Source organism: Megascapheus bottae, chromosome 15, assembly GCF_031878675.1.
Source record: "Megascapheus bottae isolate mThoBot1 chromosome 15, mThoBot2.hap1, whole genome shotgun sequence".
NCBI classification, from domain to species: Eukaryota; Metazoa; Chordata; class Mammalia; order Rodentia; family Geomyidae; genus Megascapheus; species Megascapheus bottae.
This window is the reverse complement of record NC_143523.1, coordinates 25,432,832-25,554,727: the sequence shown is the minus strand read 5'-3', so window position 1 is coordinate 25,554,727 and position 121,896 is coordinate 25,432,832. Positions and strand designations below refer to the sequence as shown.

The 121,896-nt window shown below is 41.5% G+C and overlaps 3 protein-coding genes and 2 long non-coding RNA genes across 10 annotated transcripts; 4 read left to right on the top strand and 1 right to left on the bottom strand.

The window, feature by feature from the left end:
• Positions 1-619: 619 nt before the first annotated feature.
• On the top strand, positions 620-22,769 carry Ccnj (cyclin J). Its single transcript, XM_090346168.1, has 5 exons — positions 620-723; positions 6,521-6,731; positions 18,569-18,868; positions 18,954-19,113; positions 19,619-22,769. The coding sequence occupies exons 1-5, from the start codon at positions 655-657 to the stop codon at positions 20,022-20,024; spliced, it is 1,146 nt and encodes a 381-aa protein (XP_090202294.1). The 5' UTR covers positions 620-654; the 3' UTR covers positions 20,025-22,769.
• A 3,813-nt stretch (positions 22,770-26,582) lies between these two features.
• LOC150054017 (uncharacterized) lies at positions 26,583-27,606 on the top strand. The gene is made up of 3 exons (XR_016537914.1): positions 26,583-26,687; positions 26,954-27,112; positions 27,527-27,606. It is a non-coding gene; the product is annotated as an uncharacterized LOC150054017 (long non-coding RNA).
• Positions 27,607-31,512: 3,906 nt separating this feature from the next.
• Positions 31,513-66,861, top strand: Znf518a (zinc finger protein 518A). 5 transcript variants are annotated; one of them, XM_090346165.1, is made up of 5 exons: positions 31,513-31,583; positions 47,591-47,668; positions 48,560-48,744; positions 56,450-56,585; positions 61,282-66,861. In XM_090346165.1, the coding sequence occupies exon 5, from the start codon at positions 61,401-61,403 to the stop codon at positions 65,814-65,816; it is 4,416 nt and encodes a 1,471-aa protein (XP_090202291.1). In that variant the 5' UTR covers positions 31,513-31,583; positions 47,591-47,668; positions 48,560-48,744; positions 56,450-56,585; positions 61,282-61,400; the 3' UTR covers positions 65,817-66,861. The 5 variants fall into 5 exon arrangements, 4 of the variants coding, with proteins under 4 accessions (XP_090202291.1, XP_090202290.1, XP_090202293.1 ...); XR_016537816.1 differs by lacking the exons at positions 31,513-31,583; positions 61,282-66,861 and adding exons at positions 43,146-43,249; positions 57,217-57,297; XM_090346164.1 differs by lacking the exon at positions 31,513-31,583 and adding an exon at positions 43,174-43,249.
• A 4,420-nt stretch (positions 66,862-71,281) lies between these two features.
• Blnk (B cell linker) lies at positions 71,282-102,333 on the bottom strand. The gene is made up of 17 exons (XM_090346162.1): positions 102,265-102,333; positions 96,470-96,535; positions 94,466-94,515; positions 91,933-91,973; positions 89,154-89,310; positions 87,381-87,541; positions 85,569-85,647; positions 85,058-85,129; positions 83,532-83,601; positions 81,708-81,735; positions 80,959-81,001; positions 80,230-80,314; positions 79,398-79,429; positions 76,945-77,021; positions 76,176-76,259; positions 74,963-75,118; positions 71,282-71,636 (listed from the first exon to the last, which is right to left on the bottom strand). The coding sequence occupies exons 1-17, from the start codon at positions 102,294-102,296 to the stop codon at positions 71,517-71,519; spliced, it is 1,353 nt and encodes a 450-aa protein (XP_090202288.1). The 5' UTR covers positions 102,297-102,333; the 3' UTR covers positions 71,282-71,516.
• On the top strand, positions 93,835-117,188 carry LOC150054014 (uncharacterized). Of its 2 annotated transcripts, XR_016537815.1 has the most exons (4): positions 93,835-93,890; positions 95,419-95,548; positions 97,438-97,600; positions 117,040-117,188. It is a non-coding gene; the product is annotated as an uncharacterized LOC150054014 (long non-coding RNA). The 2 variants fall into 2 exon arrangements; XR_016537814.1 differs by lacking the exon at positions 117,040-117,188 and having other exon boundaries at positions 97,438-97,710.
• The last annotated feature ends 4,708 nt before the right edge of the window (positions 117,189-121,896 follow it).

Here is a 121,896-nt window from a genome sequence, read left to right as displayed (position 1 = left end):
TTTAACAATGGGCGGCGCGAGCGCCCGGGCGCTGGGCCCGAGCTGAGGCCGGGGCTTCGCGGCCGACTGTCCGCAGCATGAGCGGGGCCGGCGCTCCCCGCACGTCGGCGGGGCTGGGGCTGTGAGGGCCGCGGTTCCGGGTAAGGCCGCCGCCGCGGTGGGACCGGTTGGGCTGCGCCAGGCGCCGCAGCGCCGGGGGCGAGGCGCGGAGCCCGGACGGCCCGTCCTTTTGTTCCCCTCCCGGGGCCGCGCGGCCCCGCGCTGCGGGGAGCAAGCGAGCCGGGCCGCCGCCGTGGGGACCCGGAGCCGGGCGGACGTTCGCCCCGCGCTGCTCGGTGGGCGCTTTGCACCCCGGCGGGGCGGGACGGGTGTCCAGACCCCGCTTTCGGAGCCCAGGGGCTCGGAGGACCGGAGTCTGGCCTCCCGCTTCCGTTCTCCCGGAGCTTGCGCCCGGGGCCGCGTGTGGACCCCTTCTGGCCCGGTCTGTGGAGGAGCCGCTCCCCAGGGGAGCGCGCTCCCGCCGGGTGGGGACGGCGGGTCCCGGGCTGGGCGGCGGGGGTCGTGGGGCAGGCTGCCGGCCGTGACCGCGGCCGTCTGGGGTGTGTCTTGCAGACTAGAGTTTGCCGCGTCTGTCTGGGCGCGCCGCCGGGTTCCATGGAGCTGGAGGGGCAGTGGTGGCGAGGACAGCTGGCTGCCGACATTCACCAAGCTCTTCGCTACAAGGTAAAGATGCCCGACCTGCCCGACCCGTGGGTGTCGGCGCCTGGCCAGCGCCGGCCACGCTCTTTCCTCACCACCTTCAACGCCAGAAAGAAGAAAAAAAAAGCGGTTTCGCTTATTTTGCTCAAAAGTGTATTGCTTCGTTCTTTCCGTGGGCTCTGTCTCGAGAACCCGCGACTTCAATTGGGGGTGGGACAGGAGGAGGGGGTGGGTGGGTGGAGTGTGGTGGTTTCCGAGAGGAACCGGGGAAAAGGGACGTGGTCATCCCGATGCTCTGTGTCCAGGTGGACCCTGGGTTTGATGTGATGTTTAAACCTGCGCGTTCCTTCTGAAGTTTGATCAAAGTGTTGATGGCCTACGCTTGATGCCCGTATAGCTCTCTCTTAAAAGTCACATTGGTAACATGACTAAAATCCCCAGCCTGTTCACTAACTTCTGTTGAGATTTTGGAACGGTTACTTTGCCCGGCGGCAAAATAAGGAATAATATCTTGTGAAGTCTAAACGAGTACAGTATGTGGGCTTAGAAGAGTGCTTGCTATATGATAAGCACTAGGTGTTGACCATTATTTCTTTCCCTGTAAGATTTGTGGCGGGGCAGAAAAGCCTTAAGATGGGAGGAGTACTCCTCATTCATATCAAAGGCAGAATGTAAACCTGGTAGAATTAATATTTTTTTAAAATACACTTTTCTTACACAGAGTCTGTATTGTTGCTCTTAAGTGAGACATTAATGGGCCAATTCTGCTTTAATAACCTACAGAGAAGAGAGAGCCAAGGGAATCTCTAGCTTAACTGAGTTTCACCTTGGCTAAAAAGAACTATTAAGTATAGAAAATTGAGAAAGAAGCAAAGCAGCTGTCTAGTGAGTCAATTCTGGCCTTTTCGTGTTTATCCTGGAATGATAATAAACATGTATCTTGTTGCAGACCAAGTTAGTTTGGCATGTCTAATTCTGACTTAAATTTGCTGGAATTGTGCCTTTTTCTAAAGCTTAAGATTTCTAAATGCTATGTCCAGAATCTATTTTGATTTTTGTTTGTTTGAGAGTTTACGGTCTTGGCTTTTTATCATTCTAGTATGTGGTGAAATTATGAGAGAGAGAGAGAGAGAGAGAGAGAGAGAGAGAGAGAGAGAGAGAGAGAGAGAGTTGTTTTTTGGTACTAGTGCTGGGACTAGAATTTGGGATTGGGGCACTTTCTCTGAGCTTTTCTGCTCAAGGATAGCACTCTGCCCCTTGAGCCATAGTTCCATTTCCAGCTTTTTGGTAGTTAACTAGAAATAAGATTCTCACAGACTTTGTGCTTGGGACTGGCTTTGAACCACCATCCTCAGGTATCAGCCTCTTGAGTAGCTAGGATTATAGGCATGAGCCATTAGCATCCTGCAAGGAAATGTTTTGTTTTGTTTTGGGTTGGTCATGGGGCTTGAACTCTGCTTAGGAGCTTGTCCCTGAGCTCTTTAGCTCAAGGCTAGAAGATAAGAGTTTCATGGACTTTCTCTCTTGCAGGGCTGGCTTTGAACCAAGATCCTCAGAATTCAGCCTCATAAGTAGCTAGGATTTACAAGCATGAACCATCAGCGCCTGGCTAGACAATGTTTTGAATTCGGGATATGAAATGCTCTACTACTTTAGCCATGCTCCTAGCCTGACTAAATGTTAGTGAGCTCTATCATTTCGAGTTCTTGTACTTTATGTGTAATTTAAATCATAAATATTTGAATTATTTTTGTCAGTTGAGCTTAAGGATAGACTTTTTAAAAATCTGATTTGCCAAATGCTTTTATGTGTTAGATCTAAAACCAAGGAATAAATCCATGCTGCACTCAGTTTGTTTATGAATAGTTCAGGGTCTGAAAGAACATCACTGAAGGATGCCTTGAGCCACCTGTGAGTTGACTTTATGCTATCTCTAAGCACTGCGTAGACTATGTTCACGATTTGACACATTGGCTTGAAGAACTGTAGAGACCACTACTTAAGAGTGCAATGAAGTCCTAAGAATTAGAATGAACTTTTCTCTTGGACAAGATAGGCTAATTCCTGGTTATTAATTGGCAATTTAGTTGCATAATCCTTTGTTTATCCAACATGTTCAGTATGTGTGCTTATCAGGTGTGGGAGCAATAACTGAGCCACATAGACAGGATCTCTTCATAGAATTCTTTTTTAAAACATAAATAAATCAGAGCATCTGAATTTACATCTTTCTTTGGGCAGTTGCCTTTGGATGCTGAGGATAGTCTGTTTAGACCCGTCAGGGGTTTGGGAGAAGTAGCATGACAGGCCATATTGTGTCCATAGGAAAGAATGAAAGTACAGTGAATGAAATGTTCTTTAACCACAAATACCAGCTCTACTGTTCTATAAAAAACAATCTGGTACTAAAACATGCAGCTTTTGCCTTAAAAGCTTTGGGGGGGGGGGGGTTGAATTCAGGGCCTTACACTTGCTTGAGTGGATACATAACTCCAGCCAGGCTTGTTAGTTTGTCAGATTTAGCTGGGTTATTACCAAAATAGTGTCTTACAAACACTTTTCTTCCCCTAGCTATCCTTAAACTGAGATCCTTATATTTTCTGTAGCTGTACTGCAGATATAAGCCACCAAGTCCAGGCTTCCTTTTCATTCTTTTCAACATTTTGCTACGTATACTGATGCTGTAGTATTGGAAAGTAATTTTAGTAGCCCTCTTGACAAATGGGAACACTTTAGCTTTGTATAAACCATTAAAAAGGCCAGGCACCAATGGTTCAGGCCTATAATCCTAACTACTCAGGAGGTTGGAATCTGAGGATCATGGTTCAAAGCCAGCTCCAGTAGGTAAGTCCCTGAGACTTTTGTTTGTTTGTGGGTCATTGGGGCTTGAACTCTGGGCCTGGGCACTGTCCCTGAGCTCTTCTGCTCAAGGCTACTGCCCTACCCCTTGAGCCAGAGTGCCACTTCCTGTTTTTTGGAGGTTAATGGTGATAAGAATCTCAGGGACTTTCGGACTTTCCTGCCTGGGCTGGCTTTGAACTGTGATCCTCAGATCTCAGCCTGAGTACCTAGGATTACAGGTGTGAGCCTGTGCTTATAATGCTGTATTATAGTGATGTTTGTGTTTTGGTCACCTGCTAACCAGAAGCTTTAGACTGGTTTTACACAAGTGTTGACAGTGTTAAGAATACCCCAGAAGCAGAAACAACTCAAATGCCTGTGGGCAGATAAATGAATGGATAAACAGATTGTTAGAAGTTAGACTGAATTCTGGTGCTGGTGGCTCATACTTATAATCCTAGCGACTAAGGAGGCTGAGATCTGAGGACCATGGTTCAAAGCTTTCCTGGGCAGGAAAATCAATGAGACTCTTATTCCAATTTGTCACTAGAAAACCGGAATTGGCACTGTGAATCCAAGTGGTAGAATGCTAGCCTTGAGCAAAAGAGCTCAAGGACAGCAACCAGGCCCTGACCAGAAAGTATTCTGTGTATAAGTTTCTGAACCTCGACCCAAAAGGACTAGTACTATATGTTAATAATGGATTACAAGTATCTATTCAAGTCTCTACTTACAGTTCTTTAGGGTATGTACTTAAAAGTAGAATTTTTGGGACATATGGTAGTTCTTTAATTTTTTGAGTAATTGCTATACTATTGTCTGCAGTCATTGTACTATTTTACATTACTACCAGTAATGCACAAAGATTCCAGATTCCAATTTTGCATGTTATTGCCAACACTTCTCTTTTCTTCTTCTTTTTTTTTTTTTGGCCAGACCTCAGGCTTGAACTCGGGGCCTGGCACTGCCCTTGGGCTTTTTCAAAGCTAGCGCTCTACCACTTGAGCACAACACAATTTCTAGCTTTTTCTTTGTATGTGGTATCAAGGAATCAACCCAAGGCTTCAAGTATGCTAGACAAGCACTCTACCACTAGGCCATGCTCCCAGCCTCTTTTCTTTTCTTTTTTTAAGGTAGGGGTATGAAATAGTATCTCTTTATGTTGGTTTGGATTTGCATATTCGTAATTATTAATGATGTTGAGCATCTTTTCATGCTCAACCCTGAAAAGATGCCTTTAACCATTTGTATATCTTCTTTGGAGAAATGTCTATTCAGGTTTCTTTTAAAAATTGGGTTTTATTATTGTTCAATTGTAGGATACCATTTTGTGCTAGTCTTGGATCTTAAACTCAGGGCCTAGCCACTATTCCTGGGCTTTTTTGCTCAACTAGTATTCTACCAGTTGAGCCACAGCTATACTTTAGGTTTTTGGTGGTTAATTGGTGATAAGAGACACACAGACTTTCTTGCCTGGGCTTTGAACCATGATCCTCCGATCTCAGCCTCCTAAGTGGTCAGTGGCATCCAGTCCAGGAAATCGTTATATAATTTAGAAAGGGCTGGAACCCAGTTTTCCAGTACTTGCCTATCATGCACAAGGCCCAGATTTATTCTTAGGTCTATAAAAATAAATAAGTAAATAAACACTGTTGACCAAAAAATGTTAAAAATAAGTTAGATATTAATCCTTTGTTAGGTTTATGATTTGTAGATTGTTCTCTCGTTAAGTGAGCTGCTTTTCTTCACTCTGTTATAATGTCTTGAACTCTTTATTTTTGTACCTTTCGCTATGTCTTGTGTGCTTTTGATATGTCTGTGTTGCTTTCTTCTGTTATGGTACCTATTGGATTTCATTTCTGTATTGTGCTGGTCTTACAAAATGAATTCAAAACTTTGTACCTTTTTTGTGCTCTTGAAATCTTTTAATACTGTAGAATTTTTCCAGTATTCTAAAACTGAGCTAGTATAACATGTTTCTGAAATTTAACACTGATGGTTAAATTTTTAGATGAATAGAAGGATGAGGGCAAAGAAAAGATCATAAAACTTCCAACAGGAAATATAATTAGAAGATACTAATGGGTGTGTGCAGCTCTCCAAATTGCTGCTAATATTGTAGTATGCAACATACTAGAAACACACCTTATCTCTTATCTCTACCCAAAAGCTTGAGCTTCCTGGAGCAGGATGTATTTCAGTAATGTGGTTGGTTTTTTGTTAAGGATATTATTCTAAGAAAACCCAATAGAGAAGGTAGGATTCTCCTATTAAAAGTCTTTGTGGAATACATCTATTCCAAAGCAAAAAACACAATTGTTCACATTGTGTTTATTGTTTGTTTTTGTTTTCTTTTTGCCTGTCCTGGGGCTTGAACTCAGGGCCTAGGCACTGTCCCTGAGCCTTTCTGTGCTCAAGGCTAGTGCTTTACCACTTGAGCCAGCACTTCCAGCTTTTTCTGTTTATGTAGTACTGAGGAATTGAACCCAGGACTTCATGCATGCTAAGCGAGCACTCTACCACTCAACCACATTCCCAGCCATAATTTTTTACGTGTTATGATTAAGAATAAGGAGAAGCTGGGCGTGGTGGCTTACACCTGTATTCCTAGCTACTCAGGAGGCTAAGGTCTGAGGGTTGAAGTTCAAAGCCAGCCCGAAACCAGCCCGGGCACAAAAGGACCTGAGCCTCTTCAAGGGTAGAGCTGTAGCCTTGAGAAGAGCTCAGGAACAACACCCATGCCCAGAGTTCAAGCCCCATGACTCACAAAAATAAATAAAATAAGGAGAAATGTTTTCGGCTAACTTGTAAATGCAGATTGTTTTCTTTCCACTCAACATTTTCATTTCTGTGTCTTTTCAAGAAAAATGTGTTTTGGGTACTTATGACATTAATAATGTTGGTAAAGTTGTTAAGTCTTTGTGCTGTGGTGATAATTATACATGTTGTGCCTGACTAAATGTGGTTATTCTTGATTTAGGAGCTGAAGTTGCCCTCCTACAAAGGCCAGTCCCCTCAACTAAGTCTCAGGAGGTACTTTGCTGACTTGATTGCCATTGTGAGCAATCGCTTCACACTCTGTCCTTCTGCCCGACATCTTGCTGTTTATTTACTGGACCTATTTATGGATCGTTATGACATCTCTATCCAGCAGCTACATTTAGTTGCCCTATCCTGTCTTCTCCTAGCAAGTAAGTATGAATTTGATCTATATAGGATTAGAATCTCTATTGTTTATGATTAAGTTATGTAGAACTTTGAATTATTACCAAATCTCATTCCAGTTTATTACTATGAAAAAGTTTATGTTGGAAGTACTTTTTGGCACAATAATTATCAATTAGGGATTTAAAAATGGTTCTGGAACTGGGTGTTGGTAGTTCTGGAACTGGGTGTTGGTGGCTTACACCTTAATCCTAGGTACTTAGGAGACTGAGATCTGAGGATCATGGCTCAAAGTCAGTCCTGGCAGGAAAGTCTGTGGGTATTATCATACCAGATACCATACAAACTACCAAAAAAGCTGGAAGTGCAGCTGTGGTTCAAATGATAGAGAGTTAGCCTTGAACAAAAGAAGCTCAGGAATAGCAACCAGGCCCAGAGCTCAAGCCCAGGACTGGTACACACAAAAATGAAAGTTCTGGAGTAATTTAAAAACATGTGCCAAAGTGTCCTACATTCTGAAGATTCTGATAGTAATATGTATTCTAGGCTACTATAGATCTGCTGAGCTAGAACCTGGCTATTTATTTCCTTTTTTAAATTTCCAAAAGTGATTTCTATATACCTTTTCAGTTGAGAACCATTCTTTCTAATCAGTGACTTGCAACTAGGAACAATTTTGTCCCACAGGGGACACTTTATCACTAAGAGGAGACACTTTTGTTGTCAAGGGAAAGGGAGGTGTTGTTGCTAAATACCCTGTAATGGAAAAGACAGGTCCCTGGAACAAACAATTCTCTGTCTCAAAACATCCTTGGAGATGAAGTTGAGAAATGAGAAACTCTTGATTTAAAGGTGCCATAATCTTCTTTTGTTAGAGTACTTTGTAGTTCCGTAATAAGTTAGTTTAATTTGCTGAAAGTTCATATTTGCTGAAAGTTCATGAACAACTATTGCAAATAAGAAGGCCTTTGCTTGTGCTGTAAGATAGAATCTGACAAACCCAGGTGCTGATGACTTACGACTGTAATCCCAGTCTATAATCTCAGGAGGCTGAGATCTGAGGATAGAGGTTCAAAGCCAACCTGTGCAGCAAAGTCTGAGATATATCTTCAAGTAACCAAAAAGTCTGGAAGTGGAGGTGTGGCTGAAGTGGTAGAGCACTAGCCTTGAGCACACACACACATACACAAAAAAGAGCCAGATGCCGGTGGCTCAAGCCTGCAATCTTAGCTACTCAGGAGGCTGAGATCTAAGGATCACAATTCAAAGCCAGCCCAGGCAGGAAAAGTCCGAGAGAACCTTATGTTCAATTAACTACCAGAAAATGGGAAGTAATGCTGTGGCTCAAATGGCAGAGTGCTAACCTTGAGCTGAAGAGCTCAGGGATAGCACCCAGGCCCAGAGTTTCAAGCCATACAACCCACCTACCCCTCCCCCCCCCAAAAAAAAATTCTTGAACGAACCTGATTTGGGAAACAGCCAATCTTTGTGGAAGCATGGTTCAAGTAGTAGGGCAGCTGCCAGTGAGCATGAAGCATCAGATACCAAGTGTGAGCCCCCTAGGGCTGAGAGTGTGGCCTAGTGCTAGAGTGCTTGCCTAGCATACATGAAGCCATGGGTTTGATTCTCTGGTACCACACACACAGAAAAAGGCAGAAGTGGTGCTGTGGCTCAAGTGGTAGAGCTCTAGCCTTGAGGAAGCCCAAGGACAGTATTCAGGCCTTGAGTTCAAACCCCAGGATTGGCAAGAAAAAACAAACCAAAACAACAAAAGAACCCAACTTGATGTCCAGTGTGGAATGTGCTACTAGATCTTTTGCTGTCTCTTTCTCTTAACATCTTCTTGTGGCTCATTTCATTGCTTGCTAATGCCCACACCCACACCAAGGGGGTGGGGCAGTCAAGTAAGGAATTGAAATGGAGGTTTGCTTTGGCCAATGTGAAAAAATTATATTCAATATTGAAATTGAATGTATAATGTTGCTTCTGTATTGTCTATGTTATTATAATAGAAAGTTAAACTGTATTTCAAAGTAGTATTTTGGACCCACTAAGTGGGTTGGCACAGTATAATTACAGTCTAAAAAGCCTTTCCACAATGCTGTGTCACTAGAGTTCTTCCTAAAACTAAATGCAGTCATATATGGTATAATTTCTGGCACAAATCTCTTCTTAGATTTTATTTTCCTACCCTTATTCTTCCTGTGAATCAGTGGCGTCAACCACTTACTTTTTGAGTGTCTTTTTGTAAATTAAAGTTTCTTGTATGTAGGACTGAGTGTAAATTAAAAAAAAAATCAGCAACAGTGATGACTTCCCATAGTTGCAGGTTTAGATGAAAGCTGCTTTCTTATGTTGCCTTGAGAACTTTTCATTTGGACCTAGCCACCTTTTTAGTCTCATGTAAACATTGAGCTAGATTTCTTAGCAGAAGATGTTTTTTCCTGACTACATTTCCCATTTCATCAGTTGCTCTCTAATGTCCAGACACAGCTCCTGTTTCCCTGTCCATCCAGGAGGCAGAGTTAATACTTAAACATTTATAATTAACCTTATTTAACTTTTAAAGTTTCATGCTCCCAGGTAATCACATATATCATGTTGTATGTATTTCATCACTGGCTGTGAAGCCTTTTGGGGTTTAGTTATTTGCTTAAGATTGGAAAAACTCATACTTGAAAGATGAGCTACATGAGAATCCACAACTGAAACTGCTTTCATCCCACAGAATGTTAGTTTATTATAGGTGTAACTCATAACAGAGAGACACTGGCAATCAGACAAGCAAATTAGGTTCTTTTAAATATTTGGGATCATTAGCAAAAAGTCATTTTGGGCCTGCTATGGCTGTCACTGTCATTTTTCTTCCCTTTAGTCTCATTTGCTCAGCTTGCAGTTCTTAAAGTGTTTGTGTGCCAAGTGAGAGGCTTTTCTTGGTGGACTTGAAATAATTGATAATACACATGCAGTTACTGAATAAAAGTTACCCAAAAAGAAGAGTCGGGGGCCGGGAGTTTGGCCTAGTGGTTAAAGTGCTTGCCTAGCATGCATGAAGACCCGGGTTCGATTCCTCGGTACCCCACATACATAGCAAAAAGCCAGAAGTGGTGCTGAGGCTCAAGTGGTAGAGCTCTAGCCTTGAGAAAGTCCAAGGACAGTGCTCAAGCCCTGAGCTCAAGCCCAGGACTGGCAAAAAAAAAAAGAAGAAGAAGAGTCGGTGGCCAGGAATTTGGCCTGGTGGGAATGTGCTTGCCTAGCATGCACAAGACCCGGGTTGATTCCTCCATACCACATACATAGAAAAAGGTGGAAAATGGGGCCAGGAGTTTGGCCTAGTGGTAGAGAGCTTGCCTAGCATGCACGAAGACCCTGGTTCGATTCCTTGGTACCACATACATAGAAAAAAGCCAGAAATGGTGTTGAGGCTCAAGTGGTAGAGCTCTAGCCTTGAGAAAGTCTTAAGGACAGTGCTCAAGCCCTGAGTTCAAGCCCAGGACTGGCAAGAAAGGAAGGAAGGAAGGGAGGGAGGGAAAGGAAGGAAGGAAGAAAAAAGAAAGAGAGAGAAAGAAAGAAAGAAAGAAAGAAAGAAAGGGATGGAAAAGTGTCGGTGGGGGGGGCGGTTTACTGAACTTGTTACTCATCAATTACCTGTCATTACTAAAATTCAGTGAGGACTGTCTTAGTTAATAGGAATTTTGAGTTGAGCGTGGCCAGCATGTTTATTGTGCCCACCTACTTGGAAGGATGAATCAGCTAATGAAATTGCACTAGTTTAAGATCAGCTAGGCAACACAATGAGACCTCACTCAAAGAAGAAAAGCAAAAGAATCTAACCCACTAGATAGTGCTTTCCATAGGTGCTGTTGAATTCACATGACCTGCAGATCTAAAGGAAAAGTACTTTGTTTTTGTACTAACTTGATGTTGGTTGAAATGGAGTTTTTACTTTTTATATTTAAATTACATGTTACAGTTAAGGTCATGATCCATTTTCTCTTATTAAGTATTATTGGTTTAATCAAAATGGTAATATGCGGCAGGGTTGTTTGTTTTGTTTTTTGTTTTTTGTTTTTTGTTTTTTGTTTTTTGTTTTGCCAGTCCTGGGCTTGAACTCAGGGTCTGAGCACTTTGAGATTTCTCAAGGCTAGAGCTCTACCACTTGAGCCTCAGCCCCACTTTCTTTTTTTTTTTTTTTTCTATGTATATGGTAGCGAGGAATCGAACTCAGGTCTTCGGGCATGCTAGGCAAGCACTCTACCACTAGGCCAAACTCCCGGCCCGCAGCAGGTTTGTTTTTTTTTTTTTTTAATGTTTTTTGTTGTTGTGTGTGTTTTCTTATTTTCTAGAAATGAAGCTTTAGAATCAGTATTTGATATGGTTCAAATGTGAATCCTTTTCACCTATCAGTGAAAGAGCTGAATCTCTCTTCCTGCTTTGTCCTGCTTTGTTCTGCTGATATCCATGACCCTTTTTTCCTGTGAGAGAAAAATTGTTTTTACATTATTCCTTGTTCACTTGAGATTAGGAACTATGTGACATCCCTTCAGGCTCTTAGCCCCCAAATAACCAGTGTCAACAGCTAGAGCTGTCAACCCTACGTAGGTCAGGAAATCAAAGAGGCTGGTCCTTAGCTACAAGCTCTTGATTTTATAGATGAAAAAAAAAAGTGCTCATAAGCTGTTTGACTACTTTTAGTCTCAGATGTCTGTTTAAAAATTACAGAATTCTGGTGTTTTATACATTCACTCATTCTATCTTTGGTGGTACTGGGTTATTAAACTCAGGGCTTTACATTTGTTCATCAAGTGGTCTACCAGTTGAGCCAGCGACCTCCAGCCCATTTTGCTTTTTAGTTACTTTTCAGTTTACAGTCTGGTGTTTTTTACCCAGGATGCTCTGGACTGTAGTACCTTACTTAAGCTTCCTGTGTAAGTAGGATGACTAGTGTAACTACCACATATATAGCTCTTGCATTGAAATAGAATCTCATTAACTTCTTCCTTGGCTAGCCTCAAATCGTAGTCTTCCTCATCTCTGCCTTCCATATAGCTTGGATTATAGTCATGAGTCACTACTCCTGGCCTATACTGTTAACATGAATTAATTGAGCCAAAAGAGTTTCATTGTAATATTTCTGTAGCACTTGTTTATACTCCCATCTTCTTACATTTGGATGCCAGTGATGGCTCTCCAATTAAGTATCATAAACATTATTCAAATACTACTCCTGTATTTGCAGAATTAAAAGCTGTTCTGACCCTCCCCTCTGTGCCTTCTGTTTTGGGATGGCATCTCCTAGTATGATAATGAGTAGCTTCTAGTTGATAGGATCAGGTAACAATTGGAGTTGAGTTATAGTAAAGGTTGGGAACTGTAGGTAATATGGCCAGAAATTGACCATAGCCAGTAAGTTCCAGGGGGAAAACATAACTTCTGGATGTGTACACTACTAGAGATAGGAAGACTGGACGTATACATTGTCTTTTATTGGAGAGCAGTATATAGTATTTTAGCGCAAGAATAATAATGATAAACTTCTTGGGTTTTTACCAACAATATGAATTTCAGCAGTGCTTGAGTCTCGGGTTATTTCTCTATAAAATAAGACCCAAGACACTTGGCTTTCCAAGTTGGAGGATCAACTGGGCAACATGTTTAAAATCAAGTAGAAAATAGAAACTTCAAAAAGTTTAGCATAGTAATAAGTAATTTTCATGTAGACTGTTATATAATCTTTAGGACGATTTAGTATTTATGTTGTTTTATAATCTATCATCTTCAGTGTGGCTCCATATTTCAAAAGTTCTGGCTTACTCTAAAATAGACCAAATTTGTGCAGGGCCACACATATTCTACCTCTTTCCTTCCCTTGATTTCTGTAACGTGCATTAAACTAATGGAGAATTTGCAGCAATCTTGGAAATGAGGCTTCTGATAATATGTTGAAGGTCTTGTGTAACTAAGAAATGATCTTGGCGTTAAGATGAAAGCAAAAGTAAAATCAGGATTCATACAAATGCTTGTTTCTCCTTACCAGTACTGAGTTAGCAAAGTTTTATACTCTGTTTTCTGTAAGGTGAAAATAAGACATTTCACAGTTGGTTTGATTTAGATTTTAATTTTTAATGAGCTTATATGTTTTTTCCCTTTTCATATTAAAAAGAATTAAATTAATGGTCTTGGAAACTTGTGAGGAGTCTCAGTATATATTTTCTACTTTAGCAACAGAAGAATATAATGAGCTGGACACTGGTGGCTCATGCCTGTAATCTTAGTAACTCAGGGGGCTAAGACCTGAAGTTCCATGTTTTGAAGCCAGCCTGGGTAAGAAAGTCCATACAACTCTTTATTTCCAATGAAGAAAAGGCTGGAAGGGGCTCAAGTGGTAGAGAGCTAGCTTTGAGCACAGAGAGGCTCAGGAACCGTGCTCAGATACTTTGTTCAAGCCCTAGGACCTGCAGAAAGAAGGGAAGGGAAGGGACAGGACAGAATGCGCAGTCAGGACTTGATGGCTCATGCCTGTAATCCTAGCTACTCAGGAGGCTAATTTCTGGAGGTATGGCTCAAGAGATGGAGTTCAGGCCTCACAAACGTAAGAGTGCAGACCCTAGTAATGCACCACTACCGCGGCCAAAGAAGAGAAATATATATACACATACTTACATACATGATGCAAAGTGGTCGGGTTCACAATGACACCAGGCCCTTGTCCTTCATCCTGTGCCAGTCTCTACCACATACTTTGAATTTATTGATGACTTGGAAAATATACTGATTTCCATGGCTAATCTTGATATATCCTGTTCAAGGAAAGACCCCCTGATGTTTTGTTTTTGTGGTCTCTAATTCTTTATTTTCCAGGAAGCATATATAAATTTCCTGTGCTCTTAGTTCCTGTTTGCGCCCTTTATCATTGTAATCACATGGTTTTTGGTATTTCCTTTCAATTGAAGAACTGATATTTGTGATGTTCATAGTATTATGGATAAGTAAATTTAAAATACAGTAATTCAAATATAGAAAAATATACAATGTAAAAGTCCCCAAAAACTTAAACCTGCATTAGAATTGAATGTGATTAATTATGAAGTGTGCAAGATATTTTTAACTTTGTAAATCAGCATGTAAACTCATTCATGTTTACATTAGCTAAATATTTATAGAGAAAGCTGTCATTCTGATAGTTGTCCCAGTATAATCTTGTGTAATACTTTGGTTTAGAAGTGCAGAGTTGGGAATTCAAACATTCTTTTGAGCTTCTGTTCTTTAACCGAAGTGGCCAGTCTTACCACCTTAATTTCTTGAACTGTGAAATTGATTGTAGACAGTTTTTATTTATTTATTTTTCCGGTCCTGGGGCTTTGAAGTCAGGGCCTAGGCACTGTACTTGAGCTTTCTCTCGGCTAGCAGGCTACCACTTGAGCCACAGTGCCATTTCTGGCTTTTTCTGTGTATGGGATACTGAGGAATCAAACTCAGAGCTTTGTGCATGCTAGGCAAGTACTCTACCACTACACAACATTCCAGGCCCTAAGTTCAAGCCTCAGGACTGGCAAAGAAAAGAAGGAAGGAAGGAAGGAAGAAAGAAAGCAAGACGGAAAACAAGTTTCAGGAAGATAATACGAAACATTCCTGATCCTTGAATTATGGTGAATTATAGTGCTTTAATTTCTTCAAAGGCACTTCAAGGATGATATAAATAAACTCATTAATTTTTACAATATTCCTTTGAAGTATATTGCCAGTTTTGCTGTGCTCCACAAACTGGAGAGTACTTTGAAAAGCCTTGGTGATTCACCCCGATGGACTGGGCCAAATTCCTAGTTCAGTCTTCCTCCGCAGAATTTCTCTCTATTTTGCAGGAACAATGGTTTCCATTCCTGTCTTAGTGACAGTGCTCCGGCTAACTGTTGTGAAGACCACTTTAATGTCGTGGACAACATATACACACACACACACACACACGCACGCACTGTTGGACGAACATGTAAAATTTATCTTGATGTGATTTGAGCTGGGAAAGGCTATTTAGATTCTTGAAAATCTGAATTATGTAAGTTTTAGATGCAATATTGAGTTAAAAGAGTGGTTTAGCGCTGGGTGTGGCCCATGCCTTTGCAAACCCAACAACCCCTTGGGCCTGAGGCAGAAAAATCACACAGGTTCAGGCCAGTCTATGCAACTTAATAAGACCTTGTCTCAAAATAAAAAGATCTGGGGTTATTACAGTGATAAAGCATTTGTCTACAACGTGCAAGGCTTTAGTCTTGATTTCCAGTACCACATAACCTCCCAAAACATGACTTAGCTCTAAAAAGGTTCACGGTTTCTCTGGAGCAATAGCCACCATCTCTGCTGTTCTTTGGGCTTAGATATTTCTCCAGACAAGAGCTTAAGGTCTTCTGGTGTCAGTGACAAACACTTCTATTCCAATTATGGTCCTTGAGCAGAGACCAAGGCTGCAGGAGCATTTTACACCAACCCCAGTTTCGGGCAGGGTAAGCAACCCCCTCTGGCTACAGCCCCATTGCCCATACTCTGACCATCTACACTGAGCAGGGGTCCCTTACCATTAACTTTTCCAGGCACTTTTGATACAGGATTGGGATCCTAGCTACTTAAGAGGCTAAGCCTGTTGGGATATTGGCTTGAGGGCAGCCCAGGCAGAAAAAAGTTCAGAATATTCCTTCTCAAGGAAGAGTTGAATGCAGTAGTTAGTTACCCTAGCTACTGGAAAGCCTGTGATAGGTAGATCATACGCAGGCACCTGCCCTGACAAGAAGTGAGACCCTACATCTGAAAAAATATCAAGTAGAAATCAGAGCTGGATGCACAAAGATCCAGGTTCGATTCCTCGGTACCACATACATAGAAAAAGCTGGAAGTGGTGCTGTGACTCAAGTGGTAGAGCACTAGCCTTGAGGAAAGCCCCAAGGACAATGTTCAGACCCTGAGTTCATGCCCCAGGCTGGCAAAGAACAAAGAAATTATCAGTGCTTGAAGCATGCCTTAGAGATGAGTTCCTTGCTTTAGCAAGTATAAGGCTTGAGTTCAAGCCCCATGAAATTTTTTTTTTTTAATTCTTAAAACTTTGGAGCCATGTAGCCAGGCACAGTGGCTCACGCCTATAATCCTAGCTACTCAGGAGGCTGAGATCTGAAGATCAAGGTTCAAAGTCAGCTTGTGAACAAAAGAACTTGAGACTCTTATCTCCAATTAACCTCTAGAGAAGTGGGGCTTGGCTCAAGGGTAGGTGGTAGCCTTGCGCTGAAGAACTCAAGGACAGCACCCAGGCCCAGTTCAAGCCCCATGACCCACAGGGGGGCGGGGGAATTGGAGCCGTGACTGGTGGCTCACTCCTGTAACCCTAGCTACTCTGGAGACTGAGATCTGAGGATCCTGATTCAAAGCCAACCTGGGCACTAAAAAATCTCCAATTAACTCTAGAAAACAGGGAGCGGGGCTGTGGCTTAAGGATAGGGCAGTAGCCTTGAGCTGAAATGTTCAGAGACAATGCTCAGGCCCAGGGATAGGGTGGTAGCCTTGAGCTGAAGAGTTCAGGGACAGAGCCCAGGCCCAGAATTCAAGCCCCATAACCAAAAAAGAAAAAAATGTGGCAGAGTGGGGGTGGGGAGGAGGCTGGAAGCGTGGCTTAGTTGTAGTGTTAGTGTTCGATTTCTCGGTACCACATACACAGAAAAAGCTGGAAGTGGTGCTGTGGCTCAAGTGCTAGAGCACTAGCGTTGAGAAAGCCCAAGGACAGTGCCCAGACCCTGAGTTCAAGCCCTGTGACTGGCAAAAAACATGTTTGGGGGCCCAAGAGTTTGTCCTAGTGTGGAGTGCTTGCCTAGCATGCACGAAGACCCAGGTTCAATTCCTTGGTACCACATACACAGAAAACGCTGGAGGTGGTGCTCAATTGGCAAAAAAGAAAAAAATGGGACACGTATGTCATCTATTAATGAGAAATGTATACTTTTTTTTTTGTCAGCCGTGAGACTTGAACTCTGGGCCTGGGCGCTGTCCCTGAGCTCTTCAGCTCAAAGCTACAGCCCTACCCCTTGGACCATAGTGCCATTTCCGTTTTGATGGTTAATTGGAGATGAGTCTCATGGACTTTCCTAGCTTTGAACCGAGATCCTCAGATTTCGGTAATATGTAATATGACTTTTTTTTTTTTTCTAGTCTTGGGCCTGGGCACTGTCCTTGGGCTCTCTCAAGGACAGCACTCTATCACTCGAGCCACAGCACCACTTCTGGCTTTTTCTGTGTATGTTGGTACCAAGGAGTCAAATCCAAGGCTTCATGCATGCTAGTCAAACTCTATGAGTAGGCCACCTTCCCAGCCCTAAGATGGCTATGTAAACTTTAGTGTAAAATAGAGCAAACATTGGGAGAAGGCACATTCAAAATTTTTATTTTTTCTTCGAACAAAGACTCCTTTCCTCCCCTTCCCCCACACCACCAAAGAAATAAAAAGACTTGGACAATTCATTGGTTCTCTTGCTTTCTCTGGGATATCTGAACAATGTAGTTTGTAGTTCCCTTCAGCTAAAAGTTGTAGAGTACCTAATATAAATAATAAAGTGTTTCTTGGAGATTGATAGTTAGACAGTGTATAGTCCACAGAAAATATCCTGAGTCTGGACAGGTAATCCTACTCTTCGGCTTTGCATAGATGACACCTGTGGATGGATATTTCTTGAAAAGAAGATAATGTCTTTGAATAATGACCATCCAACTATCATGTTCTCTGTTCTCTTTATTCCTATTTGCTTTGTGAAAGGGGATTTGAAAGAGGATAATGATTTCTTTTGTTTATTACAAAAGTAGACTTAGCTGGACTTGTGTGTGTGTGTGTGTGTGTGTGTGTGTGTGTGTGTGTGTGTTTGTGTTTGTGTATTAGGGCTTAACTTCAGCTTGACGCTAGTGCTCTACCCCTTGAGCCACAGCCCCACTTCCACTTTTCTGGTGGTTAATTGGAGATAAGAGTCTCATGGACTTTCATGCCTAGGCTGGCTCTGAACTACATCCCTCAGATCTCTACCTCCTAAGTAACTAGGGTTATAGGTGTGAGCCACCGGTGCCCAGCTTTGGGCCTTGTACTCTTGCTGGGCATTTTTGCTTGAGGTTTGCCCATGCTCTTGCCTACTTTACCACTTGAGCCACAGGTATACTTTGGGCTTTTTGTTGGCTAATTGGAGTTAAGGATCTCATGGTCTTTTCTTCCCAGGCTAGCAATTCTTAAACCTCAGAGTAGCTAAGATTATAGATGTGAGTCACCAGTGCCTGGCTTGGAATTTTCATTTTTAATTCAAGAGAAGAGAGACTGGACTTTTTGTTGAATGCTAATGCTTCTGTTAAGATAATCACTCGGCTTTTTCCATAATTGCTTTTTTCTCTGTTACTAAGATTCTGCTGAACATATGCCCGAATGAAGTACTTTGGCTTACCTAGTTTATTTCAGATAAAGCTATAACATTAGACTGCTTAAAAATGTCTTCTACTGTGAAATAAAAAGATTTTCTACCACCTGCCCTCACAAAAGGGAAACTTTCTAGGAGGAATCAACTGGTGAGATTTGAGGTGAATTTTTAATTACCATTAGCACATATGACTAATTCCTTTATACCACAAGGCACAGATCAAATGTTCCAAGCACAAGATGAGGAAAGTTGAGGGGCAGTAGTACTGGGGAGGAAAACTTAAGCAAATCTAGAACCAGAGAGCTTTATGGCACAGTGATCATGGAAGATAGGGGAAAAATGTCTTTCTATCTAAATCTGGTCAGTTAGCCTGAAAATTCCAATTAACTGATTAGACCTCTAATGACCATACCTTAACATTTTTCTTTTCTTGCAAGGTAAATTTGAAGAGAAAGAAGATAGTGTGCCGAAGTTGGAGCAGCTCAACAGCCTGGGCTGCATGACTAATATGAACCTGGTATTAACAAAGCAGAATTTGCTCCATATGGAACTATTATTATTAGAAACCTTTCAGTGGAACCTCTGCCTTCCTACAGCTGCTCACTTCATTGAGTATTATCTCTCTGAAGCTGTACATGAAACAGATCTTCATGATGGCTGGCCAATGATCTGCTTGGAAAAAACTAAACTCTACATGGCCAAATATGCAGATTACTTCCTTGAAGTGTCCCTGCAAGGTGAGTTGTTGTGAATGCCCATAGGTGACTTCTGCTTGTGAATCCTGTATTCTGTTGCTTAAGTTCATTTTTGGTGTCTCCACAGATTATGCCTTTCTGAATTATGCACCTTCTTTAGTAGCTGCTGCGTGTGTGGCTTCTTCCAGGATTATACTTCGTCTTTCTCCAGCATGGCCCACAAGACTACATCGCCTTACTGCTTACTCCTGGGATTTCTTAGTGCAGTGTATTGAACGTCTGTTGATGTAAGCCTTTCTTGCCCTGGTGTTTGTAATTCCTTCATGTATAAGGTACCCTCAAAGCCACAAAGCTGTGGATGTTTGGCTTCCAAGAGCCACTTGCTGCCATTAGTAAACTACTGATGAGCAGTACTCCGTGGCAGGGGACTTTGATTTGGCTGTCGGCCAGTAGAAGAATGATTCTAGATACAAGAAAGGGGAAAGGTCCTCTTGTATGTTTCTAGTTCCATAATTGTGAGATTGTTGCAGCTAAATCTTTCCTCATTGTGTTCCCACATCTTGGAATTTAGGGGCCACTAGGATGTAACTGAAGTGATAGCCCCACTTAACAAGACCACAATGCTTATTGTGGACTCACCTCAAAAGCTGGAAGGAGCCTCAAAGCTTCCCACGTCGTTCAAACCATGGAAAATGGCTTTGGGAGGATGTGGGGATGTCTTATTATAGTGTGGCAGTATGTGGAGTCATCTTCTTGAGTAATGTTATTGTTTTATTTCTCTCCATGTCTCAGTGCTCATGATAATGATGTGAAAGAAGCAAACAAACAGAGAGGACAGTCAGGCCCTCAGTCAGCACAACTAGGCGTGTTCCAGACAGCCTCCCAGCCCTCACGGCCAGTTCACTTTCAGCAACCCCAGTATCTCCACCAGACTCCTCAGACCTCGCTGCAGTATCGCCATCCTGTATCAGATCAACCAAGCTGTCAGCAGATTGTATCTACCACACACACCTCATCATACACACTACAGACATGTCCTGCTGGCTTCCAAACTCAGAGCCTTGGGCACATGCAGACTAGTGTTGGGATGTCTCTAGCAATACCAGTAGAGGTTAAACCCTGTCTGAGTGTTTCTTATAACCGGAGTTATCAGATAAATGAACATTACCCTTGTATTACTCCATGCTTTGAAAGGTGATTGTACGCAAGTAATAACTGACCTAAACAGTTAGGACTTACGGCTCTGGGGACAGGCTCTTGTAAACTTCGCTTCCAAAGGAAAGGGATCAAAACACCAGAACTCTGCAGGTACCACAGCAGAAAGACTGAATATCCCTGTGCACCCCTCTGGTTATCACAGCATCATGAGTGTCCTGTTACAGCAAAGTGTCCTGTGTGACCAAAATGTTCAAGCCCTAGCTGATGGTCCCAGTATTTCAAAACATTCAGTACAGCAGGAAATTTGGACAGACTCCAGATTGCCATTTTGAGATTTGACCTGTGGTAGGCTTGGACTCTTGGTTGGCTTATATGTCAAAGACTATAATGTTTATCTGTGGACTTGCCAAACAGTTTTTCATGAAGGAAAGTTAACAGTATTACTTTTTGAAGAAATCTTTTTTTTTAATTCAGTCTTGAGGGTATTTTTTTAACCTGACGTGAGTTTCTAAGTTTAAATTTATCTTTGTTATACCAGTCTGTGCAGTAAAAATTCATTTCAAATTATTTTATATAACTTCCTGTCATAAATAATGTAGGTATCTGGATTTATTTACTAAAATTAGGGGTTGAGTAGATCTCTTATGTTGAAATCTTGATTTTGTTTGCATTTTTCTCTAACTGATCAAACTCACATCTTTAGAATTAAAACACATTTAACTCAGGGAGTTTATACTACTTGGAAACACTTAACTGTAATGCATCATGCTTTGGGAATGTTAGCATGTAAACTACCTTTATAACACATTAAACTATTCCCCTAGGATGTGTTTTCCAATGAGAACCTAATATTGTAGCCCAGAATGATTTTAGTGTGGTTCAATTCATATATAGTTTTGAATTTGTCAGTGCAATCGAGATTTAGTCTGATTTGATGTTATTCCTAAAAGAGTTTTCTCAAGGGAAGGAATAGCTATAAGAACGTCCATACTAGAATACAGTTTTGTAGGTTATTCTGGAGTGGGGGGCAGCCAGGGTGTACTCAGGTAGTGCTAGCCCAGCACTTGTTATATAGAAGACAGGTTTGGTAAACAGCCTCCAGCTAGTTGGTCTGAGCAGGCAGGGGTACTGATTACAAGATTATAATAGCCACTTTCAGTTGGCCCTGCAACTGCCCTGGGACATTTCATTCTGCTGGTGGTAGGTGGAAGCAGCAATAATAGTCATGATAGTAAAGGCAATTTGGGGCATAAAGTGTTTGGGGAAAATAGAGATTGAAAAGTTAAAAATGTGATAACTGGTAAATACCTCCTTGTCCGTGGGAGGAAATAGATTTGGTAGAGGGAAGTTTCTGGTTTAAAACTTAGTAAGGTGTGTCAATTTGTGTTTTTTTAAAGTTAGTATTTGGCTAGAAGGGTCTATGTGGCAGATGTGTGACTGTCACAATGTGCATTGAAGACAGACTTGTTACAGAGCTGTGGGTATGCAGCAGGTGGTTCCATAATCAAGCCAATGGCCTTTGTTAAGAAGGGAAGGGCTCAGCACGGTAGTGGGTGATCCAGAAGGCTCTAGCGGATGAGTGTGAGGGAATGGTTCTGCCAGCCTGAATTCTTAGGAATCATGTCTTACCCTTAAAAGGTAAACACTTGTATTTAGAGTACATAAGGCATAATGTAGACTTCATAGTCTAGCAAAATCCACTTAGGAAAGAACATTCATGGCAGTTTTAAAACATGAAAATTGTTTTTCTGAAAGTATCACTTTCCTCTTTAAAAAGGGCTGCTAATTAGATTTTAATCATTCTTAAGAAAATTTAAATCACACGGGAGAAAGTAGGTTTAAAGATATTATTGGCCAGGTGCCAGTGGTTTGTACCTGTAATCCTAGCTACTCAAGAGGCTAATGTTTGTAGGCTCAAGGTTCACAGCCAGCCCAGGATGAGAAGTCCATGAGACTCTTGTCTCTAGCAGAAAGCTGAGCCAGAGGTACAGCTCAAGTTGATAGATTGCCAGCCATAAGCAAGCAAGAGAACAAGACCCTCATTTCAAGCCCCGGGACCAGCACACACACAAAAAGATAAAAATACTCATTTTCACAAATAGAAGCTAGTAACCTTGAATCCAATTTTCAGTATTGTAACTACCTCAGTAATGCTATGAATGTAAGATAATTGGGATAAAGATCCTAACTTGAAACAACAACCAGTGCCTGTGGTAATTTAATGTCTTTCAAATGCTTTTATTGATTGGTTTATATGTCTCTTGTTATAGAAAAAAATATGCCTTTTTGAAAAGTTTATTAACACTTCTCCAATTTATATTTTAAAAAGCTAAAGAACACTGGATTAATCTTTTTTTTTTGAAAGGGGGGAGGGTTTAGAATAAGAAAATTGGTTAATTGATTACTATTGCTGCATACCCAGGGTAGGATGGGTTTTTAAAACATTGGGTTTCAATATAAATACAGCTCAACTATTAGCTTGGTGGGGGGAGGAGGGGGGGTGTGTGGGGTTTGTTTTGTTTAATTTATTGATTAGTCTTTGAAGTTTTTTTTAATTACTGGACCATCGGATGTGTACTGTGAAGAGATTAATGGTATGTATAAAGGGCTTTACCAAAGTCCACTACAAAAAAAAAAAAAACACTACTCAAGTACAGACTGTAAACCAAAATGTATCTGTGTATGACATAAATTACAAATAGTGAATATGGTGCTAAAGTCTACACCAATGGAACTAGATGAGTGCTATGCACTTAATTTTAAAATAAACTAGTTTTCACTAAAATGGCTTGGTGTTTTTGTTTTAAATGCAACTCATAGTTTATAGCTCCATCAAGTTGTGCTATTGTATGAGACTTGCAGTCTTGATTACTTGCTCAGAGGCAACCAGCTGTGGTATATAGCTGCCATGCTTGAGACACAATTGTCCTTTCATGTATTCCATTCCAAGCCTGGAAGTCCATGACACTACAGTGGACACCACTTTTGCCTCTTAAATTGGCTGTAAGTTAGCAACTACAGTCTTTATTATACAACGATGCAAGCTAGGGAAAGTATGTAATGTTGTACCTATCAAAAGTAGGGACACAAAGTAGCCAAGGATTTGAGAGAGAACTGGTCAACAATTCTCCCAAATATTATTTACTACTTAATTCAACTTAAATTTTGGCAGATGGAATTTAGTTTGAGAAGTAAACTAATATTGTTCAAGTCAGTTATTACTTGCTTTGACACACTGAGAGGTTTAACAATATCTACCCTTCAAATGGTTTCATACACAATATTCTTTAGAGCTGAATTTAAGAAAGCAGCCAGCTTGCTACATAAGGGCCAGCAGCTAGTTGATTTTGAACCCCAAGTAGCAATTTGGAAACAACTTTTGTGCAAAAAAAAAAAAATCCTTTCAGGCCGGTAGGCCGGTCGCAGTGGCTCACCCTTGTAATCCTAGCTACTCAGGAGGGTGAAATTTGAGGATCTAGGTTCAAAGCCAGGCCAGGCACAAAAGAACTAAGGCTCTTTTTTTTTCTTTTTTCTTGCCAGTCCTGGGCTTGAGCTCAGGGCCTGAGCACTGTCCTTGGACTTTCTCAAGGCTAGAGCTCTACCACTTGAGCCTCAGCACCACTTCCGGCTTTTTTCTATGTATGTGGTACCGAGGAATCAAACCCGGGTCTTCATGCATGCTAGGCAAGCACTTTAACCACTAGGCCAAACTCCCAGCCCCAAGAACTAAGACTCTTATCTCCAATCAACCTCTAGAAAATGGGAAGTGGGGCTTGGCTCAAGGGTAGGGCAGTAACCTTGAGCTGAAGAGCTCAGGGACAACACCCAGGCCAGGTTCAAGCCCCATGACCCACCAAAAAAAAAAAACTTCAGGCAGCTTACATGTGTATTTGATAGGACTAATACACTAAAAGCTATTTGAATAACTTTAATCCAGAACTGCATTTCTTGCTGTTTTAGTTTAGGAGTTGCTTAAGGTCCATCCTTAAGTACCCGAGGGGTAGAGAAAAAAAAAAAAAAAGTAACAAATATAGTCACTAAAGAAACTCCAGGACTAACAAAAAAAAAAAAAAAGAAAAAATACAGTTGACAACAACCTCAGGCCCTGGAAAGGTTTATTTACTCCTACTACCCTCCTCCCAATCACCCTTCTTTATCCTTACTCCCAAACATTACCAGGCTGACACTGTCCTGCTGATCTGGAATGGCATTTATAAACTATTTCCTTGGTCCATAAAGTTTTGTCAGTTACTCCAAGGGATAACTATGAAAAGGGTTGGTCATATTAATTGGAGAAAATTAATATTGTAGGACCTTTTCTCTAAGAAAATGAGTGGTGAAATACTCTGCCAAGAATGAAAGGTTGAAGAACTTGAGGGTGAGGGCTAAAATGAACAGAAGAGTTACTGAAAACCTGTGTAATCCTAGTTGTGTCGCAGGACTGTTGAACCCAGAAGCTGTAGGTGAGCCAGGACAATGCACATATATGCAGGTTAGAGTCGTATTTCAGTGGTAAGCCACTGAATCCAAGCCAGGCCTTGGATTCAATTCCTGACACCACAAAAGCCAACACTTCTCAGGGCCTAAGTATTGTCCCTGAGCTTTTTTGCTTCAGGCTGGTGCTTTTTAGATGGTTAATTGGGGATAAAGAGCCTCAAAACCTTTCCTGCCTGGGCTGGCTTTGAACCATGATCCTCAGATCTCAGCCTCAGCAGGTGTGGGCCACTGGCACCTAGTGTGGTTACACCTTACATTTATTTGTTCACTTCTAACATTTTTGCCCATTCACACAATGTCAAAGTACATTTCAGTTATATATATATATTTTTTTTTAACTCATAATGGTGTGTATCTCCATAATGCTTACAAAGACTTGGGAGTTTGGCTCAAGTAGTTGAGCATTTGGCTAGCAAGAACTTAAAGATCAATGCTGCCAAAAACAAGTAGGCTAGACATGATGATTGATGCAGGTAATACCAGCTTCTTAGAAAGCTGGAAGGGATAGGATCATGGTTTAAATAAAGACAGCCCAAGCAAAAAGGCCTTATCTCAACAAACAAGCTAGGGTTGTAATGTGTGTCTGTGATCCCTGTTATAAGGGAGGACACGGGAAGGATTGCAGTTTGAGATTGGAATAGGCAAAAATTGTGACCCTATCAAGTGGCAGAGCAGTTGTGTAGCAAGCAGAATGCTCTGCTCAGTACCACCAAAAAAATAAATAAATAACAGCTAGGAGACTGAGATCTGAGGAATTGTGGTTCAAAGCCAGCCCAGGCAAGAAAGTCCAGGAGACACTTACCCCCAATTAACCATCAAAAAGCCAGAAGGGGAACTCTGGGGAGTGGGAGTTTGGCTGAGTGGTAGAGTGGTTGCCTAGCATGCATGAAGCCTTGGGTTCAATTCCTTGGTACCACATATACAGAAAAAGCCAGAAGTGGTGCTGAGGCTCAAGTGGCAGAGTTCTAGAGCAAGAAGTGTCAAAGGACAATGCCCAGGCCTTGAGTTCAAACTCCAGGACTGGCAAAGAAAAAAAAATGAAGCTTTGGTTCAAGTGGTAGAGTGCTAATTGTGAATACAAAAAGCTCAAGGACAGTGCCCAGGTCCTGAGTACACACACACACACACACACACACACACACACACACACACCACATACACATTCAAAATAAAACCTGTTATCATTTTTAAAAGTCTATGCCAGCATTTCCATTTTAAAATACCTGTTCAAGAAACAAAAGATGATACTTGATGATAGTATTGGAATGATATTTTTAAAGGAAGACATCAGATATGTTATAATAATGCACTTTTGAGTGGCAAGAAATAAAAGATACTCCATACTTGATAATATTAGAATAATATTTTGAAAGGAAGATTTTGGATTGTTCTAATAATGTACTTCTGAATGGTTTGCAAGGACTGAGGGTACCGTTCAAGTGCTGGAGTACCTGCCTAGCAAGCAAAGACCCTAAGTTCAAACCCTAATGCCACCAAGAAAATTAGGATCAAAATGTTTACATGATTGGCTTATATATTATCACAAATTCAGTCAGACAATTTTTGGAAAACATTCCTAGTAGGAAATGATGCCTTGCTTAATTCATGTAGCGGACATTTACTGCGTACTTACTACATGTTAGGTACTGGGCATTCATATGACAATGAAAAGATTCCTACTTTTCCATTACCAAGGCAGCTTTTATAAATAAGCTTGACTTATTTATCTATATTTTTTTAAATCGTAATCCAGCAATGTTATAAAGTGTAGATGCTGTAGCATTAGAGTTGACTATGGGCTCATCCATTCCAAAGTGCACATTAGTTTACATTCGGACATCTCTGAAGTCATTGGCATCTTACAAGGTGGTCAGATGTTACCCAGCAGTCGCAATGGAGTTGCCACTGACAGTGATGCCCCAGAACGCGTGGCATGAGTGTGAGAAGCTTGAGGAAAGTCCCAGATTCATTGAGGACGGCAGCTTCTTAAGGGTTCACACTAAGATTCAAGAACACCTAACCGCTCCAAGCATGCCTTTCCGCGAGCTGACGCCCCTGCCGTCACTCCACAGCGGGGTGCTGGGGGGGGACTGTGTGTGTTTTCATCTTCCACGCAGGGCTCCGCTCCACGGAGACGAAGGCACGCCGTGTGGAGCCGGTGAGCCCGGCCCCTGTCTCCGGCGTGGGAGCCCTGGCAGTGAGCTCGGTGGAGTCCGCAGCCGGCCCAGCCCCACCAGCCCCAGTCCCCCAGTCTGCGCCCCAAGTCCCCGCCCCACGAATCCCGCTCTCCCGAGAATTGGGGGGCGGGGTGTGAGTAGGAAGGGGGGGCGAGGCCTCTACCAAGGGGAGGGCAACTCCTCCAGAAAAACAAAACAACAACCTTGGCCAGTTAACCGGAAGCGCGGAGCGCAGCTTCCAGGGACTGTCTGCAGCATCCTGCCGCCGACAGTCTCATCCTTGGCCTCTTGACAGGCTTTCATGAACTCCCAAACTCTGACTCGATCTCCATTAAGATCCCTTAACGGATGGCAGCCATGACAGCTGCATCCGGGTAGTTAGAGGAGCTCCGTCCTGAGGATCCCGGAAGTGACGCGACGCGGAAGGATACGCGCTCCTCTGAGGAAGACTGAGGTGAAGGGGTTTCCGGAAGTGGGCGCGGTAGGCTTGCTAGCGGGGTGGGGCAAGGCGAGGCGGGGCGGGGCCGGGAAGTGGGGATGGTGGGGGGAGAAGAGTCCACTCACCCAAATAGGTGTTAGAAGTTAGACGTCGTGCTTCTGGTGCCGGCAGAAGCTGTGGTGCCTTAACAACAACAGCAAACCCCAAGGGACAAGATAGCGTTTCCATGGGGAAACTGAAACAAGTGATTTGTTCAAGATCATGAACCAAGCTTCTGACCCAGGCACCTCTGGCCCTTGGCATCCTGGATGTCATTTCTGCTGGCATCTTCTTCACCCAGCATGCTGTTGCTTAGGGAGGGGGCCACAGCCTCTGTGTTTTATAGTGGGCCTGTTTTCTTTGGAGTAAAAACACAGTTTTTATTTTCAGGCCCTGAGGATTGAATCCAGGACCTCAACACTGAAGTGCAATTTTAAGCAATTCAAAGTTGGCAAAATAAAGCACTGTCCTTTTAACACCATGGAACACTTTCCAGTGTGGCTTATTAGTGGACTTTCAAAGGGTGACACAAGAAATGCAGAGTGAAAGTAGAAGAGAGAAATGAGACAGGATCTGGGGAAGAAAAAAAAAAATAAAGGAAGAGAATGATTTAGGGGTCGATGTTAAGTTGGAATTTTAAGGTAACCTGTAAAATCCTTTTATCCAAATCCTGGCTCTAGAAAGATTGTCCACTAAAAGATAAAATTACATACTGCTGGCAAGTGTTTGCTCAACAGATTCAACACAATAGCTCCTCAACACCTCCCCTCTCCCCCACACACATACAGCTTGACCTAGGGGCCTAGGCACTCCCCCTTATGGTGTTCTATGACTTGAACCACAGCTCCATTTCTGGCTTTCTGCTGGTTAAGAGACTCACAGATATTCTTGCCCAGGCTAGCTTTGAACCCTGATCCTCAGTGCTCAGCCTCCTGAATAGCTAGGATTACAGGCATGAACCACTGGGTGCCCAGCTTAACACAATAATGCTTAACAAAAATTCTTTTGTATACTTATATTCTAATAAAATTTGGTATAAAACAAGAAGAAAGTAAAAAGTAAAATTCCATTGTTTCTGCTTACTGTATTATACATTCATTCCATGATTAGTTGTGTAACAGGTTATTGCCAGCTGGAAGTCTTGCTGGTAACATTGCAATGCAGCAACTCTAAAACACAAAGTGAGGTGTTAACAAAGAAATGTGAAAAAAAATGTTTATGTTAGTATGGTTCTCCTGGAAGATGCTGTTAAAGTGAACAAATTTTAGGAGGACAAATACCTATGAGAGAGACAACAAGGATAGCTTAGGGGGGCTGCGAGAGTTCCCACATAATCTGAAACTGAGTACAGTAGAGGAGGGAGGGAAATTGGAGGAAGCATCCAACACTGAAGGAAATTCACAATCCAAAAGTCACCGTCAAAGGTGTCCTTCCCCCAGGAAATCAGTCTGTCCCATTCCCCTGCTTTACTCAGTTATTGGATACAAATATGACAAAGGATTTCTGAATAAAGCACCAGAAGCCTTGATCGGTTTTTTACAGACACATCCAAAAACTGCTTTTTACAATTATTAGAAACCTTCACTAGTTTTAAGTTTCCCAAGATGATTTTTGAAAGATAATATAAAGAGGTGGAATTTTCTAGAGGCTCATTGTAGTTCAAGTGTAGTGACAGTAGCTTTGATAGCACTACTCAGAGAACTTAATGTGTTCTCTAAGGTTTGAAAGGTGCTTTGGTCTTCTGACCCACGTGTGGAAAATTCCAGGGGAAGAGAGATGTGTCCGTGAAGAGTTTTGATAGAATGAAGGGGAGTTGCTGCAACGATAGCTACTATCACCATGAGTTCATCAAAGCAACTGATGCCTGATACTCTAATTTTTAGACATGTGCCACGTGAGAGAGAGTTGACCTAGAGCCTTCTTAATACTTGCCAAAAATATTTTTGATAAATCCAGTTGGAAGGGACTTTCACAGAGAGACTGTGTGGTGTGACTTATTAGAAAATCCAGAGCTAACACATGGAGCTGTAACTAGAAGGATTGAATGCACAGCCCATATAGAGTTATCAGCTTGTGAAAACTGGGGTCTTTCCTTACTGTTGAAAATTGCAAGTCCTGGAATCTCTGTCAATATGGCAGGTTATTCTGCATGTCAGAGAAGCATCCTTGAAGGGAACCTCCAACAACCCCAGACTTTATCCAGGAAAGGAAGGGTGAAATTTAAGTTTCACACAGATATAGAGGGGGTGGAGCCAATGTATGATCATGCCAGTATTAAAGTAAATTTTACCAGAACATCATTAGAAAATGATGTGGAGGCAAATCTTGACTTTTTTTTTGAAGTATTGGTCTGTTTAGACTACTGAACTGCCATAGACTCATACAACTCAAGTTTATTTTCTGACATTTCTTGAGGGTAAAAATTCAAGGTCAAGGAACCTTAATCCTGGTGATAATCCTCTTACTGTCTTGCAAGTGGCTGGCTTCTTGTTATGTTTGCATATAACCTTTGCCCTCTGCCTGCTTGAGATGGGAGGAAGAGAGAAAGAGGGGAAGGGAAGAGAGAGAGGAGGGTGGAGGAGACAGAGGCTTTGCAGTATCTTTCTTTTCCATACACATCTTCATTGGCATACATTAGTTATACAAAGGGAGATTCATCTCACTGTGACATTCCCATGAATGTATACAAGGTATTCTATTTTTGTGTGTGTGTGGCAGTCCTGGGGCTTGAACTCAGGGCCTGAGAACTGTCCTTGGGCTTTCTCAAGAGTTCTACCACTTGAGCCACAGCACCACTTCCGGCTTTTTCTATGTAAGTGGTACCAAGGAATCAAACCTGGATCTTTGTGCATGCCAGACAAGCACTCAACCACTAGGCCCCCCTCCAGGCCCTGTATATAAGGTATTTTAATCAACTCCTTAGAACTCTCCCCTAACCCCTACCCCCTCCTCATACTCAGGACCTAAGCACTGCCCTTGGGCTTTCTCAAAGCTAGAGCTCTACCACTTGAGCCACAGCACCACTTCTGGCTTTTTTCTATGTATGTGGTACCAAGGAATTAAAGCTGGGACTTCATGCATGCTAGGCAAGCACTTTACCACTAGGCCAAACTCCGAGCCCCTCAATGGCATCTTTTCTTATAAGCACAATGATCACTGGGCACCCGTGGCTCACACCTATAATCTCAGCTACTCAAGTGGCTGACCTCTGAGGATCTAGGTTTGAAGCCATCCCAGCAGACAAACCTGACAGACTCTTATTTAACCAGCAAAATACAGAAATGGCGTGGTGCAAGTAATAGCACCTGCCCTGAGCAAAAAAAGCTGTGTGAGAGCACCAGGCCCTGAGTTCAGTTCCAAGCAATATACCGCCTGCTCACAGGAGAGCAAGTGCACACACACACACACAGAATACTGATCTTGTTGATTCAGAGATGCACTCATGATTTCATTGAACCTTCATTATTTCTTTTTAGAGACCCTTACCTCCAAATATAGCCATAATGGGCGTTAGAGCCCAACATATGAGGGGGCGCGGAGAGAACTGCATAACAGTGTAAGATTGTGGCCTATATAGAGGTATCCTTGGTGGGAGCATGACTCATACCCTGATAGAAGAGAAATGCTATTTTGGCTTTTGTAGCCAGCCATACTTTGTATCTTCAGTGTTTTACAAAGGCTGTTGGATCCAAGGATATCTTTTAGAAGATGGCAGAACCTTTAAGAAATGGGGTTTTCGGGACCGGGAGTTTGGCCTAGTGGTAGAGTGCTTGCCTAGCATGCACGAAGACCCGGGTTTGATTCCTTGGTACCACATACATAGGAAAAAGCTGGAAGTAGTCTAAGGCTCAAGTGGTAGAGCTCTAGCCTTGAGAAAAATCCAAGGACAGTGTCCAAGCCCTGAGCTCAAGCCCAGGACTGGCAAAATAGATAGATAGATAGATAGATAGATAGATAGATAGATAGATAGATAGATAGATAGATAGATAGATACATAGATAGGGCTTTGCCGGGCGAGGTGGCTCACGCCTGTAATACTAGCTACTCAGGAGGCTGAGATCTGAGGATCATGGTTCAGAGCCAGCCCAGGCTTTGAACCCGGGTTATCTCCTGTTAACCTCTAGAAAAGGGGAAGTGGAGCTTGGCTCAAGGGGTAGGGCCAGCCTTGAGCTGAAGAGCTCGGGGACAGCGCCCAGGCCCAGAGTTCAAGCCCCATGAGCCCCTCCGTCCCTCCCCAAAGAGAAAGAAATGGTGCTTTGTGGGAGGAAATGAGGTCACAGGGGGCGTGTCCCGCGCGGGGGATTGTGGGAGGCTAGGAGCCCTTTCTTTCTCTTTCTCTTTCTGGCAGCAAACTGGAAGCTTCGTTCTTCAACGAACTCATTCCTCGACTTGGCAGCTCCCCACAGGCCCAAAGCCACCGGGATGCTGGACAGAGAATTCCCAAACCGTGAGCCAGCACTAGCCTGCCTTCCTTTTCCTTTCTCTGTTTGTTTGTTTTTCAAATAAGTTCACTGTCTAAAGCATTTGATGATAGGAAGGTAGAGAAAACTGCCTTTATCAGCAAAAGGAAACGTTAGCCTGTGTGGAAATAGTTGACGACCCCTTTAGAAGAACCCTTGTAAACATCATCGTAGTCTTGTCCTAAGTTAGATACCCAGAAGATGCTGAAGAGGGCTGAAGCTCATTTCACATTTCAGAACTGATGGAAGACTGTACCCACAGATTAGGACGGCTGGGGCAGAGCCCTGAGATTTGTACTGTTATGGGAACTCAGCAAATGGTGCGACTGTTCTAAATAATGGGTGAGGTGTGGTTTACTTATATGGTAATCTAAACAGGTTGCACAAAACCTTTGTTACAGCTGGTGAGTAGAATATCTTCTTACATTTCAGCTTATGAATAGGAACCCAAGTAATCTTCAGGCATCAAGTTAAAAGGACCAACTAATACTGTCTACTATAAAAATACTATAGTTTTGCAGGGTTTTTGTTTTGTTTTGAAGACCTGAAATTACACATTGTGTAACATTCACTTGTCACTTCCTTTGTGGATGTATTTGTATATGCACCAATGTTAGAGCTCGGACATAGGGCCTATACATTGTCCCTTAGCTTTTTGCTCAAGGGTGGACTGCTACCACTTGATCCATACTTCTACTTCTGGCTTTTTGGTGGTTTATTGGAAAGTTCCAGAGACTTTCCTGCCTGGTCTGGTTAAGATCTGAGGATCTCAGCTAGAATTACAGGAGTGAGCCATTGGTCATTGGGTTTTTTTGAGTAGAATTTTCTAGTTACGCCCAGGCCAGCTGGGACTTCAGTCCTCCCACTGACACTTCCCACATAGATGGGATGACAGAAGCACACTACTATATACAGAATTTATTCGTTGAAATGAGATCTCACAAAATTTTTGCCTAAAAATTTGAACCAAAATCCTCCTGATCATTACCATAATTTTAATTGGAGTGTCTTTTTATTATTGTTAAGATTGTTCTTTATATATTGTATAGCACCCTTATCAGAAATACAATTTTCAAATCCTTTTAATGTATATTACAGTATATTTACTTCAAAATATATTCCTGCACAAAAAGTTTATAGAACATAGGCATTTCTGTATGTGACCTAAATACAGAATGATGCCAAGGAACAAGCCCTGGTGAAGGTAACACCAGAAGGAAAGACCCTAGGTGAGAAACAGCTTGGAAGATTGAAGAATGAGGAGGCCTATGTGTCAGTTAACAGTTCTCTACTGTATTCTATGGAAGCCAGTACTACAGTTTAAGAAGAACGAGTTACAGATACTTGACTGGGATGAGATGTAGTTCAGTGGCAAAGCACTTGTCTAGCACATGCTACATCCTTGGTTCAATCCCCACTACCAAAAAAGAAAAGGAACAAAAAGCAAAATTAAATACATTTGGAGGTTCACAGAATCTCTAGTATGATCAGTGAACTCTTGGACAGTGGCCACCAAGACACACTTCCAAGATCATACCAGAAGACTACATAGTGAGAATGTCCTGGCTCCACTTTCTGGTTAAAGACTGTGGTTTGTACCAATAATGATATTGCCACTGTTGGCTCGAAAATTTCATTTTACCTGTCCCTTTACCCAACCTTTATTTGCTAATTTTCAGTTTATGTTCTGCAGAAGTGACTCACTGGAGATCGTAAATATGTATTTTTCAACATGTAATACTGGTATTTCCAAATAAATACCTACAACTGTAGGGTTTAAAGAGAAGCACCTTTATTTTACATTTATGTTGGGGGTTAAATCACACCCCCTAAATGTTGCAGAAGTTTATATTTACGTAATCTGTGATAACGTCAGTTTCCTTGTTGACTATAGACTTTTATTTCGAAGTTGTTTTGTAGAGGACTTGATTTTAGCTCCAGGATTTAGCAACTGTTTATTAAACAAATTTAGTCCATTTCTGTGAACTTTATTTACCTAGTACAAATGATGTGTGCCTGCTATCTGTGTTGCCAGAATAGCTAGCTGTTCCACAGTGTTCACTCTCTCCTTCTATAACTTGTAAAAATTCCTATATTCTTAACATGGCCAGCATCCAGACCTACTGAATAGATGCTAGCAATTTGCAAGAAAATATCAGAGGTGATAATTAGTGAGCCTTTCCTAATGCATATTCATTGTATAAAGTAGTGTGTTTCAGTATGGCATTTTCATACATACATACCACACACTTTAATTTATACATCTCCTGATTACTCCCTTCTTCCCCTCTTCCTAGCATTGCACTTTTTTTTTTTCCTGGTCCTATGGCTTGAATTGAGGGCCTGGACACTGTCCCTGAGCCTCTTTGTGCTTAAAGCTAGTACTCTACCACTTGAGACACAGTGACACTTTCAGCTTTCTATGAGTAGTTTACTGGAGATGAGTCTTGTGGTTAATTGCCCAGGCTGGCTTTGAACCAGGATCTTCAAATATCAGTAGCTAGGATTACAGGCATGAGCCACCAGCACCTGGCTATATAAGCTTCATTTTATATACACGGAAGTGATATATAATAGACTACGACTAAAGAAATAAAAGTTTTACCTCATTAAAGGCATGATAAAATTTTGAAGTGATAAAGTATTGTTAGAAGCATTCTTTCAGTCTTGGATTCAATGAAAGACGAACAGTGGTTACCTATAATATCTATTCTTACATTCATAATAGTAGATTTGTCAGGCTTAGCAGGGTACAGAACTGCCCTAGATGTGGAATTAGTCTCCTGTAACTAGTTCATATGGCTTAGTACTGACAATTGAGACGGGCAGAAGAGGTGTGGGCAAATCTAAAGTCATACCTTTGAAAAAGTAAAGGTGTGCCCTTTCTTCTAAGTCTTTTACTTAATAGAATCAAGATACAGTGATGGGTCATTTTGAGCCACAAACCAAGTGCAGAAAATTAGGAAGGACTAGGCAATGAAATGAAAGTGATATGGTTCCCTCCCATTGTAAGCTACTGGTAGTTCTAGACTGCTTGACCTAGACTTTTACAAGAGTAAATTTCTATGTGCGTAGTACTTATACCCTAATGAATATAACCTACATAGTTGACTTATAATGAACATTAATTAAGATAATGTAGAGGGCCTATCACAGGTAGCTAATAATTGAGGCTTTTTTTTGCTAGTCCTGAGGGTCCTGAGCACTGTACTTGGGCTTTCTCAAGGCTAGAGCCCTACCACTTGAGCCACACCACCACTTCTGGCTTTTTCTAGGCATGTGGTACCGAGGAATCGAACCCAGGTCTTTGCGCATGCTAGGCAAGCATTCTACCACTAGGCCAAACTCCCAGCTGATCATTGAGTTTTGTAGTAACTTGCTTTAAAGACTAAAAATAAGATAAGACAGATCTTAAATGTTGTTTTTTTTGTTTTTTCATTTTCTTTGTCTATTCACTTACTGGGCATCTACTGTTTGCCAGCTACAGTGCTTGAGTCTTGAGGAAACTACAATAACTTGTAGTAATAAAATAGTCACCAAAAATTTAGTGCTACAATACAAGTGTTTACTTCTCAGGCAAGGGCGGGCCTTGAGGCGGAGATAATCCTGTCTGATTATAAGGGGTGAAGACCAGCAACTAAGTACTATGTTGTCAGCCCATCTCTGCCTGCCCACAGTCTGTTGAAGGCACACAGAAGGCCTTTCCTTTCTTCCCTTCTTCTACTATAAAGACCAGTAAGAAATGACAACTGCAAAGATGAGTTCACAGTTATCACTAGTCTCTTAAGGACTATAAACTCTGTGAAAGAAGAGAGACAAATAAGGAATTCACAGTCAATGAGACACTAATAATAAGTAGAATTAGTATTCCTTTTTTTTTTTTGCCACTACTGGGGACTGAACTCAGGGCCTGAGCACTGTCCTTGGGCTTTTCCTCAAGGTTAGTGTTCTGCCACTTGAGCCACAGCGCCAGTTCTGGCTTTTCTATATATATGATACCAAGGAATCTAACCTGGGTCTTGGTGAATGCAAGGCAAGCACTCTACCACTAGGCCAAACTCCCAGTCTAAAAAATTAATATTCCTAGAGTAGAAAATTGATACATAGACCAGGAATAAGGTTTTGTTTTGTTGTTATTGTTTTTGTTTTTTTGTCATGGGACTGGTACCCTGAGCCTGGCTATTGTCCCTGAGCTCTTCAGCACAAGGCTACCATCCTACCTCTTGAGCCACAGAACCACTTCCAGTTTTCTGGTGATTAATTGGAGATAAGAGTCTCACAGGGTTGGCTTTAGCTTTGGCATTGTTCCTTTTTGTATAAAAATATTGTTAGGAGGGGTCGGGAGTTTGGCCTAGTGGTTAAAGTGCTTGCCTAGCATGCATGAAGACCCGGGTTCGATTCCTCAGTACCACATACATAGAAAGAAGCCGGAAGTGGTGCTGAGGCTCAAGTGGTAGAGCTCTAGCCTTGAGAAAGTCCAAGGACAGTGCTCAGGCCCTGAGCTCAAGCCCAGGACTGGCAAAATATATATATATATATATATATATATATATATATATATATATATATATATTGTTAGGAGAAAGCTCATGGGTAGTTCAAAGCTGAAAATATTGTTTTGCATTTTTTTGTGGGGGTCATGGGGCTTGAACTCTGGGCCCGGGCGCTGTCCCTGAGCTCTTCAGCTCAAGGCTACTGCCCTATCCTTGAGCCACAGCCCCACTTCCCATTTTCTAATGATTAATTGGAGATAAGAGTCTCAAGGCTTTCTAGTGCCCGGGCTGGCTTTGAACTTCCATCCTCAGATCTCAGCCTCCTGAGTTGCTAGGATTACAGGCATGAGCCACGGAGCCTTGGCTTTGTTTTGCATTCTTTATGAAATCCATTAAGCTTTATAAGAATTTCCCAGGTCGGGGAGTTTAGCCTAGTGGTAGAGTGCTTGCCTAGCATGCATGGAGACCTGGGGTGGATTTCTTTGTACCACATACACAGAAAAAGCCAGAAGAGTTGCTGTGGCTCAAATGGTGGAACACTAGTGGTGAGAAAGCCCAAGAACACTGCCCAGGCCTTGAGTTCAAGCCCCAGGACTGGCAAAACTATGACAACAACAAAAATGACCAAATATGAAAGGGTAATGATTTATATTAATTTATATGATCTTATTCTACTAGATGTGTCATTGTTGAAGGAGGTAGACAGTTTGAAGAATGACAGTTTGAAGCCAGCCTTGGCAAAAAGTTAATACAAGGGCCAGGAGTGTGCCTAGCATGCATGAAGTCCCAGGTTTGATTCCCCAGTACCGCATCACAGCAAAAGCCTGAAGACGTGCTGTGGCTTAAGTAATAGATCGCTAACCTTGAGAAAGCTCAAGGACAGTGCACGGGACAGTTCAAGTCACAGGTAAAAATTCAACATTAATTTGTCCGGTGCCAGTGGCTCACGCCTGAAATCCTAGCTACTCAGGAGGCTGAGATCTAAGGATCAAGGTTCAAAGGCAGCCCAGGCCCAAAAGGAACTGAGACTCTTATCTCCAATTAACCTCTGGAAAGTGGGGGTTGGCTCAAGGGTAGGGCGGTAGCCTTGAGCTGAAGAGCTCAGGGATAATGCCCAGACCCAAGCCCCATGACCTACAAAAAAAAAAAAAAAAAAAAAAAAAATTCGGGATGGGGACATAGGCACAAATTCCAGCTAAATGGGATTTCTGCTGACAAATAATGAGATTACAGATGTAAATGGCCACTCTGTCCCCATGCCAAGGACCAACATTAGGTGGACTTTTAATGTCTCTAGACTTTCTGAGCCTGTGTCTGTCCATAGACATATGTAAATGATTATTTATTTTCTTTTGAATGTTTTGGTATATAATGTCTGGCTTCCCAAAGGGAGTAGGGTGGAGGAAGATGAAGGGAAGGAAAACATCACTGGCCCTTTAAATTCTCTGCTGGTTAGTTGTTTTCAACTTTAGGTAATAATAGCAACAGTGGCTGTCTCTCTATGGTCAGAACATAGAACTTCAGTGACAATGTTACGAGCCTAGCACATGTGATGCCCTCCTCATTCCCCAGAAACAAAAGAAGAGAAAGAGAGAGAGAGAGAGAGAGAGAGAGAGAGAGAGAGAGAGAGAGAGAGAGAGAGAGAGAGAGAGAACGAGAGAGTGTGTTGGTTCTTACTATCCTGACTCTTTCAGCCTGTGCCATCTGTGTGTGCATAAACTACTCCAGAAGCAAGTGCCCAACTAAATGCCTTGAATTGACCAAAATTAACTTTAGATTGATTACCTATCAGAGACTTCCTATGGAAACTGCAATTCTCCAGTAAACTTCAAAATAGTTGCAAAACAGTTGCATCAGGCACATTCTTCCAATACAACCCTTGCTTAGGTAAACAAATGCTTATTATCAATTTTTAAATCACTGTTTCTGTGCCAGTATTTGTGTAGTTAGATAAGTCTCCTTAGATCTTTTTCCTATTCCTTTTGTTACAACTGAAGTTAAGAGCTAGACATTGATCACTTATATCTGTTTTTTACTTAGCAGCTGCCTGAGGCCATTGAGGAAAGGGAGCAAGGAAGTAATTACAGTCATTATAGGAGCATTGTTCTTTCACTTCAGTCTGCAGAGTGCTATCTTGAGGGACAATTCCTTTTGGGTGCCATTGGTTTCTTGTCAGATAACTATAAGTCATCTTGATAACAGGATTAAAATGCAGACTGTGGGCCCATGCCTACAATTTTCACTCTCAGTTGAGGTATTTAATACTGCAAGACTCAGGATGCTCAAAATACTCTCCCTTTTGAGTCTTCCTTTTAGATTATCCTTCTCCCTTAGGAAATCAAAAAAAATACAATGAATTTCCTTCAGTACCTTTCTTTTGCTTTTAGGTCCACTTCTAAAACTATTTTACTGGACTGGGAGTTTGGCCTAGTGGTAGAGTGCTTGCCTAGCATGCATGAAGACCCAGGTTCAATTCCTTGGTACCACATACATAGAAAAAGGTAGACATGGTACTGTGGCTCAGGTGGTAGAACTCTAGCCTTGAGGAAAGCCCAAGGAGCAGTGCTCAGGCCCTGAGTTCAAGTCCCAGGACTTGAAACATTTTATTGTGGAAAATAAAAAAATTTGTTCCTGTGCCTATCTTTTGGGCCAAGACTTATGAACAAATTATTACACTTCATGCATTCCACCAATTATTATACCTCAAATATTAATTTTTTTTGTTGGTCGTGGGGCTTGAACAAAAGGCCTTGCGCTATTCCTGAGCTCTGCAGCTCAAGGATAGTGCTCTACCACATTGAGCCACAGGGCTACTAAATATTAATATTTTAATGTGTATGCTTGTGCTGGTCCTGAGGCTTGAACTCAGAGCCTGGGCACTGTCCCTGAGCTTTCTTTTTTCCTCTTAAGCTAGTGCTCAACTTCTTGAGCCACAGTTTTTTGGTGGTTAATTGGAAGTGAGAGTCTCACACACTTTCTTATCTGACTTTGAATTACAACTTCACTTCTCAGCCTACTGAGTACCTAGTATTACAGGCATGAGACACCAGTGCTTGGCCAATAAGACAAATTTGTTTTTTGTTTGTTTGTCTTTGCCAGTCCTGTGGCTTGAACCCAGGCAAGCATGCTACCACTAAGCCACATTCCCAGATCCTTAAGACAATTTTTTTTTTGCACCAGTCCTTGGGCTTGAACTCAGGGCATGGGCACTGTCCTTGGACACTTTTGCTCAAGGCTCGCGCTCTGTCACTTGAGCTACAGAGCCACTTACTGCTTTTTCTGTGTGTGTGGTGCTGAGAAATTGAACCTAGAGCTACATGCATGCTAAGTGAGCACTCTACCTCTGGGCTATGCTCTCAGGCCCTCCCTAAGACAATTTTTAATGTCAGATATCTCCATTCTTCAAATTTCTTTCCAAATGTTCCATATATGCCCTAAGTAACTCCTAAGTAACTTTTTGTTCTTTGAGAATTGGTACACAGGTAACTTCACCCATATAGTGATTGGCTGAATGAAATGTAGTTTACATCTCTTTTTATCTCTAGGTTTTCCCTTCCATTTGTTTCCTTGTAATTTTTTCCTTAAGCTGAGAAAACAATCATTCATTCCATTTAATTGCCCATGGTCTTGCTCTAATACATTCTCTGACCTCTATATTTCCTCATTAAATTTTCATAAGTACTCTTTTGTTCTTCAAAGATGTCTGCTTTTCTTTCTTTTCTGTTGTGATAGTGGCATATGCAACATATTTCATTGCCAGCTAAGATATTTGTCCTTCCTTTTTGCTAATAGAAATACTATTTTATTTAGCTCATATGGCAGTTTGTCACATTATAATAAAAATCATGACTGACGAGTTGATCACAATAGTCCTTATTTCCTTTACTATCAGTTGTTCTACAAGTTTATGACTTAGTCTTAATGAAAAATAAAGATAAGTTTATTGGAAAAAATTGTCCCTTGATTAAAATGAATGTGAGAAAAGGGAACTTTTTTTTTCTTTTTGCTTCTGTTCACTCCTGCTTGGACTAGTGCTGAGAGAAAATAAAGTGCCTGCTACCATAGTAGCAACATGATTTTGCACTTATTTTTGTTCTTTATATGTGGCTATCTTTAATAGAGATGGTTCTTTATATGTGACTGTCTCAACGTAGAGAATTTTACTGTTTTCTATATCTTTCAGAACAGTTCTTCAATCTATTTACATCTCACTGAGTTATTTAGTTTTAATCATTTTATTTACTATCAGTTACATGGCTTCCACTGTGATATCAACATACATGGTATTTCTATGTTTACAATGATTTTGTGTTCTTGCTGTATATGCTAATATGTTCCCTGATCTTGTCAAGCAAGTTTCCTTTGCTTCTGTGTTCTAATAATTCTTCCACAAAGTATATAGTTTGGGTTGATATCTTTTTGTTTTGCTTTTCTCATATGTTGTGAATTTGTGTTCCCTTTAAAGATGTCTGTTTGGGTGGGTCAGATTGAAAGCAAAGTCCTAGTTAGTGTTGCCTCTTAGGGTGTGAGTTTAAGGATAGAAGAATTAAAGAACCTAAGAGTTAAAAGATCAGGCACCACCAGTTACTGTTTGCAAATCATTGTTGCCAGTCCACCCATCCCATTGTCTCACCAGGACCAGCTTTACGGTCACAATAATAATTTTTGCTTTTATCCTTATTTTTACCTTTTAAGTAATTTGTTTCTCCATGTGATGAACAAGACAAACATTACTAAGATTATTTGTTCATAGTTAATGAGCTTTTAGCACTTTCTCTTTACCCTTCTAGTGACCATACAATTGTAATTCAAACTGAAACACTTTTGACTGTATGCAGGGAGCTACAGATAATAGGTTGTTCAAGTATTTCCCAGGTGCACTCTTTGGTATACCAACCAAAAGTTAGTTATGTTTTACATAATTATGAGAAGCTCAGAGGCTTAAATGTTCTTGGCTAGTAAAAAGCAGTTAAGTATGCAGAGCAATCAGCTATTTAAAGTATAAATCTGGATACCTTATCCTCACTGATGAACCTTCTCAAATATGTAATATTCCTCAATTCTTTCATAATCTCTTATTCTTTCCTTTGCAGTTTTTTTTGTTCTCGCTTTTAATGATCTCCTTTTTCTTCCTTCTTGTTCTCTTTTTCTTTGCAAACTTCAGTGTTTAAAAGGAGAGGAAAAGTATGTGTGAGGGATATGTGACAGGGAAGGAGGAATAGGAAGGGAAAGAAAAAGGTAGATTTGAGTAATCTACTTTCAGGTTAACACATTCCAGTTCTTTTTATAAGTGTAGAGTTGCAAACTTTTGTAGGTGGATGTATAAGTAAAAATAAAGTTACTAAAGTTACTGTGAATACTGTGGAGGAGTGAGATGTAGTTTCTTAAAATGACCCACAAAAACTAGAACAGAACTGCTTGTGTTACTAACTATTCATCTTTTCTTTCTTTCTTTCTTTCTTTCTTTCTTTCTTTCTTTCTTTCTTTCTTTCTTTCTTTCTTTTTTTTTTTTTTTTTGGTGCCAGTCTTGGGCTTGAACTCAGGGAGCTGTCCCTGAGCCTTTTTGTTCAAGGCTGGGGCTCTACCACTTGAGCCAGAGTTCTATTTCCCACTTTTTAGTGGGTAATTGCAGCTAAGTATACCATAGACAACTGCCAATGCTATTTATATTTTTTGACATTAAAAAAATATGTTCTTGGGCTGGGAGTTTAGCCTAGTGGTAGAGTACTTGCCTAGTGTGCTTGAAGACAGGGGTTTGATTCCTCAGTACCACATACATAGAAAAAAGCCAGAAGTGGTGCTGAGGCTCAAGAGATAGGGTGCTAGACTCGAGGAAAGCTCAAGGACAGTGACCAGGCTCTGAGTTCAAGGCCCAGGACTGGCAAATATATATATATATATATATATATATATATATATATATATATATATGTGTGTGTGTGTGTGTGTGTATATATATTTATATATATATTCCTCTGTGATTATGTTATTTGGTTTTCTTGGAAATGAAGACCAGGAAAGAGGAGGAATGATGACTAACTATACTGTTAGAAAAATTATTTTTAAAGGATGTTCCTCATTCCGTAGTGTTGACCCCCTTGGTATTTATGAAAGCTGCTGTGATGTATGTTGTCATACATGACCCATATGCATTCCTGATTAGTTGAGCTTTTGTGGGAGCAACAGATTCCACGATTGCTTTCTAAGACAAGGTATTAATTCAGCAGTGTGCTTTCTATTAAAGGAGAAAAATTTTTGAGTAGTCGGTTGCCCTATATAATTATTGAAAACAAACACATAACAAAATATTTGCTTGTCGTAGAAGGGTTCCCCTCTTTTAATTATGCAGGTACGTCGTGCTTTTTAAAGAACATATTTTAAAATACCAATTTTGCTTTCATCCTTTTGGCTCGTCCCTCCCAGCCCCTTTTGGTAGCTTGGCGCGCCAGCCCCCCGTTTTCTGGTCTTCGTGGTCAAGGGAGTGGCAGCTCCTGAAATCCTGTCAAGGGGAGCAGTTTCTCCCCGTCAGCCCTGGCCCAGCCATGCCGCCCCGTGGTTGCGTGGGAGCCTCCCTCATTGCAGGCAGTTTTCTGACCAGCTTCAAGAACGGCCATGGTGGGAGTTGAACATGTCGCTCAGGGCTGTGGTGTCAGCTGCTCCGGTTGACCTGGGCTTCGGCGGCTGCTCACCCCTAAGTGTGAGAAGCAAATGGCGGGGAAGACTCCATCTGCTAAGGCGGAACTGACTTCAAACCTCAGCATGGAGACCATTCCCTAGGCAGCCAGGGCTGGCCAAGCGCGCCGGGCCCCTGCTTCTGGTGTCTGCTCTGGGCAGCGGGGTGGACAGCCTGCCGGCCATGCTGTTGGCTGCCGTAGGGTGTCCGAGGCTGCCGGCGAGGGAAGGGGGAGGGGAGGGTCATGGGCCGCAGAGCGCGCCAACCGGAGGTCCGCGGCGAGGCGCGCGTAGCCCGGGGCCTACTCTGTGGAGCGGACGCGGGACCCTGCCGGCCTCCGTTCCCTTCCGCCCGCCTCAGGTGCAGCTCAGATCCCTCCGCCGCGGCGTGCATTCCCCGGCCGCGCTGCGAGCGGCTTTCCGGAAGTACCCGGATGGAAGGGTAATGGCCGCCGTCAGAGGCTCGCAGGCAATGGGGACCACGACAGGTATTCCCTGTGTGCGGGACCACCAGGACGAGTGAGGATGACCGGACTTGTCGAGGGTCATCCAGGGGGTGAACGGGCGAATTCGTGGGTGACAGGACTCCCCCTCCCCAGGTTCCACAGGCCTAGGAATCCCCTTGAGATGGGAAGCGTACGTTAAATAGTCCCGGCCATTCAGCGCTTCCGCCTAACTTGCCCCAAAGTTTTTCTAGAGAGGTCTTTTTTTTTTTCCCTCCCCCCCAGGGGTTCGCCAGCTGTGGTCGCCGGGCCTCGCCCCCGACTTGGGGCTCTGGTTGGGTCGCGGCCGTGTGAGCTCGCAGCCTCTCTGGTTGGGGGAGCTCCCGCCCGGCCTCTTCACCGGGGCCGCGAGGAGCCGGCGGGCATGGTGTTCCTCCGCACCCGAGGGCGGCGGTGCCGAGAGGAAGGGGCGGATCGGCGCGGTGTTTGGGGGCGAAGTGGGGCGCCCGTCCACTGGTGGCGACAGCATGGGCTCCCCTCAGCCCGCCCCCCTCGAGCTGCACGTAGGATCGCTGGTTAGCACCTCGACGGCATCCCTGGTAGAGGCCCAGTCTGTAGGCGCATTGGGGGGGCTCTGCCAGAGACGCCCGCTCCCTGGCGCCCCCAGCCCCGGCGCCCCCCTCCAGTCGGGGAGGACGCCCGGCCGTGCCGGTGCCCACCACACCCACTGGCTACTGAATCCCCTCCCAGCGGGTCTGTTCCTCACTCGGTGTGTCTCTTTGTCAGGTGGTTGAAGGTCCGAGGTAATCCCCCTCCCAGCTCCTCCCAGACCGATCCAGGAGATAGACCTTGAAGTTGAGAAAACAACGTTCAGTTACTATCACTTCTTATGAGGTGTCAATTGGGGGGCATTTCATGAAAACATGGTTGACTGCCAGAAGTTCTATTTAAAAATCGGGGGGGGGGGGATGAGTCCGTGTTTAAAGACGTCAGGAAAACGTTGAACCTCCACGATTGTCCCCGTGGTTTTACATGGTGATGCCGCACCAAGTCAGTGTTCGAACTTAATCTGAGAGTTTCTCTGTAGGTATTGTTTTTCTGTTACGGTTGAATTGTTCTTTCTTCATTAAGAGGTCTGTTTGAGTGTACTTTCCAAAGTTCATATCATCCGGTTGAATATAGATCATTTAAAGTGACTCATTGGAAGTCCCTAATATTTGAAATTTAACTGCAGATCTACAAATGGATTCGTCGTCTTTCTGCAATCTAATTTTCTAACATTCGTAAGGACACCTATATATTAATATCTTCAAAGTGTTACCATTTTATGAGGGTAAATATAATACACTGTTCCATTTTGCTAAAATTATAGACAGCAGATGAAGATGTATGTGATTTTACAAAAAGGACAACAAGCACATTGAATATCTACTTTGTACATTGAACCTCAAATGCTTCGTGTTTTTTTTTTAAACACTTTTCATCCTATATTGTTTTTTCTGGTTTTAGCATATTGTGATTCCATAAGTTTTTACATTTTGATATAATATAAAGCAAACCATTTCAACTAATGTTTGAGCCTAAAATACTGTGCTTCCAAAAGTTTTTGAATTTTTAAATAAGGGGGAATACTTCAGCTTAAATATGTAGTGAGTCTCAAAAGACACACTTGTGCATGCTGGGAACTCAAGGTGTGGTGCTGCCCCTGAGATCTTTTGCGCAAGCTCTACCACTTGAGCTGCAGTTCCAATTCTGGCTTTTTGATGGTTAACTGGAGATAAGAATCCCACAGACTTGCCTGTCTGGGCTGGCTTTGAACCATGATCCTCAGATTTCAGCCTTCTGAGTAGTTAGGATTACTACATGTGAGAGACATGGGCACCTGGTTGATGCTAAAGTACTTTCAATCTTTAAAAATGCCATTTCTTAGTATTTCATTGGAATTTGGTTAGCATTCTTAAAATATGAAGGCACTAAACAAATGGATTTTTTTTCTTGAGAATTGTACCATATTGTGTTTAAAGAATGACGTGTAAAGTAGTTGGCTTGACAGCTTGCCATTTTGATTTATTCTAATTTTAAGAATTAGTGATAAAGTGGCGCTGTGGCTCTACGGGTAGGGTGGTAGCCTTGAGCTGAAGTGCTCAGGGACAATGCCCAGGCTCAGAGTTCAAGCCCCATGACCGACAAAAAAAAAAAAAAAAAAAAAAAGTGATATTCTTACAAAATTTCTAACTGATCTAAATTTAAAGAAATAGAAAAGGTAAGATAATGTATTTGGAACAATTTTTTGTGCTTTATAGTAGTTGGCACTCTTTGTGCAAGGAGTTCTACAACCACAGATTCAAACAATTACAAAACAAAAATTGCTAGAATAAAAAAAATTATGCTGTAAGCATGTACAGAAATTTCTTTTATCTTTTCCTAAACAATAGCTGTTGTATGGTATTTGACCTTAGTAAGTAATTGTACGTAATACAGAAGTAATTTGAAATATACAAGACGGAGGCTGGGAGTTTGGCCTAGTGGTAGAGTTTGATTCCTTGGTACCACATACATAGAAAAAGCCAGAAGTGGTGGTGTGGACAGTGTTTATGCCCTGAGTTCAAGCCTCCGAACTGGCAAAGAAAAGAAAAAAGAAAAATACACAAGAGGATGTGCACAGGTTATATGTAACGACTGTGCCATTTTATACAAAACTTGAGCCAAGTCTTGTTATCTGTGGTAGCTGTTGAAGCCAATGCCTATGGATACCCAGGAATAACTTAAAAATCTTGGATTTTATGGCTTTCACCTTAAAGATTATCTATAGTTTCCATTTTTATTTTTTTCATAGAGAGATGCCTTTTCAAACTGCTACTTTAAATCCATTTAAATTTTGTAACTTTAGTGTGATTCAACTTATTTTTACGTATTGTTCTGTTTGTAGTCATTTGGAATTATTTTTGTCAAAGTATGTGCACTAGTGCATTTATTTATGTTTGCCAGTCCTGGGGCTTGAACTCAGGGCCTGGGCACTGTTCTTGGACATATTTTGCTGAAGGCTAGCGTTCTGTTACTTGAGCCACAGTACTTTTTCTGTGTATGTAGTAATGGGGAATTGACAACCAGGACTTTGTGCATGCTAGGTGAGCACTCTACCACTAGGCCACACTCCTAGCCCACAGTAATGCATTTAATACTTTTTTTTTTTTTTTGGTCAGTCATAGGGTTTGAACTCTGTGCCTGGGAATTGTCCCTGAGTTCTTCAGCTCAAGGTATTGCTCTACCACATTGAGCCACGGTGCCACTTTCCTAATAACAACTTTTTGTTATGTAGCCTAGGCTGGCCTGAAACCCAGGTCCTGTATTCTTCTTATTTGGCTTCCCAGGTATTGGGATATTGGGATTACATGCATACAACATACTTGACTCCAACTTTTTCTTTTCATTTTACATAATACAAGACTTGAATATTACCCATATACCTTCAGCTACTCCTCTAAAAGATTATTGCCAAAGCACTTTATTACAAAGTCTTAAAGTTTTATTGTCTGATCCCAAGTATGTAGTTTATGAATGAGGTATTGGCTTTACATGATGAGCAATTTTCATAAGATTGTTAGATAAGTGAGAAATACTTTAAAAAATACTTTATTTTGAAATTGGCAAACATCTATAGTATGAAGAGGTTTTATTTTGATGTTTCTATGAAGTGAAAATTGAAAGCTGGTAAATTGGTTTTTGGTTTATTGGACTTGGAATCAGATCCTGATACTAATTCTAGATCTGTGATTGAGGGTAAAATGAATTCCTCTACCTTGTATTAAGTGAAGATAATATATTAGCTTGGTTTTTTTTTTTTTTTGCCAGTACTGGGTCTTGAACTCAGGGCCTGAGCACTGCCCTTTTTCCTCAAAGCTAGTGTTCTACCACTTGAGCCTCAGCACCACTTCCAGCTTTTTTCTATATATGTGGTACTAAGGAATTGAACCCGGGTCTTTGTGCATGCCAGGCAAGCAGTCTACTGCTAAGCCTAACTCCCAGCGCATGTTAGCTTGATTCTAAGGTTTGAGTTGTGACATTATTACTAAATGCAGAGGATTTTTTTCTCCATTCAATTATTTGATGCACAATAATTAAATTGGAAATACAAAAACCAAGCTGGACATGGTGAACAATACCTGTAATCCCTAATATTTGAGGGGAAGAGTATTTGGGGCTAGCTCGGGATCCTGTTTCAAGAACAAAATACAAGCAAAAGTGTTAGGAATGTGGTTCAAGTGATAGAGTACTTCCCCCATATGCTCAAGTCCTTGGGTTTAATCCCCAGTACCACTGATACTGTTAGTAAAAACTGACCATTTTTACTGTCAAAATTTTAAAATATTTGTTTTTCATTTCCAGATACTGTCTCTTGATATGGTTCCTGCTTGTGACATTTATCAAGTGTTAAATTTTGTGCCTTCTATTTCTTGAAGAAAGGTGAGGACTGAAATTCTATAGTATAGTTTGTTAAGTGGTTCTTTGTTTTAACAGTGGATTAAATCTAAAATAGTTAACATACACATGAATTTTCATAAGTTAAAAGTTAACAGCCTTATTTTGGGCCACAACAGGACAGTTATACATTGTGTTTTCATTTTAGTGCAAGCAAAAAGTAATTTCTGATTTTACAGTTTCACATTAGAATTCTAAAGATGACTTTCACTGTGTCATTCTTCAAAGTGTAGACATTATTAGTAATGGCTTCTGGGTTGTGAATAATGGAAAGGAATGTGGTAGAAACATATTTCAAAGCTGAATGAATGGCCAGAAGAATGTCTGTGTTTTGCTCTTGCAAGTGCTAAATAATGCACCTAAAAGAAAAAAAATATGTATACATATTTACATTATGACTATAATGGCATCTACATTATGAATTAGAAAAGATACTTGAGAATCACTTTAGTGACTATTTTCCTGTGAAAATCATCTATCCTGGTGAAAAATTAAAAAGGACAAAAATTGCCAAAGAATATTTGCTTTAAGGAAAACTGAAATAGCAGTAGAAAATATGATCTATCTATCCTTTATACATGGATGTCAGTCCTTTGCTGCTTGTGTTAGTTAGGTCCTGGGATGCTTGAAATCCCACAGTTCTTGATCACTGCAAGAACTTTTTAATATTCCCCACCCAATACATAACGTACATATATTTGTATAACCCTAAATTAGGAATAAAGATTATGTATGTTACTGTTGAAATAGGTAAAGCCAACTATACTACTTTATTTACTTTAGGAATAATAACCATGATCTATGAGCAATACCAGCAGATGGCGGCTTCCTTTCAGAACCATTTTTCACAAAAGAATAAATTTTTATTTTTATCAGAAAAATATACATGAGCTGTGTGTTGGTGTCATGCCTATAATCCTAGCTACTTGGACTCAGATCTAGAGGATTCCAATTTAAAGCCAACACTGAACAGAAAAGGCCAGAAGACTACATCTCTAAATATAACTAGCAAAAAATCCAGGCTGAAGGAAGGCTCAAGTGGTAAAGTACCAACCAAGCAAGTAAGCCCTGAGTTCAAACTTATATCGGCCCCTTTCCCCATAGAAAGGAGGGAGAGGGAGAGAGAAAGGGGTGGGGGGAGAAAGAAAGGAAGGGAAAGAAATATCTGCCAACTATATTGAGAACAACAAAGCTTGAGTTGAGAGTCCATGTTATCATTTGTGTTATTTAGTAAACAGTTATTAATATTACTACTTAGTAAATTGCATAATATTTGGTTAACCATGTAAAATTGTGTTGTTTCTTAGTAGAAATGTTGGAGAAGTAATGTTGAATACTCAGTTTTCTATATTGTGTTTGATCCAAATGATTTAGAAAATATAATGAGTGAAAGCTTTGGATGTATTAGTGAAGTATAAGAAGCTGCTGAATGATAACTTACCAAAATGATTTTAATTATTCTATCTTGAAAGATTGTGACAAAAATTTGATGATGTGATTGGTACTGCTGCATGAAAAAGCATCTGAATAATAGAATTAATGTGAATGTAGTAGAGCTTAAAGTCAATTGGATTTCATAGAGATCTCATTTCAAAAGGTAGTAGATAGGTCAGGTACTGTTGGCTCAAACCTATAATCTTAGCTACCCAGAAGGTTGAGATCTGAAGATTGTAGTTCTAAGCCAACCCAGGCAGGAAAGTCTGTGAGAGACTCTTATCTCCAATTAATCACCTGAAAACTGTAGGTAAAGCGGTGGTGGCTCAAAGAAGTAGAGGGCTAACTTTGAACAAAAAAGCTTGGTAATAGCACCCAGGCACTGGGATCAAGCCCCATAACTGACAGAACAAAAACAAAAGAGGTAGTAATAGCTGAAAACAAATACTGGTTTTCTAGAAAGTTAAATAATTGCAAAATATAGTAAATGACCAATTCCTGTTTAAATTTGGTTGTACATGGTATTGCTGATAGAAGACAAACTGAGTGTGTAAAGACACAGTCACGGCCATGAGTCAGTATTATAATCTTAACATCATCTCTATTGTAACAGTTAAAACAGTTATTCAACAGTGCTAGTTAGAGTCCTTTAGAATTGACATGCAAATGCTCTGAGAAAGATCCCCTTCCCTCCCCCTGCTTTTTTCCCCCTCAAATTGTTCATCAGGGAGGGGGGCTAGTGACCTTTCCCACATGAATGAGAAGTTGGTTTATTGAGGGAGAAAGTAAAGCCATATAGAGATGAAAATGGATGGTGATAGAACACCAAGCATCCATCTTAGGGATCATGGTTTTGGTACCCATGGTTTTGATTCTGTGAGCTGCTTGTGGTCTTCATTCCTTGGCTAATAGTCTATAAAGTAGTTTCAGTTGGATTGCTGCAGAAAGTGTCCTAGTAATTACAGAGTTCTTATGAGTTTAAAATGTAGAATTTTACATCCTCTATAAATTGCTTTTTTCTTCCACCTACTAAATGTGCTTTTCATTCATCATTTGTACATGCATCCAATTCTCAAACAATTGTACGTTGATTACATACAAATATGTGCAAGTGCATAAATAGTCAAGGTTTATATGTAATAGTTTGAGTGGACTTTGCCTAATAGAGTACACTTATATTGTTTACATAGATCAATAAGCATGTGTTGAACATGATGCTATGTTTAGTATTTTAGAAATGCATAAAAGTTCTTCACATTTCTTTCACCTTAAAAGCGCTAATACTTAAGGAATTTAGAGACATATATAGGAAACAACAGACACGCATAGAAATAAATGCATAATTTCATCTTAAGCAAGTTCTTTTAGGAAAGAAGTTAATGAAATTTTGTCTATTTAAGGTTTCTTGAAGAAGACATGACTGAGTTTTGATCTATGATTGAATTTTGATAAGAATATAGAATAATTAAATACTGCAGTTTGAAGGGATTATGAGTTATCAAGATTGGTTTAACTAACAGAATCTGCTTTTGCTTTTATAATAAGAAGTAAAGGAAAGCTGAGCTCACACCTGTAATCCTAGCCACTTGGGAGAAAGATTGGGAAAATTGTGGTTCAAGCCCGCCAAGACAGAATAGTGAGAACTCCTTCTCAACCCATAGTTATGTGTAGTAACATGCCTGTCACCCCATGCTATGTGGGAGGCTGAGATTGGGAGGATGTCAGTTCTAGGAGAGCCCAAGCAAAAATCCACAGAATCCCATCTCCATAGAGAGAAGCTGAGCTTCTCACCAGACTCGGCTTCTGGTGATGCATGCCTATAATTCCAGTAACAACAGAAAGTTTGAAATAGACAGATCAATCCAGGCACCTGCTGGGGTATGAAACAAAATCCTATCCTGAAAATAACCAGTGGTTAATTACTGATGGCTCTGGCTTATAAACCTAGCTTCTCAGAAGATTGAGATGAAAGGATCAGAATTTGCCAGCCTGGGCAGAAAAGTCTCAACCAGAAAAATGTTAGATTTGAGGCATGGCTTAAGTGGTAGAGCATCAGCCTCCTAGAAGCAAGAGAAAAAGCAAGGAGAAAAAGAGGATGAAGCCCTGAGTTCAGGGCTCAGTACTGCTCCCCCCACCCAAAAAAAAGACCAATGAAAAATAGAGCTGAAAGTATTGCTTACCAGTAGCAAGTGTGTGACTTTTGTAGGGACAAAAAAGATAAGCGAAAAAATGAAGTTGGCTATTTAAAAAGATTTTTTCTGACTTTTTTCAAACTCAGTCCCAGAGTTTGAACACAGGGCCTTGAGCTGTTGCTTGATTTTTTTTTCCCCCATGGATCATGGGGCTTGAACTCCGGACCTAGGCACTGTCCCTGAGCTCTTCAGCTTAAGGCTACTGCCCTACCCCTCAAGCCACAGCCCCACTTCCTGTTTTCTAGTGATCAACTGGAGATAAGAGTCTCAGTTCTTCTTCTTTAGTTCCCCAGGCTAGCTTTGAACTACAACCCTTAGATCTGTCTCCTGAGTAGCTAGGATTAGAGGCATTAGCTACAGCACCCAGCTTAATTTTTTTATTCAGGCTGGCACCCTACCACTTAATCCATACCTTTCGTCCAGCCTTTTCCTGGTTAATTAAGGCTATCTTTGAACTCAGATCTTGGCCTCTAAAAGCAGTTAGAATTATAGTCATATGCCACTAGCACCTAGCTTCAATTTTCTGATTTTTAACAAGGAGAGAGTAACTATTCGAAAATTCCATTATATTGAACTTAGCAAACTTTTACTATGAATGACTTGGGGTGCTGTATGTTTTCTGTTACATCTATCAGTGATCATTGTAACATGAAAAAGCAACTGAAGATTAAAATATAAATTAAAGAGTAGCTGTGTTTCTATAAAACTTAATTTACAAAAACAGGCAGCAGACCATATTTAGCCTATAAGTTTGTAGTTTGCCAGTCTCTTTGAAGATTTAATGAGCCATTTTATTTTCAGGCCCCACAAACACATGTTAACCACATGCTAGCTAGCATCTTTATCTTCCACTATAAATGAATTCTACCTGTGTTGCTTTCTATGTACAAGTCAAACTTATTTGCTAAATTCTATCCCTTCTAACCTTCTAAAGGATCTTACTACTGCATTTTATTTCCTTTATTGTCAGTTTTCCCATTTTTAGTGGATTATTTTACAGACAAGCATACTGCAATTTCTGTCAGAAAATAAAATCAATGAACAACAAAACTTCTTCTTGATCCTTTAAAACCTGAAAGAATTGTCTACAGCTCTACTTTTCTCTTCACTCCATGCTTGTCAGCTTTTCCCCACTGTTACTCTACTGAATCTGTTCTCAGCAGTGTCACCAGTGATCTTAACATTAAATCCAGTCATCAATTCCAGCCTCTTCTAATTTCATAGAGATTCTGAGAATTTTTTTCCACTTTCAGAATACTACATTCTGATTTACCTTTAGTTATGGTTCTTCTCATTTGTTAATTTTTTTCCTTATCTTTCCCCCCTAAATTTAGCAGCTGGAGACCCAGATTTTGGCGCTCTCTCTCTCTTGCTTGCTCGCACACGCACGCCCTCTCTCTCTCTCTCTCTCTCTCTCTCTCTCGCTCTCTTGCTCTCTCGCTCTCTCTCTCTCTCTCTCTCTCTCTCTCTCTCTCTCTCTCTCTCTCTCTCTCTCTCTCTCCTTGATTTCATCCTGTTCCAAATACAAAAATTACGTTTTATCTTCCAGTTAGACCTTTATATTCTGTATGCAGATGCAAATTCCAAATTTCCACTTGAGGGTCAAATAGACATACTAAATTTTACATGGCTGCCAGGCTCCTGTGGCTTTTGCCTATAATCTTCATAGAATACTGAGATCTAAAGAGTATGATTTAAAGCCAGCCAAGGCAGAAGATTCTTATGTCCAAGTAACCAGCAAAATTCTAGACTAGAGATGCAGCTCAGCAGTAGAGTGCCAGCTATGGGTAAAAACGTGGAACAAGAGCTGAAGGCCTGGTGTTTAAGCCACGGTACTGGCACACAACATATGTAATTACATGTATAGAATTGACTTTTTGATATACTTCCCAGCTAATTCCATACAGCCTTTTATGATAGTAAATAACAGCTCAGTTCTTCTAGTTGCTAAAGTCAAGACTTTTGGCTATCTTTGATGTATCTCTTTTCTTTCAGAGACAATATGTCAGTACAACTTACAAGTTTTAATCTTTAAAATATATTCAAATCCGACTATTTCTCATTGTCTATACCAAGCTATCATCATGTTTGTACCTGGATAATTATAGTAATTTTTAAACTTGACCCCTTGCCAGGTGACAGTGCCTCACACCTGTAGTCCTGGTTATTCAAAAGTAAAATTGATGCTAGCCCAGGTAGAAAAGTCCAACAGATTTATCTCAAAAATATTCAGCAAGAAGCAGGGTTAGAGGCATGGCTCATATGGTAGAGTACCAGTGGACCAACTTGAAGCCATGAGTTGCCCTGAGTTTAAAAACTACTGCCCCCAAGTTTAATATTAATGTTTTAATATTAACATGGTACTATATCACCACATGAATATATTATCATGTAATAACAATATATACATTTAAATATGCCAATTATTACATTTTGGATGCCTTAATATGCTATCTAAAATTTTTTAAATTTACAATATCTTTCCAGTTCAGTACATATATTGAATTGAATGTGGGTTTGTTTTTTTTTTGTTTTTTTTTTGCCAGTCCTGGGCTTGAGCTCAGGGCTTGAGCACTGTCCTTGGACTTTCTCAAGGCTAGAGCTCTACCACTAGAGCCTCGGCACCACTTCCAGCTTTTTTCTATGTATGTGGTACCAAGGAATTGAACCTGGGTCTTTGTGCATGCTGGGCAAACATTTTAACCACTAGGCCAAACTCCCAGCCCCTGAATGTGTTTTTATGTATATTTTACTTATAATGACAAAAATGTATATGGCTCATAATACTCTAGCATAATTCTTCCTAAAGTGTTATTGAATCAGAAGTTTATCTACTCTTCACCAAGAGATACATATGAACTTTCCTTTGTAAAGATTGTGCATACTTTTTCTTGTTAGTATTTTATAGGACTTCTTTTTCTTTACTGACCAACAGTGGGCCTTAGAAATATGTAATACCTTTTGTATTCTGATTGCCAGTTTTCTTATTTTCATTCCATTCTAATAAGGTTGTCTGTTTTTTTTTAATTATGCATGAACCAATGCACAAACACATAAAATGTATATTCAAATCTTTGTGTCCTTTGCCTAGTATGTAATATATTTTACTTTTGTTATTAATATTTTATATACGAAATGCATAATTATGGGTTAAAGATAATAAATCAAGTATCTATATTAGTTACTTAAATTAGAAAACCATTCTTTTCCTATCTCCTATCCCCCTCTGTAAAAGAGCCATTTTTAACTGTTGCCATTTTGAGGATTTTATAAACACCAGATTTAGTTCAGAAAGTCTGATTGTAAGAAATTACTAGTTTGGTTTTTTTTTTTTTTGCCAGTCCTGGGGCTTGAACTCAGGGCCTGGGCACTGTCTTTTGAGCTTTCTCAAGGGCAGTGCTATACCACACCACAGCACCACTTCTGGCTTTTTCTGTGCACGTGGTACCAAAAATCCAGGGCTTCATGCATGCTAGGCAAGCACTCTACTGCTAGGCCAAACTTCAGGCCCCAGTATAGCTTCTTCTTTTTTTTTTTTTTTTTGCCAGTCCTGGGCTTGAGCACAGGGCCTGAGCACTGTCCTTGGACTTTCTCAAGGCTAGAGCTCTACCACTTGAGCCTCAGCACCACTTCCGGCTTTTTTCTATGTATGTGGTACCGAGGAATGGAACCCGGGTCTTCATGCATGCTAGGCAAGCACTTTAACCACTAGGCCAAACTCCCGGCCCCCCAGTATAGCTTCTTTTAGGTTACTTTTTTCCTCCTGTTCAATTTGAATAATGGATGAAGCTGGGCACAGTGGCTCACACCTGTAATCCTAGCTACTCAGGAGGCTGAGATCTGAGGATCTATCCTCAGATCTGAGGATCTTTGTGCCAGCCTGGGCACAAAAGGACCTGAGACTCTTATCTCCAATTAACCTCTAGAAAATGGGAAGTGGAGTTTGGCTTAAGGGTAGGTAGGGTGGTAGCCTTGAGCTGAAGCACTCAGGGACAGCAGCATCCTGGCTGAGTTCAAGCCTCATGACCCACAAAAAAAAAAACAAGAATGATTGCCTCAGATATCACAGCTAAGAAGCTGATGGAAAACTTTTCTCTGAATCAGTAGAGGTATTTGTTTGTTTTTCCCCCTGTACTGGTTATAAATACAGTTTTGTGCTTGTTAGGTTGATGTTCTACTTGAGCCACATATGCTTTCATTCCCTTAGGCTTTATGTTGTTTCTGGGAATACAGGTTTGTGCACCCCACCATGAAATCTGGAGTCTAACCTAAAATGTTGGTCCTCCCAACCTCAGCTTCCCACATAGCTTGGCATGACAGGCACATGCCATTTCAGTCAACTATATGTTCCTAATGGGTCTCTCAATCTTTTCTGTTTCACAAGTAGCTGGAATTACAGGTATGAGCTATCAGCTCTCAACAGTAGGAGAGTTTTTTTTTTTTTTTCTATGTATGTGGTACCGAGGAATCGAACCCGGGTATTCGTGCATGCTAGGCAAGCACTACCACTAGGCCAAACTCCCAGCCACAGTAGGAGAGTTTTAACTCCTGCTTGAGGAACTCTGTATGGATAAGAGTTCAGATTCTGGTCTCAAGTTCAGGTTCTTAAAATGACTGATAAAACACTGGGATTTTCCTCTTTTATTTACCCCAATCATTACTAGAAGAATAAAATTTAAAGCTTGAAGACATTTAAGGCACAACTCCATATATATGTGTTGTGCTATCACTCAGTTTGATTGGTGACTGACTTATCAGCTGAGCCATGCCTCAGGCTTGTCTCTTTGTTAGTTAATTAGAGATGGAGTCTTACCTGCTCTTGTGTCCCAACTGACTTTAAACCATGATTCTACCGGTGTCAGCCTTCTGATTGAATTATGAGCATGAGCCACCAGCACCACTTCCTCCTGAATAGCTAGTATTAACCAGCTACCATATTGTTTTCTGTGACGTCATTGAGATGAGACTATCTAGAAGTTTTCTCAGTTTTTTAGTTAGAAGAGGGAAATGTAAGAATTCATTGTTTTCCTAACATAAAATTTATTAAGCAAGGACAGACTTTTAGGCAGAAGATGGTAGACATGAATGCAAGAAGGTTCATTTTTATTCAGAGGTAATTTCCTCTTTTGTCTCCCAACAGTCTGAGGTAGCATCCTTTCCTGGCCTCTAGACCCAGCTCTGAATTAATTTCTTATCTCAAGGATATCAGCCTGAGCCTCCTATCACCAAAAGGGCTCCATCCTGATCTTCCATTGAAGCCTCTCTTTACTTCTGAGGTATGCTGAAAGGAGGGAGGGACCAGAGGGGGTTTTAAGACAGATACTCGTTAAATGTTGATTGGGTGAGTGTCCCCTGGTGGCCTTCCTCTTTTGAATTGTGGTCCTGCACAGAGTGACTGCCACTGTGGTCCCAGCCTAGGTTACCTAGGCAGCTGATAACTGCTTGAGCCAAGGAGTTTGCTGTTAGCCTGGACAATATAGTCTACACTACAACATAATATAGGGCAGCATTTATTTTCAGCTCTTCTTTTACCAGGCCATTTTCCACCAACCATCTTGAAATAGTTTTTTGTTGTTGTTGTTTTTCTGCCCTTCCTGGAGCTTGAACTCGGGGCCAAAACATTGCCCTTGGGCTTTCTCAAAGCTAGCATTCTACCACTTGAGCCACAGCAACACTTCTGGCTTTTTCTGTGTACGTGGTACCAAGGAATCGAACCCAGGTCTTCATGCATGCTAGGCATGCACTAAGCCACGAAGCCAAACTCCCGGTTGAAATAGGTTTATGGGATATTTTCCTAGTTCCTACTCATGTAGGATTTTATTACTATTATGATTATGATTATTATTATTTGTTGAGTAATTGGGAGAGGGAGAGAATCAAATGGTTTAATTTGCTATCTTAATATAGGAAATGCTCCAGAATAAGAGTCTCAGATGTTTTTGCCCAGGCTGACTTCAAACCACGAGCCTCAGATCTTAGCCTCTTGAATAGCTAGGACTACAGGGGTAAGCTACCAGCACCGGGCAGGTCAAGTTTTATGAAGTAGTAACATTTTAGAGTTAAATGGGTCATTTAAGTCCAATAAGCCTTGTTGGAGATTAAACTGTCATAAAAAGAACTTTAGTATAAATAATTGGGAGATTCAGATTACAATAAAATTTCTTTTTCCTTTTTTATCTTATCTGAGATATTCATAACATGCAGTGCTTTTTTTCTGGTTGTGGGATTTGAACTAGGATTACAGGTGTGATCCACTGACACCTAGCTAGATCACTTATTTTTGATGAAATATTTCAGTATGCTAAGGTATTATTAAATCTGACTTCTTAAATAGTTTGTTTTGGTTTGTTTTGGGTTTTTTTGGCCAGTCTGGTGCTTTGAACTCAGGGCCAAACTCCCTTGCCCCTATGATACAGCTTTCTTAATACAATATAACATGATTTTGGATCAGTTCAATTATTGGTGGTTGTTCCATATTACAGAAAAACCCTCAAAGGTTATTGTCATATAAGTAACATGTAGTCTTTTTTCCTTTTCTTTTCTTTTTTTTTTTTCTTTTTTTTTTTTTGTTGGTCATGGAGCTTGAACTCTGGGCTTGGGCACTGTCCCTGAGCTCTTCAGCCCAAGGCTACCGTCCTAACCCTGAAGCCACAGCCCCACTTCCCATTTTCTAGTGATTAATTGGAGATAAGAGTCTCAGGTCCTTTTGTGCCAATATTCACATATTTGCTAGCTTTGAACCAAGATCCTCAAATCTCAACCTTCTGAGTAGCTAGGATTACAGGCATGAGCCACCACGCCTGGCACATGTATTCTTTATTAGGTTATTTTGACTACCTATCCTATGTTTTTAGAATATTTTCTTAGGATAGAATTCACATAAAATTAGCCTCTTCTTCTCTACTTCCCTTCCTCCATTCCATTTTTGCAATAGTATTTGGGTTTTAACCCAGGACCTCTTGCTTGGTAGAGAGGCACTTAAACCACGCCTCCTCACTTTATTTTTCAGAGTCTCACATTTTTGCCCAGTGATGATCTGAAATTATCCTTCTAACTCCAAAATAGCTCTAATTATAAGCACTTGATACAAAACGCAGCTAATGGTTTGAAATAGGGGTTTCACTTTTTCTGGCGTTGGTCCTGAGATCCTGGAGTTGCTTATTGTTACCAACTCAATAACTTGGATATTGGACATGAACTATTATTCCTGGCCCCACATTAGCAATTCTAAAGTGTATATTGTAGAAGCATTTATTGTATTTGTCATACTGTGCACTCATCATCTCTGTCTAGCTCAAAAATATTTTATTCACTCCCAAAGAAGACTGTATAACTGTTAGTCACTTCATCCCTCTTTTCAGCCACTGGCAATACCTAATATAATGGAAGCACTCTTCCTTTTAAAAAATACTTTTGCTTTCCCTTCTGCCAAAGGACTCTTAATCTTCATTTACTAGGGATTATAAGACCAAAGCAAAACATTTAAGAGGTTTGGAGTCAAGTCTACCTGAAAACATACTGGACTTGTCTATGAGGAAAGGATATATAGATTAGTAAATGAACTTGATAACATTTCTTGGCTGCTATGTATCCTGCTTAATTACTTTCTATTCCTTGAATGTATTGGATGGGTGAGGTTACTGGATAGTCAGTACTTAACACTGCTTAATACAGTGCTTACTGTATTTTCCTCCTGAACTGTGAGTTGCAATAGAAGAGATACTATATTTTTAAAATGTATCTATAGCATCTGTCAGAATATTTTCTATTTTTTATTTATTAGATATTTATTAATGTTATTTTTAAGAAAAAATTAAATTATGAGCTGTTTTGAAATGAAATTCATGATATTTAGAAATAGTAGAATCTATGTTCTTAGCATTATAGAAATATGTGTTTGGATATGTGATACTATTGAGACACAAAGTGCATTTTGTATTGAAATGTGTATGATCATTTCTGTTTTTGGTGCCAGTCCTGGAGCTTGAACTCAGGACATAGCCTGTGACCACACTTTATTGCTCAAGATTAACCCTTTCCTGCTGGAGCCACAACTCTGCTCTTGACTTTTTGCTGGATAATTGGAGATAATCTCATATGCTTTCCTGTCGATGCTGACTTTGATCCATGATCCTCATATCTTAGCTTCCCAAGTAGCTAAGATTAATGGGCATAAGCCATCAGCTCAGCTATCAGAAGTAAAAGGAAAGCTAGATTGTGGATTAACCAAAAAAACCACACTATGAAATTCTGGCAAATGTATAGAAACCATTACTAACTAAGTATATAAAATCTTTTATATACTAGATCACTTTTATAAACCAGATCACTGTCTGATATGGTTAAAGTTTCATAGTTGACTTTTGTTGTTGCTATTTGTGTTAGATGAATGAAGCTTTTATTTTAAATGTAAATTATTCCTGAGAAAGTTAAATAGGAAATTTGACAAATTTGTTAGAGTTCTTATGAGATAATAGTTATAGAATAACTAAGCAAATGAAAAAGCTAATAGTATATGGGTAAACCACATGTGTGTAATGGGGTTTTTTAAGAATCCCTTATAAAAATTTTTTAAATCGGGGCCGGGAGTTTGGCCTAGTGGTTAAAGTGCTTGCCTAGCATGCATGAAGACCCGGGTTCCATTCCTCGGTACCACATATAGAAAAAAAAAGCCGGAAGTGGTGCTGAGGCTCAAGTGGTAGAGCTCTAGCCTTGAGAAAGTCCAAGGACAGTGCTCAGGCCCTGTGCTCAAGCCCAGGACTGGCAAAAAAAAAAAAAAAAAAAAAATTAAATCTTTAAAATAACAAGTAAATATGGTGTACACATGTAATTTTACATGTTCAGGTGACCAAGGCCTAGAAGTTCTGGACCAGTGTGGACACAATAGTAGGGGTCCCCTCTCCAAAATAAATAAATAAATAAGTAAAAATTTAAAAAATTAACCCAGTTTTAAAACAGAAGTATCCTATCTTAGAGTTTAAGTTGGGCCTGGTGGCACATGCCTGTAATCCTAGCACTAATAAGGGAGAGGCAGGATTGGAGTTCTAGGCCAGTCTGGGCTTATTATATAGCAATATCATATCTTAAAAAATAAAATAGGGCTGGGAGTTTTGCCTAGTGGTGGAGTGCTTGCCTAGCATGCATGAAGACCCGGGCTCTATTCCTCAGTACCATGTACATAGAAAAAAGCCAGAAGTGGTGCTGAGGCTCAAGTGGTAGAGCTCTAGCCTTGAGAAAGTCCAAGGACAGTGCTCAGGCCCTGAGCTCAAGCCCAGGACTGGCCAAAAAAAAAATAGATAAATAAATAATATATATATAATAAAAAATGAAATAAAATCTAGCTACTCAGGAGGTTGGAAATCAACAAAAAAAAGCTGAGTACTGGTAGTTTATGCCTGTTGTAATCCTAACTATTCATGAGGATGAGATTTGAAGTTCAGCCAGCCCAGGGAGGAAAGTCTGTGAAGAATGTTATCTTCAATAAACTACTTAAAAAAACAAAAAAACAAAACTTACAAGTGGAGCTGGTTCAAGTGGTAAGCGCTAGTCTTGAGCTAAAAAGAAGCTAAAGGACAGCACCCAGGCTCTGAATTCAAGCCTCAAGACTGGCAAATAGATAGATAGATAGATAGATAGATAGATAGATAGATAGATAGAATCTCATCACCTGGAAATGATTATGAGACTATGGTTTTGTTTGGATGAGGAAACTGAGGTGCAGATAAAGCTTTCTCAATATACTGTAGCATAGTTAGATTAGCATAGTTGCATTTTCTGAATTCTGTGCTATTTTATTAATATTGTTTTACTTTCAACTGTTACTTTTTGTTAGTGGTTCTTACATTGAATAAGTCTTTAGTTTTAGTATATGTGTTTGATTAACAGTTCAACTTTATGTCAGAGTTGAACTTAAAGATACTGAATTTGCTTTTAATTTTGTGATGAAAATTTTAGTTCTTTGTTTAATTTTAGGTGAGTTTGTTGAAAATTTCCTGTTTATTTTGAAGATGTTTTGCAACATTATTGTTTCCTGTTGAATTACAAATATCTTCAAGAGTTTTCAAAAAATTGGGATTTTTTTTTATTACATCATGCCATTTGAAGAGAAGCAATTAATTTGTGATGATGAGCAAATTACTTTGAAAAAAGATAATGATGTGAAAAATAAGGTAGCTAATACCATCGGATCAGATCCTAAACCCCAAATTTTAGAAACTGATTTCCATTATGGACTAAAAATTTTAAAAGTTGATTTGCCGAAGGTACATATTCCAAATGAAGTTCTAATGAAGCATGAAGTTGACAAATACAGCAAATTATTTCAAAGAAGACCACAGACTGCAAGAAAATCTATAAATATAAGGACTGTAAACTGTGTAGAGGAGTGTGTATTGCTTTGTAAGTCTGAGAGAGCTGAAGAAGAGGGTGTAAAAATGTCTGCAAAAATACTTAATTTCAGCTGTTCAAAATGCCAAGATGGCACTCGGTATAGTCCAAATGATTTACAGAAACACTTTCAAATGTGGCATCGAGGTGAATTACCTTCATTTCCTTGTGAAATGTGTGATTTTTCAGCAAATGACTTCCAGGTATTTAAACAACACCGACAAACCCACAGAAGTACTTTAGTAAAGTGTGACATTTGTAACACTGAGCGTGTATATAGTTTATTAGATTTGACAAAGCATTTCACATCCAAACATTGTGTTAATGGCAACTTTCAGTGTGAAGAATGCAAATTCTTCACCCAGGATGTTGGTACATTTGTTCAGCATATTCATAGACATAATGAAATTCACTATAAATGTGGTAAATGCCATTTTTTGTGTCTCACCAAAGCAGAGCTTCAGAAACACTTTCTTCATTGTGGTACTCTTCCTTTCACTTGTCAATATTGTAGTTATGGTGCCACCCATAAGGACCATCTTGTGAGACATGTTATAACTTTGCACAAAGAACACTTATATGCAAAAGAAAAACTGGAAAAAGACAACAAAAGGATTACAAATACTTCTGCAGGTCTTAAATTAATACTGAAAAGATACAAAATTGGTGCATCAAAAACATTCTGGAAACGTAAGAAAATTAACAATGGAAGTGACAGAAATGCAGAGGAAAGTACTCAGGAGCTTAATATAATGAGCAAAACACAAGAGACTGAATCTGAAGATCAGAGCCATCTTGGTCAGAAACATATAAATGAAGAGAAGCGTAAACGGCTATGCTGTGAGGATAGCGATAAGCCCACAGGGTCAGAGTCAGAAAAACGAATTATTCTCTCTTCTGGACAATGTAATAGAGCTGATGAAGGATCAAATGCTACTTCAGGTTTCTTGAAAACTGCTGGATCTACAGTATTACTGATGAAAAATAATAAAGTAACAATTCCTGCAAACTACAGTTCTAAGTTTATGGGTTTCAAGATGGTGGATGGAAAACAGCATATTGTAATAAAATTGTTACCTCCCAGTAAACCAAATTTACACACTTCAGCCTCACATTTAAATGCTGCAAAGGAACATGCTACTAACTTGCAGCCACAGACTTTGGACACTACTGCATTTTTAACCGGAGTAACAAATGAGTTAAGTGAAACTGTTTCTATGAAAGTAACTCCATTTTTATGCCCATCGCCTATAGTTTCAGGGAAAATAATTTCTGAAAAAGAAATGGCTTTGATATCTGAAAGGAGTAATATTCCTCAAACAGTGGGTAACAGTAAAAGTCTGTCTTCTCTACCAGCAACGTCAGAATTGGTTACCACATCAATGGGTTTGATGACAAAAGTTGAAACAAAAGATAACACTGATTTACGGGGAAATCATATTGCTCAGCATCATTCAGAAGTAGGTAACATTAAAAATCCAGATAAAGTCAACCATACTAATAAGCCAAATGCATATACTAGTGGAGACATGCATAACTATTGTATTAGTTATGTCAACTCTGAGTTACCTATTGAATCCTCAAACCAAGGATCATTACCTTTTCATAATTACTCAAAAGTAAATAATAAGCGCCGTAGGTTTTCAGGACCAGCAGTGTATGAAAACTTTCAGAAAGAGTCTTCAAGCAAAGCAATTCTTCAGCAGCCAGCTAATGATGCTATTTTTACCCCAAGTAGGAAGGAGAGCTCAAACACAGATACCCAGGTACCGTCTGTTAGCCTTTTAAATGATAAAGGTGGAAATGTGAAAATGAAAGCTGAAATTGAAGAGCAGCGTGTTACAGAAAAAGGACAAAACATTGATAGACAAAGCCTGTACACTAATGAAAACCAGAATTTAGAGAATGTGACTGAAGAATCTAATGGGAATGAAACTTGTAGTATTGATTCACCCATGATGCCTAGAATCACATCTGTTTTCTCACTTCAGAGCCAACAGGCATCAGAATATTTGCCACCTGAAGTAAGCCAGTTACTTCAAGATGTATTAATGCCGAAATCTAATGTAAAGCAGGACTCTGACATTCCAGATAAAATCCTACCACTTCGTTGTGAGCAGTCACTTCCAAGTCAGGAAGAAGACATGATAGTTGAATCTTCAAAAGACTTCAAAGAACATCATACCTGCCCATTGCTATCTGGCAGTATGAATGTTAGTATGCCTACAGATGATCAGAGTTTGAAATGTAATGGAAAAGAAAAGCAAGTACTGTCAGTGTTACAAGATGGAAGAGATTCAGAGAAAAGTCCAGGTGTTAGCACATTACCGAAAACTCAGTCAGATGCAATAATAACACAACAGCTTGTAAAAGACAAACTACGAGTCAACACACAAAATTCAGGTTCTTTAGGTGTACAGAATCCACTCATAAGCTTAGAACAGAAAAAAACTGTATTTGTTCAAACTCCAAAAGGCATTTTTATACCATTGAAAGTTGCTAACAAGCCTGGAGTCCACATTCTTTCCAAAAGAGCACTTCCACTAATTAATACACCGGGTAGACCTGCTTCTCTTGTTATAAACAACAAACCGGGGATGATTTTGACATTTAATAATGGGAAGCCTGAAGATATTTCCACAGTCAACACTGAGAGTACTCAGGCTTATGGAACTGTGACTAAAGAGTCTTTCAAAACTCCCCTTTTAAAGGCAGAACACAACAGTAATTGTCTCACACCTGCACTTTGTTCCAGCATTGGCAGTTGTTTGAGTATGAAAAGTCACTCGGAAAATGCATTGCCATTAAAAGGCTCTTACATTATTAAAACATCAGGAAGTTCTTCAGGGAAAGTTCCTACTTCTAATGTACTGTCAGAGCAGCAGGGTGTGAAGTTGAGTATCTTGGATTCCGTTAAACAGCAGAAGGAAAGTTTTCCTAAGACACCTCTCTATACCCTTTTGCCTGATGGCAGACAAGCTGTTTTTCTAAAGTATGTGATGCCAAATAACACTGAGCTGCTTAAGCCTAAGTTAATCCAAAATTCTTATCAAAATATACAGCCAAAGACACCAGAAGGAACATCACAGAAAATATTGTTGAAATTTTTTAACCCTGTTTCAAATGTGACTGCTGCTAATAATCCATCAGTTAGCAATTCTGCAATCCCATTGCAGAAAGAGAATGTACCATCTAATCAGACTATAGGTGGAGAGCAGAAAGAGCCAGAATCTTGTAGAGATGCCTTATCTTTCTTAACAGATGATTTGATGCCAGCAAATGAAATTACTGTAACTTCTACTGCAGCATGCCCGGAATCTTCTGAGGAGCCACTATATATCAGTGACCATTCAGAAGCCAGAGTATTAAGATGTAAAACAAATGCTGCATTTGAGAGGAGCTTCAATAGAAGAAAGACTTGCAAAAACAAATTTTCAAAAATTAAATCCCGTGTAAGTGAAGATTTTGAAACCGCCTTTGTGTCTAGAAACAGGAACTGTAAACGAAAGTGTAGAGAAAGTTACCAAGAGCCTCCAAGAAAGAAATCAGTGTTGTATAGAAAGTGTAAAGCAAAGACGAAAACCGAAGATGTCCATGAAGCATTTGGACTCAACGGACCGAGGCTTGCAAAAGATGCTGTCAGAATGTTAAAGCTTTTCCCCTTTAGTTCCAGACAACTAGTGAAGTGTCCTAGGAGAAACCAACCAGTCGTGGTTTTGAATCATCCTGATGTAGATCCCCCAGAAGTCATGAGTGTAATGAAAACTATCTCAAAATTTAATGGGCATGTACTTAAGGTTTCATTGTCAAAGAGAACTATCAGTGCTTTACAGAAAACAGTTTGTGACAGTCCTCCTAAAACAACACTTGATGATTTTCCCAAGAGGCACAAAACATTTAAAACCCCTAATTCTGTAAAAGAAAGATTTGTGCTGAAATTAACACTCAAAAAGACAAGCAAAAACAATTACAGGATTGTGAAAACTACCTCTGAAAATGTTTTGAAAGCTAAGTTTAACTGTTGGTTTTGTGGTAGAGTATTTGACAATCAGGATACGTGGGCTGGCCATGGGCAGAGACATTTAATGGAAGCTACTCGAGACTGGAATATGTTAGAATAATTTACCAAATGACCAAGGAAAAAAACTATTTGAGGAGAAGACAGTGAGTTGAATGACCGTAATACAGACATTTTCTACTTCAGTATAGTTCCTGAAATTAAACACTTTAAATGTCAATTGTTTTTCCATGGAAGACCAAAAACTTTATGTGTGGTACTTGAAAATGCCATCCCTGTACAAATAAGTTTTGAAAAAAAATTAACCTACATACTCTATCTTGACTTAACTTTTTAAAGGTATGCTTATGAGAAGTTAGCTTAAAACAATTTTCCCCAAAGAGTTCTTTTTAAAGACTCTTTGTAGAGGGGAATGGTATAGATAGTCCCATTCCCTTTCTTCCACCAGCCTTATGAATCTGATTAGCCAGCCAGCTCCTCTAAAGATGGGGTGCTCTTTCACAGTGGAATTGGATTTCTCGTTACTTGTAAAAACATACTGAGAACCTGTAGTAGAAATTACCCTCTACTACAGTTAATTTGAAAGATATTAGGATCCTTTGAAACTATGCTTTTACAGTTCAACTTTGAAGAGTTTGGAGCAAGTTATTTTTGTTTCCTCTTAAGCTTGTCACATGTCGGAAATCATAATGCCTTCCCAAGGTGATTCTTTCTCTGAATAGTTGTTTAGTGTTACAGTCAATGAGCAGCCTTGAAAAGAATTAAGCCTTTCTACTTTAAAGTCCAGTTAAACGTCAGTGTTTTTTTTCTGAATTTGATCAAATTCTCTAGTGATTCCCTTGCACAGAACTATGCTTATCTGATGTAAATTGGCCGGCATTAATCACATTAACCAAGAAGTTGTCATCCCTTTAAAAAGTGGAATATTTATGCTTTCAAAGGAATGGCTTTTCTTGAAAATTAAAACATTTTAGATAATATTTTGAAGCAAGTCATATTTTGTATAATTATTGTTATCTAAAAATGGCTAAATTAGGTTAGAACATTTTTGTTAGCAGTTCTTTAGTGTGACTGACAGAGAAAAGTGGATATATGCTGATTGTAATGTTTGAGAATGGGGAAGCATTAATGTGGACAGTGATTTCATAAAACTTCAAGACATGCCCCAAAATTTCAAAAATGGACATTTTTATACCAGAATCATTAAACTTTTCACCTTGTTAGTTTGGATCAGATTTTGTTGCATCACTGGTTAATGGAATTCCCTATTACAAGGTTAGATATTAAGATTTTTGTTTCAAGTTTTAATATTTTCTTTATCAAAAACTTCAGGGCTTTTCTGTATATAAGAAAGCTGTACATACATTTTGTACTTCGTTATGTAAATTTTGCACAGGAGTTTTTGACATAAAAATTTCATTTTAGTTTTGTGCATGCACTAATAAGACTGGTTGCTTAATTTAAACGGTGTGTATGAGACTTTACTTGTGTTAACTTTTAAAAACTTTTGCTTCATATGTAAATTTCTTTTTTGTAAATTCATTTTTCAGGGATTAAACACTATGTTAGCAAGTGCCTAAAAAATGTGAAACAGTTTACATATGTCAACTGTAACAGAAGGTCCCAAATGGGTCCATTTTCCTAATAGTTTATTTTGAAGAAAGCCATAAAGATGCTTCAAGCTATCTCACTATGCACATTATACTTGTACTGGTTTTGTGCAGTTTATCTACTTTCTTAGTGGAGTATTTTTTGTATACAACCTGTTACAATTGTGTTTCTTAAATTGAGCCTAAGAATGGAATTGATGGGAAATATACAGTATATATTAATAATGTATATGGTGTTTAAAGAATGGTAAGCATTAATTTCATTGTTCATTGTTAATGAAGGTTTTCTTCAATAAATTTATCTTAAATTTGTGTTTATACAGAATCTTTTTACTGTGTGAAAATTTAATGGAAATTCTGTTTTAATCTTTCGGTTTTCTGACTTTGTGTGTGTGTGGGGGTGTGTGTTCTGGGGTTTGAACTCAGGGTTTAGGTGCTGTCTCTTGTGTTTTTTGCTTAAGGCTGGCATTGTACCATTTGAACCACAGCTCAACTTCCAAGGTTTGGTTACTTGCCGATAAAGAGTCTCATACTTCTTGTCTGGTCTGGTTTTGATCTGTTATCTTTAGCTATCAGCCTCCTGAGTAGCTAGGAATGCAGGTGTGAGCCTGACCAGCACCCAGCCTGGGTCTTTTGATTTTCATTTAAAATAAAGCTAATTTTGGTAGCTTATAATACATAGGATCTGTGTAAAAGTTCTAAAGCACTAAAACCAAATTGTAGGTATGTTTGTATAAAACTGAAGAAATAAAATAATTAGGTCATGTGTGATCATTATTTGTGCTAAGAGAGTGCAGTTATGAAATAAAGCAGAAATGCAGAATTTAGATTACATATGAAATAAATTGCATTTGTGTGTGCGTTTTTAGTACATTGAAGTAACTTAAGTTATTGGGAGAGAATGAAGGAAGTGGAGGTAAGATAAAAGCAGAATATTGCATACAACTGATTTTTTAAAAAAACATTCCTTTTTATCATTGACATATGTTTGTCTTGGATTATTGCTTAATTCTTTCCTGTAGGAAGTCCTGTTCTCAGCAAAGTATTTTGACTCCATTGGGAACCCGATTGAGAAAAAATTACTAGAGATGATCATTAATTTGCATGTACTTGAATAACTGTACAGAAGAGTTGTTTGATGAAGCTTTCACATCACTTTCTTGATGTTCTATCTAAAAGTTTTTTGATCATTACAACACTTAAAAAAAAGTTTTTGATTTAATTGGAGATAAGAGTCTCAGAGACTTCATGCCCAGGGTGGCAATAAACCACAGTATTCAGATATCCAGGAACCGAGGGGTGAGCCACCGGCCTGGTATAAACATTATTTTTAAAGGAGCTTGTCAGCAATGTATGTACTCATTAACAAAGGTATTACATAAGAAAATTTTGTTGTGGTTGTAGGACTTGAACTCTAGGTCTGGGCGTTGTCCCTGACCTCTTCAGCTCAAGGCTACCACCCTGCCCCTTGAGCCACAATGCTACTTCTGGTTTTGTAGTGGTTAATTGGAGATAAGAGTCTCACTGACTTTTTGGGGCCGGGAGTTTGGCCTAGTGGTAGAGTCCTTGCTTAGCATGCACAAAGACCCGGTTCAATTTCTTGGTACCACATACATTAAAAAAAAAAAAAAGCTGGAACTGGTGCTTAGGCTCAAGTGGTAGAACTCTAGCCTTGAGAAAGTCCAAGGACAGTGCTCAGGCCCTGAGCTCAAGCCCAGGACTGGCAAAAAAAAAAATGTCTCGCTGACTTTAGTGCCCGGGCTGGCTTTGAACCATGATTCGAGTAGCTAGGATTACAGTTGTGAGCCACTGCGCCCGGCTTGTAAGAAGAATTCTTAGGTAATAAGCTTCAACCAAAAGAGAGTAATGTTCAAGTTACAACCCTTGAAATGTTGCTTTCAAGAAGGGAAACGTGGGGCAGGAGTTTGGCCTAGTGGTAGATTGCTTCCCTAGCATACGTGAAGACCCAGGTTCGATTCCTCGGTACCACATACATAGAAAAAGCTGGAAGTGGTGCTGTGGCTCGAGTGGTAGAGCTCTAGCCTTGAGAAAGCCCAAGGACAGTGCCCAGGCCCTGAGTTCCAGCTCCAGGACTGGTAAAAAAGAAAAAAAAAAAAAAAGACATCTGGGTAGATGTCTCTCATAGCTAGGGCAGTTTTCTGCTATTTAATTAAATAGATTATCTATGCCTTTAGTTTGTATTTCTTCTATGCCCATGATTGTTAGGATTGCTCTTTTTAAAGTTTCAAAGGTTTTGCATATAAATTCATATTTTCTTAATGTTTTCAAAAATAAACAATCAGGTTGAAGGAATGGCTCAAATGATAAGAATTCCAGCTGAGGCCCGGAGTTTGGCCTAGGGGTTAAAGTGCTTGCGTAGCATGCATGAAGACCCGGGTTCGAATCCTCGGTACCACATCTAGAAAAAAGCCGGAAGTGGTGCTGAGGTTCAAATGGTAGAGCTCTAGCCTTGAGAAAGTCCAAGGACAGTGCTCAGGCCCTGAGCTCAAGCCCAGGACTGGCAAAAAAAAAAAAAAAAAAATTCCAGCTGAGCAAGGAAGCTTCCACAAATATCATGCCCAAATTCAAATCCTGATATCAGCCAAAATGGGTGGGATAGACAGTTTATACCCATTTTCTAAAACCCACGTATCTGACTTTGTTGTGAGATATGTCTGAATTGTATTTGCTCCTTAGGGCTATCATAATGGAAATCACGGTCTGTGATGTGTTGTCTCTCAGGCATGGATGATGGAAGTCTGAAATCAAGATGTTAGCAGGCTCATGTTCCCTCGGAACATCTGTCCTGGCTTCCTCTTGTCTTTTGCTGGTTGCCAACAACCTTTGGCACTCCGAGGCTTGCAGGTGGATCACCCACGCCTCTCATATGGTTTTCCCTCCTCTTTCTATAAGGACACCAGTCATTAGCCACCTATTTTACTGATCATGACTTCACAATGTCTATAAAAGACCTTGAACACAACTGTACTCATGATAATATGACACTTAATATTCTCCCTATCTTTTAAGTGAGTCTGAGTCTATCAGCACTTTCCAATCTTTTAAAATACTTCAGGAGACGGCTGTTGTGTGATCCAATATGTTTCTCAGTTGACAATTAGACTTCAATTAGCTTTTTAAATATTTTAGCATTAATAATTAGAGTACATAGTAGAAAAAAAAATTTTTTTTTTTTTTGCCAGTCCTGGAGCTTGAACTCAGGGTCTGGGCACTGATTGTCCTTGAGCTTTCTCAAGGCTAGAGCTCTACCACTTCAGTCACAACACCACTTCCAGCCTTTTCTATGTATATGGAACGGAGGATTTGACCCAGGGCTTCATGCTAGGCAAGCACTCTACCACTAGGCCAAACTCCTGGCCAAAAAAATAACTTTGATAGGACAAAGTGCAAAATGTTGCTGGACTGATTTAAGACTTTGGACAAGGCAGCTCATACTGGCTATTCTTTACTGCCCATCAATATCTGCTTTTCTGCTCTCTCTGGCATGCTTTACTATGAACTGGCCTTTCCATCTAGATTTTCTGTCATTTTGCTTTCAAGTTTAGGTTCCATTTAACATACAGATCAAAGAGAATAATTATCTTTTATAAGCAAAGCTAACAACAAAATCTAGTGGAACTTCTAAAAAGTAGATTTCTATACAATGCACAAAATTGGGGTGGCGGATACAAAAAAGAACTGTGACACACATACGATCCCCATGTCCATACTTACAAATACCATATATTATCTATAATAGCTCATTTTCTGCACATTTAAATTTTAAGATATGATGGTATGTACTTGACTGAAGAGAGCCTAGCTACGTTCCTATACAATTGACCATTGTATAGGACTAAATTTCCAGCAGCTTTATTTTATCCAAGAGTACAATTTTTTTATTTTGAAAACAGAATGGTCTTTACTTAAATGACTAAAAATGCCATACACTTGTCGGTTTGTTTTTATATGTTTATTTGGAAAATGCTAGTAGTACAACTACCTCCCAAAGTATGAGTTCATCAGCTTAATTAGTTCAGGTGAGTATTGCACACAACTCAAAGGCTATTTTCCTCTTCTCTTTTACTACTGATGATTCATAATCCAAAAATGTGATGTTTTGGAACTTTTTCCTCAAAAGGAAAAAGCTGCAAAAAAATGTTTGGAGCAATGATTTTAACGTTTTTCTCTCTTCAGGAAACTTTAACTGCGTATTTCAGTCTGGTGGAATCTTTTGTGTTATTCTGATTGTCAATAAGAACCAGGGGGTTGTGTTGATGATTCTTGATAATTTCAGTAACACTTCCAAAGTACTAGAAGAGGAAAACATGGACGAATAAGACACGGTTATTCATGTTAACTTCATGCTCCTCCCATCTTCTCCCACTTTTTTAAGATTCCAGCTGATCTGCCCAAACAGTCCTGTTGTCTTTAGCCTTGCATGCTGTGGAATTTCTTATATTTAGTAAGACTGAAAACACAGATAGCCTTGATTAGCATAACTATATGGAAAAATTACTTTGAGTCATAATACATAGTGTAAATGTTTTGCTAAGTTAAAAAAATACTTTGCAGGGTTGGGAGTTTGGCCTACTTGGTAGAGTGCTTGCCTAGCATGCATGAAGACACAGGTTCAATTCCTCAGTACCACATACATAGAAAAAGCCACAAGTGGTGCTATGGCTCAAGTGGTAGAGCTCTAGCCTTGAGAAAACCCAAGGACAGTGCACAGGCCCTGAGTTCAAGCCCCAGGACTGGCAATTTTTTTTTTTTGCTTTATATTTAGTATCAAGTGTGAAACTATCATACAGTGACAATTTCTACCTTCTCTATGAAGAAAACGAAGTATCAGTTATACAAGTCGTAGACACAAGACATAAGAAGCTATATATCTCCAATATATTCCAAAAGCTAATAAGTTAAAGTCTTTATTTCCAGGATGGCAAGCTAGTGAAACCTTTATGAAGTGGATCCTGGTGGGAAGTCTTTCCTTCATTGTGCAGCCTCTTCATTTTCTTGCTTCCTAATTATGAGGTAAGTAATTTTGCCTTGCCCTGTGCTCCCACCACAATGTGCTGCCTCACTACAGGCCCCAGAAAACAAGCATCTGTTAAGGATGGACACATCCAAACTGTAAAATAAGCCTTTTCTCTTTAGAATTTCCATTATCTACCTCAGGTGTTTTGTTATCATGACAGAAGCTAAAACACAGGAAATGATGTAATAAACAACCTAGCACCAGGAAGAAGTTACTTCCTAAAAAGATTTATATTTCAGTAGTTTTCTTTTTGGAACAAGAAAATTTTAGAGTCCACATGCTTCCGTCTGTACCAAGCTACCAGTGATAAGCTTACAGCTAACTTAGTGCCTAGTTAATAATGAAATTTCATGCTGGACTCTCATTGTACAAATTAAGTTTTATATGTTTTAATCCCTCGTACCTATAGGCTTTAAGGTCATATTTCTTTTTCTGAAAGTGATTATATTTTAAAAGAAAGATTGATGGGGGGATGGGGGGGAGGGTAATGGGTACCAAGACATGTGAAAGGGTATCAAATGTATGTGAATTAATGCACCTTCTATCTGGCAAATATCATGTAACCCTTTTACTAATTACAATAAAAATTTTTTAAAAAAAGAAAGATTGATTAAATGTTATACCAACCATTAAATTCTTTAAGTATCCAACAGTGCTACAAATTTAGTTATCAAATAAGTGCATTTAAAATCATTTTTAAAGGTGGTAATTACTTCACAATAGTGCTATGAATTCATTAATTAGTTCCAGTTGATTTTATTGTCCTTTAATTTTTCATATATAAACATCTGGAATATGAAAAGTAGGAATGAAAATGTATAAAGCCTTTGTAAACCATTTGGACAGTTTCCAAAATCTACATGTTAGATAAATATGTAGAATATTGGTCAGCTTTTTCCAGTGAAATGCCAATTATTTTTAGAAAACTGGCTATGAATGTAAGATGTAAGAGACAGGGGCCTTTAAGTACTTTTTTTTTTTCTAGTCATGGGCCTTGAATTCAGGACCTGGGTGCTATCCCTGAGCTTTTTGCTCAAAGCCTGCACTCCACCATTTCGTGCCCCAGTGCCACTATTGGTTTTTGACTGGTTAATAGGAGATGAGAGTCTCAAGGGGACTTTTCTGCCTGGGCTGGCTTCAAACCATGATTCTCAGGTCTCAGCCTCCTGAGTAGCTAGGATTATAGGCATGAATATTGGCACTTGAGCCAGCTCATGTTATTTAAAGTTCCAAACTAAGATAAGCACTGGTGGTTCACACCTGTAACCCTTAGCTACCCAAAAGGCTGAAACTGAACCAGCTTGGGCATAAAAGCCTCAGACTCCATCTCTAATTAACTAGCAAAAAGCTGGCTGAAGTGGTAGAGTGCCAACAGGGAGTGAACAAGCCAAGCTCCAAGCCAATTACTGAGAAAAAAAAAAACACAACCAAACAAAAGAGTAAACTATAAAAGTTCTAGAAGAAAACAGAGGACAAATTCATGACATTGGATTTGACAAATGATTTCCTTCTTGTATAGGACACCAAAGGCACCCCAAACAAAAAGCAGACAAGACTCTATCTGACTTTAAAACTTGTGTTCCTCAGAGAACATCATCCAGGCAATCTAAGAAAACAGGGAAATCTAAAAAATAATGTACTTGCGATTTCATTCACAACATATAATCCCTAAAACTCAACAGTAAAAAAAAAAATCTAACAACCTGATGAAGAGTGGGCTAAGAATTGAATATATCATCCATAAGTAATATGCAAATGAGGGATTAGCAAGTACATGAAAGGATGTTCAACATTACAAAATACCTCAAAAATGCAAATATAAACCACAATGAGGCATCACATTCATTAGTGTGATAACAAGTATTGGTACAGCTCTGGGAAAGGTGTACCCCAGGCATATAGGATATGTGATTTTACTTTATTTGCCATTTCAACTTTAATTTGTATGTATTCATGGACTACTATATTAGGTCAGACCTCATTAAGTAACTAGATGAAAAGATCAGGATAAAGAACACATTATATACTACCCAAATAAAATATTTAGATTATTCTTTATGACACATATGCAGACCTAGAACCAATTTTTTTTTCTTTTTTTTTGTTTTGGTCATGGGGCTTGAACTTGGCCTGGGCGCTGCCCCTGAGCTCTTCAGCTCAAGGCTACCACTCTACCCCTGGACCTGGGCATTGTCCCTGAGCTCTTCTTCAGCTCAAGGCTACCATCATATCCTTGAGCCAAGCCCCACTTCCTGTTTTCTAGAGGTTATTTGGAGATAAGAGTCTCAGGTCCTTTTGTGCCTGGGCTGGCTTTGAACCTTGATCCTCAGATCTCAGCCTCCTGAGTAGCTAGGATTACAGGTGTGAGCCACTGTATCCTTTCCTTCATCTCTTGAACTCATAGCCTGAAACCCTTGTGCACAACACATAGTTACAGAACTAAATTAAAGACAATTTCTACCTGGATGTATCCCAGCTATTCCCAGTATGTATTCCTAGTATTCAGAAGGATGAGGCAGGAGGATCACAAGTTCAGGGTCAACCTGGGCTACATAGAAAGACTGTTTCAACCAAAACTAAAATTAAAGAGAAATTACTGACCTCTTCACCATTTTTCTTTCTGCCTAGAGCATATTGTTTTGTTGCTTCAATGAACCGCACAGGAATATTATAGACTCGCTTATTAAAGAATACAACTAATGTATATGGTTGTTTGGAATCATGCCCAGAGCTTTTCCGAATAAGAAATGATCCATCCTGTTTAAATAAAAATAAAACATAATCATAGTTAGTTTTATCAGTCTATAGGTTATAATTCAGTTGATGAAACATAGATAAATTTTAAAGCCAATTAATTAGTCTTATGTTTTTATTATGTATTAGAGTTTGTCTTATCATTTTTCTAAGAAAATAATTCACAAAACACGTACTCACTGAAAATAATAAGTAAACCACAACAATTAAAATCCCAGCCACTTGGGAGGGTAAGATCGGGATAATCAATGTTCAAGACCACCAGCTCAGGCTGGTATCAACAGAAAAAAACACGGTATGGATATGTGTGTGCCTGTCATTTCAGCTACAGAAGGAAGCTTGATTAAAAGGATCACTGTCTCTGTCAGCCTCAGGAAGAAGAATCTGTCTCAAAAATAGCCAAAGCAGATAAAGCTGGAGGCATGGTTCAAGTGACAGTGCTTTTTCCTATCTAGCCTGAGGTTCTGAGTTCAAACTTCAGTAACAGAAAAAAAAACATGAAAATTATAGTGAGGTCAATGTTTTCATGTTATTGTGTTTGTGGAATTTAGGAATATGTGAAGCAACATAATAAGGAAAAACTTAGAGGACATGGAAGGAAAGAGTGTGGTCGTGCATGGGTGGGTGGGTGACAGTCCTGGGGCTTCAACTCAGGTCCGGAGCACTGTCTCTGAGCTTTTGTACTCATGCTAAACTCAAACTAAGTCCAGTGCTGGTGTCTTATGCCTGTAACCCTAGTTACTCAGTAGGCTGAGATCTGAGAATTGAGATTCAAAGCTAACCCAGGCAGGAAAGTCTAATGAGATCCTTATCTACAATTAACAAAAAGATAAAGGGAAGCCAAATGCTGGTGACTCAGGAGACCAATATCTGAGGACTGCAGTTCAAAACCAGCCCGAGCACTAAAGACCTTGAGACTCTTATCTCCAATTGACCACCAGAAAACTGGAAGTGGCACAGATAAAGGGAGAAGTAGGAAGCAGGTGGGATAAAAAAGAAGGGTGCTCTACAAAGAAGGAAAGGCTGAGGGCACAATTATGGGATTCAAAGGCGAGCAAACCTTGTTGGATCTATGTAATGCTTCTTCAGCAGACTTCCGGTCACAGGCACCAGCATACCAGGGCTTAGAGTGAACATCAGCTTCCTGTGAAAATGGAGGCATTGTTCAGCATGCACCGTTCCAAGTCTGGAAATCCATTTGTAAAGGCTTCTGCAACTTCCATGCTAAGGCTCCTTGCTTTCTTTGCTTCCACCAGGCACCAAGTCTACATCACTTGGCCTCAGCTGCTAAATTTAGTTCTGAACCACTACTTCCTTCCTTTCTCTCAAGTAAGTTACATTCTCTCTTCTACTGTGCTCCTTATACTTGCTGCCCATGCAGTGCTTTATAATTTCCAGTGTATTTATGGATATTACCTTACTTCATTCTTGCAATTAACAGTACATACCTTCTTTGAAGGCAAGGATAAATGTTATCATATTTCTTTTACACTTCTACATAAGCTCAAAAGGACTTGTTCAGAGCACAGATGCCTTCTGTCTCTTTTAAATCTGTGCTATCTTAGGTGTTTTAGTATCATAAACCTTTACAGTTCTATTCTGAGAAAATTACAAAGTTTAAATAAAATTTGTGTTAGAAAAAGAACAACACAAGCAACACATTTCCTTGTAGATTTGAAAAAAATACTAATGGCTATTGAGGGCATCCAAATATAAATCAGAATAGATGGGGCAAACCAAAACCAGCGCTCAGTTCTCAATCCTTACACCAAACCCTTTTCAGAAGACATTTCCCCTTTCTGCACTGATGTGAAGAGTTCATGTCATACCTGCATTGAAAAAGTAGGATTTGATGAGAAGTTAGGGGCTGGTCCATCCACAGATGGGCTTCCTCCTTCTGGAAATCCTGAGAGGGATTTGAAAAACAGCAATTAACTTTCCCTGTTTTTTTGAGCAGATACTACATCTGTGATGGTTGTTGTGGGGAGCACCTCCCAGAAAAATGGTTCTTAGAATATGGATCCCAAGAAGTACCCCCAGATTTGCGGGGGGAGGACTCAGGAGGATTTTATTTTTTCAGTTATCTATCTTTGTGAACTCTGCTTTCCTTCATGTATTTCAGACAGATGTAACATAACAGATGTCTAGTAACTGATAGGAAAATACAGCCATTTTCCTTACCCAGACATTAAAGAGATATGAAAACACGAGACAATGCCCATTTTACTACTGTTATTCTTATCAGGAAACACTTATTTTTCATGAAAATATGCTCTCATGGAGTGAGTTGTATATTATTTTAGGTAAATGCGTAGGTTTTCAATGTTTTAATGGTTTTAACTCTATATTCAATGTTAATAGGAAGAAACATATGAGCAAAGGTCTTTGGGTCTGCAATTATTTTTTTAAGAGTTCTAAGTGGTCCTGATGAGTCAGGAATATGGCCTAGAAAGCATAAAGCCATGAGTTCAAATTCCAGTACCGGGCCGGGAGTTTGGCCTAGTGGTTAAAGTGCTTGCCTAGCATGAACGAAGACCTGGGTTCGATTCCTCGGTACCACATACATAGAAAAAAGCCAGAAGTGGTGCTGAGGCTCAAGTGGTAGAGCTCTAGCCTTGAGAAAGTCCAAGGACAGTGCTCAGACCCTGAGCTCAAGCCCAGGACTGGCAAAAAAAAAAAAAAATTCCAGTACCACTAAAAAGTTACTGGATAGCTAGATAGCTAGATAATAAATGGTTCTGAGACCAAAACATTTAAAAATTGCTGCCTTAAAGGCATAAACTCCCTTAAGTTTTGTCTAACTGTAGAAACAAACACAGAAAACACATAGGTATATTCATTGGTTTATTCATTTACTCATTCTTTTGTGGGATTTTTTGGTGGGGAGAGAGGGTCATGTGGCTTGAACTATGGGCCTGGGTGTTGTCCTTGAGCTCTTCAGCTCAAGGATATCTCCCTACCCCTTGAGGCAACAGTGCCACTTCCAGTTTTCAAGTGGTTAACTGGCAATAAGAGACTCATGGATTTTAGTGCTCAAACTGGCTTTGAACTGTGATCCTTAGATCTTAGCCTCCTGAGTAGCTAGGATTACTGGTGGCTTTTTTTCCCCTCCCAGTCCTTGGCCTTGAACTCAGGGCCTGGGCTCGCTGTTCTTGAACACATTTTGCTCAAGGCTAGTGTTCTACCACTTGAGCCACAGCACCATTTCTGGCTTTTTATGTGTATGTGGTACCAAGGAATCGAACCTAAGGCTTCGTGCATGCTAGGCGAGCAAGCACTCTACCACTAGGATACGCTCCTGACCCCCTTGTTTTAGATCTTAAAATTTTATTAGTATTATTTTTTGTTTAGGTAATACTGAGGAACTGAACCCAGGGTTTCATGCATATAGACAAACACTCTACAACTAAGCCACATTCCCATCCTCACATCCATTTGTTTATCCATTCATTTTTGTGTCCCTTTTCTGGATCAAGGCACTGTGGGTAAATACAGCTAATAAAACAGCAACATTCCCAGGCCTCCTTACAAGAGAGTCATGTTTGCCTTGGGGAAAATTGTTCACGTATTTGCCCTGTTCTCTTTGCAGACATGCTTGACAATCATTAAAATGTATTTTGAATTTAACAATCATGTACAAAACACAAATACTACTCATATGTTATTTTATTTACCATTTGTGTGTGTGTGTGTGTGTGTGCTAGTACCAGGGCTTGAACTCAGAGCCCTGCTCTCTTAACTTGGCTTTTGGCTCAAGGCTAGTGTTCTATCATTTGAGCCACACTTCTGCTTCCTTACTTGATCTTCTTATTTGGAAAACTAAAGGATGTCCAGCCAGGTGCAGTGGCTCACTCTTGTAATCCTAGCTACGTAGGAGACTGACATCTGAGGATCAAGGTTCAAAGCCAGCCCACACACTGAAGACCATAAGACTCTTATCTCCAATTAACCACTAGAAAATTGGAAATGGTGCTGTGGTAGCCTTGAGCTGAAGAGCTCAGGGACAGTGCCTAGGCCCAGAGTTCAAACCCCAGGACCCACAAAAAAAAAAAAAGATTTAGTAAAATACTAAATCATTGTGGGGAAAAAAGAAAACAAATAGTACAAAAAAGTCTCAAAACAATTTACCTTTCAAAACAATTGCATGAAATGGGTCTTGTTGGCACCACTTAGTGAAACAAGTGGAGACACTGAGACCACAGGGGAGGAACACAGGCCTGCCAGATACCAGTCCAGCTAAACCTCTATCTTGTGGCACTCTATGTGACTTCATTGTACTTACGTGGCAGAGGTATGGGTTTCTGATGGAGAGGTCTGAAAGGAAGTTAAGATACATTAACAGTATGATTTTATTGGTGGTGTTTACATTGACAGAACTATGAATAATCACATTACCATGGTTAATAAGGCATTTCTCAAATCAGGAGAGGTACCAAAATCTTGAAGATCAGCAAGATTACTCCTTTTAGCTTTTGCAAAAGGAAGAGTCTTGACTGAAGTGTTATATTTAAATTAAATCCAGTGATTAACGTGGATAATGGGTCTCTGCAGTACAACCCTGTTTTGACTTTCTTAAGACCTTCTAAGAGTTACAAAGTACTAAAAACTAGAGTCACTGTGCATGCGTTAATTCCTAAAGCAACAGAACAGATTTGGCCTTTCAAGGGCTGAGATTACAGGTAAACATTAGCATCTTGGGCTGGAAACCCTTTATATATATATATATATATATATATGTATGTCAGTCATGGGGCTTGAATTCTGAGCCTGGACACTGTCCTTGAGCTCTTCAGCTCATGGCTAGCACTTTTGTTCCCTGGCTGGCTTTGAACAGATCTCAGCCTCCTGAGTAACTAGGATTGCAGGTGTGAGCCACCAGTGCCCGGCCCCAGTTGTTTTTTTTTAAGTAAATCCCCTAGTTCAGTCTGTTGAAAAGTGAAAAGTGCTCAGGAGCAATCAGTCCCATCTCAGTAGATGGAGGAACCCAGTAGATTGGTTTTCTTTTTGTTTAGTGGTAGTGGGGTTTGAACTCGAGTCTTGTGCTAGGCAGGAGCTCTACCACTTGATCCACTTCTCCTGCTTAGAAACTTGTGATTAAAGAGAAAGATTCTTACTTCAGGACCGGTGGAAACACTGGTGACTGGACAGCTTCTTGTCTGTGGCTGGATCCTCGGTGGCGTTCAGCAGGGATAGGCTTTTCTGGTTTGGGAGAATTCTCATATTAGGAATCCCTAAACCCAACTGCATGAGCTTAGAAGGATCATATTTGGTTAGCTGTATTCCTAGGAATGTCTTTGACAGGATGTGATTGGTTTGTGCACTTGTCAGTCTGCTGTCAGCAAGTGCTGTTGGGATCAGGGTTTTCATCCAACAATGTACATGGAGTCTGCCTAAAGGGCTGCAAAAACTGTTTTGTTTAAAAAATTCAATTTTACATTTCAGTTAAATTCAGGATTTCACTTATATGCAGACACTTTATTAAAAATTACTTTCAGAGCCGGGTGTGGTGGCTCACACCGTAATCCTAGCTACTCAGGAGGCCGAGATCTAAGAATCGTGTTTCAAAGCCAGCCCAGGCACAGAAGACTGGAAGACTCTTATCTCCAACTAATCCCTAGAAAATGGTAAGTGAGACTGTGGCTCCCTAGAAAATGGGAAGTGGGGCTGTGGCTCCAGGGGTAGGGCAGTAGCCTTGAGCTGAAGAGTTCAGGGGCCAGTGCCCAGGCCTTAAGCTGAAGAGCTTGGGATAGCACCCAGGCCCAGAGTTCAAGCCCCATAACCCCTCCCTCCAAAAAAAAATTACTTTCAGAGAACATGTTTGCACTTAGAAGAAATAAGTTTACCTTCACAAGTACTTGATGTGGCCTGTTGAGAGGCAACTGGAGTCTATGCAAAAGAAAAAAGAAAGGCAGTGATGTTCAATATAACAATACAGAATTAAAAGCCAAAGTAGAGCTATATTAGAAAAATGTTGGTTCCGTTTTCTTTGATAGATAGTTGTCTCTTCAGTCACACACACAGTTCTAAGCTCCATCCTGTGTTGAATGACAACTGTCTGGAAGTATCCCAAGGAGGGAGCAGTGTCAGCTTGGAGACCAACTTGTTTTGTCAACATCAGTGCTTGTGCAGTGAGCACCTTGCACCTAGCCTCACCTGTGTGTTTACCAATCAATTGTTACCCACAGGCTTCCAGAAGGTTCCAGGCCTTCCATGAGGGATGGCCTACGTTCACGGGATTCTGGCAAGCATCTGAGTTTTGACTGAGTTTGTGTGCCAGATAGACATGGCCTGTTATTTGTTCCAGCCATAACAGGCCAGAAGTGCACACAGGGATTTTCCTTGGGGAAGGTAGAGGTTGTTGGGAGGCCTGGAGCCTGGCTGTTTTCTCTGATTGCTTGGCACACAATTAGTGAAGGAGCTGCCAGGTATCAGCTACTGGGACAGCAGAGGATTCAGAATCCTTTGGTCTATGAGAACAGTAGCTTTGAAGGGTGTGTTCATGATTGCAAGAAGCATTTTCAACTTCAAATGAATGGATATGAAAACATACAGCAGGACACAGAAAGCACTTTGAAATGGAAATTTAACTTACTATCTTCAATGGGGTGACTGTTTTCTTCCTGGGGAATAAAAAGAGATTTGCTTTGTTAAAACACAATGACTAAGTGAAGTTGACTACCATCTTTTTTTTTTTTTTTTGCCAGTCCTGGGCTTGAACTCAGGGCCTGAGCACTGTCCTTGGACTTTCTCAAGGCTAGAGCTCTACCACTTGAGCCTCAGCACCACTTCCGGCTTTTTTCTATATGTGGTACCAAGGAATCGAACCCGGGTCTTCATGCATGCTAGGCAAGCACTTTAACCACTAGGCCAAACTCCCGGCCCAGTTGACTACCATCTTGACAGATTTTAAAAGGCTAGTGAAAAAGAAGTTGGCTTTGGTGGCTCACACCTGTAATTCCAGCTACTTAGGAGTTAAGATCAGAGAATTCTGGTTCAGAACCAAGTTGGAACAGCAAGTGTGCTTTAAAAATAATACATTGAGGGCTGGGAGTTTGGCCTAGTGGTAGAGTCCTTGCTTAGCATGCATGAAGACTCAGGTTCAATTCCTCAGTACCTCATACATAGAAAAAAAAAAAAAGCTGGAAGTGGTGCTGTGGCTCAAGTGGTAGAGCTTTAGCCTTGAGAAAGTCCAAGGACAGTGCTCAGGCTCTGAGTTCAAGCCCATGACTGGCAAAATAATAATAATAATAATAAATAATAATAATAATACATTGAGTCAGGTGTGGTGACTCACACTGTAATCCTAGCTACTCAGGAGGCTGAGATCTGAGGATGGAGGTTCACAGCCAGCCCCAGCACTAACGTCCCTGAGTCTCTTATCTCAATTTAACCACCAGAAAATGGGTAGTGGGGCTGTGGCTCAAGGGGTAGGGTGGTAGCCTTGAGCTGAAAAGCTCAGGGACAGAGCGCCCAGGCTCAGAGTTCAAGTCCCACGAACTACCCCTCGCAAACAAAAATACATTGACCAACATTATAATTTTCATAGCTTGTAAAGAACTTTTTTTTTTTGATGGGGTTGCGGGGGAGGAGTCTGTCATAGGACTTGAACTCAGGGCCTGGGTACTGTCCCTGAACTTTTCTGCTCCAGGCTAGCACTCTACCATTTTGAACCACAGCTTCACTTCTAGTTTTCTGGTGGTCAATGGAAGATTCTCATGGACTTTCTTGCTTGGGTTGTTTTTGTTTTTGTTTTCATATAAAAAGGTGAATTTATTGGGGAAGTAGATAGTGAACTGACTGGCAGGGACACAGTGCAGACTCGGGAGCTGACACTGTGACCCTGAATGGTACTCACGTCGAGCTTTTTTTTATAATTAAAGAATTTATTAACATTGATTTTTACATCATATTTCAAATGAGATGTTTAAAAAAACAAGTATTCAAGAAGGGAATCTCTGTATTGGGTTGGTTTTGAATTGTGAATATCTTAGCCTCCTGAGTAGCTCTGACTATAGGCATGAGTCACCAGTTCCCAGCTTGCAAAGAGCTTTTAAATCAAGCAAGCAAGAATAATTTATGCATCACTTTGGAAAAACACCTGGTGTACTCCAGTGTGTGTGCAACATTGTATACATTTATTACTCATCATTTTCTTTTTGTAAGAGCAATGGAAGAGGAGAAAGTAAAGAGGAAACCTGCAAGGAGGGCTCAGAATCATTCAGGGACCTCTGATGATGGGAATATCTTGCAGAAAACTTGGTCAGTAAACTCAAGGTTTAATTAAGTCACTTAGACTCCTAGCCTCCATCTCATCAGGAGTTCCCCTGGTTTCGTTATAGCTTCCTGAGAGGGTGGGCAGTGTCCACTGGGGGTTCTCAGCATTCTATTCGTCCACTCTGCCTTAGTGATGACTCACCCGACCCTGGGCAGTGGGGATGGTACCGAGGGTGTAGGTGACTTGGAATCCCAGGCCCCGCTGTTCCGGCCTGCGCAAAGACAAACGAGGGTCAGTCCTGGTGTCCTGACCTTGGGTCTGATGGTGTCAGGAGAGCGTGGTCTTTCTGGAAGACTCACAGTTTGTGTCACTTTTAGCTAAGTGTGTATATCTGGTGTGAGGCTATGGAGCAAACCTGTGGCTATATTTTGAAACAATATGAGCTCTTAGAGCTGGCAGTATGGGAGAAAAGTGGGAAAGCCTTCTTTTCTCTATCAAAGTAGCTTTGTTTCCCTTCCGTTAATCTTGTGAGAATTGTTTTTTCTTAAAACTTCCTGCTTTGGCTCAGGAGCTTGGATCTTGTTAACTACATTTTAGTGACATCCTTTTCCTGCTGTTCTTTAATTAAGACATCTCAATAAAAGTTCCTTACATCCGATTTACATTACATCCATTTAATTACATCCCCTGTTAATTAAGCCATATCCTTCTGCAGACTGTGAATCTGAGCTCAGCCAATCTGAACAGAGGGTGTGGGGCCTGCTGGGTTAGAGATAAAAAAGGAGCAGTTTGCCTGCTCTGCACTTGCTTACCAGATTTTTGCCTGATGGTGCACCCTTCTGTAGAAGTAAGTTTTGCCTTGCCACCTTCCTTTTGAGTCAATATCCTTAATTCCTATACCCCAACACCCCAAGCTATTTCTAACTCATGGATAGGAAACTCCATCTGAATAGCTCTGAAGGACTTATGTCCGTAAAGCCCAGATGCCTCTGTTTCAATGGTGCCCCCTAGAGATCCTTTTGAAGGGAACCAAGAGCTCATACCTTATCTGTATACACTATACAGAAGATGCCTACAGCAGGAGGGTGGAAACAAACAGGCTTACACAGACCACCTCCAAAACAGGCAGGCCCCTGTTCACCCAGCACCTCCACTTCAATCCAGCATATCACTCAACTCAGTATCTCACCTGACCTGTGGAGACTGTTCATTAGTTCATTACCAAGGTCCCAGGGCCTTTGCCCAGGGCCCACATAGGCAAATGAGGACAAGTGGTAGATTATTCCCCAAAGTTCACCTTCTGAAGTCTTTTTTTTTGCCAGTCCTGGGCTTGAGCTCAGGGCCTGAGCACTGTCCTTGGACTTTCTCAAGGCTAGAGCTCTACCACTTGAGCCTCAGCACCACTTCTGGCTTTTTTCTATGTATGTGGTACCGAGGAATCGAACCCGGGTCTTCGTGCATGCTAGGCAAGCACTTTAACCACTAGGCCAAACTCCCGGCCCCCTGAAGTCTTATAATAGACACAGAGGACCTATCCTGGGCCTCCCTACCCGACCTGTAGATAGAGCAGATCTTTATGATGGAGGGAGGGAAGAGAAGCAGGGTAAATTCTCACCTGGGGAGGGAGAGAGAGGGGGGAGGGAAGGACCAGACCTAGGCCAGTTTCTACTCTCAGGCAGGTGCTCTGCTACTTGGATATAGTGAAACAAATAACAAGGGTCCTTTACCTGAAGGTGTCCCAGGAAGAGGGGCGGGCTTTGAGCAGCTATTTGGCTTGGTTGATCTGTTTACCATGGGAGCTTAAACAAACACATATAGGTACAGAATGATTATAGATACATAAGTGCAGAATTCCAGTTTGATGCTGGTGCTCTCTGTTCTGGCCAGCGGAGAAGGAACATACTGAGATGACAGAGCAGATACCCCAGTCACTGGCCCTTCCAAGACCCTCCATGCTTTCCCCTGAACAGCCTTGAATGTCTTCACTGACTGCCAGGAATTTCCAGGTGCTTTTCACTCTTACCTTTTTTTTTTCTTTTTGCCAGTCCTGGGGCTTGAACTCAGGGCCTGAGCACTGTCTCTGAACTTCTTTTGCTCAAGGCTAGCACTCTACCACTTGAGCCACAATGCCACTTCTAACTTTTTCTATGTATGTAATACTGAGGACTTGAACCCAGGGCTTCAGGCATGCTAGATAAGTACTCCACCACTAAGCCACACTCCCAGCTAAACTCTTACCTTTTTCAGATGGAGGTGGACTACTTTCTGTAGGGTGAATATAGTTTTCATTATCTTCCACAGGAACCACATAATCAGCCTAAGAGAAATGCAGAAATGACTGTTGGGAGGACTAACATTTTTTTTTAAGAGAAGCCTTATTGGGCTATACTTAACATAGTATTGCACTGTGTAAACTACAGTGTAGAGAATTGGGCATAGTGTCATGCCTTGGAATTTATTGGAGGTTCAGGACCTCCCCTGTCCATGGGTATGTAAGTCCCCGTAAAAAATAAAAATGCACAGTATTTGCGTACAACTGGTGAACACCCTCTTGTGTACTTTAAATGATTCCTAGATCACATAAAATATCTAGCATACCATAAATATAAATAGTTGTAGGGTTCGGGAAATAATGGCAAGAAAAAGGTGATTATAGTCAAAATCATCAGTTTTACAAAAAGTGTTCTGCCTGCAGTTTGTTGAATCTGTTGAACCTACAGAACTGGAACTGACTGTGTTTTCAGAGTTGCTCAATCATCACCACAATCTAATTTTAGAACATGACCATCAAAAAAAACCCCAACAACAACAACAAAAACCAACCTCCCAACCAATCTTGAACTCATTAGTCATTCCCTGGCCCCTCTTTCCCCTGACTTAGTCAACCACTAATTGAGAACCTATTTTCTATCTTTACAGATTTGCTCATCCAAAACATTGCATACACATGTAAGCATAGAAACAGTCTTTTAAAATTAAAATAAATGTATGTATGTATCTAAGTATGCATTTTGCCAGTCCTGGGGCTTGAACTCAAGGACTGAGAGTTGTCCCTGAGTTATTTTTGCTCAAGGCTAGTTCTACCATTGAAGCCACTGCTCCACTTCTGGCTTTTTATTAGTTACTAATTGAAGTTTCACAGACTTGAAGGAGGTATCAAGGTTTGAGAAGTACCCATTACCCGACAAATATAACGGTAACCCCTCTAAACATTATCCTGACAATTAAAAAAAAAGAATAACACATTAAAAAACAAAGAGTTTCACAGACTTTCTTGCTTGGGAGTAGGTAGGGGCTTTGAATTTCATTTCCCAAATCTCACATTCCAGAGAGGCTAGACTTAGAGGTATGAGCCATCAGCAACTGGAGAGCTTAACATTTTTGTTTCTGCATGTTCTTGGCTTTCCTTTATCTTATCTAAAGGTTTGGCTGGATTCGTGTGTGTGTGTGTGGGGGGGGGGGTGTTGGGGCTTGAACTAGGCCTGGGCACTGTCCCTGAGCTCTTCAGCTCAAGGTTACCACCCTACCCTTGAGCCAAGCCCCACTTCCCTGTTTTCTTGAGGTTAATGGTAGATAAGAGTCTTAGGTCCTTTTGTACCTGGCCTGGCTTTGAACCTTGATCCTCAGAGCTCAGCCTCCTGAGTAGCTAGGATTACAAGCATGAGCCTCTATGTCCCAGCTGGCTGGATTTTTTTTTTTAATCTTTATCTTGGCTTCCCATCTGCCAGCAAGACTTCAGCCTCCTCCACACTTCCCCAATCTGGCCCTGAGTTTAGGCTACAAGGGGCTGCTGGTTACAGAGACCCTCCTCACCTCATAGAGCTCCACTCCCAGATATTCAGAGACACAGAGAGCCACAATCCACCGTCCTTTTGCATTCTGGCCCGAATTCATATTTTTGAATGTATTTGCTGAATGGAGACAGACATTACTGTGTGCCTAAGAGTTGGTTTCTTTCTCCTGTCTCCTGCCACCTTATTTCTACCCTCAAAGGACAAGCATCAGCTGGTGGTCCCAGCCGGCTCCCCACCACATCCTGGTTTACCTTACCTCCTCAAAGAGGTCTCTGGGTTTGGGTGGGACTTGAGGCTTCGGCACAGCAGTGGAGGCTGGCAGAGTGGAGGTGAGCCTTGTTTTGGCTGAAGGCCAGCTGGGCTTACTGGGGAGGGTCTTGCTGAAAGGTGGGGAGTGCCTCTGGCTTGACCGATTGTCTAGGACAAACAAAGGAAAACACTGAAAAAGCTCTGAATTGTGCCTAGGGTGCAAACCACGGAGATAAATTACAAATCCCCCAGCATCCAGGTAGCTACAAATGATTAGTAGGGCACTCCTTATAGAAGCAAAGTGAAAACTTCAACTGTCTAATTGACTTCGATAACAACCCACGATGGGATCAAAAGCATTTTCCCAAAGGAGAGAGGGAAGCTGGTGGGCTTGGGAGAGCCAACTGCCCCACACTGCCAAGCACAGCAGACAGGAGCAGTGTGGCGGCTCAGGGAGGTGGGGCTCTACCATTCACACTCTATAACCAACCTCTGGAGCTTTAAAAATGCCCGGGCCTGGGTTCTACCATGTTTGAACATCTGAGATGAGATCTGATGCCACACGTTGTAAAATGTCCCCAGGTTTAGCCAGGGGCTGATGACTCACACCTGTAATCCTAGTCACTCAGGAGGTTTGCATTTGAGGACCAAATTCAAAGCCAGCCCAGACAGGAAAGTCTATGAGACGCTTATCTCCAACTAACAAAAAGCCATTAGTGGAGGTATGGTTCAAGTGGTAGAGCACCATCCTTGAATGAAAGTTCAAGTCCCAGTATCAGCAGACATACTGAAAAAGTTCCCCAGGTTGTATAGGGATTCTGAGGGGAGGTCATTTACCAAGTTCATGGGCAGTGTGTGGAGCATACTGGTGGCTTTGAAGACCAGTTCCCATATGAACCCCACTACTTATAGAACCTTGGCTCAGTTCATTCACCCCTCTGAGACTCTCCTCCTTCCTCTGTAAAATGGAGAGCAATCCCCAGACATATACCATAGTCGTAAAGCATTACATTGTAAACTAGTAGTTTACTGCAATGCCTGCTACAGTGCTTAACGTAAATCTGGCTTAAGACAGTAGGTGCCCAAGAGATCAACCATGCATCCACACGGAAGGAGGCAGCTGAGAGCAGCGAGGATGGATCTGGAGGCCTTTACCTCAGTGCGAGTCAGTGCAAGCATTGCCCTAACTGCTTGAACACAGTTGCTCTCCTCCCCTTCGGGCACCTGTGGACACCGGAATATCAATTTCTTCTTGATGGACAATAAAAGACACACTCCATGCTCAAGGCTAGACCTGAGCTGTGCATATTTGACCTCTGAGGCAAATTCTAGGCCTAGGGTTCCTCACCAGCACCCTAGCCCCAGGGGGACAGACCCCACAGTCTGGACTCATTGGGAGGGGCCATGAGAGAAGGACAACATCAGGCCTAGCATTCAGACCTATTATGTTCTGTGAGAACTTCCAAAAACGAAGTCATAAGGAAACTGAGGACCAGTCTTAGAATTGGTTTTCTGTGGGTCTGTGGAGATGGAATGGGGGGCAGGGCAGCCATCAGATGTACTTTCCTTATTTCTTAATCTATTTAAGAATCCATTTATTTACTTTACCATTTTTCAATGTTTATAAAAGATGCTTTCTCCCTAGGATGGGAAAGTTTCACCACTTGGGCTCTGTTACCTGTGGATACCTGGCTTTAGCCACTTGGAGGTATAAGCCCCAAGGTGGAGCCCTCAGGCCCTTCCCTCTGTGGTCCAGACCTGGGGTGGGGAATGGCCTCACCTGCATACTCGCCCCTGGTGAAGGGCAGAGCTGGGTGGACGGTCCTCATCTCATGCTCAGCCGGGGGCGGTTCATAGCTATCATCCCCATTCTCTTCTGCGGGCATCACGTACATCTCCGAGTCTGAGTGCTCATCTGGGTTTTCATAGTCGCTGTCCTGCAAATGCAGACAGCACCCTCAGTTCCCGGGCTCAGTCAGCTTGAGAGATCAGAGCTGTTATCTCAGTGTCTCCTTCAGGAGGCCAGAGCTAGGGTAGATTATGCAACTAGTGCAACTAGTAATGGGCAAAGCCAGAGCTTCCTGCCTCCAAAGATGCTCACTTTGCCCCCCCACCATGATCTGGAGAATAGGAAGGATTCTTTAATCCTAAAGGTGGTTAAAACTACAAGTGAAAAGGTGGGGGGGGGGGGAGGAGGGAGAGAGAGAGAGAGAGAGAGAGAGAGAGAGAGAGAGAGAGAGAGAGAGAGAGAGAGAGAGGAGAGAGAGAGAGAGAGAGAGAGAGAGAGAGAGAGAGATTGTGTGTGTGTGTGTGTGTGTGTGTGTGTGTGTGTGTGTGTGTGTGTGTGTCAGGCTCACACCTGTCATCCTAGCTACTCAGGAGGCTGAGATCTGAGGATCACCCTTCAAAGCCAATCTAGTCTAGGTAGAAAAATCTGTGGGACTCTTATCTCCAATTAATCAGCCAAAAGCCAGAGGTGGAGGTATGGCTCAAGTGGTAGAGCACCAACCTTGAGCAAAAAAAAAAAAAAAAGCTAAGGGACAGCACCCAGACCCTGAGTTAAGTTCTGGTACTGGCATAAAATAGGCATAAAACAATCAGGAAAAGGTAAATAGAATATTGATGGCTGAGGATAAAGTGGGTGAAATGTCAAGGAACAGATCCCTGGGGAGGAGGCAGGATTTGTCTTTAAGCAGAAGCGCTCAACCGTGTTTTAAGAAAGACACAGCTTCTAATGCAATTAGAGCTTGTTTCTTTCGTTTTCCTTTTTTTGACTTTTTTTTTTTTGCCAGTCGTGGGGCTCAGGGCCTGAGCACCGTCCTTGGACTTTTCCCAAGGCTAGAGTTCAACCACTTGAACCACAATACCACTTCCAGCTTTTTGCTGTGTAGGTGGTACCGAGGAATCGAACCCGGGTCTTTGTGCATGCTAGGCAAGCATTCTACCACTAGGCCAAACTCCCGGCCTCTTTTGTTTTCCTTTTTAACACAAAATTTCTAAGTCTACTTTTATTAAAATACAACGATATGGTCTGAAAGTTTGAGAAGTACCGTAGTAAAATCTTCTGAGCCTCAAAACTCCTCAGACACCAAGAATAGGTCACCTTTTGTGCACATTCATGAGAGTTCATGCTGTGCCTTTTGTGCATGTAGTCGTGGGGAGGAATCATTTGACTCAAGACATAAGGGGCTTCACCCCCTATTTCCCACAATACAACATCCAGGTGCAATTTTCCAATGGATAGGGCATCTGCTTTGGGGCCTGCCTCCTTTCAGTTGTAATTTGAGAATAGGAATTATATACTAAGCCTGGAAGCTTCAGAAACAGCATGCATTCCTACTATGTGTGCTGGAGATCCACTAAAGTAAAAGTAATGGTGAGACGCTTCTGCAGTCCTTGTTATAGATGGTATCTTAATTTTGGATGTCTGAATTTGAGGCATGTTATTACCTCCTTTTCAGAACAGCTTTACTTTGTGTTTCCTAAGTTTCTCCTTTACCATTTTTGCCCAGCTATCGGGCTCCATTTTTTTCTTCTTCTGTGGCTCTGGAACCAGCCCAACTTCTTTTCTTGGTCACAGGCGTGATGCCAAGCTACTACCAGCAGGGGGTGCTGCTGCAGCACTTCTGGGAGATAAACCGCCTCTGGGCTCTGGGAGGAATTCATGGCCAAAGGACTCACAGAAAGGTCATCGGCCCCCTTTTCCTATTCTTTTTCTGTGTCTAAAGAAAGAAGGGTTTTCCCTAAAACTGCATAAACTTTTGGGGGTATGCACAGTCCGGAGCTGGGTCTAGGCACTGGACTGGGGGTTTTCGTTCCACTGAGTAACATTGGGAAAGTCTCATTTTCATGCTCTTGTTTCCTTATCTGTAAAGTGGATGGGAGGGGGTGTGGTGGCTTTCTGGAATCCCTTCCTGGTTTAAAACTCCGATTCTGGCTGGACTCAGTACATTAGAAGAAAAGGCCTAGGAGAAAAGTAGCTTTTGAGCTGTTGAGGCCTGTGGAGCCACCATATAAAGGTTGACAGCATCTCCCAATGTCACCATGGGTCTTGGTCCCATACCAAGACCTCCAAAACTGCGAATATTATCTGGGTTTGAATTTGGAAGCTCCCAGACACTGAATGTGAAGGCACTCTGCTGGGTCTGGCATTAAACTCTCTAGCTCCAGGACAGGGTTCAGAGGATGATGATTTTTAGGAGAGTATAAAGTAGAATGTTAGCCAACTGATAGGGAAATACTGACGCATTTTGGCACCTGTTGTGGCTGAGCCAGTGAGAACTATGAGCAATAGCCCTGCGAATGGGGTCAACTAATTATATCATATAGCTCTGACCACGATGACTTGATGAAATGACTGCAATGCTCTTGACCTTGCGTGAAGTGAGTGGCTGGGCCAGTTCAATCATTACAAGATTGTTGGCTCGTTGTGTGGAGGTGGCCCTTTTAGTGTGTCCTCTGCTGAGCTACCTGCCAGCATGGAGTTCAGGAAACAAGCCCTCCTAAAAGGCCTTCCACAGAGCCCTGAGATGTTTTCAGTCCCAGGGGTAAATACTTACAAAATCATCAGACCATTGCTCTCCCTCATCTTCAGGGTTCTCTGAAACAGCAAAAGAGACATAGAATGTCCATCGTGTCTCCAAACAACCTGAACCTGCCTTTCATTCTTTTGGCTTCCTGGTGCCATTCACTTGGCTTTTTATCCGTGACCACAGCCATCTGTTTAAGCAATGGCAGCAGTAGTGCCCTCTCTGTCTATCCAAGTGTAGGCCATAAATGATTTTCTGACCTATACAGAAAATAATTCTTAATAAATCACTCTTTGGGTTGACTAACAAATGATAATGTAATTGTGATCATTGGTAATTTCCAAGAAGTTAGGAGAAAAGGTGAGTCCTTTGCCTAATACGTTACCTACTACTGTTCAGGAAGAAGATTCTAGTCCCTGGGATAACTGATGATTGACACTTCAGATCACAATTTGTTTCTGTTTGGGCCATTTTGATGGGAAACTTAAGATAATGCCTTTATGAAACTCACTCTCTTGCCCTGGTAAAGTGGCCTTGCAGGGCCTTTATTCAGTGAACAGGAGTTGATGACACAGTCAGTCTTCGATCTCCATTTTGCATCTGTGTCTTTTTCATTTTCTTTTTTTTTCTTTTTGTTGGTTGTAAGGGTTTGAACTTCAGGCCTGGGCACTGTCCTTGAGCTCTTTTGCTCAAGGCTAGTGCTTTACCACTCTGAGCCACAGCTCCTCCTTTGGATTTCTGGTGATTAACTAGAGATAAGAGGCTCAAGGACTTTCCTGCCAGGACTAACTTTGAATCACAATCCTCAGAACATAAAGGTTATGGACATGAGCCACAACGGCACCTGACTTAGGTAGATAATGTAGATTTTAAAGGCTGGGCCACGAACACCCTTTCTATGAGCATGCAATTCCCTGCATGCGGTCTGAACTTGCTGAGAGATTGGCAGAATGAGGTCACTGACCACTGCGACCTACTGTTTTATAGAAAGTGGTGGAACAGGTCAGGAATCAGACTCAGATATGCTGCCCAATATTTCTTGATGGGATAAGATGTTATCAGTGTCTAACTCAACTATCTGACTTATTGCTATCTTGACCAATAGCAGGAAAACATGAACCAACATCATTAAAGGTTATGATTTTGTTTGAGCTGTTGTCCTGCAGAGGAAGAATCATCCATGATATCTGTAGTCTCCTTGTTCTCATGAATGGCTGCGGAGATCTAAGTTCAGGAAATCTTTCTACTTAATAGAAAAAGATTTTGTGTATTCCAGAAAAGGAAACCGTGTTGGAGATATTTCTCACTACTGCCATAAACACCATCAACTTCAAGACTAACTTCTATCAAAATCAGTTCTAGCCGTGCACGGTGGCTCATGCCTATAATCCTAGCTACTCAGGAGGCTGAGATCTGAGGATCGTAGTTCAAAGCCAGTCCGGCACTAAAGTCTGTGAGACTCTTATCTCCAGTTAACCACTAGAAAACCCAGAGGTGGCGCTGTGGCTCAAGCCTTGAGCTAAAGAGCTCAGGGACAATGCCCAGGCCCAAAGTTCAAGCTCTAAGACAGACCCCTTCCCCCCAAAAAATCAGTTCCATCTGGACAGTGTAATCCTAGCTACTCAGTAGGGGGAGATCTTAAGGTTGTGGTTTGAAGCTAGACTAAGCAGGAAAGACTGTGATACTCCTATCTCCAATTAAGCTCCAAAAAATACTAGAAGTGGAGCTGTGGCTCAAGTGGTAAGACTACTAGCTTTGAGCACAAAGGCTCAGGGATAGTGCCTAGGCCCTGAGTTCAAACCCTAGTACTAAAACACACATATACCTCTCCCCACCCCCAATCAGTTCTAGTTTGGAGTGGAATTGTAGACTGACCTCATAGAAGACTTAGAAGCAAATGTGTCATTAATTATTTGTTCTCCAACCATTTATTATCATTTCACCATCTTGTGGAGGAAGCCTTCTCTTCTCTACTTCCCGCAGCTCAGGTTTGATCTGGCTTAAATGCTGTGAACTCCTACAGGATGGAGAGTTCCCATCTTCCAACTTCCCCTTTCTTCCTTCCCAGACTCCATTTGGGAGTGTGGAGACTGTATTTGCCTTATTTGGCACTACTTAAGATCTTGTACATGCCTGACACATGCAGCCTGCTTGACAAACAGCTGCACAGACACAGATGGACTGAGAGAAAGATGAAGTCGTGCTCTCATAGACACAGATAGACTGAGAGAAGAATAAAGTCGTGTTCTCATAGACACAGATAGACTGAGAGAAGAATAAAGTCGTGCTCCCATAGACACGGATAGACCGAGAGGATGAAGTGGTGCTCTCATAGACACAGATAGACTGAGAGGATGAAGTCGTGTGCTCATAGGCACAGATGGGCTGAGAGAAGGATGAGGTTGTGCGTTTCCTCTGTGTGGCTCACTGCCAGTGATCATTCTTCAAATTAGGATAGGCTTTTTGTCTTCCAGTTGGTAGACTTTGCATTTCTCACTTTCCCACAAACAAATGTGAATATCACAGGAGTCCAGGTCAGTAACATAGTTTACAAATCTCTTACCTAAGGCATAGTCCCTTCGAGGAACACTGGGAGGAGCTTTGACTTTCAGCCTGGAGATAAAACAGGAGACCAAAGGTCAGTGAGAAGGCAGGACAGCTATTCTCCTAGAGATAGTATATAGACAGTAAACAGGAAGATTCCAACCCCGTGGAAGATTTGCCATTTTGTAAATAGTGAGGCATGGATAGAAGATCACCACTCACCCTTTACCCCAGGTCCCCCGGGCATCACATGACTATGACTTAGTTATGAAGTGGTGACTGGTGTGTGAGGTCTGAATACTTGGAAGCATGGCATTCAGAGGTCCAGGGAAAATCAGTACTGACTATAGCAAGGTAGGAAAAGAACCATAATGCCTCATAAATAAATGCTTTAAAAATGACGAGAATTAGCTACTTTGCTTATAGATTGAACTGAAATTATTTTGCCTCATTTAAAAGCATGACAAGAACTGAGTGTGTCAGTATTCAAGGTCTGCCTCAACCATTACTTTTAGTAGTGATTTCTCATTCTATGAATGATTTACTTGTTGGGTGCCAGGAGCTCATGCCTGTAATCCTATCTACTCAGGAGGCTGAGATCCAATGATTGTAATTCCAAACCAGCACAGGCAGGAAAGTCTGAGATTCTTATCTCCAATTAATCAGCAAAAAGTCAGAAGTGGATTCAAGTGGTAGAGTGCAAGCTTTAAGTGAAGAAGCTAAGGTACAGCAGCCCTTGAGCCAAGCCCCACTTTCTGTTTTCTGGTGATTAATTGAAATAAGAATCTCACAGACTTTTTAGTGTCAGGGCTGGCTTTGAACCAAGATCCTCAGATCTCAGCCTCCTGAATAGCTAGGATTACAGGCGTGATCCACGGTGCCAGCTTTGGCTTTGATTTTTAAATCTACAGAATTGCAGTTCTTTTTAGAAATAATAATATATTTGTATTGAAATTATTTTTTCCACTATAGGGTCTTATATCTATTATTTCATCCAGTTACCAAACAGTTCTCCTCAAACCAAACTTGGGATGAAGTCTGGAAAGAGATTGCCCAAAGAGTTGTACGAACCAAAAGACAAAAATAAAGCTGGGCCTGTTGGGTAAGTTTATAGAATAGTATACTTTCTGAAAACATGTAAACCCACTATTATTCATTGTTATTGTCATTTTCTTAAAGAAAAGAAAGTGTGTTTTAACAGCCTCCAATTATCATAGATAAAGGACAAATTCAAGAATGGACTATTGAGCTCTATCCACAGGTCAAGAATAAAGGATATATTTTGAACATGACTCAGTAGCTGGCAGCCACCCAACACTTCCTGGACCTTGTCTATTCCGATGGCCACAGACCCATGGAAACATGGTCAGGTCACAGCCTTATGTAAAGGAACCAATGTGTTCAACTGTGCTTCCTGCTTTCAAGGCAGCCCCTGTTGGCTGGCTTCAAAAGTGAGCTGAACTGCAGCTCACTTTGAACCAAGGAGCTCTTGGTATTGCCCAAGGTAAAGACCAAGGCAGCCATTATTCCTGGATGAGAAACGTGATTTGCCAAGTAGAAAGAGCTCTGGGGGACAATGCATCAAAGGCTTGATATAGAAACTCAGAAACCATCAGTTTCATGGCTGCAGTGAATATGACCGACCATGGAATAGAAAAGTGTTTCATGCAGAGATTTCATAGTACTGAGACCTGAGTTTTGTGAGTTCTTATTTGGAATTCACTGGGATCATGGGGCAGGGAAGGGGGTGGGTGGCTTGACTGGATAGCTATCAAGCTGATTTTCCTGCTTTGACTTTTGTCAGGCACCTCTTCTGCAGCCAGAAGAAAAGTGCTGAGTTCCCCTACTCACTCTGACCCCACCACTCCCATCCCTCCCCTCACTTCTACCCATGAAGAAAGGGCCACAGACTAATCAAGTTTCATCTCCTCCCTTAAGTAATGGAACTCGGCTTCCTTCCACTCACTCAAGCATAGGCCCATTTATTCCATATAAGTCAATCTGTAGCCTGACTCTAACTTACTTTTTGATTTTGTCCATGATGCCACCTTCATTGTTCTTAATATCATGGACTATCTTTTGAAGTTGCCTGTTAGAAACAAAATGAAACATAAAAAATTAATAAGCAGGCTGACTTTTGAAAAAAAAAACTTCTAAAACCTTCCATGAATACAAAAAGAGAGAGAAAATCCCTACAGTAAAAACCTCCGAATACTAAGAATTATATTGTATTTAATGAAATTGAGTCTTTGCAATCATCACCAACAGTTTGAGGAATTTTGAGAAAGCTTAGAATCTGATAGACCAGTTGGGTTCCTACATTCAGTTGTGACAGGAATTCCTGGATGGCTGAGGCACAGAGTTGATCTCCCATCTGAACCCACCCCCTGAGTTTCTGATTGGATAGGTTTGAGGTGGAGCAGAAGAATTTGCATTCCTAACCAATTTCCAGGTGAAACACTTGCTTCTGGTCCAGCCCCACCCTTTGAGCAGCTCTGTATGGTGATTGGTAATCCTTTCGCACAGCAGGCCTTCGTTGTGCATGAATAAAGCAATATAATATTTGCTTAAGGAAAATGAAGGTTCTTATTAAGTCAAGTGCAGAGTTAGACAAATGAGCTGGCCGATCCTTTGGAAAACCTAAACAAGAGCTTTACTAGACTTGCCTCTTCATTTATTAATTTTTTGACAGTCGTGGGGCTTGAACTCAGGGGCCTTGGTTCTAATCCTGAGCCTCTCTGTGCTCAAGATTAGCCCTCTACCACTTGAGCCACAGCTGCACTTCTGTTTTTTTCTGTTTATGTGGTACTGAGGAATCGAACCTAGGGCTTCATGCATGCTAGGAAAGCACTCTACTACTAAGCCATATCCCAGCCCATAGACTTGTTTCTTCATTAGACTTGACTTTTCCATTTGAATTTAGACCTAACTGTGTGTGCCTGAATATTTTCATTTATTTTACAGTCATGTGCTTTCTCCCCTTCCTCCCAGAGTCAGAGCTTTCAAAGGCTGCTGATGGATAGATAGGAGGGGACTGTGGCAAAACATGGACCTCATACTGTGTGACAAGAGGCCTGGCGCCTGCCTGGAGCACAGCGCCTTGCCCAGGATTGCTCTGCTGTTCCTGACAAGTGCTGGAAAACAAACCAAAAAGGTAGGAAGAAGTATTGGCACTGTAACCTGAATAGCAGAAAATAACCTGAGCTGAGACAGGAAGACAAGGAGTCTAGACAGTCCTAGCTGCATAAGGAGACCCCCTCTCAAATAAACAAACAAAAAAGTGATACATGCTAAGTGAACAGGATCTGAAAAGCCTCTATGCTGTATAAGTTCTGTAAATGTAACTCTAGAAAAGGCAACACTATGGACATAGCAGGTTTAAGTGATTTCTCATTTGAGGGTAGGAGAGAAAGATAGCGAGTTCAAGGCCAGTCTTGGTTACATGAAAGACAATCATCATCGCACAACCCCAGGTTGTGCAGGTCAACACCAGGTCAAGTGTTTCCTATTCTAGGAGAGGTTTAATTGTGAGGAGAAAAAAGATTTTCCAGCCTCCCAATTGTCTTCCGCTTGTTCACATTGCCCCGATACCTTTAAGCTTCTATCCTCCTATTTACACGAAGCAGGATTACAGGTGTGTACCATTATACCCAGTATATTTGTTGAGACGAGTCTCAGTTGCTATTTGCAGAGATACTCTTAATCTCTGTCTACCAAGTAACTGAGACTTAGATAGTCATGAACTGCTGTGTCTGGTCCAAATGACACATCTTGTTGTGTTTTTCAACTCCATACATGAATAATACAATGTGCTACTTGCCTTTCTGGGCCTGGCTTCCTTCATTTTACATAATAACGTTGAGTTGTACCCCAGTTATAAATGGCAGATTCTATCCCTTTCTTTTGTCTGAACACTATTGGATTTGTTATATGGACCATGTACTCTTTATTCATTCCTCACTGGATTAACATTTAGGTAGTTTCCATTGCTTGTTCTTACCAACAGTACTGAAATAAATCTGAGAGTGCAGATGTCTCTTATGATTTCATTCGCTTTGGCCATATATCCACTAGTAAGATAGCTGGATTGCATGGCAGTTCTTGTGTATGTGTGCACACATACAAGTTCTTGTGTGCATTCACTTTTGTTCAACAGTTTTGTTCATGCCTGGAGCTCAATCACTTGATGAGCCATGTCTCCAGGCCAACATTTATGGATTCATTGAAGATGTAAGCTTTTCTGCCTTGAGTGTCTTCAAACCGTGATACTCCAAGACAGTCTTAGAATAGCTAGAGTTGCAGGTGTGAGCCACTGGCCACTGGCAGGTAGTTCTACTTTTTTTTTTTTTTTTTTTTGCCAATTCAGAGCTTTTCATCTTTTGTGTATTTGATAGTACCATTCTAACTGGAGTGAAGTAATAGCTCATTGTTGGTTTTTGTTTGTTTGTTTTGAGACATTCTCACTATATTAACCCAGTCTATCCCCAGACTCATTATATAGGCCAAGCTGGCCTCAGGTGCCTGATACTCCTCCCTCTGAGCTGGACATGTACCACCCTGTCCAGCACTCATTGCAGTTTTAGTTCCTTGGTGATTACTGATGTTGATATTTGTTTTTCAGGTTCCTATTCACTTATGTGTCTTCTTTTAAGAAAAGCCTACTTAGGTCTATTGCCCATTTTAAATTGCATTATTAGCATTTTGAATTATACAAGTTCCTTCTATATTGTATATCTTAACCCTGTGCCAGCTGTATATTCTCGAGTAGGTTGCTTTCCTACCGTTCTGATCATTTCCTTTGCCATGCAGAATCTTTCTTGATTGATGTCATCCCATCTGTCTATTTTTACTTTGGTTTTCTGTGATTTCGGGGTCCTTTCCAAGAAATCCTTGATCATTCCAACCCATGTCATATATTTTGGACATTCTCACAAGTGGGCCCTATCCTTAATTTCTCTGTAAACTGAGGGCTTTAAATATCTGCTCTAGGAGGTGGTGGTGTATCAGCTGCCCTAGGCTTGAGAGAGGAGAGAGCAGACCAGGGCCAGCCTAAGAGTCCTGGAGAAGCAAGGGTGGGGTGATGTTAGTGCTGTCTGCCAGTTCTGGAAGCCTTGGGCTTAAGGGACAGGGAGGAAGGCCGTAGTCTCGGGTTCTATCCCTATTCCTTCTAACCTAGTTTCTCTTCTAGGTCATCCTCTGAAATCAGGGTATAGTTTAAAAAGTGACCTGTATTTATTAAAAATCCAGAGTGCTTGCCTTTAAACCACACCATAGGGGAAAAAAGGAAAAAAACTAGACATTTGCATTTTAATATTCCCAGGAATCTTAGGACATTAAAGGCCGAGAACTTTTGTTAAAAGACTTAGGACTGGGCTGGTCATGGTGGTTCATTGTAATCCCAGTCTAGGGAGTCAGAGGCAGGAGGATGGTGAACTTGATAGCCTCAGCTCCATATGGAGACCAGGTTTCTCTCTGTTGAGGTCAGGCTTCGTGCGGGACAGCACAGAAGATGATTTTCCAACTCCCCAGGTCTCTTCCATTTGCCCTATTGCCTATAGTACCTTGAATGACAAATCTCACTCAGTGGGAGGACAGGGAAAGCCCTGATAGTCTCCCACAAAAGGGAAGACCCAACAAGTGGGAATCCGGTCTATGGTACTGTTTGTGCATTGTACAGGAGAGAAGGTGTAGGAGGAACAGCTCGCTACTGGCTGCCCAGTTTCTCTGTTCACATGTGCTCAGGGCAACTGAGGGCACAGAGGTGCTTATCTGCCAGGTGCCACAGCAGTGCCTCCAGCCCCACAAGCCACAAGCTCCAGTACAGGAGCCTGAACAGCTGACATTCTACCTTACATCAATGGCAGCCTCTCTACCTCTTCCTCTTGGAAGAAAAGTTGAGTTAGAGAAGTGGCTTTGGATTTGACTGCACATAGAATATTCCAGAATGGGTTGGTCTTATAGGCCTGCACTTGCTATTCAGGTACTTTTACTACTTGAGCTATACCAAGCCAGCCTTTTTATTCTGGTTATTTTTAAGGTAGGGTCTTGTTGTATGCTGGTCCTATTGTGCTTCTCTATGCTGCTGGGATGACAGGACTGTGCCCCCATGCCCAGCTATGGGTTGAGATGGAATCATAGGAGCACTTTTTGCAAGGGCTGTTTTTGAACTATGATTTCTCCCAATCTCGGCTTCCAAAGTAGCCAGGATCAAAGGTATGAACCATCCATACTCAGCTCTAATGATTAAATATAGGAAATGACTTTAAGAACTATTAGCATCTGTCAGAAATACATTTTATAAGAGCTTAGTAGGGGAAGAGTGTCGGAAAGCACCTTGTTTTCCTTGCAGGTCTTAGACACCCCCACAAAGGACCGTGGCCAGGCAGGATTTTGTGTTTCAGGTCCATCCCTGGGATAATTTGGTTTAAAGTGGAAATCTTTGGCTCTCAGTCCACCATGTTGAGACAGAACATCATTTTTGCCTGTAATGTTTCACCCATTCAGCAGAAGTCCTCCTGTTTCCTGGTTGCCCACAGTCTAGTCTAGTTCTGCCCCTGGCTTCCTCCTGCCCACTTCCTGCAGCCTGATCTTCCTGAGGCATTACTGGTGTTATATTTAGATTTGCAAATTTAGCACCCAAGGCTGCTTCCTTCTAAAGTGTGAGCTCATGTGGAGTTGTTCCCTCCGAGGTAGAATGACCTGAGTAAGTCTTCTGAGGCTGAATTAGTCTCCACACCATTTCACAGGTCTGAATGAAGCCCAGAGACATCACCATGCTATTTTATACACTTAGTTTTTGAAACCCAGACTCCTCAGTTTGCTTGTAATTAACACAGCCATAGAAATTTGCAACTGGCAGAGATTTCAAGAATTGTTTAGTGTCAACCTCTTTGGGTCCAAGGGAAGAAATTAAATTTCAGAGAGATTGGGTGCTTGTTAATTTGGTTGGAGCTTCCTTTCTTTCAGCATTTGATTCCTTTCCTCTCTTCTGCTCTGGCTGGGGCATCCAGTCAAAGGATAAGCTGCCCCATCCCCTGAGCGGAGCAGAGCCTCCACCCTCCTGTGACTATAGTACAAGCCCAACAAGCCATTGTTAAAAGATTATCTCACACTGGCTAGGGGGCACACTTGGAGAAACAACCAGAAACCAGAGAATGCAACACTCATCAAATTTGTATTATGTACCACGTACCACTTAACCTTTCTAATGTCTATGGATCAGGCCCTATGATTACCTTATTATTTTTTATTATGAAAAGAAAATGTTCAATCATTTTCACACCTGAACTTCAGTAGGATTAAGTGTGATCACATCATTCTGGTTATTCTCCCAGTTTTATTTTTATTTATTTATTTATTTATTATCATAGTGATGTATAGAGGGGTTATAGTTATATTCATGAGTAGTTGCATTACTTTTTTGGGGGGTGGCCATGGGGCTTGAACTGGCCTGGGCACTGTCCCAGAGCTCTTCAGCTCAAGGCTACTGCCCTACCTTTGAGCCAAGCCCCATTTCTCATTTTCTAGAGGTTTACTGGAAATAAAAGTCTCAGGTCCTTGTGTGCCTGGGCTGGCTTTGAACCTTGATCCTCAGATCTCAGCCTCCTGAGTAGCTAGGATTACAGGTGTAAGCCACTGCATCTGGTTGTGGGTGCATTACTTCTTGAACATTGTTATAAATGAGAACAATTGACTCAGGGTGTTAAGTCATTTGCCTAGCCAGCTAGTCACTCAGTGACAGGGCTGGTATTCAAATCAGGTGACTCCAGGGCCCATACCCTCAGCCCACTCTGGCTTTGTTTCCCCTAAACCTCTCACCAGGGCCAGTGGCTGGCTTCACCATGGGCCATCTCTCCTCTTGGGTCACCTTCTCCTTGGTCCCTGGCATTCAACTTAGCCCTGAATAGGGGCGCTTGATTCCCCATCTCTGCCTTTCTGTTGGTTCCCAAGACTTTTTTCTAGAGGGAAGCATGAGATGTTAGGACCTGTCTCAGGGCCTAAAAGGCAGAGAAAAAAGAGGAAGGGACTGATTAGAATGGGAGAGGGTAGAGGGAGCAGCTTGGGCAGCCATGTGTCAGAGGGGATGTAGGAAGGGGTCTCTAGGGGGCGGAACATGCTGGAAAGTAAGATGACCTAACAGAGCAGATGGAAGGAGACAAACATATCTCCATGCATCTTTATCCCCAGCCTGCACAAAAGAGTCACCTGAAGTTTAAGGACTCCTGAAGTGGAAGGACTGTGTCCACCAGCACCTGGGAAGTTGACTGCCAGCAGTGCTTCCTCCTCCTCCTCCTCCTCCTCCTCCCCCTCCTCCTCCTCCTCCTCCTCCTTCTCCTGCTCTTCCTCCTCCTCCTTCTCTTTCTTCTTCACCAGTCGCAGGGCTTGAACTCAAGGCCTGGGTACTGTCCCTGAGCTTCTTTTGCTCAAGGCTAGCACTCTACCACTTGAGCCACAGCCCCACTTCCAGCTTTTTTACTGAGGAGTAGAACCCAGGGCTTTATGCATGCTAGGCAAGCATTCTACCACTGAGTCACATCCCCAGCCCACAGCAGTGCTTCTTACCAAGGGTCTATCAGCCATTCAGTGCCCCTGGAACCTTGCTGGTACTTACTCTCACCACCGCCATGTGCTCTGACAAAGACTGGGAAAGCTTCTTCATAAATATACACAACAGCAGATTGTGCAGACAGGAGATGTGAAGGAAGGCTCCTGTGTCCATAGATGCCGCAAAGAAGAGTCCAATAGGCCTGATTTTTAATCCTTCACTACACTGGATTATTTCTATGTTTATTGACATTGTCCTGTGTTCACAGTCTTTCCCTAACCAGCCAAAAAAAACTGAATCTGCAGTTGTCCTTTTAAAAAAACAAATGAGGCCAGGAGTTTGGCCTAGTGGTTAAAGTGCTTGCCTAGCATGCACGAAGACCCGGGTTCGATTCCTTGGTACCACATACATAGAAAAAAGCCAGAAGTGGTGCTGAGGCTCAAGTGGTACAGCTCTATCCTTGAGAAAGTCCAAGGACAGTGCTCACGCCCTGAGCTCAAGCCCAGGACTGGCAAAACAAACAAAGAAACAACAAAAAAAAACAATAAAAAAACAAATGATACATCCATGCCCGCCCACAGGATGTTTTAAGGAAGAAAAATAAAAGGAGCACAGGACAGCATTTCATTCTGTTGGAACTTAGATTCTCTACCTTCTGTTACAAACACATTCTGGTATAGCTTCCCAACTGGGGAATTCTATTTACTTAAGGTTGGTCTCCCCAAGAGCTAACCCTCTTTATCAGTACTTTCCCTGAACAACAGCTCACAGGGGAGCAAACCCTATGTGGAGGTTGGCATGATTGGATGTTCTCTGCCTCCCCTCCCCCCATGCTGGCTGCGGGGTGCTAGTGCCCAATGGAAGCTTCCTTCCTTCCCCTGTTACCCCAACCAGAACTCTGAGCCACCGCCCCATCCTGTGTGGATGACTTTCCTGGGTGAGTAAGAGAAGTTGAGGCAGGGGTCATTTTAAACAAGGACATTCACTGAGTTCTTGTTGTCTCTGTCACATTTTACTATTCCAGTGCTCTGTGACACGTTGAATATTATGTCTATAGTATCATTCCCATTTTACTAATGAAATACATGGCTAAAAGTAAATGTGCTTCCCAAGCACTGAGTTGGTTAATGCTGAGTGAGCATGCAAGCCCTCAGGGCTTTAAGCCAAAGTCCTTGCCCTTCCCAGCACAAGAAAAACAGCTCTCTGGGTGTTGTACCCCACCACACTGGAGTTGTGTGGTCAGTCTGCAGGGAAGGGTACTCTGCTCTGTATAATTATCATTTACTCTCAGGTGACGGGGCCACGGTGGGAGCATTTTCTGTAAGGCCTAAAACTGTGTGCCCCCAAACATACCTGAGTCAGCATAGGATTCAAGTCTGGGCCTAGAAACCTGCAATAACATGAATTCTGACAGTGTGAATTCTACAGGGCTTCCCTCAGTTTTCTGACTTAGTAAGCTGGCTGACTTTCAGTTTAGGGGAAAAAAAGTCTAGGGAAAGCAGAACTTTGGTCAAGCTGTAATGTTTTACTGCCACTAAATTACAGAGGGAGAGAGGGCTGGAAGCACAGTTCCAGTGATAGAGTGCTTATCTAGCAAGTGTAAGGCTCTAGTGCCATACCTCCTACCCCCACCCCCCGCCAAAAGAAAAAAATGCACAGGGAGAGAGCAGAAAACAAGTGCAAGGCCCACTCTGCCTCCTGCCCACGGATGTCATGAAGTCCAGTATTGGAGCTGGCTTTACTGGGACAGCTTGCAGTGGGGGCTTCACCTCTTCAGCACCAGTTCTTCTATCTGGCTCCTCGTGCTTGTCTCTTGTCACTATATATTGGAGGAAAAGTGAACCTGGGTGTTTAGGTCCAGAGTCAGATTGAAAACTCAAGGTACTCATGTAAAGGTACTAAGATTTTTCAGGCCTGCTTCCACAGAGTGTTCAACAAAGCCTGGGGCTCTTGTGTGTGGCTCTGTGGGTGGGGCTGTGTGTCCCTGGTGCTGTGTGACAGGGTGACAATCTGGAATGAGTCTAGAACCCCAGCTGCGCTGCCAGAGGCAGCAGGGGTGCTCCTGGGGCAAGGCAACCTTCTTCAGGAAGTGGTCAACGAGAAGTGGGGCCCGCTGAGTGGACAGCACTTGTCCCTCCAGCTGGCTTCTAGCTTTGTTTAGAATTGTGCATGTGACACTGTCATGCTGACCTTCAGGTGATGGACTATTTTGAAGGCCTAGAGCATAGCTGGAAAAAATGATCAGAATAAAAACTGAGCTTGCAAGGGGACTCCCTTTCAGAAGGGAAGCGGAGGCAGATGGGCAGCAGAAGACAGGTCTATGATGGGGATCAGGGGCTTGTGGGAGGAGCGTTCTGGGGAACAGATATCCCTTACCTATGGAACAAATATGGGGAGGAGGGAAGTATGGAAGACAAATTTGCTCACAAATGATGGAGACCTGGGCATGGGAAGCACACCAGTAAGAAGACAGCACACACTGTGAACTCTCTCTTCCCTTCCCTTCTTTTTCTTCATCCACCTTTCTTCACTCATACTCTTTTTTTTTTTTTGCCAGTCCTGGGGCTTGAACTCAGAGCCTGGGAACTGTCCCTGAGCTTCTTTTGCTTATGGCTATCACTCTACTACTTAAGCCATAGCTCCACTTCCAGCCTTTTCTTTTTCTTTCTGTTTATGTGGTACTGAGGAATTAAATCCAGGTCTTTATGCATGCTAGGCAAGCACTCTACCTCTGAGCCACATTACTAGCCCTACTCATATTCTTTAACAGGCTCAGATAAATTCTTTGCTAGCAATATAAGAAGGCAATAATAAGGTGTTCTTTGAAAATGAACCAAACTATTCAATTCTCCATGTATTAGATGGGATTAATCATCTGTAAGGGAAAATCCAAGAGACTGTCTACAATACATGCCCGAAGCATTCTTTGGTGCCTGCCAGCCTTCTGTAATCTAGTGACCTATGAGGCAGAACTGGAATGCAATGTAGTTAAACTCCTGGCAGTTTAACTAGTTGTATCCCAGCCCTTCTGGAGACAAGCCACAAAAACAAGGAAGGAGTTCTGCCAGGATACGCAAACAGTGGTTGAGCTGGGAGGTAGGGCACCTCAGACATATGGACTCTAGTTTGGGGTTTTTCTAGGGTAGCTGTGCACAGCATATGTAAGATAGTTGTCTTGAGTCTTCCTTGAAGATGACTGAGGTCTACTCTCATTAAGCAAGCTTCTGCTCCTATGTAGTTTGGCCACAAGTCTAGGTGCTCTGAACATCTCATCCATCCAGTTCCATAGAGGCTCATGCAGCAAGTTCAGAATGGAATAAACGAGAAGTCAGGCTGCCCGAAGGACTGTCTTATCTCCAGAGTTTGATTCAGAGCCTTGTTTGCCACTGCTAGCCACTTCAACCATAAAGTAGATCCATTAATGAAATGTAAAGGAGGAGAGACAGCAAATGACCACTGACTATGGGTGGGTTGCAGTTCGGATTGTCTGGTTTCCTTTTTACTTACTTGTTATACTGACCATGCAAAATGTACTATTCTGGGTATGTCAGTCCATGTCATACCTGGCTTTCATGACCAGTTTGTGAAAAAGGAACACTTTGTTTCACTTGACAGTGGAGGAAACCAAGGCTTAGGAACTGAATAATTTCTTTAGGACCCATGGCTTATAATTGGCAAATGGAATCAGCACCCCCCCCCCATTCTTTTGTGGGTCATGGGGCTTGAACTCAACCTGGGTGCTGTCACTGAGCTCTTCACCTCAAGGCTACCACCCTACCCCTGGGCCTGGGCATTGTCCCTGAGCTATTCAGCTCAAGGCTACCACCCTACCCTTGAGCCAAGCCCCACTTCCTGTTTTCTAAAGGCTGCCTGGAGATAAGAGTCTCAGGTCCTTTTGTGCAGGAGCTGGCTTTGAACCTTGATCCTCAGATCTCAGCCTCCTGAGTAGCTAGGATTACAGGTGTGAGCCACCACGCCCGGTTTGGAGTCAGCCCTTTTGGACCTCACTTATATCATCCTCTCAAATACACCAAGAAATAATCATTCCTGAGGGTCATGGGACTTAGTCTCACAGAATATAATATTCATGTGGAACAGAGTCTCACACAACATTAGATGGAGAGGGATTTGGGGTATTGTTTGCTCACTTTCTTCATTTTGTAGAAAATTTGGGCCAAATAAACATTGAGGACCTTGTCTTTGAGGCGGACCTATTCTGCATGGAGTGGAAGTAAAGGAAACAGAAGGCATATACAGAGATGCCTTAGAGTGCAGACTAGAAGATGTGGTAGGTGAGTGGGCATAATTGGATGAGTCAGAGTTCGTGTTGATCTTGAAACCATTGACTGAAATGACGCAGGAAAGGCCAGAGAGGAAGCAAGAGGTGAAAAGGTGAAGAAAAATTAAGTTGGTTTCTGAAGAATTTCACTTGGAAAGGTAAGGAATGGGATTTTCCTACTGAAAAATTACAAGATCTGAGAAGAGAAAGCAGGGCAGCATCTATGCAGTAAGATGTAGGGTTCAGTGTCCAAGCAGTGATTATAGATGCCTACCGCAGTTTATCAACTATTTCCATGAGGATGGAGAGAGGTTTGCCCGTCTATAATCCATGAAAAGTGAAATGGATGTCAGCATCAGTAGACAAAATATTCAAAATATAAAAAAGAAATGAAATTAGCATGAAAGTTGTCAAGGATCAATATAATGTCTTCTGTTTATATTTACGTAATTGTATACTTTGAGGGTGAATAAGAACAACAATGATAATGATATTCAAAGCAATCTTTTTAAAATCCAATAATTTCTAAGTGCCAGTATCTTTCTGTATCACTTGCTTCACAAGATAATTTATTTGTTCCTTATCTAATTTGTTTATGGCATTGGTACTGCTATTAATAGTACCAGGCCAGGGTCAGGGAAACTAAATAAACTTGCCAAAAGTCATAGAATCTTTGATTTATCTGAGTGAAAAATGCTCAAACAATAAAATGAGGATTTACTCACACAACTGTCCAAGTCCTTTTCTACTTGTAAAAATAAGTGTATGTGTGTGTGTGTGTGTGTTATAAAGAGAAATGCATAAGTACAGATGATGAATCTTCTAAGAGGTTAACTATTAAGAATGTTATTTTTCCTTTTCAAATTAGTTTCAGCAACCTGAAAACAATGAATTTTCATGTGACTCAGGTTGAAAATTTTCAAATTTTGAAATATTCACTTGGAAGGGTGACATTTTTATGATCAAATGAATGTTTACTGGTGGAAGAATAGGAAACCCAGGTCTTGTCTGGGTTTCTTATGTTATCATTTCCTCATAAGATCTGCTCCTCATAGAGAATCTGGGCAGAGGGGAGGAGGGGAGGCAAAAATGAAGAGTTTACACCTCTGTTCCCACATAATATAGTCACATTATTGGCCTCAATTCTTCCTATACAACCTCTCCAGATAATTTCCACCTCCAGCCATGTCCATCTAGGACGCCTGTCTCCTTCATGTAGCAAATCCCTATTTCCTCCCAGTTCTGCCTGCCCTCATCTCCTCGCTCCACTCTCCACTCTGTGTTTCTTCTCTTCCTGGTCATTCCTGCTCCCTCCAGTTTCTTTTCAATCCTGAAAATGTACTGGGGGTTGAGATAATCTCTCTCTTTCTCTCTCTCTGTCTCTCTCCCTCCCTCCCTCCCTCCCTCTCTCCCTCTCTCCCTCCCTTCCTCCCTCTCTCTCTCTTCCTTCTCTTCCTTCCTCTCTCCCTCTCCCTCTCTCTCTCCCCCTCCCTCCTTCCCTCCCTCCCTCCCTCCCTCCCTCTTTCTTTCTCTCTGGTGAAGGTGGTTAAAAACGTGAGCAATTTTTTTTTTCATAGACTTGGAATAAGTTTGTAAGACTATAAACATAGTTCTCCATGCACACTGACATACAGTGCCAAGCAGTTAGGATATCTTCTGAATTGATGTTAATCAGTCAGGAGAGAGTCAAGGGATGGGAAAAAGAGGGGAGTAGAGGAGAATATGATCAGAGTACATTGTATGCATGTATGATAAAATTGTAATAAAACTAAATTCAAAAATTGCCAGATGCTAAGACTCACGCCTATAGTCCTAGCTACTCAGGAGACAGATCTGAGGATTGTGAGAGCTAGCCAGGGTAGAAAAGTCTGTGAGATGCTTATCTCTAATTACACAGCAAAAACCCAGAAGTGGAGCTGTGGTTCAAGTGGTAAAGGCTAACCTTGTGCAAAAAACCTTAAGGAAGTGCCCAGGCTCTGAGTTCAAAGCACAAGACCAGCACCCCCCACACACACACATGCACACACAAGAAATCACAATGAAACCCCTATTTGTACAATTAATAGCCAATAATTTTTTAAAAGGAATGCAATTTCTTAACTGGGCTTCTTAGTAACTCTCATTTGGATATATTACTATTAGTGCCCTTAACACTGCTGCATTTATATTATATGCGCACTTCAATTTAACAATAAAAGCATGGCAACAGATAAAATTGGAGAGAGGGCCATAAGAAAGAGTAGTAAAAAGGGGTGTGAATCAAGGTCGATTATATGCATATGTGGAAATATTACAAGTAGGCCCCATAGATTGTACAGTTAATATATGTCAATAAAACCTTATGGGAAAAATATTTCAAATCCTATTCCTCACTGTGACCTGTATTTACAGAAAATATTTAAAATGGTGCTTCAGGTTCACTGTGTTTATAATTTGTTTCTTTGAAAAGTTCCATGTCAACAGGGTGCATTTTTACGAAAACATGCCCATTCTGTAAAGACAAGTTAGCAACCAACTGAGGGAAGAGCTGCTTTTCTCTAAGCAGATGAATATAGTGTATGATTATCCACAAAACCATTTGGGTTTTCTATCCTATAATTTATTCTTGCATATTGCCTGATCAAGCTGGACTTTGGCTTACAGGAAGGGATCATAAAAAATTGTTGAAGTTCTATTGCCTAGTTAGATTCCCAAGTGAACTTCCTGAAAGAGATTCAAAGCTTAATGTAGCTTGAGGTTAGGGAATATACCTGAAGAAGACCTTTGGAGCTATCTGGCTCCAAAGAGAAGGCCTGACACTTGGGCCTCCATATTTCTTTGCCATGTTCGGCCTCCTTCTTTTATCTCTGCCACTTCTGTACCTCCGGTCCAGATCTACATTTTTTTTCCTTCTTTTTCTTTCTTTCCTGTCATTTGAGGGGCTTGAACTCAGGGCCTAGGTGTTGTCCCTGAACTTTTTGCTCAATGTTAGTCTCTATATCTTAAACCCACAGCTCCACTACTGATTTTTGAGTGGCTAATTTTAGATAAGAGTCTCATGGGAACTTTTCTGCTCAGGCTGGCTTTGAGCCTCGATCCTCAGATCTCAGCTCCTGAGTAGTGTGAGCCACTGACACCTGACAGGATCTTCAACTTCTGATGCGTGGGTTACTCAGGTGCCTTCATAGTCAGTATCCCCGCCTCCAGCTTCATGCGTCCCATCCACCCTGCCACTTCCTGTGGGCTTGCAGGCTTACTTTCCCTTGGGAAAGGAGCTCCTTGGGGTAGGAGCTCTCTCTTTTTGGACTGTTCCTTCCATATGCAACTAGCCCTGTCAGGATCATCTAATTCCATATGCCCTGCTCATAGTGCTGCTGGGAAGAAAACTCTACTCACAGTCCACCAATGGCCCCATTCACATCAGCTTCTGTTTCCCCCCTCTCAGCTGGCAATGCTTTTCCTTCAGTTCTCCAACTTTTATCTGACATGCTTCTCAAAGCCCAGTTCTCCATGAAAACTTCTTCAGCTACTGTGATTCTCTTCTCGGTTATTCCTCAAGCCCCTTACTGTTTCCACTCTTTTACCTACTCTTCTGAAAGAGTATAACCCCCAAGACAGCAACGGTGCATGCTCGAAATGGTTGGCCGATGGTACCTGTGGACCCTAGCTCAGTAGTGTAGCTCAACTTACTCATACCACGCCTGTCTAGATATGAAAACTCACATATTCGCTGTGAAGGGCTGGCCTTCGACTAATTCTGAAATCTTAAAAATTTCAATTCTAGCAAGGAACCATTGGCTCATGCCTATTATCCTAGCTATTCAAAAGCCTGAGGATCTTGGTTTAAAACACGAGCAGACAAACCCAGGACGCTTACCTTAAATCAGCCAGCAAAAAAGCCAGAACTGGATTCATGGCTCAAATGATAAAACAAAGTAAGAAAGAATGCAAGGCTCTGAGTTCAGACCCCAGGGCTGATGTAAACAAACAAATAAGCAAAATCAACTCTAGCTCCTAATTATTTTTGATGACACATCTACTCCATATGTCATGCTACCAAATGAAAAACCAGAGTTTCAATAGCAATTGGAATATAACATACTCCCTAAATATTTAAAGGTCCTGTCTCCAAAGGCCATAATACCATTACAATGAGCCAAAAAGACCTTCAAAATAAAAATTAGGGGTTTCTTTCTTATAGTTCCTTTATCTACTGCTATTTATTCTAAGTATTTTTATAAACAACTATTGCACTCTAATGAGGATAAACATGATAAACACCCACAGACTAAACAAGAGAATAAAACTATTGTGAATACATTGATTGAAGCTCAATCAAACCTTTCCTTAGCAAAGTTTCTCCTCTTCAGGATGAAAGCTCACTTTTGAGAGCATCCCACCACTTGCCTCTTTTATGTTATAATACTCAATTCTATTGTTGGCATAAAGCTGGCTAGAGATGGCCCACTTGTTCAGACTCATTTCTTTAAAAAAAAAAATGAGCTAGTCTATTTCCCCAGAGCGATTGCCACCCACTGCCTTCACCCTGTCCAAACATTCCAGGGCTTCAGTGCTTGGAAATGCCAAAAGCCTTGGAGGGAATAAAGGAGAAGGGAAAGGAGAAGGATCCAGTGGGAAAAACCTTACCTTAATTTCTGACTGGCAGGGACAGTTATCTTGTTGAGCTTGTCCATTCTTTCTAGGGAAACTTACGCGTCACCATCCAGTGGTCAGAGAAGGTCAGCGGCTCAGGACCTTGGTGGGGAGCCGCATGGCAAGCCTCTGTGCTCACGGACTGCAGTCACTGGCTGTTGACTTCAGAGAGCTCAGGCTGCTGGTGAACACGCCTGCACTAGGGAAGTAAAACTTGCTGGAGCACATCATCAAGTTTCATGTTTCTATGTCATCATGTGACCTGGAGAGCCAGCCAGTTCTGCTGATTACTCCTCATTGTGTAAACTTTAGTAGGGAAACCTTTGGGCTTGCAAATCTCTTCCCAGTGGCTTTCTTTTATAATCTGGTCTGTTCACAGGTTGGGACTGGCTTCTGACTGGTCACTTCCTGTTTGTCCCAAATACATACAGCCCTTGCTTTCAGCAGGTGGCAGGAACGCCATCTCTGGCAACTTCCTCTGCTCAAGGAAGAGGCGAATCATCAATTCCATCTGAATGTTTCACAGGGACTTTCTGCTCATTTACATAAAATCATGGATAAGCCTTTTTCCATTGACAGAACTATTATATGAAATGGGATTTCAGGGATTGAACTCAGGGCCTCAGGGCCTCATCATGTTTCTTATATAGGTGCTCCATTCTTTGCTAGCAGGTGCTAGCCTGGGGTGCTAGCCTGGGAAAGTTCCCTTTCCCATTAATTTTTGAGGCAAGGTCTTGTTTTGTGCCCAGGAAGGCCTAAGCCATGATTCTTTGACTTAAAATGCTTCCCCCAAATTTCTGGAGATGAAAGTACACACTACTGCTCCCAGCCATTGCTCTTTTCCTCATAGCCAGGAAAATAAATATGTGCCACTGCATTCAGTCATGGTGAAGATGGAGTCTCACTGGAGGTGATTTCAAACTTGATCTTCCTGCCCCCTCCCTGCGTGTCAAGCCAACAGGGCTGTAGTAATAAGAGTTTACTTCAGTGTTAGAGTGGCTTTTTCCTAGAGCTATTTAAGATGAAACAGGTAATTTTCTTTTCTTTTTGTGGGTCATGGCACTTGAACTCTGGACCTGGGTTCTGTCCCTGAGCTCTTCAGCTCATGGCTATTACCCTACCCTTGAGCCACAGCTCCACTTCCCATTTTCTGGTGATTAAGGTGGAGATAAGAGTCTCCTGGCTTTGTAGTGCCTGGGCTGGCTTTGAATCTTGATCCTCAGATCTCAGCCTCCAGAGTAGCTAGGATTACAGACATGAGCCACTGTGCCCAGCTGAAATAGGCACTTTTTTGTTCAAGGCCATCTTGGGGTAGAAATGGGTGACCCTGGAAAGGGAGACGACTTCCACCCAAGCTGGATGGAGTCAGGAATTACCATGCTCAGAGCCTGGCACTTTTTAACCAAACAAGGATATTGGCAGAGAAAAAAACAGGCACACAGCCTGGTTCCTAGCAGGGTAATTCCAGGCACCAAGCTGTGTGCCCCTCCCCTCCCTGCCCTTGTCCTCTCCTGCTCTCCACCTTCGCTCACTGCATTGTCTCATCAGACCCAGTGACATGTTGGGCAGACACAGGATGGTCCCAAACACAGACAAGCGGGCAAGGCCAGAAGAATGGCCACACCTGCACCTGCTGAGTCCATCAGAGAGCTCTACTTTCCTCCGGGGAGTTTTACACTTCCTCTATCTCACCCCAAACCACAGATTTAGAGTGCAAGGAAGCAGTTTGAGGTTGATCAAGGAGAAAGAAAATAAGAGGGTCTGAATTCATCTCCTTGAAGCCAGCAGGAATATCCAATAGGTTTCTGAAGTGAAGCATACATTTCCAGCATTTATCTAATCTCCTCCAGAGGAGGAGATAGATAGAGGGTTCTCAGACAGCATCCCCAGTAACAGATCCAAGGTTTGGATAGAGAGAGATAGGAAAAGAGGAACAGACCCAAGAGGTGGGAGGAGGAGAAGGAGGAAGATTAGGAGGATGGGGAAATGGAGGAAAAGGGAGGGGAGGAAAGGGAGGATGGGGAAAAACGAGAGGAAGGGGAAAAGGAAGAAGGGAAGGAAGAGGAGGAAGAAGGAGGAGAGACAGTAGTAGAGGTAGAAACCAGAGATAGATTTCTTTTCTCTTAGCCTCTTTGTTCAAACAAAGGTTCTACACTTCTCCAGTTTACCCTGGTTGTTCATATTCATGCTCCACATCTGAATTTCTGGTTCTGCCACACAGTTAGTCTTCAAAGGGTTGAGAGGTGAGGCTCTTCTGCTTGGTCACACCACTGAAGTGGCCAGGATGGCAGGCAAGACAACAAGATACCATCTCCTGGAATCATTGATTTCCCCACTCTAGCAGCTCAGTGTTTTTCGGGGGATTTTTAAGGAACTCAAGATCTTTACTACTCCTTTCCCTCAGCTCCTAGAGAAACAAGTAGACCAACTGGATAAAAGCATGTATGGCTTTGTCAACGATGAGGAAAAATGGTCTTCACTGAGTGAGTTGATAACTGTTAGCTTGTTCCTTCTGAATTTTTGAGAGCACTCCATTGATCACTTGACTTTTCTCTCCATCAGCAACTGTGCTCAGCACCTGGGCTGGCAACTACTTATTTCCCTAGAGAAAAAAGTCAGGGGTGGCAGTTATACTTCTCCTTTTTCTTTTTACAGCCATTTGTCTTTCTGCTTTTTACTGTATTGAGGCTAACATGATGAAAACGAGAGTCTGCTTTCCTAGACTGTTTTTGTTCCATGCAGTGTGATATGTGGTAGACTAATGTTCCAGCCCTGCCATCACTGGTTGGCAGTGGCAACTGGCTTGACAAGAAGACCAAGGTGAGACTGAAAATGTGTCGCCGCATCTTAGCTGGTAACTCATATGTGCCATGAGGCCTCATGATATGGTTCAATAGCATATGCAGAGCAATGTGTCATGATTAAGTGTCAGGCCCCATCTACATGGCACTCTGGACATGGAAATTAATGAACCACCAGATTATCAAGTGACTTATGGCTAATTCTAACATTAAAGAACTTTTGGAAGGCCTATCAACTTGATAAAAGTGTAAAACACAATCACCTTGGAAAGTTGTTTTTTTTTTTTTTTTTTTTTTGCCAGTCCTGGGCTTGAGCTCAGGGCCTGAGCACTATCCTTGAACTTTCTCAAGGCTAGAGCTCTACCACTTGAGCCTTAGCACCACTTCTGGCTTTTTTCTATGTATGTGGTACCAAGGAATTGAACCCGGGTCTTCCTGCACGCTAGGCAAGCACTCTACCACTAGGCCAAACTCCCGGCCCCCACCTTGGAAAGTTTTATATTAAAACATATAGTGGATGAATTTCATGGCATTCATGCCTATGACCCAGTTTTGGTCACAGATATACACAGCACTGCTATTGGTACACACACCAAGGTCATGTGTCATTTAATTGAACTCCTGTTTCCTCTTCTCCGACTTTTTTTTTTCTATGTGGAGATTGCCCATGGCCTTTGGCATGCTAGTCAAACACTGTGCCACTTAGCTATATACACAACTAGACTTCAAGTGCTGTTTCTAATATAATGTAAAATACAGTTCAGGAAATAACCCAATTGTTCATCAAAAGGAGAATAAACAAATTATCATGGTTCATTCTCATAGTAGAGTACTATTGAACACTGAAGACAAGTGAAATATGGATAAATAACAAAATTACATCAGTATGGATAAAGAACAAAAATAATTTGAACAAAAAAGGCAAACTGAAGATGTTAGTGTGACATGATTTTGTGTATATGAAATACATGTAAAATGAAACTATGTTATTTAGGATGCATACGTATATGGTAAAAAAAAACAGTGAAGGGAATAATAAATATAAAATTCAGGTGAGTGATAAGTAGGGAATAGTATTGGAATGAGAGACCACACAAATCTCCAAGAAATAAAAATATCCTGTTTCTTGCAGAGGATATGAATGTGAATTATATTGTTATTATTTATATCTCACACAAAATACAGGCATAAAATATTGAACAAAATAAAATTTAAAAGATCAGCTCTAGAATTACTAGGCAAAGCTATGACAGCATGCCTAAATACACATCATTTCTATGGGAAGACAAGGAAGGCTCAAGAGTGAGGGAATTTACAATGAAGTTTAGGGATTGACGCAGGTAATCCTTGTTTCTCTTTGTCTCTTTTTCTGCGAATGGTGACCACAACAATATGCTTAGGGAATGCGTTCAGTACTATGATGACATTCATTTTACATGTCAATTCTTAGGGAGATAAAAGAACTGGTCCCCAAGTTATGCCATTCATCCATGGGAGAGCTAGGGCTCAGACTCAAAGCCCACACTGTCGATATCACACAGGGCTCTGCCACTGCAAGAGAGGTCTGTGATTAGTAGAAAATGCTGATCTAGCATCAACTTATTCATGACCTTAAGTGAGTCACTCAGTTTTATGGCCACAACTTCTCACTTTTTCGAGGACAGGAGAAGGGATTCAAGGAACACCCAGGCTCCTTCTGACTTTGATTCTGAAACACTCTCAGCGTTTTCAGAGAGAAGTCTCTGATTATTTTTATTACAACTTCCCAAAGAGGACAAGGTGGTCATGACACCTTCAGACCATTGGAGGGAGTTCAAGTCCTTAAGGAAACTAGGATATTAGCCTGAGTTCAGCCCATTCTCTCTGCACCTTCCTTCTCAATGAACTTCTCCTGCCAAGATCAGTTTAGGCAAAATGCCAAATGAACTGTGATGTTGGTTCTATACAGGACTTACAACCCACTCCTTTTGAGCTCAGCCTCATGACAACTATCATTTCTATTTTAGGATATGAAATGAGTCTTTGAAAGGCATCAATACTTACTGAAGGCCTCCCATCTTCCTGAGCTAGGGCCCTAACCTCCAGAATATTGGCTCTCTTTCTCTTATCCTGACTTCTTGCTTAAGATGGGGACTATAGCAGCTCTAGTAGTATTCACAGGTCTGTGTAACAGAGCTTGCCATTGGTCCACCCCATTTAGCACCAGATAAGGGAAGGTCTGAGAGGCAGCTAAAGAACTTGGTGAGACAGTGAGGGGAAATAGCAGAAGAGGATAGGCAGAAAGAAAAGACAGAAAAGGAAGTGTGACACATGTCTACTCTCCCCTTTTGTGGCAGGAGACAGCAGGACAGCAGGAAGAGAGAAAGAAGAAGCAAGGACATCTGTGGCTTGAACAACTGGGCCCTTTAAGGCTCAAGGCTTCAGTTTCTGTGAGACAAATCAGTTCCCTATTTTTATCTGTCAGAAAGCTCAACATTCTGTCTATCACTTTGGCCTAGGGTAAATCATCAATCTTATTGTTCTGTTGAAAATGACTTTTGCATATTGTATAGTTCAAGCAGTAGTTGGAAATCACATTCCAGTAGCCTCGTGTTGGGATGAACAATTCCTGGCCCATGTGTCATCTTTACCTCCTCCTGGGCCTTCAGCCCCAGAGCCAATCAGCGAGCCAGTTTCTCCTGTAATGTGACCTACTTGCTGTCTGCTTGCATTCCCTCCAACCCAGGTCTCACTGGGTTTCCAAACTAGCTTCTTGCTATTCCTTTCTAGCTGCCAGATCTGCCCCCACTCAGGCTTTCAACAGCAGAGTTTTGAGACTTTTCTATTATTCTAGAGTCACATAGTTCTGCCTCTCACATCCTCCTGCGACCAGGTCTCCTCTGTGCTTCGCCTTATTCTCACTACTTTTCAGGAAGTGACCATCTCTTTGATCAGACTGCTCATTGGACACACCCTCTCCTTTTCAGTCACCCTAGTAACCAGCCAAAAGCAGCCATCCAGAAACAAAGAGATATGCATCATCAAGGTCACTTGGGCAAAAAATTAACAAGAGCCAGTCACGATAAACATGCCACGTATGGTGATTCCCATCTCTGTGAATTTCCAGTGATCCTCAGATGATAGTCTCAAAGAACAACCGTCATCATTTGTAAAATGATAACTTAGACATCTCCCATAACAGCTCCTGATGTTCTGGACCTCCCCTCCCATTCGTCTTGGACAAGAGACATGGGGGTTGGAATCTGGTCCAGTGAGGCTCCTGGCAAGTGAGAGAGGGGCATGTCTTCCCTCACCATCTCTATCTTCTCTGGAGGGACATTTTCCTAACCTTTCCTTCTCCAATCTGAGTTGTGACTGCTCAAATTTGCCACTAAATTTCTGTGTTGTGTAACTCACTAAGATTGTGTGTGTGTGTGTGTGTGTGTGTGTGTGTGTGTGTGTGTGTGTGTGTGTGTGTGTGTGTGTGTGCTGGCATCATGGTATCATATTCTCATTTGCTCATGGTTGGTACTCTACAACTTGAGCCATGGCTCTAGTCTGGTGTTTTGCTGGTTAATTGTAGATAGTCTTACAGTCTTTTTTTCCCAGGCTAGTTTTTAAAACAAGGTCCTCAGATTTCAGCCTCCTCAGTAACTAGGATTACAGGCGTAAGTCACTAATGCCAGCTTAAAGAAGTCAAATGATGTCTTCCTTGGCCAGGCAAGTAGAGGAGACAGAGTCAAGTGAATAATTACAAAATGGAAGGAGGCATGCTGCCATGGGAGTGGCACTAGTGCAGGAACCACAGCAGTGGGCATGAGCTGGACCTTTACCTTAGACGGGCAGGAGAAGCACGTGGGAGAGTGGGCAGTACTGGTCCCCGTGGGAACCATGGTCCTGAGAAGTGGCCTGCCTCCATTGCGTCCCATCTCCTTTCTCTAGCACTCCACATGCCCTCTCCTCTCCTCTCATCTTGGAACACAGCGTCTCACAGAGGCACTGTTGGTGCTCCCTCGCAGGGCAGGCAAGAACCTGCCAGGAGCCTGGGCTGTGCAGAAACACTCCATCTGCTCCCCACTTCCGAGGATAGAACCCATTCCTCTGCAAGCATGCACACATGAAGCAGATGAATTGTTAACTCTGTAAGCTTTTCCTGTTGGCTCCCTGACTGTTACCACACAATCTCCATCTATTTTCATCACAGGACAGACATTTCAACAACTGTCTTTTGAGCCCGGGGACCAAAAGCACCATTTATAGTTCCACTTCTGTGGGAAAAGTGCTTTCAAGTGCCTAACAACCAACTTACAGGAAAGATACTGAACTCAGCTGCTTTTAAGTAATTTCCTGTGATGTTTTGCACACTTCAGTGCTAAACACTGGTGTGTGTGTGTGTGTGTGTGTGTGTGTGTGTGTGCGCGCACATGCTAAAATTGGATGCCAGGTGCTGTATTTTCAGACTGACCAAGTGTGACTGGTTTTTCTTTCTTAAAGCAACAGAATCATATATCTGTTAAAAGGAATATTTAGAGAAAAGAAACTACTCGGGGAAAAGCCAGGTGCAGTGGCTCATGCATGTATTCCTAGCTATTCAGGAGGCTAAGATCTGAGGATCGAGGTTCAAAGCCAGCCTGGGCACTAAAGTCTGTGAGACTCTTATCACCAATTAATCACTAAAAAACAAGAAGTAGGGCTGTGGCTCATGGGGTAGGATCGTAGCCTTAAGCTAAAGAGCTCAGGGACAGTGCCCAGGCCCAAAGTTGAAGTCCCAGGACCCACCAAAAGCAAAAACAAAAACAAAAAAAAGAAGCTTCTAGGGGAAAAAAAATCAACTGAGAAAAGATATATGGATTGTTTATTTATCTACTTATTTGTTGAGACATGGACTAGCTAATGCAGCTTGTGCTGGCCTGGAACATACTATGTATCCCAGACTGGCCTTCAATTTGACATCTTCCTGCCTTAGCCTCCCATGTGCTGGGATTACAGGCTTGCGTTAACACATCTAGAAACATTAAAAAAAAAAACTTGAAAACTTGATAAGTTAAGGCAAGCCTCCAAGATCAAAGTCACTTGTACAGCTAGTTTTACTTTGAGTTCAGCCACTCAAAAGGATAGCCATGATGAGATATCTAGTCTGCTTCAAAGCAAACCTAGAGCAGAATAAGAAAAATATCGGAAATGTAAAACCACATAATGAAGATCACACATAATCTGTGTCTTTGAGAATCAGTATGGTCATGTGATGCCTAGAGCTGAGGGGGTGGCCAAATGCTTTTGTATGGAAAGAAAACTGCTAGGCTCAGTACTTGTTCCTTTCAACCTTCATCTCTTCATTCCTCTTTGTTTCTATTCCACACCCCTGACTGATCTTCTCAGTTTCTTTATTCCTTTCTCACTTCCTCTAACTGTAGAGGATGACAGGGTTAGAATTTCAGCCTTCTGCACTGAAGAAGTGCAGTCAGTGAGGCCCCTTTCAGCACAACCTGCACATTGCTGTTTCTTTTAAGATTTGTTTCTGTTGTATTCACATTGGCATGATGAGGCATTTCCCACTGTAAGCACTGATGTATAGTTTTCTATGTATAAAATAATGCTATCAAGTAGTGTCTGGTGGCTCACGTCTGTAATCCTAGCTACTCAGAGGACTGAGATCTGAGGGTCACAGTTCAAAGCTGTCCAGCAGGAAAATCTGCCAGACTCTTACCTCCAACGAATCACCAAAAGCCAGAAGTTAGAGCTGTGTCTCAAGCGCTAGACCTTTAGCCTTAGGTGAAAAAGCTCAAGGGCAGCAGTATCAAAACACACACACACACACACACACACACACACACACACACACACACACACACGCACACTGCTATCAATCTTTCTAAAAAACAACAACAACAACAACAAAACTTGTGTTTTTGAATAAAAAAAAAAACCCAACAACACTCCTTCTAGCAAGCAGAATTGATCTGCAGGTCACTGGCTCAAGAATGAGGCTCTTCTGAGTGTGTGACAATTGTTACAGCATCTGGACTAACTGGTAAATAGAGGGTTTTAGAACTGTTTTGACCTAATAATAAAATATTCTCAAAAGTGCCCTAACTATGGAGGGAATGTTGGAATCACATCTTTTCCCCTCCCCCATCCCTCCCTCCATTCCCCCACTCCCCATTCCCCCACTCCCCAGAGCTGTAACCATGTTAGGAAGGAGTTCTGTGTGCTGAAGTTCAGGATTATACCAGCCATGCTGTGACTGACTGGCTGGATCTATGGAAGGGTGATACAGCCTCCTTTCCCTGCTTCAAACAAGTGAAATCAAGATTACATTTTCTTTATTAAGGGTCCCTTGGCTTCACTCTGTTAAGATCCCAAGGGCCTCCTCTTTTACTTACTGTCCCCACTGTGTTATTCCTAATTTGATGGGTTATCGGTGTCACAGTCCACACTGTTCTGTGGGAAGGACAACGAAGAACAACTGACCCACTCCAGAGGTGTCTGTCTGCAGGATGCCTGGCAGTTAGATTTCAATGCATTTTCTAATGGCCACTGTCATGAGAGTTGTCTTTCTCTCCACTGCCATTTCTATCCCAGTGGAGACTCATAGGAGTCCTAGAAATTTTGTTTTTACAGCCTAATGGGAAAATTGGGAGTTGGCAAGGTTAAACAATAAGAGGAAGAAGGTATTTGTTTCAATCACAGCCTGAAGACTGCAAATAAGTTCATTCATTCTCCCTGTGTTTTTCTCTGTTTCTTCCTCTCTCCTTCCTCCCCTTCTCTCCTCTCCTCTTTCCCCTTTCTTTCCTTTTTTTTTTTTTTTTTTTTTTAGTTCCATCACACTTGCTAGGCAGGCACTCTCCTACTTGAACCACTCTTCTCGTCCTTTTCATTTTAGTTATTTATTTATTTTTTTTTTGCCAGTCCTGGACTTGAGCTCAGGGCCTGAGCACTGTCCTTGAACTTTCTCAAGGCTAGAGCTCTGCCACTTGAGCCTCAGCACCACTTCCGGCTTTTTTCTATGTATGTGGTACCGAGGAATCGAACCCGCGTCTTCATGCATGCTAGGCAAGCACTTTAACCACTAGGCAAAACTCCCGGCCGAATCATTTTAGTTATTTTTTCAGATACATTTTCATGCTTTTTGCCTAGACCAGCCTCCAACAGTAATCCTTCTACCTATACTTCCCAAGTAGCTGGAATTACAGAAGTGTGCCACCACACGTGGC

Coding starts and splice junctions, on each gene's coding strand:
- Ccnj (XM_090346168.1), top strand. CDS start 655: ATGGAGCTGGAGGGGCAGTGGTGGCGAGGACAGCTGGCTGCCGACATT. Junction 724..6,520: donor ACCAAGCTCTTCGCTACAAG/GTAAAGATGCCC, acceptor TTCTTGATTTAG/GAGCTGAAGTTGCCCTCCTA. Junction 19,114..19,618: donor TGTATTGAACGTCTGTTGAT/GTAAGCCTTTCT, acceptor TCCATGTCTCAG/TGCTCATGATAATGATGTGA.
- Znf518a (XM_090346165.1), top strand. CDS start 61,401: ATGCCATTTGAAGAGAAGCAATTAATTTGTGATGATGAGCAAATTACT.
- Blnk (XM_090346162.1), bottom strand. CDS start 102,296: ATGGCCCATGGTGAAGCCAGCCACTGGCCCTG. Junction 94,516..96,469: donor ATCATGGACAAAATCAAAAA/GTAAGTTAGAGT, acceptor TTTTATCTCCAG/GCTGAAAGTCAAAGCTCCTC. Junction 81,736..83,531: donor TCCCCACTGCCCAGGGTCGG/GTGAGTCATCAC, acceptor TTTATTCCCCAG/GAAGAAAACAGTCACCCCAT.